The sequence below is a fragment of the Sciurus carolinensis genome, chromosome 5 (genome assembly GCF_902686445.1).
Source record: "Sciurus carolinensis chromosome 5, mSciCar1.2, whole genome shotgun sequence".
Taxonomy (NCBI): domain Eukaryota; kingdom Metazoa; phylum Chordata; class Mammalia; order Rodentia; family Sciuridae; genus Sciurus; species Sciurus carolinensis.
Genome location: NC_062217.1, coordinates 142,184,740 through 142,307,523, shown reverse-complemented (window position 1 = coordinate 142,307,523; position 122,784 = coordinate 142,184,740). Strand labels below are relative to the sequence as shown.

Here is a 122,784-nt window from a genome sequence, read left to right as displayed (position 1 = left end):
AGCATACTTATTTACAAGTCATTTAATAAGGATAATAGCTGTTGACAAGATCACAGTTACATAATATTCAACTTCCATGTTTACAGGAATTTTGATAACTAACATAAATTTTCACATCTATCATGTCACTTTTGATTTTCCTAATTATATTTAGATAAAGTAAAATTATTCCCATTGAGGAATGAGGAAGCTAGGCCTCAGGAGATTCAGTGCCATGGCCAAGGGCACACAGATTGTACATGGTAGAACTGAGACTGACCTCATATACCCTGACTCTCTTAGATTTACCTCAAAACAAAACCCAAACTTCAAACAAGTTCAATTTTACTGAGTATGTTCTATTTTACATTATTCCATGGTTACACTCATAAGTGACTTTTGAACCAGACATTGATTTAATAATTGCAACATCCATTGATTTAAATGGTAGCCAGAAAAGTTTTGTTTTTTTAACCTTTAGCATTTTCATTAACTCAGGTCTTGAAATCTTTATTCATGTCAAGGCAAAGCAGTAATTTGTTGTGACTCACAGAGCTGCAATCTCTAAACCAACCATCTCTGCCTCTAAACACTGAAAAACCACACTTCCTTACTTTGGATAAAATAAACTTGATGTCTCTCATTAGTACTTTAGCTTTATTATCAATAAGATGAATTTCTCTACTCTCCTATTTCATCCCATGAGGCTCCTGCCTGACCATTTCATTTTTTATAATAAGTGAGAATCACACAACATACCAAAATTTGGGGTCACAGGAAAGGTAGTGTTAAAAAATAAGTTTATAACAATGGATGCCTACATAAATCAATTTCAAATATATAACATAATAATGCATCTCAATAACCTAATAAAGAGGTAACAATACCAATTAATTGAAGGAAATAACAGATCAGAGCAGAAATAAATAAAATAAATATTTAGAATCAGTAGAGGTTCTTTTAAAAAGATAAAATCAATAATCTATTAACTAGAGTAAGAATATAAAAAAGAAGAAATAATAAAATCAGATGAAATATGTAGATAGTACAATTGATATCACAGAAATACAAAGATATTAGAGAGCGTTATGAAATTTATAAGCCTAAGGGATTAGCTAAATTTAAGGACACATATAGCTTGCCAAAATTGATTTATAAGACATGAAAAACACAAACAGACCAATAATGGGTACTGAGATCGAATCAGTAATAAAATATTTCCCAATAAATAAAAGTTAAGGATACAATGGCTTCACTGCTGAATTCTATCAAATTCAATAACATTAGTCAAATCGTTCCAAAGGATTGAAAGAGAGGATCTTCCAAACTCATTCTAAAAGGCCAGCACCATCTTGGTTAAATGAGAATCAGAAATTTTTTTTAACTTTTAGAACTTGCATAAGCCCATATCACAATAAACTCCTTTCCCAGGACAAAGAGAAACAGTAACTTGCTTTTTGACCCTGAAGTTCAAACCAACCAAGTCAGCCTTCAAACTCTGATAGAACCACACTGAATCATTATGTATAAAATAAATTTTACTGCTCTCTTTGTATCATTTACTTAATTTCCTCTGAGTTGAAGGTCCCTACTCTCCTTCTACAATCCTTAAAGGCTCCTGCCTGGTCCTTTCCCTTTCTATAAACTGAATAGATTTTCTATGCATTAACATCTATCTGTACCCCTTCCTCAAGAGTTATGGGTCTTACATTTGGTACTTCAAGACCTCTACTACAGAGAAATTGTAGAGTTTGTTCAAAGTTTCCTATTTTTTTTTATTATTCTCAGAATGTTCTAGTTCATTGACCTTGCCCTCATGACCTGATATCCTTTCTTCCATTTTCACCATGTAGTATATTGGTGAGACTTTAAACTGAGCTCATTATTTGACATATTGAGCTTTCAAATTCCAAGTTTTCTATTTGGCTCTTTCTTAGGCGCTCTCTCTCTTTATAGAAATGTTCCTTCATATCTCTCATATTTCTTAATTTATTCTGCTGACTTTTTGTATCTTCTTTGAATTTGTTGATGATTTTATAAATCACTTTCTAGGACTCTTTGACATCCACTTTGATATCTACAAATTTAGTTATTGGGGAGTTAAGAACTTGTGGGTGCATCTTGCTACCTTGTTTTTTCATGTTTCTCATATTTCTATGTTGTGTTGCATAATTTTGGGTAAGATATCTTTTCCATTATTATGTAAGTGACTTTCTCTTTGTGATGTGCTCAGATCTGGGAATGTTTCTCAGTATCGAAATTCCCACTTAATGTGTTCAAAGTGCAAGGTTCAATATCCAGTTGCATTTTGAGTGGAGAAAATACCTGGAAGTAACAACGGGAAGTAGCTAACTCCCAGTATGACCCTTGACCATAACTGCAGAGTGATAGGACACTGTTTGAATACTGGCTGGATCCTGCCTCAGCCTCGAACAGCAGAGGAAATTGGTGCCTCCCATTCACAACCTGGGGAAGTGGAAACTAGAACCCAGATGACCTGGTTGAGTCTTTTCACTCAGTAGTAATGACAGTACACCAGTGAGCTGCATAAGCCAGGGGGAATATTTTTGCGCCATAGATCACTCATGGAAAACTCACAACCACAGGACCTGTGTTTATAGACAGCCACCAGACTAGACTCTACACCAAGAAGAGCAGTTACCTGGTGACTGACAACAATCACAACCACAGACCAGCTTGAATCTCTGCATATGATAGAAACATCCAATAGACACAACATCACACTTCTGAGTACTTAGCCACAGGCCACTGACCTGACAAACCAGAACCAGCAGGTGGGAAGCCCATAGAAGGAAACTAGGGGAATGGCTCCTGTGCCCCAGGACCTCTGGAGGGACCTGAAGCCAAAGAATGATAGACATCTTCAGAATGTCCCCAATCCTAATGAAATCCAAGTCAAGATTCAAGAAGAATTTTCACCTTGGTTCAGTTTACTAAACATAACTCTAACATCAACCTTAATTAATATATTAGTATTTATCTTGATTGTTGATTATTACCATAATAGCCAACATTGTACCTTCAATCCATCTCTATGGATTTCTTCTGATGGTTTAAAGTATTAATTGGAATCTTTCTCTTTGTCTTCCTAGCCCTAGCTTATATTTACTCCTAAAAACCCCTATTCTCTCTCATACTGTCTGCTACTACCTCAAATACCCTCCATCCACTTTTTTCTCCTTTTGAACTTGATCTGTATTATTCTATTTTATCTTTTCTTTCTTTCTTTTTCTCAATCTTTTGCTTAATTTTTTTATCCCACTTTCAGTCCTCATATAACAATTTTACTATATTTAATAGCTAATTCTTCTATCTGCTCCAGAACCTTACTACAGGTTTATACCTGGTTTAGAGGAAATGTGGAGAACAATATCAACAAGTTTTTCACTTTTCATAGGTTTGAATAATACATGGCTTGACTCTGAAGTGATTGTAGTAAATAGGGTTCAGTAGAATCTCTCAATGTGTACCTGATACTGGAATCAACAGAGGCCACACACTAAGTTAAACTATCAAAACCTGAATATTCATTCAATTCAGGGCTCATAAGAAAAAGAAGCTCATGAAGTAATCCCTTACTTAAAAGAATAAGCAATAACCATCCCAACAGATAGGTATATATACAAACAATATGAAAAAATAAGGGAATAAACTACTTCAAACACTTTAACAACTGACTCCATTGACACCACAGTGAAGGAAATGTCAGAGAAAGAATTTAGAAAATTTATAGTTAAAACCTTCAATGACCTAAAAGAAGAGGTAAAGAGTAAAATTAGAAAATATAGGAAGTGAACATTCACTTCAATAAAGAGATGGAGATACTGAAAAAAAATTAACAGAAATCCTGGAAATGAAAGAATATAAACTAAATCAAAACTCTGATGGAAAACTTCAGCAATAGATCATACCACTTTGAAGACAGATTTTCAGGCCTTGAAGACAAAATATATAATCTTGAAAATAAAGTTTATCATACAGAAAAGATGTTAAGAGACCATGACCAAAATATTCAAGAAATCTGGGATAACATCAAAGACCAAATTTAAGAATTATTGGGGTAGATGAATGATCTGAAATGAAAACTAAAGAGATGAACAATCTTTTCACTGAAATAATATTAGAAAAATTTCCAAGCCTTAGGAATGCCATAGAAATGACATCACAAGAGGTATATAGGACTCAAATATACAAAATTGCATTAAACCTACTCAAGACACATTATAATAAAAATGCCTAATATACAGAATAATGACAGAATTCTAAAAGCTGTGGAAGAAAAATGACTGGTGATTTTTAGAGGTAAGCAAATTTGGATTTCAACTAATTTCTCAACCCAGACCCTAAAAACCAAGAGGACTTAGAATAATACATAACAATTTCTGAAAGAAAATGGGTGCCAACTAAGACTACTCTGCCCAGCAAAATTAAGCTTCAAAATTGAAAATGAAATTAAAAAAAACTTCCACAATAAAAAGAAGCTAAAAGAAGTCATAACTAAAACCTGCACTATAGAACATACTCAATGAAATATTTCATGAAGAAATAAAAAATAAAAATAAAAACCAGTATAGAGATTTATTGCTCTAGAAGAGTAGTAAATTAAAGAAGAGCCAACTCTGACTTAGACATCAGAAATAAAATGGCAGAAAATAAAAATCATCTTTCTGTAATAACACTGAATGGAAATAATCTAACTCTTTAATCAAAAGACATAGATTGGCAAATTGGATTAAAAAAAAAAAGACCCAACAATATGTTGTTTGCAAAAGACTCACCTAACAGGTAAGGATATACACAAACTGAGGGTAAAAGGATGATAAAATGTATGCCATGCAAATTGTACCCATAAGCAAGTAGTCAGTATTATATCAGACAAAGTGAACTTCAAGCCAAGGTTTGTCCCTACAAGGAAGATCACTTCATAATGATTAAGGAAACCATCAAACAACAAGATATAATAATTGTAAATATTTATATCCCAAACAATGGTGAATCTATGTACATAAAACAAACTCATCTTAATATTAAGAATCAGCTAGACCACAATACAATAATACTGGGTGACTTCAACACATCTCTATCACCACTAGGTAGATCATACAGACATAAACTAAATAAAGATTCTTCAGATCTAAAAAATCCTGTTAACCAAATGGACCTAACATATTTATAGAGTACTTTTTATCTATCAACAATTGAACTCATCTTCCTGTAAGCAGCACATGGAACATTTTCTAAAATACATCAAATTTCAGGTAGCAAAGCAAATCTTAGGAACATAAAAATATAGAGATAATTTCTTGTATACTCTCAGATCATAATGGAGTGAAATTAGAAATTAGTGACAAGAGAAAAACAGAAACAACCCTAAAACATGGAGACTAAATAATTCATTACTGAATGAAGAATGGATATCAAAAAAGTCAGGGGAGAAACAAAAAGAAATTTTACTAATAAATGAGAATAGTGATGCAAAATGTAAAAATTCCTAGGACAGTATAAAGGAATTCTAAGAGGAAAATTCATAGCACTGAATTCATACATTAAAAAATAGAAGGATATTAAATAAATAATCTAACACTACACCTCAAGGACCTGGAAAAATAGGAATGAACAAAGACCAAACAGAAGAATACAGAAAATAATTAAAATCAGAGACAATGTTTGTAGTAGCACAATTCACAATAACTAAGCTATGGAACCAATGTAGGTGCCTTCAACAGATGAATGGAATAGAGAAAATAAAACAGGGATTGTGAGAAGGGGAGGGAAAGGAGAAATACTGTGGACAGAATTAGAGCAAATTGTATTTCATGCTTTTATAATTAGGTCAAAATGAATACAAATGTTAAATATAACTAAAAAGAACCAATAAAAATGAATTAATTTACATGAAATTAGATAAAATTATGGAAAAAACAAAACTGAGGGAAAACAAAACAACAAACAATAAAAACTAAAGCCAAAACAAAAGTCTAAAATTCCTCTTTGCTTAAGTATTTAAAATGGACACACTTCTTTCTGGGACTTTTCATTTTGGAATCTGCAAGGTGGGGTAGTGGGACATAACTAAAGTTCATTTTGCTTCTTCTCATCTTCAAACCAAACAGGTCAAACAACTTAGGGCACTCTGTAGACTAAGTTCCCCTCAGTGTATATTTCCCTTACCACCAGTAAGTAAGATAAGGGAAAGCCCCTGAAATTCCCCTCATAGAACTCTGCAGCAGCCTACCCTGGGAGTTCATCAACCTGATCTATGCAGACAAAGCTCCAACTGACAGTACTTCCCATTACATTCCACCTTATACCAGTGAGAAGTGAAGCTGAGAGTTATTTCAACAAGCTTAAATTTAAGTCACTCCAACTGGCAACTTGGTGAGCAACACAAAGAGAGGAAGGGTTTAAGAACTCTTACCTTTTCTCTCTCTATGCATAGCCCAAAAAGAAATGCAAAAAGGTGTAACTGGGCTTGGACAGCAACCATTCATTCTTGTTGACTGTCTTGACCACATTGATGGGAATAATTCCTTTATTTCCAAAATATTCCAGATAAAAGAGTTTTAATCCTCATCTTCCTCCTCCTCTTCATTCTGATTAATCTGGAAATAAGGTAATTCATAACTCTCTTTGCTATTAGTGACTGCACACAACCAGTCACATAGATCATTCTTCTTCAAATACTTTTTGGTTAGATATTTCAAATACCTTTTGGAAAAAGTCACCTCAGATGTTACAGTGACCTTGCTTTTGCTCCTTTCAATGGTCACAACCTCTCCACCAAGATTCCCAGCTTTTCTGTTCACTTTGATTCTCTCTTGGAGAAACTGCTCAAAATTGGCAGTGTCCGTGATTCCATCTTTTACAGGGTGGGTGCAATCAAGGGTGAACTTCAGAACCTGCTTCTTTTTTTGCCTCCTCCCCCCACTTTGCCATATGCTTTTTCATGGGCACCATGGTGACAGCAGAGGCAGAAAGGGCATCTTCTACCTTTTTATCACATTATCTTCTATCTTAATGAAATGTATTTTTACCATCTTTTAGAACTAATTGATTTATATAACTTCTGCACCCACCATGCATGTTGCTGCAATTATAACTTCTGTATATGACAAAGTTCATACCTGTTTGCTTTAATTTCATGTCTAGTTCGAAGTTAATTATTGTTTTGCGGTTGGCAATTGCTGACTCCACCTTTTCCGTTTGTTTGTGGCAATGAACCTTGCGGATGTCATAGTAAGAACCAGGTGTTTATTTTAAAACTGTGTACTGTTTGCAGTGCTTTTTGTTATTTTGCATTTTCCCCTTATTTTTGAGGTGCTGGGAACATCCATAAGGGAAACTTCAAGTTCACAGGGTAGAGATTTTTCTGCTGAACTAAACTCAACCAAAAGACAACACCACCCTGCTCCACACACAAATTCAGATATATTTTAACACAACAAAACTTCAGATATCCTTTAATACAACTCAAACTTCAGATATACTTTAAAACAAATAAGAGACAAAACCTCAAACAGGGAGTGATCCAAGATGGCAGACTAGAGGGTGACTGCATCCCCAGTCGCTCCAGAACCCAGGAGTCAAGAAGGGGAGGCATTGAGAGACTCGGACTAAAATAGAGCCACGGGTGAGTCTGCCCACTGGGTAAAGCTCGGCCTGGGTGGCAGGCCCAGATAGAGGTGGCTTATCAGAGCAGGGCCGGGCAGCTAGAGTCTTCCACAGGCAGCCCTGCGCACTCTGGCGGTGGGCCCCTCCCACACAGCCAGCTTCTCCAGGTTCTCGGAGCAGGCCCCCTAGTGAGAGCCTTTCTTATCAGAACCAGCTCCAAGTCCCAGAGCCAGCGTGGCATGCTCCGGCCCACAAGCAGCTTCAGGGACCAGGACAGGGCAGCCAGAGACTTCCCCAAGCAGGCCGGCCCCCTGCGGTGGGAGGTGCCTTTCAAGGCTAGCTTATTGAGCAGACCGCCCAGTGACAGCCTTTCTACACAGAGCCAGCCACAAGTCCCCGAGCCAATGGAGAACTTCGATCCGTAAGCAGCCTCTGGGATCAGGGCAGGGCAGCCAGAGACTTCTCCAGGCGGCTCTGCCCACTCCGGCCACAGGCTCTTTCCACGGGGCGATCCAAGATAGTGGCCTAGAGGGTGACTGCATCTCCAGTCGCTCCAGAACCCAGGACTCAAGAAGGGGAGGCATTGAGAGACTTGGACAAAAGTAGAGTCACGGGGTGAGTCTCCCCACTGGGAGAAACGTGGCCTGGGCAGCAGTCACAGATAGGGGTGGCTTATCAGAGCAGGGCAGGGCAGCTAGAGTCTTCCCCAGGTAGCCTTCCACACTCCAGCGGGGGGGCCCTCCCACACGGCCAGCTGCACGGTGCAGGCCCCCAGTGAGAGCCTTTCCGCACAGAGCCAGCTCCAAGCCCTGGAACCAGTAGGGGGATAGGGGCAGCTTTCTTCAGATGCACTGCATTATCAAGTTCCTCCAAGACTTCAGGCTACTGAAGGCTGGGAGGTGATACACTGGAAATCTACCAGGACACTATAAGCCAATAGAGGAAATCTGCAATATCTCAGGGTCCCACTGACAGCTGATCAATATGAGAAAACAAGGGAAGAAAATGTCCCAAACAAACCTAGATACTACATCAATAAAACCCAATGACAGCACAGCAGAAGAAATGTCAGAAAGGGAGTTCAGAATGTACATAATTAAAACAATCAGGGAAGCAAATGAGGAGATGAAAGAGCAAATGCAGGCATTGAAGGAGGAGATGAAAGAGCAAATGCAGGCATTAAATGATCGCACCAATCAACAGTTAAAAGAGCATATACGGGAAGCAAGAGATCATTTCAATAAAGAGAGATACTGAAAAAAAAAAACAAACTGAAATCCTTGAAATGAAGGAAACAATAAACCAAGTTAAAACTCCATAGAAAGCATAACCAATAGGATAGAACACCTGGAAGACAGAACCTCAGACATTGAAGAAAAAATAATTAATCTTGAGAACAAAGTTGACCAAACAGAGAAGATGGTAAGAAATCATGAACAGAATCTACAAGAATTATGGGATATCATGAAAAGGCCAAATTTAAGAATTATTGGGATTGAGGAAGGCTTAGAGAAACAAACCAAAGGAATGAACAATCTATTCAATGAAATAATATCAGAAAATTTCCCAAATCTGAACAATGAAATGGAAAACCAAGTACTAGAGGCTTATAGGACTCCAAATATACAAAATTACAACAGACCCATATCAAGGCACATTATTATGAAAATACCTAACATACAAAATAAAGACAGAATTTTAAAGGCCGCAAGAGAAAAGAATCAAATTACATTCAGAGAGAAACCAATAAGAATATCGGCAGATTTTTCAATCCAGACCCTAAAATCTAGAAGGGCCTGCAACAACATTTACCAAGCCCTGAAAGAAAACGGATGCCAACCAAGAATCTTATACCCAGCAAAACTTACCTTCAAATTTGATGATGAAATAAGATCCTTCCATGACAAGCAAAAGCTAAAGGAATTTACAAAAAGAAAGCCAGCATTACAGAACATTCTCAGGAAAATATTCCATGAGGAAGAGATGAAAAACAACAATGCAAATCAGCAACAGGAGGTGCTAGCCTAAAAGGAATAGCCAAATAAAGGAGAAACCAAATCATGTCAAAAAACAAAAATGAGTCAAATGACTGGGAATACAAATCATATCACAATAATGACCCTGAATGTTAATGGCCTGAACTCATCAATCAAAAGACATAGACTGGCAGATTGGATTAAAAAGAAAAATCCAACAATATGTTGCCTGCAAGAGACTCATCTCATAGAAAGAGATACCCATATACTAAAGGTGAAAGGATGGGGAAAACATACCATGCACACGGACACAGCAAAAAAGCTGGAGTATCCATCCTCATTTCAGATAATGGGGACTTCAAGCCAAAACTAGTCAGAAGGGATAAAGAAGGACATTACATGCTGCTTAAGGGAAGCATAAATCAGCAAGACATAACAATCATAAATATCTATGCCCCGAACATTGGCTCATCCACGTACGTCAAACAAATCCTTCTCAATCCAGAAATCAAATAGGCTACAACACAATAATACCAGGCAATTTTAACACACCTCTCTCACCACTATAGATCGTCCAAACAAAATTGAATAAAGAAACCATAGATCTCAATAACACAATCAACAATTTAGACTTAACCGACATATATAGAATATATCATCCAACAAAGAACGAATACACTTTCTTCTCAGCAGCACATGGATCCTTCTCTAAAATAGACCATATTTTATGCCACAAAGCTACTGTTACAAATACAAGAAGATAGAGATACTACCTTGTATTCTATCAGATCATAAAGAATTGAAGTTAGAAATAAATGACAAAATAAAAAACAGAAACTTCTCCAATACCTGGAGATTAAATAATACACTATTATATGATGAGTGGATAACAGAAGACATCAGGAGGGAAATAAAAAAATTCTTAGAAGTAAATGAGAACAAAGACACATCATATCAAAATCTCTGGGACACTATGAAAGCAGTACTTAGAGGAAGATTTATTTCATGGGGCGCATTAAAAAAAGAAGTAGAAATCAACAAATAAACGACTTAACACTACAGCTCAAAGCCCTAGAAAAAGAAGAGCAGACCAATACCAAAGTAGTAGAAGACAGGAAATAGTTGAAATCAGAGCCGAAATCAATGAAATCGAAACAAAAGAAACAATTGGAAAAATTAACAAAATAAATAGTTGGTTCTTTGAAAAAATAAACAAAAGTGATAAACCCTTAGCCACACTAACAAAGAGAAAGAGGGAGAAAACTCAAATTACTAAAATTCGGAATGAACAAGGAAACATCACAACAGACACGAGTGAAATACAAAACATAATTAGAAGCTACTTTGAAAATCTATACTCCAACAAAACAGAAAACCTTGAAGACATCAACAAATTTCTAGAGACATATGAATTACCTAAACTGAACAAGGAGGACATACACAACTTAAATAAACCAATTTCAAGCAATGAAATAGAAGAGGTCATCAAAAGCCTACCAACAAAGAAAAGTCCGGGACCAGATGGGTTCTCAGCCGAGTTCTACAAAACCTTTAAAGACCTCATTCCAATACTCCTCAAAGTATTCCATGAAATAGAAAAGGAGGGAACCCTCCCAAACTCGTTCTAAGAAGCCAATATCACCCTGATACCTAAACCAGACAGAGACACATCAAGGAAAGAAAATTTCAGCCAATATCCTTAATGAACATCGACACAAAAATTCTCAACAAAATTTTAGCAAATCGCATACAAATATACATTAAAAAGATAGTGCACCACGATCAAGTGGGTTTTATCCCAGGGATGCAAGGTTGGTTCAACATTCGGAAATCAATAAATGTCATTCACCATATCAACAGATTTAAAGTTAAGAATCACATGATTATTTCAATAGATGCAGAAAAAGCATTCGATAAAATACAGCACCCCTTCATGCTCAAAACACTAGAAAAAATTGGGGTAGTGGGAACATTCCTTAACATTATAAAGGCCATCTACACTAAGCCCATGGCCAATATCATTCTAAATGGTGAAAAACTGAAAGCGTTCCCCCTAAAAACTGGAACAAGGCAGGGATGTCCTCTTTCACCACTTCTATTCAACATCGTCCTTGAGACTCTAGCCAGAGCAATTAGACAAACCAAAGAAATTAAAGGGATACGAATTGGAAAAGAAGAACTCAAACTATCCCTGTTCACTGATGACATGATTATATATTTAGAGGAACCTGGAAATTCCACCAGAAAACTTTTAGAACTCAAAAGTGAATTCAGTAAAGTAGCAGGTTACAAGATCAATGCTCATCAATCCAATGCATTTTTATACATAAGTGATGAATCTTCAGAAAGAGAAATTAGGAAAAACTACCCCATTCACAATAGCATCAAAAAAAATAAAATACTTGGGAATCAATCTCACAAAAGAGGTGAAAGACCTCTACAATGAGAACTACAGAACACTAAAGAAAGAAATTAAAGAAAACCTTAGAAGATGGAAAGATCTCCCATGTTTCTGGATAGGCAGAATTAATATTGTCAAAATGGCCATACTACCTAAAGTGCTATACAGATTCAATGCAATTCCAATTAAAATCCCAATGATGTACCATGCAGAAATAGAGCAAGCAATTATGAAATTCATCTGGAAGAATAAAAAACCTAGAATAGCTAAAGCTATCCTCAGTAGCAAGAGCGAAGCAGGAGGTATCGCAATACCAGATCTTCAACTCTACTACAAAGCAATAGTAACAAAAACGGCATGGTATTGGTACCAAAATAGACAGGTAGATCAATGGTACAGAATAGAGGACATGGACACAAACCCAGATAAATACAATTTTCTCATACTAGACAAAGGGTCCAAAAATATGCAATGGAGAAAAGATAGCCTCATCAACAAATGGTGCTGGGAAATCTGGAAAACCATATGCAACAGAATGAAATTAAACCCCTATTTCTCACCCTGCACAAAACTCAACTCAAAATGGATTAAGGACCTCGGAATCAGACCAGAGACCCTGCATCTGTAGAAGAAAAAGTAGGTTCAAATCTTCAACTCGTTGGCTTAGGATCAGACTTCCTTAACAGGACTCCCATAGTACAAGAAATAAAAGCAAGAATCAACAACTGGGATAGATTCAAACTAAAAAGCTTTCTCTCAGCAAAGGAAACTATCAGCAATGTGGAGAGAGAGCCTACAGAGTGGGAGAATATCATTGCCACTCATACTTCAGATAGAGCGCTAATTTCCAGAATCTATAAAGAACTCAAAAAACTCTACACCAAGAATACAAATAATCCAATCAACAAATGGGCTAAGGAAATTAACAGACACTTCACAGAAGAAGATGTACAAGCAATCAACAGATATATGAAAATGTTCAACATCTCTAGTAATAAGGGAAATGCAAATCTAAACTACCCTAAGATTTCATCTCACCCCAATTAGAATGGCAATTATCAAGAACACAAGCAACAATAGGTGTTGGTGAGGATGTGGTGAAAAAGGAACACTCATACATTGCTGGTGGGGTTGCAAATTAGTGCAGCCACTCTGGAAAGCAGTATGGAGATTCCTCAGAAAGCTTGGAATGGAGCCACCATTTGACCCAGCTATCCCACTCCTTGGCCTATACCCAAAGGACTTAAAATCAGCATACTACAGAGATACAGCCACATCAATGTTCATTGCTGCTCAATTCACCATAGCCAGATTGTGGAACCAACCTAGATGTCCTTCAGTTGATGAATGGATAAAGAAACTGTGGCATATATATACAATGGAATATTACTCCACAATGAAGAATGATAAAATTATGGCATTTGCAGGCAAATGGATGAAATTGGAGAATATCATGCTACGTGAGATAAGCCAATCTCAAAAAACTAAAGGACAAATGATCTTGCTGATAAGCGGATCTGGACATATAATTGGGGGTGGGAGGGTTTAGCATTAGGGTTAGGGTTAGGTTTAGGGTTAGGGATAAGGAGTGTGGTAAGAATGAAGGAAAGAAGGACTGTATAGACAGAAAAGGGGGGTGGGAGGGATGGGGGAAGGGAAAAAAAATAATGAATCGAACATCATGGCCCTATGTAAATGTATGATTACACAAATGGTATGCCTTGACTCCATGTACAAATAGAGAAACAACATGTATCCCATTTGTATGCAATAATAATAAAAAAAAAGAAATGCTGAAGGCAATAGAGAATTGGGTATGACTATGAAAAGGCAACGTGAGAAATCCTTGAGGTGAGAATGCTGTTTAGAATCTTGACTATGTCAATGTCAATATCAATATCCTGGGAATGATTTTGTACTATGGTTTTGCAAGATATTACCACTGAGGGGAACTGAATAAATGTAAATGGGGATTAAAAAAAAAAAAAAAAAAAAAAAAAAAAAAAAACCTCAAACAATCAAGTCCCAGGTGAAAATGACTAGGAGTCGGCCCTTATGTTCAACAGATGCCCACTGCTACAGCAAAAACAGAGTTAAGGAAGGATGTTGATACTACACCTACAAAGGGGTCTCAATCTAGATACCTTCAGGACACTTTCTCAAGTGAAGGTTGTGCCTATAAAAGGCCCACACATAAAAGTGGAAGAGGAATCCTTATCAAAAGACGCATAAATCCAACTGAGGAGTACAAAAATATGAAAAAACAAAGGAACATAACCCTTCCTAAAGTTCATAATTCTCCAGTAACCCAAAATATTGAAGTGTATGAAATGCCAGATTAAAAAAACAAAAGGATGATTATAAAAATGATCAGTTAATTATAAGAGAACACAGGAAAACAACTGAATAAATTAATCAGGATAGTATGTATATAATAAATTCAATAATGAGATATAAATTCTGAAAAAGAATCATACAGAAATCCTGAAAATGAAAAACTCGGTAAACAAAATTTTGGATGAAAGTCTCAGCAACAGATTAAATCATATAGAAGAAATAATTTCAGGCACTTAAAACAAGGTATATGAATTTGAACACTGAGTCAGAAACTTAAAGAAAGCTAGAGAATAGAAGTATGATCTGAATATATCAATAATCTGGGACATTAAGAGACCAAACTTAAGAGTCACTGAGATTCAAGAGGAAATTGATTTAAAACAAAGGCATTGATAATTTTCAGTGAAATAATTTCAAAAAGAAATCCAAATGTAGGAAATAAGGTGAACTTCCATGTACAGGAGGCATTCAGAAACCAAAATAGACAAAATGGCAAAGAACCTCTCAATGACACATTATAATTAAAATGTCAAACTTATGTATAGAATGGAGATAAAAGTTTAAAAGGTTCAAGGGAAAAATGCCAGGTTACATTCAAAGGTAAGCCAATGAGAATTACTTCCAATTTCTTAGCACAAACTCTAAATGTCATGTATTCACCACTCCAAACTCTGAAAGAAAAGAATTGGCAACTAAGATTGATATATCAGGCAAAATTATCCCTCAGAGTTGAAGAAGAAATACAAATCCAATAAGATGAGCAGAAACTAAATTTTATGACACTAAGCCATCACAACAAATAATACTTAAAGCAAGACTTAAAGAAAGAAACCTATAGAAGAGGTTTATTACAAACTTCAGAACCTGTGAATGGATGAATCTCATTAGAAGAATAACCAAGACAATGATAAACCAGACCACATAAAATATTAGAAATTAATCAAAATGACAGAAATTAATAAACAGCTCTCTTTAACTACACTGAATGTAAGTGGCTTCAATTCTCCAGTTAAAAGGCTTGAAGATTGGATAAAACAAACAAACAAAAAAAATCCTGCTATATATTGTTTCCAAGACACTCACCTTATAGGCAATGACAGCCACAAGATGAAAGTGATAGGATGGAAGTTGATATCATATGCACAAGGAGATCCATAACAAACAAGAGTAGCTACTCTCATATCTGACAAAGCAAACTTCAAGGCAAAATTAATCAGAAGAGACAAGGAATGTCAATTGATATTGATAAGGAAAAAGACAAAAAGATATATCAAAAGTACACATTTATTCCCCAAACATAAGTACACCTAATTACATAAACAAAACACTCCTTAGTTAAAGACTCAGATATAACCCAATATGGGTTTTTTTTAGCATTGCTTATATGACCAATAGATAGGTCATCTGGACATCAATTTATTAAGGGTTATTCAGACCTAAGATATTTATAAATCAAATGAACCTAGAAGACATCTATACAGTATTTCATCCAACAAGAGCTGAATTCATTTTGTTCTCAGCTGCTCATAAAATCTTCCCCAAAATAGACCATATTTCATACACAAAGCAAGTTCTAGCAAATACAGAAAACCCATATAATTTCTTCCATCTTATTAGATAATAATGAAGTGAAAATAGAAATTAACAGCAAGAAAAAACTACAGAAACTTCATAAACATGAAAATTGAACAATACACTTTGGAATACCAATTGGTGATAGAAATCAAGGGAGAAATACAAAATTTCTTAGATTCAAACAAGAATAGAGATGCAATCTATCAGAATCTCTGGGATATTTTGAAGGTGGTCCTGAGAAAAGTTTATAGCTACATAGTCTACATAACAAAAATCAGAAATATAGATAAATAAACAGCTCAATGATGAATCCAAGCACCTGAAAAACCATAAATAAATAAACTCCAAAACCTGTAGAAGCACAGAAATCATTAAGGTCAGACCTAGGGGTCCACCAGCTCCCCATCTTGGGAGCGTCAAATGCTGAAGCCAGTTTTCTCCTTGATTTATCACAAGACACTAAAGAGTGCAGGCTTCATTCTGTGGCACTTTATGGCATGTTTCTTGGCCTGGGCCTCTTCCAGTTATCTGGTCAGTGATGGACATTGGCTGCTGCAGAATGTCCTCAATGTCTTGCTTCCTGGGGCATCCCAGAATCCCTGCTATCCCACCCAGATCTACACCACTCAGATCCTCAGCAGGCCCCAGGTTTCATACCCTTGACACCACTCCTGCCTCTGCCTGGAGGAGGTGGGCCTAGAAGCTTCTCTTCCATTGATGGTGGTACCAGGCTTTTCCCTGGTCTAATCATCCCTTGACCTAGTTACTTTCCCTGTCAAACTTTCTGCAGTCCACTTTGTCTCTGGCCCCCTGGTGGACCCCCCAAGGGTTTACCCCAGTGCTAAAGGGAGAACTGGGCAACCAACTGAAACCTACAAAGGAGACACTAGACCTTGGCAGTGAAGAAAATCGAGGACAGACAGAGGAGACCCAAGTAGGATAGGAAGAGGAAGGAGAAGAGGGGAACAAGTGAGAAAGGCTTGGGGAGGGAGTTATTCATTGATTTTTGAAATAGACATTGAGTTAAGAATTACAGCATACCCTGTTCAAAATAAGGGTCAAAAAGGCTTGAATTTTAACCTTTAGAATTTTAAACTTTGGAATTTGCAACAACAAAGATCTTGATAAGCTCTTTATTCAGGACAAGGATAAGCAGTAATTTGCTGTGTGACTTGCAGAGCTCTGGGCTATAAACCAACCATAACCTGATATGATATTCAACTATGCTACAACCAAATTTTCTTATTTCAGATAAAATAAGCATGACTCTCTTTAGAAAATTCACTTTATTCCCCATGAAATGAGTGTCTCTACTATCTTCTTTCAATCCATCATGCTCCTGCCTGAAACTTTTTCTTTTCTTTATAGAAACAAATAATCTAAAATTATGGTATACAAAAACGCAGTACTGAGAAGGAAGCTTATAGCAATAAATACCGATGTCAAATAATAGAAATATTTCAATAAATAATCAAGTGATACATCTCCAGTATCTGTTAAAATAAGAGCAAACCAAACACAACATTAGGAAAGAAAGAAAGATCAGAGAAAATAAGCAAAATAGAGATTAAAAATAACAGAATTGTCGAGAAATAAATCATGAAAGCAACCCCATTTACAATAGCTACAATGAAATTTTTAAAAATACCTAGGACTACATTTAGCAAAGGAAGTGAAAAACCTTTACAATAAAAATTACAAAACACTGATGAAAGACATTGAAGAAGACGCAAAAAAATAAAAAAATAAAAGAGACCTCCCATGCTCCCATGTTCCTGGATTGGAAGAAGCATGACTATTGTCCAAAGGGACATTCTTACCAGAGCAATGTAGAAATTCAATGCAATATCCATGCAAATACCAATGAAATTGTTTAAAAAATTAGAAACAACAATCCTAAAATTCAGATGGAAGTGGAAGACTTCCAAATAAACAATGTCATCTGGAACAAGAACAAAGCTACAGGCATGACAGTACCTCATTTCAAGACATACTACAGAGCTATAGTAATCAAATCAGCAGAGTACTGGCTTAAAAATAGGCAAATAATTAATGGAACAGAATCAGGATCCCAAGAAAGTCATGTATATACAGTCAACTGTTTCTCAACAGAGGTGTTAACAATGTTAAGAGAAAACATTCTCTTTAACATAGCTGTGAAAACTATTCACATGCAGAAAAATGTAACTTGATCCCTATCACTCACCCTGCACAAAATAAACTCAAAATTGGTCAAAGTCAAATATAAGTCCTTGACTGAAATTACTAGAAGAAAACTGGAATTTCTTCAGGACATATGGCTTTCAAAGTAGAGGGTAAAAAAAAAGCCAAAATACACGAATGAATCACATCAAACTGAAATGCTTGTGCATATCAAAGTAAACAATGCAATGAAAAGATAACCTACAGGATAGGAAAAATACTTGCCAACTCTTTTTCTGATGAAGGATTAATAACTAAAATACATGAATAATTCAAAAAAATTTTAAATGAAAGCAAAAACAAGGCAAATAATCAATTTTAAAATGGGAAAATGATTTAAATAGCTACTTTTTTCCCTTCAATATACTTATTTATTTCCCTTGAATCTATATCTAGTACTTGGATTGATGGATCATAGAGTAGACTAGTTTTTAACTTTTTGAGGATCCTCCCATACTATTTTTCAAAATCGCTGCACTAATTTACATTCACACAAACTGTGCAGGAGTTCCCTTTTCTACATGACCTTGCCAGCACCTGTTATCATTTGTCTTTTTGATTCTTGCTGGGGTGAAGTGATATCTCAGTGGTTTTCTGATTTGCATTTCCCTGATAATTAGCAATCAAGCATTTTTCATATAACTGTTGACCATTTGTATTTGGTCTTTCAATAAATATCTACTTACATCTATTGTACATTTTTAAATCAGTTTTTTGATTTTTTATCTTAATGTTTTGGAGTTTATTTTCTAAATATCAAGACCTTTTCAGATAAATAGCTTGCAAATATATTCTCCCATTTTATAGGTTGCCTCTGGCACTCTGTTGAGTGTTTTCTTTGCTGTGTAGAAGTGTTTCAGTTTTATGTAATCCCAGTTATTTATTTTTGCTTTTGCTTCCTGTGCTTTTGGGGTCTTGTCCAAAAAAAGTCCTTGCCCATTTCAATATCTTGAAGCATTACCCCTAAGCATTCATATAGTTTTTCATAGTTTTGAGTTTTACATTTAAGTCTTTAGTTCATTTTAAGTTAATCTTTGTAACTGGTGAGAGATAGGAATCCAGCTTCATTCTCCTGCATGTGATATTCAATATTTCCAGCATTACTGTGGCCCATCTGGGAGCTTCATCAGGACTTCAAGAGCTTCTTCAGCACCTCAGTGCCTGCACCCCACATGGACTCAGTGCACACACTCCATCCACACTGTGACTCCCTGTCTACCATTCTGAAGCCAGAGCAGCCATCTTGGATTATCCTTGAAGCAGAAGCTGCCATCTTTAGGTGGGGCAGCTCGCATCCTGAGACCTCTGCTTGGTTCAGGGTTTCGATCTCAGGTAATGGAACCTAACTGCTCAGGTACAAGGAGGAGGCCCTTCACCTCACCACATCCAGGCAGCAGCCTTAAATAGATACTGTTAAAAGAGGAAATAAAAGATTTTCACATATATGAAAAAATATTTTATGTCTTTGACCATGAGGAAAATGTGATATTACCTTCTCCCGAGTTATAATTGCTATCATAGGAAAAAAAAAAAAAGTACCCAAGAATGAAGTGGAGCAAATTCCATTCCAGGCAAGTAAAATTATATCAAAATGCATCCCACCATTGTGTATTGCTCTAATGCCTAATCAAAACATTTAAAAAATTGAAGAGGATGAGGAGAAAAGGGAATATTTTCTTTGGTGATGAAAATTAGTATAGCCATCATGGAAAACAGTATGGAGGCTTCTCTAAAGACAGAAAATAAATCAATCATATGATCCAGGTATCTCACTTTGGGTGAGTACATAGCCAAAGGAAATGAAATCAGTATACAAAAAGAAACCTATAAGTCCCGTGTTTATTGTGGCAGTATTCACAATAGTTAAAGTAGGGAATTAATTTAACTGCCCATCAACAGATGAGTGGGTAAATAAAATGTTCACACACATACACACACAATGCTATACTGTTCAGATATAAAGAATGAAATTCTGTAACTTGCAGCAAAATGGACAAAAGTAGAAGATATAATGTTCATTACATTAAGTGAAATAATCTGATCTCTGTCAGATTACTAGAGATTGAGTAGGGAAGGAGGAAGGGTGATAAAAAGACATTGGATTTGATTGGTACATTCTATATGCATGTGATGAAATATCACCCTGAACCCCATTATTATAAACAAATAATACATATAAATAAAAATTTGAAAAAATGGAGAAATCCAGCTTATTAGAAACAGAAAGAATCTCAAAGATCCACTGTCTTAATATTTTATATGTAATAATGAGGAACTGGTGACTCAGTTTCATTCCACTGTTCTTCCCTTTTCCTGTCATTTCCCCTCAATTCCCTTCTTATAATCCATTGATCTCTCTTCTGTTTTTATGGGATCCCTTTTTCCCCCACTTCTTTTGCCCCTTATTTTGGTCTAGTTTCTACGAAAGGAAACGGTCAATCCTTGACTTTCTGAATATGGCTTATTTCTCTCAGCATGATGTTCCCAGTTCCATCCACTCACCAGCAATTGCCATGCCAGTCTTCTTTATGGCTAAACAAACTCCATTTTTACTATATACCACATTTTATCTATTCAACTGTTAACAGGCATCTGGATTGGTTCCATAACATGGCTATTGTGCTTGTCAGTGCTATAAACATTGACGTGACTAAATCACTGTTGTCTTCTGATTTTAAACCTATACCAAGGAGTGAGATAGATGGGTCATGTGGTGGTTCCATTCCTAGTTTTTTGAGAACTCTCCATACTGCTTTCCAGAATGGTTGTACTAATGTGCAGTCTCACCACCAATGTAATAGTGTATGGTTCCCTCCTCATATTTGCCCATGGGGAAGATTAGAGTTATTAATAAGAATTTAAATCTAGTTAATCATCATTTTATAAGTCAATCTTTGTGTATTTTTCAAATCTGTGGAATAATATATGTTTACTCAAAATGTATAAATCCAAACACTAAGTATTAGGTAAGAAAAAAATAATAAATGGTAATTTTTAAAAATTGTGCTATGCTTACAGAAAAATGATAATTGATGAGAATTTTATAAAGATATAGCTAAGCAATTAAAACCATACTTTGCACCATGACTGGCCAGAACCAGAGGCATGAACCTAGAAGAAATGTTGAGACATGTTAGAGAAGCTGGGTATACAATTATAGTCCAATTAAGTGAAGGAAGATGTCAACTGGTTTGGGCTCCATAAGGAAGTGGTGAGGTCATTGCTTCCATGTTCACTTACCAAGTGTTCTCTAGTGAAATGATCTGGAATAGGTTATCCATTTATGCTAAGGGAAAAACATTGCTCCTTAACTCAGAAAAGAAGAATAATACCTGCATTCATGAGTTCTGATCAAAATCAGAATAGGAATAATAAAACTTTTGTACCCACACTGCAGGCCTGGTCATGCCAATGCACCCTCAGCGTAGATATAAACAAACACTCCCTACCTCTGCGTAAAACCATCCTTTATGTATATGGGGTCACAGCCAGAGCCCATAATGAAAGAGCTGACTGGCCCTGAAATGACTCCAAATAGTTTAATGGAGAAGGGTCTATTCATCAACAGAATTGTTTCTTTTAATAATTTTTAAAATTTGTCCATGATGTAGGCCAAGTCTATTATTTTACAGGTAAAGAAATTAAATGACAGGAAAGATTTCCTCTTTTAGTGAGCTCTCTATAGGGATCAATACATTTTATATGTAAGGAGCTCCAAATTCACATCTGCAAACCCTAAATAAAGGTTATTTGAATCAAAAGTGTTGTGAATAAATAGGTCTACTAGTATTAAGTCTGTTAAGGTCAGTAATATAAAAAGGCACCCACCCGTGGGTTGTTTTTTTTTTTTTTTTTCCAACTTCTCCACAAGGCAGTAGGCTTCCTCCTAAAATGGTCCTCAATGTCCTAAATTTAGGAAGGGGTCCTCCCTTCCTAAATTCCCCAGGGTCATCAGTGTGAAATGCCACATCTCTTTCCACTTCTGAAATGTGATTCCTACAAGGAAGTGGGAGCAGAAAATGGAAGGGAGATCCTGGAAATAAAGAGCAGCACTGACAAGTGCCAGCCACTTGTGCACAAATACCAAGTACATTAAAAGTTAGTCACTCATTGGGAAATTGCTTCTTCCAAAGAACTCCTCCCCAACATCAATAAGGGCTTCTGGTACAGCTTCACATTGAAGCCACACCATAGTGGACTTTACACTCAAATACACAGGGGACACAGGACCTGAGACTTTTGACACCTGGAAATGGAAAGAAGATAAAATTCGCAGAAGAAGTCACTATTAGATCTACAGATTTTTCATGATTCAGACTGTTATTCTCATTGTTATTCCTAACACATTTAGCAGACTTATGTATCCTGCTTTACACGTAAAGGGAAGTAAGTCAGAGAATCACAAACCCATTTGCAGTGTATCATGACTAACAAATAGAAGACACAAATTTAAACCTTTATTTGGTCAACTCCTGAAGGTTGGGCAATTTTTCAGTCCAGAGTACCACCCATCATTGCGTCAATGCCCTGCAGATTTCTCCAGAGTCACCAGCAGGTCTTGTAATCTAGTGATGAGAACTGGAAGTCTATATTTTTAAAAGTGACACCAGATAACCTTAACACTCATTGTAGTTGAGACCACAGGCATCACTAACACAGCAGAGAATGAGTACCATGGAGGCAGTGCCAGGCCATGCAGCATGTCATGGAAGAACAGTTCCTCTCTCTCCACAGCAGTTCATAGGGTATGGGCGACAGCTTGACCAGGACCCACAAGGATTCTCTTACCCACCCAGTGCATTCTGAAAGGTTAATTCTTTCCTTCTCACTCTTATGCTGGTTCTCAATTCACGGGTTTTTTTTTTTTTATTTACAACTTTATTGAGGTATGAGTGAAAAGTAAAAATACATATATATGATATATACAATGTATATTACCTATGATATATATGTGTAATCATTCTGTTGGTCTTATCTTTAGAACCCTTGTGAAATTTATCCTTCACTGCCAATGATTTTTCTGTAGATCTGTTTGGAATTTCAAGGTGCATTACCCTGTTATCTGGATTAGTAGTTTATTTATTATTTTCTAATCCTCATGTCTTCACTTCTCTTTATGGCATTGTTTCACTGGCTAGGATTTCCAGCATAGCATTGAACAGGATGTGGTAGAGGTGTCCCTGTTTCATTTCTGATCTGCAGGAAGGTATGGAAGTATAATGTATCAATGTTTAAAATGATGTTTTAAATAGATTGTGGTAGATATTCTTTGTTGGGTTAAAAAAATTTGTGCTATTACTTCTATATGATTTTTGGTCATGTGTGTGTACAATTTTATCCAATATGTTCTCTGTGTCTACTGTTATGATTGTGCATATTGGCTGTACTTTCCTCACTAAATATAGATATTTTAAGTATATATAAATACAGTTGGCTTTGATCCACTAAATATATTTATGACATCTCTGTTAGAATCCTAAGATATTTTGGTTCATAATTTTTCTTCCTCAAAACATTCTTGTCAGATTTTTGATATCAAGATGATACTTGCTACCTAAAATTAAGTGAGAAAAGTTTCCTGATGTGAGTCTGGTTACATTTCCCTCCTTCATGTGACTTCTCGGTGTTATCTTTGAGATGCCAAATAAATTTTGTTAAGTTTCAAATATTATGCATGAAAAAACGCAGAATTTCAGATAGTGTTTATCTCCTTCTAGAAAGCGTTCATTCCTTTCTCTGGCAAGTCAGAGGGACACCACCCTTCTGGTCCTGTTTTATAATTGGAGATGATATGAACACAATCACAAGTAGAATGTAAGCATTAATTCCTCTCTGATTTTCTATTGTCTCTGGAATACATAGAACAATTTTTGCCTTGCAGTTCTACAATGCTTTCTAACACATGGTATCTGCATTTATCCAAACATTCTAGTTGCTCAGCTACAAGCTACTCTATTCCACTTGACTCCATGGCATATCATTGTTAAATTTTAAAGTTCTAATAAAAGTTCAACATTTATTGAAGCTGAAATTTAAATTTTATAATATTTTCAAATGTCGATAGTAATGTTTCTATTTTTATTTTTAATCTTAATTTAAACATATCTACCTTGCATGCCATGCCAAAATAGGTGGTAGGCTTCACAAAGTCTGGTGTAACATATTTTGTGCACTAGAATCTTCTGCAATGATGTGAAGTCTATTTATGTTTGTAAACTCTCTGAAGAAAATTTCTGAACACCAGGAATCAGAGTTATACTGATAAATTTTGTTGGAATTCTAATGTTTTAGGTCTTACCTTTAGAACATGACTAATTTCAACTTATATGATGTAAAGCAGTGGTGATGCTTCATTTTTTGTAATGAATTTATAATTCTTTTAGTACTATTTGCTGAAAGTATGTTTTTATATCTTTTTTTTTCACAGTGCTGGGGATCAAACCCAGGGCCTTGTGCTTGCAAGGCAAGCACTCTACCCACTGAGCTATCTCCCCAGCCCTGTTTTTATATCTTAATGAAATATTTTCATAAATTTCTTGTTTAAAAGCATTTCACAGAATAATTTTAAAAGTAAAATTATGTTTCTATTTGTATGATAAATTTGTGGAGTAGATTTTTCCCTAATTTTGGCATTTTTAAATAATTTATTATAAAAAATGAGAGTTTGTATATCTACTTTAAAATGTCCGCCTGTCCAATTTTTTTTATTTTTAATATGTATATTCCCAAAACAAGGATTTTTCTCTTACTTAGTAATAATTGGGGGCTGGGATATAGCTCAGTTGGTAGAGTAATAATTGCATTCATATTTAGGAATCTTCGTTGATTCAATAATATTACCTATAATACATCCTATATCTAAATTTTCCAAATATTCTTTTTAACTTTTTTTTTTCTTTGCAGTTCATTTTCCAGTGAAGAAACAAGTTTATGTTATGGTTATCCCATCTTTTTTAGTCTCTTGTAATCAGGAACATTTCCTTACTTGGTTGGTTTATTTCCTTTCAGGGTGTAACCTTTTTGAAGAATCCAGGGCACCAGACATTTAAAATGTGCTTTTATATTAACAGCTTCCCATCACTGTGACAAAATACCTCACATAAACCATTTAAAATAAGAAAGGTTGCTTTGGATCATGGATTCAGAGGTTTTAGTCTATGGTCAGTTGACTCCATTGCTTTGGACCTGTGGCAAGGCAGAAAATCATTACAGAAAGTACAGGGTAGAGCAGATGTGCTTAGCTCATAACAGCTGGGAAACAAAGAGAGACAGACAGACAGATAGAGGAAGGGAGTGAGGACAAGATATACTCTTTACAGTCATGGATTTACCTATTTTTTCTTCCTGGATGCTAGTTGGTAAGACACAAGAAAGAAATAATAATAGAACAGGTAAAAAGTGGCACATTTGACATGGTGATTCTTTGCCACAGGGAGCAAGATAAAGGTGTTCCAACAGCATTATATAAATTATATGCCCCAAAGTACACTTAGACATATAGCGAAAGTTGTCATAATATAGATATATATCACTCTTCTAAAAGTAGGCATTATGTCCATCAGTACGTACCCATAAATTAGCACACATGACAAATGATGTTAGGAGAAGATGCTTCTCAAAAGAAGAATACCAATAGCCAATAAAAACATGAGAACTATGTTCAATACATTTAGTCACTATGGAAATGAAAATCAAAATTACATTGAAATTCCTTCACCTCAGTCAGAATGGCTATCATCAACAATGCAAAAAGAATAAACGCTGAGAAAGATGTGGAATAAAAGGAACCATTGTACATTGTTGGTGGGATGCTAAATTAGTATAGCTACTATGGATACAATATGGAAGTTCCTCAAAAAACTAAAAATTGAACTACCATATGATCCAAATATGTCACTCCTTGGTATTCACCTGAAAGAAATGGAGTCAGCATTCAAAAAAGATACCTGAATGATATTTTTTTTATTTTCACGATAGTAAAAATATGAAATCAGTCCATCAAAAGATGAAAGGATAAAGAAAGCAAGGTATATTTCCAAAATGGAGTATCATTTACCCATAAAGAAGAATGGAAACCTATCATTTTCAGGAAAGAGATAGAATGGAGAACCTCATGTTAATCTAAGTAAGTAGCACATATTTTCTCTCATATGTAGGAGTTAAAAGCAAGTAAACAGCTTTTTAGTTTGAATCCATCCCATTTATTGGTTCTTGCTTTTATTTCTTGCACCCTGGGGGTCCTGTTAAGGAAGTCTGATCCTAAGCCAACATGATGAAGATTTTGACCTACTTTTTCTTCTATTTGGTGAAGGGTCTCAGGTCTAATTCCTAGATCCTTGATCCATTTTGAGTTGAGTTTGGTGCAGGGTGAGACATAGGGGTTTAATTTCATTTTACTGCATATGGATTTCCAGTTTTGCCAGCACCATTTGTTGAATTTTTCTAGTATGAGATAACTGTACTTATGTGGGTTTGTCTCTGTGTCTTCTATTCTGTACCATTCGTCTACCTGTCTATTTTGGTGCCAATACCATGCTGTTTTTGTTACTATGCTCTATAGTAGAGTTTAAGGTCTGGTATTGTGATACCTCCTGTGTCACTCTTCCTGCCCCGGATTGCTTTGGCTATTCTGGGTCTTTTGTTCTTCCAGATGAATTTCATGATGGCTTTCTCTATTTCTCTAAGGAATGCCATTGGAATTTTAATTGGAATTGCCTTAAATCTGTATAGCACCTTTGGAAGTATGGCCATTTTGATAATACTAATTCTGCCTATTCAAGAATATGGGAGATCTTTCCATCCCTCATGAAGTTATAAAAGGGAGTACTAAGAGGAGCGCAAAGGGAGGGCAGACATGACAGAATCATGATATACCATGTAAGATAATATCACAGAAAATGATATTGATTTATACAATCAATATATATTAATAAGAATAATTTTAAAAGAACTTGTTAATGTTTTACCTGTCATGTTTACAGGAATTCTGTTAACAGAGAATTTTCACAACCATCATATCCCTTTTGATTCTCTCAATTTCCTTTGCCTAAGGTAAACGTATTCCCATTGTATGGCTGAGAAAGATGGGCCTTAGAGATCCAGCACCTTGGTAGAGCTGAGGTGGAACCCCCCTTCCTACCTCTTGTACCTCTTGTGCCCTTCCCTCCACCTAACACAGTCAGTCCTGTGGCAGGCGAGACCCAGGGCCCAGGGTTACGCCACATGCATCCAAGATGGCGACTGGCAGAGAGCCAAAGGCGTGCTGAATGCGCCTTGAGAAAAAAAGGAAGTGTTTACCATTGACTGAATGATTATTAGTTCAGCCGCCTAGCGCGTGGACAGATATATCTTACACGTATGCTTGAGCTCGTGATCGCTTGACCTTTAATAGGATTGGATGGACATATCTGGTTACAATTGCTTATGCATGAGACTGCTTACATATTGAGGGTGTTATCCGAATAAAGCGGAAGCTGCTTCATGAACTTCTGAAGAGAACGTGTTGTTTGTCCCGCTGGTCGGAGGCAAGCAGCAAGTCCCATGGGGTTCACTAACATCCACATGTATTTAGAGTCAATATCTCATGGTTCAGTCTCACAGACTTTCAAAGCAAATATAACTTTAGTTAATAATTACTGCACCAGTTGATTAGCACAGAGGTCAGAATTGTATAACCTTTAGAACTTGAGTGATTCCAAGCCTTCTTGAGTGCTTTACTCAGGGCAAAACAAAGAATAAGTTTCTGCCCGACTCAGTCCTAAACTCCAAAAGAATCGCATAAAGAAGCTCAGTAAATTTTTTGTCTTTGTGTAGCATTTTTCATAATCCTTGAGAGATCTGTGTGTCTGTTCCGATCCTCTTTCCTTCTACTGAGCTGAGTCTCCCGCCTGGCTTTTTCCTTTTACACAATGAAAGAACCATAGATAATTTACAGATGAAAGATACCTCTGAGATCAACTTGTCTAACATTTGCTTCTTTTTTAAGGAATGAGTAATTGGCACTGCAGACAGTTAAAGTGTCACAAATGCATGCGTATAACACCTTGTCCCGTCCTGGTTTTCCAACACCCAGTTCACTGCAGTGATTCTTCCTTTCCATTGTACAGAATTCTCATCCCCATCCAAATACCCAGCAAGGGATCAGCATTAAAACCCCAAGACTCACCAGGTAATATAAGCCTCTATTTGGCTAGAGTTGTGGATTAGAGGGTTTTTTTTTTTCCTTTTTTAAAAATTTGTTCTAATTAGTTACACATGACAGTAGAATGCATTCTGACACATCATCCATAAATTGAGTATGATTTCTCATTCTTCTGGTTGTACATGATGTAGAATCACAGCAGTTGTGTAGTCATATGTACACAGGGTAATGTCAGATTCATTCTACTGTCCTTCCTACCTCCATAACCCTCCCCTCCCTTCACTCCCCTCTACCTAATCCAGAGTAACTCAATTCTTCCCAGGTCCCCCTCTTATTGTGAATTAGCATCCACATATCAGAGAAAATATTTGGCCTTTGGTTTTGGGGGATTGGTCTATCCTCTAGCTCTATCCATTTACCAGCAAATGCCATTAGAGGGGTTTTTATAATAATCAAAAGAATTTATATTTTAGAGCAGTTTTAGTTTGACAGCAAAACTAAATGGAATGAAGAGTTTGAAGATGCATCATCCTCACATCCACACAGCCTGTCCCTCTTTCAAAAATCCTCACCCCTGCTATGTGTTAGACACAATCAATGCACCAATACACTGGCATATCGTAATTCATAGTAAACAGATTGCATAGGGTGCACTCTGGCTTTTGGTTAATGTATTATGGCATATGTATACCATGTAGAATAGTTTTCCTGACCTAAACATTCTCTGTGCTCTGCTTATTCATCCTACCCTTCCCCACAAGCCCTCAGCAACAAAGGATCTCTTTTGTGTCACCATAATTGTGTATTTCCCAGAATGTCGCATAGTTGGAAACATACAGTATGTAGCCTTTTTAGTTTGGTTTCTCTCATGTTTGTTTTCATGCCTTGGATAACTTCTTTCACTTTAACATTAAATTACATAATGTTGCATTTTGTTTTATGAATGTACCTCAGTTTCTTTATATGTAAACCCGTTGAAGGACTTTTTGGTTGCTTCCAATTTGAAGCAAGGGTGAATAAATCTGCTATAAATATCCCTATGCTGGTTTTGGGATAAACATTGGTTTTCAATTCGTTTGAATAAATACCAAGGAGCACAATTGCTGGATCACATGGTAAGTGTTGTTTTTGTTTCGTAAGAAACTGCTAAAATGTCTTCCAAAGTGTCAGTCCCACTTTGCCTTCCAACCAGCAAAGACTAACAGTCTACTGCACCACATCTTTGTCAACATTTACTTTTACCAGTGTAGTTTTAGCCATTTGATTTTAATCATTTTTAAAATGGATTAAAGTTTTTATATTTCGTATTGTTGAATTAAAGCTTTCTTTTTTTAATTTAGTATAACAGTCCTTTATCAAATATGCCATTTAAAAATATTTCTTCTAGCCTGTGGTTTTTACTCCTCATTCCTTTAAGTTAAATAGAAAAGTTTAATTTTAACAAAGTATAATTAATCAGTTCTTTTCATAGATAGTGCTTTGTTGCTTAATTTAAAAATTCATTACAAGAACAAAGTCATCTAGATTTTCTCATATACCGTATTCTCAGAATTTATAGTTTTACATTTTATATTTAGACCTACAACTTATTTGGGGTTAACTTTTGTGAAGTGTGTGAGGTCTACATCTAGATTCTTTTTGAATAGGACTCTTCAATTGTTCCTGTAGCATTTGTTGAAGAGACTACCCTTTCTTTGTTGAATTGCCTTTGCTCTTTTTTTCAAAGATCAGTTGACTATAGTTCTGTAAATCTGTTCTTGGCTCTCTATTTATTTCATTTATCTACCTGCCTGTTTTTACATAAGTATCATGAAGACCTGATTACCATAGCTTTATAGTAAGTCTTGAATTCAGGTCACATAGGGTAAGTCCTCTGATTTTGTTCTCCTTCACTATTGGCTTCTGTTTTTATTTTTATTTTTATTTTTTGTCCTTTCATATAAATTTTAAATGAAGATTATTGAAATCCAAAGTTGAATTTGCTTAGATTTTGATTGGGTTTCCATTGCATATGTATATCAAATCATGAAAACTAACAATAATAATGGGACTTCATATTCACAACAAGAAATCTCTCTCCATTTATTCAGATCTTTTTTGTTTTCTTTCATCAGAATTGTATAGTTGTCCTCTAATGAACTTGTACATATTCTGTCAGATTTATAGCTAAGTATCTCATATTTTGAAGGGTTAATATAAAGGATATTTTGTTTTTAATTTTAAATTCCAACTGCTCATTGCTAGCATACAGAAAATAATTGACAGCTATATGTTACCCTTATTTTCTGCAACCTTATCATAATTGATTATTAGTTCAAAGAGGTAGTTGCTTTTATAATTATATCAAAAGTGAGTGGTAGAAGGACACAACATTAGACACATTATTATTAATCTTAGCCAGAAAATTTCCAGTTTATCACCATTATTACTAATATTAGCTATTCAATTTTCCTTTATTTAAATTTATTTTGACTGATACATAAAAATATTAGAAAATCACACATATTAGTGTGGTGCCATATGGATGTTTTAACACAAGTGCACATTATGTAAGGTTAAATCAGGTTAAACATATGTATTGCCTCAAATAGTTATCATCTTTTTTTTATTTAAAATGTTCAAAATTCTTTCTTCCAGCTTTCTGAAATGTATTAGTGCATTATTGTTATCAATGATCACCTTACTGTGCAGAAGCACACCAGAATCAATCCTCTCTAACTGTAACTTAGAACCCACTAATCAACTTTCTTCCTACTTACTCACCCCAGACTTTGGTAACCACCAACCTATTCTCAAGTTCTATGAGACTGATTACTTCTGATTCCACCTATAGGTGAGGTCATTTGGTATTTCTCTCTGTGCCTGGCTTAGTTCACTTGACATAAGCTCTCCTCCAACTCCATTCGTGTTGCTGCAAATGTCAGAATTTCATTCTTTTTTATGGCTAGGTAGTATTTCATTGGGTATATTTATCACATTTTATCTATTATTCAGCTGATAGGCATACCAGTTATTTATATTTATTAGCTATTGTAAGCAGTGCTGCAGTAAACATGGAATCCATCAGTCTGTTTGCATACTGATTTAATTTCCATTAATTAAATATTCCTAACTTATATATGTATAAATATGTGTATATATACATATATGTGTGTTTATATTTTTCTATTTTTAATTTTTTGAGGAATAATCACACTGTTTTTCAAAGTTAAATTAAAAGGGATTAAAGATTTAAATGTAAGACATGAAATTTTTCGGGACACTGAAATAGGCATGGGTTTCTTTTATTTTTTTAATTTGGATTCACTGTACACAAATGGGGTACAACTTTCATTTCTCTGGTTGTACACTAAGTAGAGTCACACCATTTGTGTAGTCATACATGCACATAGGGTAATGTTGTTTGTCTCATTATATTATCTTTCCTTCCCCCCACCCACTCCCCACCCCTCATTTTCCTCTATACAATCCATCCTTCCTCCATCTTCCCTCCCACCCCCCATTATGAATCATCACCACTTATCAGTGTCCCATAGCTAATATATAAGAGATGCAAATTAGAAACTTTTCATTCATCAACTGGTACTTCAGCAATCATCATGTTCTCATATCCCCTTTGTAATAAATAACCAGCAGATAACATCAGGATCACCCAAAGCTCTTCCCAGGAATAGCCTGACCCAGTAACCTCATGGCGAATGCCAAAAATCTGTGTTTTGCTAGAACTGTGGAGTTTTACATCCTCCTATGTGGTTCTACTACTCAGCCCAGTTTGGAGTTTACAACTACCACAAACACAGAAAGTGGTCATCACGGAGGCAGCAGCAGGGCATACATCAACTACTAGAAGAACCATTTTTTAAGATGTCCTTAACATCTATCTTCTGGATATTTCCAATAATTGGGAGAGGAGTGGGGCCAGGAGGGAGATTTCCTCTCTAACATCTCAGTTTCCAGATTGAAACGAAAGCAGACTGGAGCGAAAGAGCACCAGGACCCCAACTGGATCCACCCTAGCCTTCCTTCTTACTGTGACAGCCGTGAACTTGAGATTCAAAGCTTAAATAATGCTCCCTGCTCATTCAATGTGTACTTCAGGGACATATAAGTGACCATTCAGCTGGGTGGACTTACATTCCCCTTCCAAGTGGTCTTTCTCCCAGTGATAAAAGTAAAATGTTCTTTGATGGTGTACCCTTCTTTTCCAGCCCCCACACTGGAGATGGTCATTTATGTACTGGGTTTCTGACCAGATATCAACAATCTAAAATCAAAATCTCAGAGCACTCCAATAAGTAGCCATAACTCAAAACAATTAAAATTGAGATTCATTGGAAGAAAATTACCCTTCATTTCGGATTCTCAGCAAGAATGACTAGTTAAGAATTTATGACTTTAAGGAATTCAATATATTCTGTGAATTTTATGTTTTAAAAGGTTGTACAGCTATATTAAGCACTGGAAATTTTTTTCCCCAAAATATAAATCTTTCAAATATTTAATATACTCTGCCAATGTCATCTCTCTCTAAGCATAAAACACCTAATGTGATTCATGTATCTTCAACTATCAAATATATATCACCTTATTAGGTAAAGGTGCATGTCTTTCAGTATGAAATAATTGAAGAGACAGACATTATTATTGTTTAAGTTTTCAAATGGAAAATTAGAGACACTATGAGAACAAGACACCTATCAGCATCCCACAGCTCATAGGCAGAAGAACTGGAATCTGAATGAGCTACTCTGATGACCATCTGGAGCACTATGGTTTCATCACACCTCAAGAAGAATAATTTATACAAACACGGCAACCCCCTGAAATGTTATTTACTGTGAAAGTGCATCAGACTGACTCTGTTCATAAAGCACAGGTTTCCCATCAAATCGAAGCTCCCAATTTGATTTCAGATACAACAGGACCAGAGGCACTCAAGAGAGGAAGTTACAGATGGGCTGTTCCTCTGCCCATCACTGTGGAGATGAAACCTGCTCAGCAGAAATGTAGCAAGAGCCAACCTCAGAAAACTGAGTGGAGGCATGAAGAACCATGGCTTCCCACCTTACTGTCACCTAAAGACAAGCTGTTTCTGTTGTTTTGTGTCTGTCATTGTCAGAAGTAAGAAATGAAATGTTTGACCACTGAATATTGAACTAAGGAAATGTGTCTGGTAGCTAGGTCTATTTGGAGTAAAAGCACACATGGGTCATTCTCCAGACATCAAGATCCAATTCTCAGAAATTTCTGTTGCTCCTGCTTATTTTATCTCATAAGGCTTAACTGGCTACTGAAGCCTGTTCTTTAAAGATTAACCGCACAGTGAAGTTAGCTAGAAATGCACAAACCCTCCCTTCCTGAACACTCTCAGGTCCCAACCAAGGTAGATAAGATATAGCCCACCTACATTCTAGAAGAGATTTCTTTCAAATCTGGATACCTGAGACACCAAGCTTTCTGGGATCCAAATACTTTCTCAGCTCATTTGTTGAAGAATCATTCTTATTAAGGCAAAGGAAAATATGATCACTAAATGGGAGAGCCACCCACCTTTCCAACAGGAGTGGAATTTTAGAAATAAATCTCATTTTTATTGTAATGATTAGCATGCATTCATTGTATAAGATAGTGAGCGTTCCACATACATATAAGGTATTTTGATAAGACTTAACCTCCATATTTTCTGTTCCATTCCTCTTGCCCCCTTACTGTTTTCCAATAACACCCCATAACTTTCATGTCATTTTTTAAATATATGTATAAATATAAATTTTTTAAGTTGTTGATGGACCTTCATTTTTATTTATTTATATGCAGTGCTGAGAATCAAACCCAGTGCCTCACACATGCTAGGTGAGTGCTCTACCACTGAGCCACAACCCCAGCCCAAATGTTTTGTTTTAGTTGTAGGTAGACCCAATACCCTTGGGTATTGGGTATTTCTCAGCGGTGCTGAGAAACCAGGGCCTCACGCATGCTAGGCAAGTGCTCCAGAAATTTTGGATTTTGGTGTAAACCATCAAGTCTTAATATTATTTAGTGAGCTAATAGAGTACTTGTCAGGAATTGGTGACTTCTTCCTACATATTGAAGTATTTGCACTACATTTTACTTAAGTAGTTTAAAGTTTCAGGTCTTCAATCAAGGTCTTCGAATTCTATTGAGTTGACTTTTGTACAGGGTAAGAGAGATCTTCTCTATGTGGAAAATTTACTGAAGAGGCTGTCATTTCTCCATTGTGTGATATCGGTTTCTTTGTAGAAAATCAGATAACTGTAGATGACTGTGGTTATTCCTCATTCCACTATTGCATTCCATAGGTCTATGTGTGTACTTTATGCCAATAACGTGATGTTTTGTCACACGGTCTACAGTGTAATTTGAAGTCATGTAATGTGATGCCTCAGGTATTCCTTTATTTGCACAGGAATCCACTGGCAATTCATGGTCTTTTATACTTCCATATATATATTACAATATTTTTCATTCTGTGAAGAATATCATTAGCATTTTAATTGATATTGCACTGAATCCATAGATTACTTTTGGTAGTTTGGCTATTTTAATAAACAGTTCTTCCTAACCATGAATATAGGATGTCTTCCCATCTTCTGTGTCTTCTGTTTCTTTCTTCAGTGTTTGGTCATTTTCATTGTACTGGTCATTCATCCCTTTTGTTATCTTTATTTTGAGGTTCTTGTTTGATTTCTTTTGTTTTTCCTTAGTTTTTTTTTCTTAGTGTGATTTTAATGGGATCACTTTTTTTATTCTTAGAGAGTTCATTGTTAGTATAAAAGAAAGCTATTGACCTTATATGTTGGTTTTGAATCCTGCAACATTGGTGAACTTGTCACTTTCCAGACATTTTTGACAGAATCTTCAGGTTACCCTAGGTACAGAATCATATCATCTGCAAGCCTGGATACTGTGATCTCCTCCTTTCCTATTTGTATACATTTTATTTCTCTTTCTTCCTCACTGCTGTGTCCAAAGTTTCTAGTACTCTGTTGAATAAAAGCAGTGAGAGTATGCACCCTGTTTTGTTTTTTTTTTTACTTTTAACTTTTTTCAATTTTATTTTATTTATTTATTTTTTCTTTTCAGTTATGCTACAACACCAGGATATACCTTGACATAATCACAAAAGCATGGAACCCAACCCACTGCAATTTGGTCCCCCAGCACTCACTCCCCAGCCCCCGTTCCCCTCCCTCCAATCCATCTATCCCTCTTCATCAATTTATAGCTCAATGTTTAAAAATATTTTTAAATTAGTGCCCTGTGGATACTCCTCCTTCCAGATCCATCATCCATGTCCATGCATACACAGCCACATTTCTGTCAGGTGCATTCCACACTTCTTCCCTTTTCATGTCCCTTCTTCCACCTCAATCCCCTTCATCTACTCTCCTGATCTTTCCTCTATGCTAATGAAATTACCTCTCCCCTTCTTTTTCCCTTCCTTGGTTTTATTTATCTCCCTATCCTATTTATTTATTTTCTATCAGATTCTACATATCAGAAAAAACAGTCAGACTTTACTTTTGAGGACTGGCTTCTATCATTTAGCAAGATAGTCTCCAGTTCCATCCATTTACTGGCAAATGCCAAAATGTCATTCTTTATGATTAATATTCCATACTATATACAGACTATATTTTCTTTATCCATTCATCTGTTGAAGAGTACCTAGGTTGGCTGCATAGTGAGAGAAGTGCTTTCATTTTTTTTTCCTATTCATTACACTATTGACTATAGGTTTGTTTTATATTCCTCTTTATTATGTTGAGGTATGTTCCTCCTTGCCACGACCTGCATAGTCAATCCATAGAAACTGTCAAGGGGTGACAGGGGATTAAGAAAGACAAACAAACCCTTATAGAGAGAAAACTGGGAACACATGGGACACTGTCCTCTGGAGAAACAATGATCAGAGCTATCTCAGCATGTTTATTATAGAGGTTATATCATCAAAAGGTTTTCTGTGGAAAAGGGTTAGAGCTTGCAAGCAATTATAATTATCTAGTTGCCATCATAATTCTCTATCCCTGGCAGCTGGTGTCCGAACTCAGGTTCTAGACTCATATTTCCATGCCCTGCACAGAACTTTCTCTGTCCAGGCATTACCATAGCAACTGGGCAATCTTGTCCTGCATCTTTGCACAGAAAGTTCCCAAATAGCACAGTCCCAGTCAGAGGCAGTCAAAGACCATGATCCAAGTCACTGCTCTCCACATCTGAACACAAAGGTTCAGGTGGCCACTGGTCCCCAATAGCTATCAGACTATTCCCAACACCACCATGTCCATGTCTCCTTTAGGAGTCAGCAAAGGGAGATTTTCCAATGCATTTGAGAGTCAACCCTTGAAAAATTGATCTCTGAACAAAGAGTACAAAGGCCTCTATACTTAGATAAGGATATTAGTTTCTAATTTGTCCTTTGTGCACACATGTGCTTGTGTTTGTGTGCACACAAACCATCAAATTTGGAGGGAGGATAATACTGGCTTCATAGAATGAGTTTGGAAGCATTCCTTCCTTTTCTCTATATGGAATAGTTGTAGGACAATTGCTACTAGTACTTTAAAAGTCTGAGAAAACTGGGCTCTGAATCTAACTGTTTTTATTGCTGCTTCAACCTCATTGCTTCTTATTGATCTATTTAGGCTTCTTATAATACTTGATTCAATATTGGTAGATCCTGTGTGTCTGCAACTTAGACCATTCTTTCCACATTATCCAATCTGTTGACATATAATCTTGCAAAACATTCCCTCACAATCCTCTGGATTTCACTGGCATCTGTTGTAATATGCCTTACCGATGTCTCATTTATTGTCTTTGGGTACTCTCTCCCTTTCTTTTTGGTTAATTTGAATAAAGATTTCTCAATTTTATCTCTGTTCAGAGCAGTAACACTTTTTTGTGTTGATCCTTCACATTCGACTTTCAATTTCTATTTCATTTCTTCCTAGTCAGATTTTATTGTTCATTCCCTTAGGTTTTTGGATTTGAAGTCTCCTTGTTTTTTTTTAATGCCTTGACATGCATCATCATGTTATTTGTTTGAGATCTCTCTATTTCTCTAATGTAGGCACTTATAGCTATAACCATTCCTCTTAAGACTGCATTTAATGTGTCCCAAGGGTTCTGGTAGATTGTGTTTCCATATTCATTTGTTTCTAGAATTTTTTTAATCTTCCTTTGTTTCTTCAATGACCACTACCTCACTATACCTACCATTATGAGACTCTATTTTCTTTTTCTAAGTTCTTCCCTAAATGATGCACAAAAGAAGAAAAATTTGAGAACTGATCCAGAAATCAATAATGCTTTTACTAAGAACATGCAGGGGATTGATGGTTCTAACAGATCATATCCTAATGACCATGATGTTTTACAATGATAACATATCAATAACTCAGCATTAGACATATGTAATCACTTAAAGTGGTCAGTACAAGTGTTATAGAACACAGGAAATACCAGGTATATCTGTACAATAACCCAGAAAAATATCCATAAGGAGGATGTGTGTCCCCTGAAATTTGAGAGAATGAGAAGACACATGAGGAGAGGTCAAGAGCGCATCTCAGATGGGGAAAGGAAGTAGACCATGCCCTGCAGGAAGGGATTGCAGACAGAAACACAACAGCGGTCAGACGCTCTGCTCTTTTTCAGGCAGGAATGAAGCAGAGCTGGTATGACGGAGGCACAGAGACAAAGCCATTGGCTACTGGGGTGGTATCAAGTTCCCTTGGGTCCACCAGAGATTTCAGGTGAAAGTGCTGTAAAATGGTGGTCAGAAATAAAAACAGCTCCATGCGGGCCAGGCTTTCTCCCACACACATCCGTTTTCCTGTAACAAACAAACAAACACAACAGATAGTAATTGCTCCTGTGTCACTTGGACTGTGACATGAACTATGCTTCTTAATGGAAAAAATGAGACTATAAAGAAACATTTAATGAATGATTGGATGTTTGGATAGAAAAATGGACAAAGGATAGAGACACTTATATATCCATCTTAACAAATATTTCATTCAAACACTACTATTTGGGTATCAGCCTGTGCCAAACACTTATTTAGTATTCACACATGGGAATGACTCTTTGAATTTGAAGTTCCTAAGTATACTTTTCTAGAAACACCTCTGTTACTTGTATTTTCTATTCACATTCTGATGTTCTAAGACCTTGCCTTCAATCTTCAACCCCCTAATCTTACCTCTAACTGTACGCAATTTTCAAGAATCTCTAAAGAACAATGAATGTCCATGTTTTACATCATGTTAATCTTCTTGTATAAGACACACATTCCCTCTATAACATTCAGGACTCAGATGGGGTTTCATTTCCTCTTTATACTATTTGGGATCCATTCAAGCACTAACACCTTGCCCTCTCTGGATATGCTCAACATCATACTCATGCTCTTTTGGTAGCATGAAGCAACTGAAATCTAGTTTTCCATTTGTGTTTCGATTTTCAAGTGTGTTGAAATACAAATGCCTGAAGAGTGGGCCCTGACTTATCATCATGGAATATACAGTGCAAGATATAAGACAGACATCAAGAGTCATGGAATCAAGGAAGAAGAGTCCACAAGCAGAGAATCAGTAACCATATTGCAGATGTAGAGATTCAATATCCTAGACACATGGTCATGACTGGAGGAAGAACAGGGTGCTCTGTGATCACTGTAGGGTCTCTTCCTTCATCCCCAATTCTTCCATGACCCCATGGTTATCAGGCAGATTCTGACATTCCTGACTGAGAACTAAAGTTCTTCTGGGATGATTCATTGCTTCCTTAAAAATGTCCTGCCTTTTCTTTTCTACATTCATCTGACTCTCTTGAGTCACCTCAAATGTCTTTAATTATGTAGACACAAACCCCATTTTAAGCCTCAAGTGGAGTATTATGGAGCAACATACTGGGAGCCTCCCTCTGTAAGCCCAGCGAGTCCAGAAATCTACCCCATCTCAGATCACTGGTCAGACCAGAGTACAATCAGTACAATCTTCTTCCGTAAAGACCCTTTGATATGTGATCCTATGCTTGTGGAGACTACCATCCCCACAGCTGAGCAATAGGGGTGTTGAACAATAAGATATAGAAACCAACCAACAACATCACGGTGTGAGATACCTCTCACTTAGTGAGTGAGGAATATTTAAATGAGCATTACCTTGTAGTAGGAGAACTTAGGTTTCTCAATGATTTGTCTAGAGACACATTTCAATCAAACTATACTCTTAGCTTTCTCAGTTATAAAAATTTGGTCAACATCAAAAAAAAAATCCCACTAATCTGTCCCAGCTATGGGTATGTAACATGAGAAGGGAGAGTACATGGGCATCAAAGTGGTGTTCCTGCTTATGTACAAAGAGCAAATCTGCCAGCACCAGAGGAGGCACCAGGTAGGATGCAGCTGACTCCAAATATTTCTCTTACCTGTAGAGAAAGGCATGAAGTAGTTACTTCTCCTCAAGTTGCCATGCTCATCCAGAAAGTGCCCTGGGTCAAATGTCTCTGGGTGGGGGAATTCTTTGTTGTCACGGAGCACTGATGTCAGTGATGTCCATATGACTGTGCCCTGGAAATAGCAAACAAGCAGTAATCAACTTAAGCAGGTATCTGGTGCTGAAAGGCACAATGGAAATTACTTAGCTCAGTCTTCTGGTCTATAGAAGTGAAACCATGTTCCAAAACAAGCAGTGATATCTTCAGGGATAGAAATCATATGACAAACACAGTTAAGTTGAGAACAATGGTAGTGATCTTGCAGAAGTGCTCTCAACAGCACTGAAATACTGCACATCTGAACTTGGGAGCAAAAAGTTCTGACTCGTTTCTCCACATCATCAAGCTAGGACACTGGTGTCGGTCCCTACCTGCTGCTCTAGCTCTTCACATCAGAACTCACAAAATTCACTTGTGTATTGTTTTAAATTGAAATTTCTAATGTAACATGAAATGTCCAGAATTCTATCATAGGACTTGTAGATAAACATCTGGTGTTGCTAACAAAGGACGCATTGGGAATGAATCAAAGTCCAGTAGCACATAGAAGACTAACAAAAGTTTATCTCTGCCATGCAGTTCATTTGTTCTAATCTAAAATATATGGGAGGTTTTTATTACAAGAAAACCAACTACAGAAAACAAAGGAATATAAAATTAGCAACATCATTCTGCATTGTCTTCAGTCTGAATTTCAGTTCAGGCAAGGATCACCTGTCAAAGCTAGAACAGTTAGGCGCCTGATTTCAGAAGCAGGATGTTTGCACAGTCTCAAAGGACCTTGATGTAATGTTTATCATTTACTTTTAAGAACAGAAACTCTGCAATTCAGAGCTATTTGGATATCACCTTGTTCCTTAGAAAATTAGCATAAGCAATATTTAACAGATGACTTGGTGGGTTCCCACCTCACCATGTGATTCAGTTAAATTTTTTTTTTTTTGAGTGTTCAGGAATAAATCCCAACATTTATGGTCAGCTAATTTTTGACAAAGGGAACAAGGTAATTCAATGAAGAAAGAATTGGTTTTTTAACCAATGGTGCTAGTACTGGGTATTCACATACAAAGGAACAAATTTGCACTGCTACTCCATACTATACAAAAATGAACTCAAAATACAGTTAAATGTAAGAGTTAAAAACCTAATGCCAGGGCTGGGGTTGGGGCTTATTGGTAGAGCACTTGCCTAACATGTGGCACTGGGTTCGATCTTCAGCACCACATATATTTAAATAAAACAAAGGTATTGTGTCCATCTACAAATAAGAAAAGAAAAAAAGAAAAAAGAAAAAAAATCACACCATAATGCCCTGACAGGAAATCAGAGAAGCATATCTTGGCGACCCTGAGTTAAGCATTGGTTTTTAGATATAACACCCAAAGTACAAGTAACAAGATAAAAATGTAGATAAGATGTGCTTTCAAGGTCAGAATCAAAAAAACTGGAAAGAAACATCAGATATGGTGGTGTTCCCCTATAATGCTAGTAGGGTAAGGCAAGACTGCAAGTTTGAGGCCAGCCTGGGCAGTTTAGCAAGACTGTCTCAAAAGAAAAATTAAGTCACACTTTTTAAAAAGGTTGGGGGGCAGTGTCTACCACTTGCCTAGCATGTGCAAAGTCCTGGGTTCAATCACCAGTGAGAGAGAGAGAGAGAGAAGAAAATATTTAAGTATTTGCCTCAAATCATATACATGGTAAGGGACTTAGAATGTATAAACAACTCTTCCAAGAATAAAGACTTTTCCCTCCCTGGATGTTCTGGGATTGAACCCAGGGGTGCTTTACCACTGAGTAACATCTCCAGTCTTTTTTATTATTTAAAATTTTTTATTTATTTATTTTGGTACTGGGGATTGAACTTAGGGTACTCGACCACTGAGCACTATTTTTTTCCGAGGTGCTGGGGATTCGAACCTGAGCCCGTGCACACGTAAGGCAAGCGCTCTGTGAGCTGAGCTATTTGCCCACTTCCAAATGTTTGTTTTACTGGTCCCTAGCATTCTGATCCCTAATGGCTCAGAAATACCATGTACTGTGAAGTTCTTTTTTTTTTTTTTTTTTTTTTTGCAGTGCTAGGGATTGAACCCAGGGCCTTGTGCTTGCAAGGCAAACACTCTACCAACTGAGCTATGTCCCCAGCCCTTGAGCTATGTCCCCAGCCCTTGAGCTATGTCCTCGGCCCTTATTTTTTTATTAAAATCTTTTTTTATTTTTGCAGACTGCATTTTTTGACTAAATAAATTAAAGGGATACAAATAGGAAAAGAGGAACTCAAGCTGTTACTATTTGCTGATGACATTATTCTCTATTTAGAGGATCCAAAAAACTCCTCCAGAAAACTTCTAGACCTCATAAATGAATTCAGCAAAATAGCAGGATATAAAATCAACATGCATAAATCTAAAGGATTTTTATACATAAGCAATGAAACATCTGAAAGGGAAATGAGGAAAACAACTCCATTCGCAATAGCCTCAAAAAAATAAAATAAAATAAAATACTTTGGAATCAATCTAACCAAAGAGGTGAACGATCTCTACAATGAAAACTACAAAATATTGAAGAAAGAAATTGAGGAAGACCTTAGAAGATGGAAAGAGCTCCCATGTTCTTGGATAGGCAGAATTAATATTATCAAAATTGCCATACTTCCAAAGGCACTATAAGATTTAATGCAATTCCAATTAAAATCCCTATGACATTTCTCATAGAAATAGAAAAAGCAATTATGAAATTCATTTCGAAGAACAAAAGACCCAGAATAGCCAAAGCAATCCTGGGCAGGAAGAGTGATGCAGGAGGTATCACAATACCAGATATTAAACTCTACTATAGAGCAATAGTAACAGAAACAACATGGTATTGGTACCAAAATAGACAGGTAGACGAATGGTACAGGATAGAAGACACAGAGACATACCCACCTAAGTACAGTAATCTCTTACTAGACAAAGTTGCCAAAAACTTACAATGGAGAAAAGATAGCCTCTTCAACAAATGGTGCTGGCAAAACTGGAAATCCATATGCAGTAAAATGAAATTAAACCCCCATCTCTCACCCTGTACAAAACTCAACTCAAAATGGATCAAGGATCTAGGAATTAGACCTGATACTCTCACCAAATAGAAGAAAAAGTAGGCCCAAATATTCATCATGTTGGTTTAGGACCAGACTTCCTTAACAAGACCTCAATAGTGCAAGAAATAAAAGCAAGAATCAATAAATGGGATAGATTCAAACTAAAAAGTTATTTCTCAACACAGGAAATGATCAATAATGTGAAAAGAAAACCTACAGAGTGGGAGAAAATCTTTTTCACACACACTTCAGACAGAACACTCATCCCCAAAGTTTATAAAGAACTTAAAAAACTTTACAACCAAAATACAAAGAACCCAATCAATAAATGGGCTAAGGAAATGGGCAGACACTTCATAGAAGAAGATATACAGGTGATCAACAAATATATGAAAAAGTGTTCATCATCCCTAGTAATTAGAGAAATGCAAATTAAAAACCACCCTAAGATTTCATCTAACTCCAATTAGAATAGCTATAATCAAGAACACAAGAAATAATAAGTGTTGGCATGAATGTGGGGAAAAAGGCACACTCATGCATTTCTGGTGGAGTTGCAAATTGGTGCAGCCATTCTGGAAAGCAGTGTGGAGAATCCTCATAAAACTTGGAATGGACCCACCATTTGACCCAGCTATCCCACTCCTTGGTTTATACCCAAAGGACTTAAAATCAGTGAGACTTTCATTGGCACTTATGTAGTTTTCCTCCCAAATAGATAGGGAGAACCTAATCCCTTGAAATCAACCACACAGAACCAACCTCAGGAATGTTTGACTTCTGTCCTGGACTCTGGGTAAGGCAAATTGATGAAAGGAAACAAACAAGTACAGGAAAGGGAACTACCCCTGATTACAGGCGATAAAAAGAAACTACAATCACGTTAGACCCCTGAATACAGGAGATAAACAGAAACTACAGTCACATTACATGCCTGTTCTTTGACCAGACACTGAACTGTACAAGAACAAAAACTACACAGAAGATTGTTATATTAATGGGCTAATTAAACAGAGGCTGTATGTTAGTATTATCGTTTGAATGATATCTGAGTGTGAATGCAATGACTACCATGTAGGAGAAACTCGTAGTTCTTTGAAATGACTGGAAGCATTAATGTGTAAATTGATAGCTTAATGGACAGATGTTAAAATATAAGTAAACAGTAAATTTCATTAGGTTTACATTTTTTAAAGTATATAATCGGGAAAAATCCAATCCTCTAATATTTCAAACAAAAATCATGAATCAATTTGCTTTTGAAATTCTTCCTTTAAGTATAATTAACCTAGTAACATATGACAAGGTTTCCTTAAGATTCATGTGGATATATGTTTAGGAAAATTGTTCAAGCGTATGGAAATTCATAAAGAAAAAATGAAGCAGGATCAATACCACACTATAAGCAAAAAGTAAAAGGAAAATTAGTCATTCAACTAAGATAAGAACTAAAACAACACAACTTTTACAAAAAGACTAGGGTAAATCTTTGAGAACTGGGTTTTGCAAATTCTATTCAGATAGAACACAAATCCACAAACTGACCTCACATGATTATAGAAAGTTCTACTAGAACACTATGTCTCATAACAAGGATTGAACAATTATGTCCGCAAAATGCAGCCTGCTCTGTGTTTTCTTATAGTCAGTGAGTAAAGAATGCTTAAATTGAATGAAAAATAAAAATAATATTTTTGACATGAAAAATGTGAATTTAATATTTCAGTGTCCATAACATTGAATATGGTCATGGTCTTTGCCTATAACTGCTTACTGCTGCAATGGCAGAGTTCAGAAGTGGTAACAGAATTCTTGTATCATGCAAAGGTTACATTGCCTATAGACAATTACAGAAAAAGTTGGTCGACTCCTGTCTTACATCATTATCTCCACTGACATCACTGGTTTCAGTCTAAGGCAGAAAAAAAAAGACATTTATCCTATTGGTAAAAGGAAACGAAGGATTGCAAACTTCTCTACCAGTCTATTTCCCTTTCAGTTGCACATAAGGAGAAAATCAACTTTCATTAATTTACCCTCCCACCCCAAAATCAAGAAATAAACACCACCTCCTACTTGTGTCCTCTTCTGGAAACAGAGTAAGTTCAGGTCCTAATCCTTACACCAAATATGATTCTAACTTGAGCAATCCCCAGGACCTCCCCCTAAAGTCGTCAGTCTTCTCCACAGGACACAATAAGTGCAAACTAATAAATCTTATCACTTTGTCCCATGAAAATTCAATTCTTATTTGTATTATTTTAAGTTTAAAGTGGTATTTTCTGGTCAAATTTTAATAACTCCCTTCAAACAGTAAGTAGATTTTCTGGGTAAATGCAGAAAGAGGTGTTATAAAGAATGTTAGAACTTCCAAGATAAAAATCATCTCAAGATTTCAGATATGGATTCTGGGAATGTGACCAAGTGGTAGAATGCTTGCCTAGCATGACCAAGGTCCTACACACACACACACACACACACACACACACACACACACGGGTGACAGAAAAGGAAATGACACAATTTTGATTATGTTCAAATGCTGTCCAACTAGAGGTCAGGAAAGGAAGTGTTACAACTTTATTTCTACTTATAGGAAAGGAATGAACTCTTTCTGGAAGAATATAAACAAAATCTGAAATTCTAAATTTTTCCCCATGTGAGATCTGTTTCACCAAAACTGATTTGGTATTTCAAATATATGACAAAGTGACTGAAAGAAGGAAGAAACACACACACATCAAGGAACATTTCTCACATCATTTTATGAGGCAGCATTATCTTGATATCTAAAATCTAAGAAATTTTTTGGAAGAAAAATTATTGACCAAAACCTCTTATAAATATGAACAATGAAGTCATGAACAACATGTGATAGATCAAAGCCAGCTCAACATATATACTGTAATTTGCATATTGACTGGAGAAAATTCAGCCAATACACACAACTAATCCCCCAGATGCAGAAAATCAATTTGCAAATACACTTCCGTGAACAAAGTTCATATGAAATTAAGAGAAGAAGGAAATTTCCCTATTTTGAAAAAGAACATCATCTACCAAAATGTACCTAATACATCATTCTCTGCAATGGGACATTAAACCTCTAACCATGCCTGCAGATAAGAAACAAAACAAGACTTCCTGCAGTCATGAATTCTGTGTGATGTTATCCAAAAATCCTAACAACTGTAATAATGCAATAAAGAGAAATTAAGAGTATAAAAACAGGAAATATCAGATGGACCCAGGTAAGAGGATAGAAAACACTGACATTTCAAAGAATCTCAGACACACCATTGACAATTACAATTATGTCAAGTTTACAAGACATAAGGTCATCACAGTGATTAAATCAAATATATTCCCACAAACCATTTAGAAAGAAAAGGCAAAGCTGTTTTAAAATGACATAGCATGAACAAAAATATTCCTTTCACAGGAAAAACTAACAAAATACTTATGAGTCACTACAATGAAAACAAAACATGATTGAAAAAAATTATATGAAGCAAAAAGTGTATTTGCACACTGATGGATGGAATATTCTATATATGTCTGTTAAGTCTAAAATATTAATTGTATTTTTGAGTTCTAGTTTCTTTGTTCAGTTTTTGTTTGGAAGATCTATACAGTGGTGAGAGAAGTGTGTTAAAGTCGCCCAGCATTATTGTGTTGTGGTCTGTTTGATTCCTGAAATTGAGAAGGGTTTTCTTTTATTTAGCATACATAGATGCTCCATTGTTTGGGGCATAAATATTTATGACTGTTTTGTCTTGTTGATTTATGTTTCACTTAAACAGTATGAAATGTCCTTCCTTATTCCTTCTTACTAACTTTGACTTGAAGTCCAATTTATCTGACATGAGGATGGAAACCCCTGCTTTTTTACTGAGTCCGTGTACATGGTATGTTTTTTCCTTTAGTCTGTGGATGTCTTTTCTTATGAGATGAGTCTATGAAGGTAGAATAATGTTAGGTCTTTTTTTAATTGTTCTTAGTTATAGATGGACACAATAGTTTATTTTATTTATTTATATGTGGTGCCAAAGATCGAATCCAGTGCCTCTCAGGTGCTAGGCAAGCTCTCCACTGCTGAGCCACGGTCACAGCCCTTGGGTCTCTTTTTTAATCCAATCTGCCAGTCCATGTCTTTTGATTAATGAATTTAGGCCATTAACATTCAGGGTTATTATTGAGATAATATTTGTAATCCTGGTTATTTTAGCTTATTTTTAGTTTTTAACTTGACTTGCTTTCTCCTTTGATTGGCTTTTCCTTTAGTGTAGTTCCTCCCTTTACTGACTTACATTGTTGTTTTTCAATTCTTCCTCATGGAATATTTTGCTGAGAATGTTCTACAGTGTAGGCTTTCTATTTGTAAATTCTTTAACTTCTGTTTATCATGAAAGGATTTTATTTTGTCATCAAATCTCAGGGATAGTTTTGCTGGATTCTTGATTGGCATCCATGTTCTCTCAGAGTTTGGTTTATATTGTTTTAGGCCCTTCCAGCTTTTAGGGTCTGGGTTGAGAAATCTGCTGATATCCATATTAGTTTCCCCCATATGTAATCTGATGCTTTTCTCTCACAGCCTTAAAAATTCTATCTTTATTTTGAATGTTAGGCATGTTCATTATAATGTGTCTTGGTGTGGATCTGTTGTAATTTTGTACATTTGGTGTCCTCTAAGCCTCTTGTATTTGATATTCTATTTCATTCTTCAAGTTTGGGAAATTTTCTGATATTATTTCATTGAATAGTATTCATTCCTTTGGTTTGTTCCTCTGTGCCTTCCTCAATTCTAATAACCCTTAAATTTGGTCTTTTCATGTTATCCCATAATTCCTGGAGGTTCTATTCATGATTTCTTATCATCTTCTCAGGTCAACTTTGTTTTAAAGATTAAATATTTTGTCTTCATTGTCTAAGGTTCTGTCTTCCAAGTGATCAGTTCTGTTAGTGATGCTTTCTATTGAGTTTTTAATTTGGTTTATTGTTTCCCTCATTTCAAGAATTTCTGTTTGTTGTTTTTTTTTTTCAGAATCTCTAACTCTTTATTAAAATATTCTTTTGCATTTGCTCTTTTAACTGTTTATAGAACTGATCTTTTGTTACCTGCATTTGCTCTCTTCATTTGCTTACTTCATGGATCATTTTAATTATGTACATTCTTAACTCCTTTTCTGACATTTCTACTGTACTGTAATTGGATTCTATTAATATAGCATCTTGATTTGTTTGGGACACTTTCTTCCCTTGTTTTATCACGTTGTTCTTGTGTCTTCCCCTCTAGCAGTGCAGATCCAAGGTATTACAGTTTCCACCCTATAGATTTATAGCGCCCCAGCAGGTTTCCAATACCTCACCTTTAAGGGGGAGATCAATATTTATTTATTTATTTTTTTGCGGTGCTGGGGATCGAACCCAGGGCCTTGTGCTTGCAAGGCAAGCACTCTACCAACTGAGCTATATCCCCAGCCCGGTGGGGAGGGGGAGATCAATATTAACAGCACCCGATGCAAACGATGTGCAGCCTTAAGCCAAATAGCCCCTATTAAGACAAAACAGTATTGGAATAATCAGAGATGGTGTTCGATTATTAACTTCAGCATAAACAATAGGTTTCAACCAACCTGACACCCACCAGGATCATAAGGTCGACAGTTTCTAATGGTGGTTAAAGAGGATGGGGGAGGGGTGTAGGATGTGATGTTAATGAAGTAAGAAGTGAGAATAAAGAGATACTAGATCATAAGAAGTGTGAAACTGGAAATAAAAGAAGTTGGTTGTTAGCAGGAGAAAAGGGAGAAAGCGACTCCAAGGAAACAGATAAGAGGGAAAGAGAGTGAGGAAATAAACCTCCAACAAAACTGTAAGATAATACTCAAACCTCCCAGTCTTCATAGCCTGATGCATGAAAGGTACTTGATTTCAAAGATGATGGGGATGTGAGACCAGGAAATGAAAAAGGAAAAAAATGGAGAAAGGAAAAAAAGTAAACAAAGAGAGAATATAAGAGTCTTGAAGGAAAATTGAATAATGTTTCTGTTGGAGTTCAATATCTTCTTCACCTCTCTTCTTTCTGCTAGGTGGGGTTTTCTGGAGTTTGTTCCACCCTCAGGATGATGACAGTTATTAAGGTGGAGGATTAGACTTGGCGGCGGGACTCCTGGAGGCAGGGTATAGCAATTGCCAGTCCCTCTGTAAGACTAGACTCCAGGACTCTCCTTTGGGATCCACTCATGTGACTCAGGAGCCTGGTCTTAGCTCTTTCCCTCACTTGTGGACCCCACACTTCCTGATCTACAAATTAGTCTTTAAATTGTACCTCTCCTGCCCCTGATCTTTTGATTTCCCAATCAGGAAACTCTCTCCCCAGGGGTCCTAAGGACTGAGCACTAGGACCTGTGCACCTGTCTCAGAAAACTGTTCTGTATTGGGCAAATCAGGACCAAGCATTGAAATCTGTGTGTCAGTCACTTGCTGCAGGCATTGGGCTGGCCGGTGGCTAGGGCATGGTTGTGAGACTGAGGATTTAGGAATCAGAGGGTCTGTTAATTACCAAACCAGCAGGACCAGGTGCCCAGTGGAGTTGTGTACCAGGCTGATCTCGGGTCCCAACAAGTGCTCCCAAGTTGTCTCTGGGATCCTGGTGGGTGCCAGGTTGGTTGGCCAGATGAGCAGGGATCAAGATGCCTCATCTTTTTCTCGCCTATTGAGCACTTCCAAGGCCCTCTCCTCTTTCTGCAGCAAGATGGTAGCAATTAGCACACATAGAAGGGATATCTCAGAGGCGACCAATCCTGTAGAGCCCTTGGTGATGATCTTTTAGGACCTGATTGTTTTCCCTAGATGTAAGCAACCATGTCCCAAGTTGGTGACAGCAGCATTGGTGAACCTGTAGGTATCTTGATAATGAGTTTCTAGTCTCTGGCATGTGTCCCCAGATGGAAGTTCCCCACATAAAGATGGTGGCAGTTGTGGCAGAGATATCCAAGATGATAGCAGAAGCATCCCATGGCACTGGTAGATGGGGAGCCACAGCGCTGCGTGTCCACATGGAGGCACAGTGCTGGGTCCATGCAGACTAGGCAGGCCAGCACTGGAGATTCTATAGACCTTTTTTACTTTTTATTTTGAGAAAGGTCTCACTAAGTTACTTAAAGCCATGCTCAATTACTGAGGTTAGCTTCAAATCTGCAATCTTCCAGCCTCAGTCTCCCAAGCTACTTGAGCATCCAAGCACTGTAAAAAAAAACTAAATTTTTAACCTCTGCATGGAAATGGAAACATTTAAGAATTGCAAAAACAATGTTAAAAAAGTAAAACCAATTTGGAAGACTCACACTGCCAGATACCGTCACCTCTTAGAAAGCTTTATACCCAAATTAGAAACTGCACATAGGTTTTTTAGCAAATGTATGATTTTTGGATTTGTCTCATGTTGTGTGTTAGAGGTCTGTGCATTTGGGAACCTGGAGAGCACTGAGGTGCACCACAGAAGAAACAAGCTTACCTTGGGAATGAGGTAGTTTCTGAATTTAACATCACAGGTCACTGCATGGGGCAGGCTGACTGGAAGGAGATTAATGTACCTCTGAATCTCATGCAACACAGCATCTGTGTAGGGCATGCGGTTCTTGTCCTGCATGGAGGGGCTGCGGTGTCTGCCAATCACACTTTCTATCTCTTCCTGGACTTTAGCTGGTAAGACACAGTAACAAATTAGGAGAGAGGACAGAAAGGGCACATGTGTCATTGCAAGTGAGCACTACGAGAAGGACGACAAAGATGTCCCAACAGCATCATGAATACAAATGATATGCCCAGAGGCACACTTACATATATAATCAGCATGACACTGATATAGATGCATGACACGCTTCTATATACTGGGTTTTAAAGCAGATAGGAGCAAAAAAAAAAGTAAATAAAATGAAAATAGGACCACACTCATAAATTAGCATCCCATATAATTAATAATAATACAAGTAAATAATATTTCCAAAAAATTTAACAGATATAAACACATCAAGAATTTATCTCTCAGTAATGTGAAGAGAGAGCCTAGAGAGTGGGAAAATATCTTTGCCACTCATACTTCAGATAGAACACTAATTTCCAGAATCTATAAAGAACTCAAAAAACTCTACACCAAGAATACAAATAATCCAATCAACAAATGGGCTAAGGAAATGAATAGACACTTCACAGAAGAAGATGTACAAGCAATCAACAAACATGAAAAAAATGTTCCACATCTCTAGTAATAAGAGAAATGCAAATCAAAACTACCCTAAGATTTCATCTCACCCCAATTAGAATGGCGATTATCAAGAACACAAACAACAATAGGTGTTGATGAGGATGTGGGGAAAAAGGAACACTCATACATTGCTGGTGGGGTTGCAAATTAGTGCAGCCACTCTGGAAAGCAGTCTGGAGATTCCTCAGAAAGCTTGGAATGGAACCACCATTTGACCCAGCTATCCCACTCCTTGGCCTATACCCAAAGGACTTAAAATCAGCATACTACAGAGATACAGCACATCAATGTTCATTGCTGCTCAATTCACCATAGCCAGATTGTGGAACCAACCTAGATGCCCTTCAGTTGATGAATCGATAAAGAAACTTGTGGCATATTTATACAATGGAATATTACTCCGCAATGAAGAATGATAAAATTATGGCATTTGCAAGCAAATGGATGAAATTGGAGAATATCATGCTAAGTGAGATAAACCAATCTCAAAAAACTAAAGGACAAATGATCTCGCTGATAAGCGGATGAGGACATATAATGGGGGGTGGGAGGGGTTAGGGTTAGGGTTAGGGTTAGGGTTAGGGTTAGGGTTAGGGTTAGGGATAAGGAGAGTGGTAAGAATGGAGGAAGGAAGGACTGTGTTGAGGGAAAAGAGGGGTGGGAGGGGTGGGGGGAAGGGAAAAAAAGAATGAATCAAACATCATTACCCTATGTAAATTTATGATTACACAAATGGTATGCCTTGACTCCATGTACAATAGAGAAACAACATGTATCCCATTTGTTTACAATAATAAAAAAAAAAGAATTTATAGTCCTGGCAGAAAGAAAATGGGAAACAAATATTAAATTTGCTTGAAAGTAATTAGTGACATTTAAAATAAAGTATAAGAGATCAACACATATGCATGAAGGTTGTGTGAGAGCAATTTGCAGTGATACCCCTGCCGATTCCCACGTCTTAACCACAGGCACTCAGCACTCTACCACCTTCTCCTCAAAATCAATGTCACCCACGCTGTAGGCTCTCTCTTCACATTCTTGATTGTATCCTTTGCTGAGAAAAACCTTTATAGTTTGAATCCATCCCATTTATTGATTTTTGCTTTTATTTCTTGCACTATTGAGGTCTTGTTGAGGAAGTCTGGTCCTAAACCAACATGATGAATATTTGGGCCTATTTTATCTTCTATTAGGTGCAGGGTCTCAGGTCTCATTCCTAGATCCTTGATCCATTTTAAGTTGAGTTTTGTACAGGGTGAGAGATAGGGGTTTAATTTCATTTTACTGCATATGGATTTCCAGTTTTGCCAGCACCATTTGTTGAAGAGGCTATCTTTTCTCCATTGTAAGTTTTTGGCAACTTTGTCTAGTAAGAGATCACTGCACTTATGTGGGTATGTCTCTGTGTCCTCTATTCTGTACCATTGGTCTACCTGTCTATTTTGGTGCCAATTCCATGCTGTTTTTGTTACTATTGCTCTGTAGTATAGTTTAATGTCTGGTATTGTGATACCTCCCATTTCACTTTTTCTATTCAGGATTGTTTTGGCTATTCTGAGTCTTTTGTTTTTCCAGATGAAGTTCATGATTGCTTTCTCTATTTCTATGAGGAATGCCATTAGGATTTTAATTGGAATTGCATTGAATCTGTATAGCACCTTTGGTAGAATGGCCTTTTTGACAATGTTAATTCTGCGTGTCCAAGAACATGGGAGATCTTCCATCTTCTAAGGTTATTTTCAATTTCTTTCTTTAATGTTCTGTAGCTTTCATTGTAGAGGTCTTTCATCTCTTTTGTTAGAGCCTACAGAGTGGGAGAAAATTTTTTCCACTCGCACTTCAGATAGAGCATTTATCGCCAAAATTTATAAAGAACTTAGAAAACTTTACACCAAAAATACAAAGAACCCAATCAATAAATGGGCCAAGGAACTGGATAGACACTTTACAGAAGAAGACATACAGGCGATTAATAAATATATGAAAAATTGTTCAACATCTCTAGTAATTAGAGAAATGCAAATTAAAACAACTCTAAGATTTCATCTTACTCCAACTAGAATGGCTATTATCAAGAACACAAACAATAATAGATGTTGGTATGGATTAGGGGGAAAAGGCACACTTTTACATTGCTGGTAGAGTTGCAAATTGATGTAGCCACTCTAGAAAGCAGTGTGGACAATCCTCAGAAAACTTGAAATGTACCCACTGTTTGACCCAGTTATCCCACTCCTCGGTTTATATGCAAAGGACCTAAAATAAGCATACTGCAGTAAAACAGCCACATCAATGTTTATAGCAGCTCAGTTCACAATAGCCAGATTATGGAACCAACCTAGATGCCCTTCAATAGATGAATGGATAAAAACTGTGGTATATATATACAATGGAATATTATCCAGCCATAAAGAAGAAATATTATGGCACTTGCTAATAAATGGAATTGGAGAATATCATGTTAAGTGAAATAAGCCAATCCCAAAAAACCAAAGGCCAAATGTTTTCCCTGATAAGTGGAGAATGATATATAATGGGAGCGGAGGTGTGGAGAGTGAGAGAAGAATGGGGGAACTTTAGATTATGTAGAAGGAAATGAGGGGGGTATGAAAAATGATGGAATGAGACAGACATCATTACCCTATGTACATGTATAATTACAGAAATGGTATGAATCTACATCATGTACAACCATAGAAATGAAAAGAACTACTCCATTTGTGCAAAATGAATCAAAATGCAGTCTGTAAAAAATTAAAAAATAAATAAATAATATTTTTTAAAAATTAATGTCACATTCAAGTAATGACTGTTTCTTATGTGTTTCTTATTATTACACAATATTTAATGATTTCCAGGGTGTGGAATTGAGAATTTGCATAACTCAATGTGCTATACATAAACATACAATCGGGAAAGAAAACACACACACAAATCGTGATATCCTACCAGACTCCATTCACTAGGATAAATTGGACTATAATTTTTGCTAATATCAACATTCAGTCTTCACCAGGCTGGTGTTATTCACGTACTTCCTGTTATGTGAACTCTATGATTACATTACACTGTTGGTACTCTCTTGGTCTTCACCTTGCTTCTCTATTTCAGTTCATCATTTCCCAGTTTTCAGTTAGGATTATCCAAGAGGCTCAGGAAGATGTTTTATACTGCAGGAATCATTGCCCAGCTGTGGGAAACCTCAGACCATTCATCCTATCCCTTTTGTTCCTGGTTTCTCTCCTCCCATCAGCATATCCACCTGGTCCATGCTGAGGCTGCTCCCTAGGCCTGGCACCCAGCAGCATCCCTGACACGCTCATCCTCCTCTAGGAGACCTCCCCCTTCCTGGAGCCCATGGCTTCCTGACTTGCACACAGTTACATGCAGCATTCTCCAGTAATTTTCTCAGAAATAAGGGTAAGGGAATAACATTTTTGGCAAATTTGCAGATCTGAAATACCTTTCTCTATTAAATACCAAGATATTAGTTACTTGTGAGAATTGTGGTGTTGTTCTGGTGTTTCACATAAGGCACAGGATATTTCTCTGAATGTTTCTATGACTTACTCCTCATTCCTGGTGATCTGAAATTCTACAACCCTGTGCTGGGGGTGGATGTTTTTATTTCACTTGCTCTGATGGATGATTGGAAGAATTTTCTACTAAGATGTCAAAATATGAAGGTCTTTACTCCACAGTCCTTCTCTCTCTCAAGAGTACATAACTTGCCTGAAGCTGAAGAAAGAGCTCAGATTCTCCAAAATCAAGCAGTGGACTTTACCAAAGTTCCCTTTCAGCCCCACACCTCAGTCTTTCTTTGCCACTACGTAAGGTCCCTCAGTGAATGGTTTCTCACGTTCAATATGTTCCCTTGCAGTTCTGCTCCTGCAATGAAAAATCTGTCACCTGAGGAGTGGAGATGTGGAAGGAATGGTTTGATGCTATTACCTGACAAGTGATTTACCTGGCCAGGAAAGCCTCCCTTTTCAACCTCACTCTCTCCCTTCATTGCCACCTGTTATTTCCAAACAAGGGAACTTTGAGGAAATTGTAACAACAGAGCTTGCTTTCATTCCTTCATAAATCTTCCTCTATGAATCTTCAGACCATCCTCCCTGTAGATTCAAATACCACCTTTGAATCTGCCCTCTGTTCTTCAGAAACATGATGAAGATTATTGACTGTTTACTGTTCCCTTCTTCTCTTGCTTTAAAGAGAATAATTCTAACAAATAATTATGCTGTCATCATTTAAGGGTAATCCTGGCACAGACTCAAAAAAGTTTGATAATGCTTCTGCATAACCAAAATCCATTTAAAGGTACTTTTTAAAGTAATGTTCATAATAGGGAAAATCTTTGACCACACCTCAAGACAGCTTCTCACTCCATCAAACACAAGATTTATGGAAGCACTCTGTTCAATCCCAAATGAAAACATCTTTCTCATTTGTGTACATTTATAGATTACTTCCCAGTGAGAAATTATCACAGGCAGCTTCACTACATTAATCTAGGATTTTCACATAGGCTTAAGAAGGATTTTCCTTTTCCCTACCCCAGAAATAGATTAGCAGAGTGAGGAGAGGTATCTTCCGGTCTTTATCTGCTGAACCAAGTGGTCTTTTGGGGATACAAGGAGGCATTCCCATGCCTCTGTGTGCTGATTCTGACACCCAAAAGTCACCTCCCGTGAAATGCAGACACTGCGCCAGGGTTCCACTGCCTCTCCTACTGCCACACTCTCTTCACTTTCTCAGTCCTCCTGATTACAGCTGGTGGCAGGGAACACTAAACAGTGAAGCTTCCCTAAGACAAACAAGATGAGGACCAGCCAAGTAGCATCTTCCCAACATCTCTCTAAATCCACGTGCTCATCCTCTGTGCTCATACCTGTGACCTGTGGGTGCTTCAGCAGGAGCAGGAGGGCATATCTCAGCGTTGTGCTTGTTGTCTCTGTGCCAGCAACAAACAAATCAGTTGTAGTAACCACCAAGTTTTCACGCATATACTCCAATGCTTGATTGTCCTTTTCCTGGGAATGATTTGATTCACAAGTCATTTGCCAGTTGATGTAATTACAGTGAATCCAAAATAACACATAATGTTGTAAAGTGGACCAACACAGACCCTGGAGCAGGCAGTACTACAAGCATTAACTTGGCAGAGACAACATATCCCTTGACTCAAACTTCACTTCCTACCCCCATTTCCTGCCTGCCTAACGTTTCCTTTCATGAGATTCTTTCCAGCGTGATGAGCTTTGTAGCATATTTCCTGTCCCCAAACAGAAGGAGCATGTAGGGTGGCTCTCACCCTGGACATGAAGGTTTGATCATATAAGAGAAAGCCCCTATGTTACATAGGGAGTCAAAAATGGAAGGCCTAGATAATAATGAAATACAAAGTAAAACAAAATGGAGAGTAAAAAACAACATAACTCTATTAACCCAACAAGGTTCTACCATGACATGACTTGCATTTGAGATAGGTAAACTATTTGTTTAAATAATTATTAAGTCGATTTCCTCATATTTGTAGATAAACACAATTTTATTGAAATAGGTGAATGAGTTCTATACATCATGGTTCATGTTATGTGTCTGAACAGGAGTTTGCAGTTCTCTTCTGTCAAAAATTGAAATGCTCTCAACGGTACCCACAATGTCAAAGAAGCATAAATTAGGAAAGAACAACCACGGCAGCAATCCAAGAACTTATCCCAGGGACAGAGAACAGGTTCACCAAGACAGGATGGGCCAGCACTATTGTAACGTGGAAGGAGACAACAGATATCATGGTCTAGGAAACATTAATTTCCTGAGGCATTAATTCAAATGACCATAAATCATGAAAACAGGAAGTTGAGTCATTGACTGTCCAAATGGGATATATGAGAGAGAGGGGTAGTGAGATGCCAAGGATAAAGTTTTGGACTGAAAAGACCATGTGAAAATGAATTGAAAACATCATAGCTGTTTAAATAAGTAAAGGGGATCATTGTTGTAAAAAGAAATAAAATAAAATACATTATTTGAAAGCTAGTTCCAGGGCCAGCATGGTGCATTCATAGTCTTTTTGTGACCTGTGTAATGCTTCACATATGTACTTAACACCACCAAAATAAACTAATCTCTTTCAACACACATACTGGCAAAACAAACAAAGTATATATCTTGGAAATATCTACTTCATATGTTTTCAGAACTTGTCTAGTAAAAGTTGATGACATAAACCTCAAGTCAACAGTCATAAACCAATATTAACCAGTGCATTCATAAACTAATGTTAAAGTATTCATTTTCTAAAATGAATTTGGAGATGTACTCATTGTAGGCCCATACCCAAACATCATTAGGCTAGTCTCTGCAAATCATATAGAATATTAAAAAAAAAAAACACTAAAGAAATGGGCACGCATTCCATGTTATACAATCAAATATTAACCTTGCTACGGTAGCATTACTTGAGTGATGTCACAAACATGATAGATCAGAACATTCAGGAATTGGCAATTCCACCAAAGCAACTGTCAACCTCACATAACCCATTTAAATAAACTTCTAGGGGGCTATGGAGTCTACGCAGAGACCCTCACCATCCAGGCAGTAGTTGATAGAGAAAGTGTCTGACATTACAGTGAATTTGCCTTTCACATAGAAGTTGACACTCCCTGAACCCCAGGTCTGGGTCAAACAGTTGTGGGCATAGTGTAGTGTGTTTTGGTACAGCCTGCCAGTCCCTCACCAAAACTAGGAACAGGTCCCTTCAAAAGTCAGGGCTGTGTCTTTTGATTGCTGATGGTCCACACACTGCCTGGCCACTGCTACGATCTTTATGGGCACACGTAACATCCCCACTGGCAGCAAATGAGGAATTTAATCAAACAATGACTCTCTCTTGTTTCCTTCTTGGATTGTGGGACTTGAAATCACCATCATCCTCATTTTGCTGCTTCTGATGTAACAAATTTAAGTGATTCATGCGGGTGTTTTCTAGGTTCTCTTGGCATTCATTGATCATATTATAACCATTTATTTAAATTATTTATCCAATATTTCATCCACTTCAATATCTTTGGGGCCAGTTGCTAGTGAATTCTGAACTTCAAGCACTGTGTGTTACCTTGTATTTTCATACTTCTTCTATTCCCATGTTGAGTTTTATGCATCTTATCATGTAGATTTATTTTCCACTCTTATGTGTAGACCTTTTTAAAGCACAGTCTTCTCTTGCCCAAGTATCATAGAATTCTCTAGATTGTGACTCCCTCATAGTTGTGATATCCACAGTCTTTATGTTAATTCTCTGGTTTTGCTGTAGCAATGAATTGCCGTGAGTGGGACCTAAAGGCCCACCCCTAACCATTCCTACTATTGGTTTTTCTCTTCTACTTCTTGTATCAAAGTATGCATGAAGTTTGTGGTTATTTTGTGTGTAGAGCAAGGCAGTTTTAGTTCAGCAGCAGAATTTCTACCCCATGAATTTCTACTTCCCTGTGGATTCCCATCATCTCACATTAAAGAAGTAAACAAATGATAGTAACAATCAAAGTAGAAAATGGCAGTAGTAAAATTAATGCCTGGTGCCTCTACGTAGAGTAAATGACACTGAAGACAGAATCTCAGAGCTGAAAGAAAGAATGGTCGGTTTATAAAATTCAGACACTATTAATGAAAAGAAAATAAGTAGCCATGACCAGAATACAAAAACCCTGGGTCAACACTAAAAAACAAATTTAAGAATTATTAGAATTGAAGAGGAATGGGAAATGCAGGCTAATGGAATAGATAGCCTTTCAGCTAAATAAGAACAGAATTTTTTCCAAATTCAGAGAACAAGATAGCCATCAAGATACAGGATGCATTCAGAAACCAAAATATCCAAGATCAAAAAAGAACCTCTCCACAAAACATTGTCGTGAAAATAACCACCTTACGGAACAAAGATAGAATTTTTAAACAGTCAAGAAAAAAATGTCATCTCACATATAGAAGGAAGGAAATCAGAATTACTTTCAATGTCCAAGCCCACACTCTAAAATACAGAAGGGCTTGGAATGATGTATTTCAAGTGCCTACAAGAAAATAACTGTTAACCAATATTATTACAGTCAGCAAAGCTATACTGCAGAATTTTACCACAACAAAACCTTCCAAGATAATGAGAAACTAAAAAAAATTTAATGACTACTAAGTTGGTACTACAGAAAACACTGAAAGAAATATTTCATACACAAAAAAATCAAAAAACAAACCCAAGAGCTCACAAATGAACAAATTTCATTTGAAGAGTAGCTAAATAAATGAGGAAAAGGACCAAATTAAACATTAGAAATAAAGCAAAATGCCAGTAATGAGTAAACAAATCTATATATAATATTGAATGGAAATGGTCTCAACTCCCCAAATTAAAACACACAGGCTGCCAGAATTGATTAAAAAGCAAGACCCAACAATATATGGTTTGCAAGAGACTCACCTTACAGGCAAAGACATCCACAGGCTGAATGTGAAAGGATGAAAACTACATACCATGCAAACAGAACCAGAAAACATGCAAGAATAGCTATTCTCATATCCAACAAAACAGACTTCAAGACAAAATTAGTCAGAAGAGACAAAGAAATTCACTTCATACTGGTAACAAGAACCATCCAACAAGAAGACATAATGACAGTAAATATGGATGGCCCAAACATTGCTGCAACTATTACATAAAACAGACACTATTCAAGTTAAATTCTCATATGAAAACCTATAAAATAATACTGTGTGATTTCAACATGCCTCTCACCAATAAATAGAGCATTTAGACATAAACTCAGAAATGACTGTTTTGGCCTAAAAGTATTATGAATCAAATGACTTTAACAGATATTTATAGAATATTTCATCCAACAATAGTACTACTCACTTTCTTCTCAGTGACTCATGAACCTTCTTCAAAATAGACCATATTTTGGCACAAACCAACTCTGATCCTGCATCTTATCACATCATAATGTAATAAAATTAGAAATAAACACCAAAAATACCTACATAAATTATATAAACACAGGAAGACAGAACAACATACATTTGAGTGATGAATGTGTGACAGAAGAAATCAGTAAATACATTTTTGAAAAATTATTAGAATCACATTAGAATAGTGATACAACATATCAGAACATCTGGGACACCATGAAGGTGATTCTAAGAGGAATGTTTATAGCTGTGTGATTTAGTCAGCTATTTTGCTGCTGTGACTAAATGATCTGAACAGCACAATAGTAGAAAAGAAAAGGTTTATTTGAGGGTTCATGGTTTCAGGGTTCTTAGTCCATTGAAAGCCGATTCCATTACTTGGGGCTGGGGGTGAGGCAGAACATCATGGTGGAAGAGGGTGGCAGAGGGAAGCAGCTTGCATTATCAGAAAGCAGAGAAAGAGAGAGAGACTTCACTCTCCAGGTACAAAATATATACCCCATAGCCACATCCCAATTTCCATCTGGGATTAATTCACTGATTGGATTAAGACTCTTACAACCCAATCATTTCTCCTCTGAACCTTCCTGCTTTGTCTCACAATGGGGGACACCTCACATCCAAACCATAACACTGTGAGTACCTCCATTAAAAAATCAGAAAAATTCTAAATAAACCACCTGATGATGTATCTTGAGGCCCTTGAAAAACAAGAGCAAACCAATTCTAAAACCTGTTGAAGAAAAAAATAATTAAGAGATCAGAGTCAAAATCAATGCAATTCATTTTTTATTTGTTCTTTATAGAATACATGACCAAAGAATTCATTCTCATATAATTATACAAGAATGGAATATATCTTATCTACTTTGGATTCCATTCTTATGGATGTACATGATGGTGGGATCTACTCTGTTGTTTTCACATATATGTACATGGGAAAATTATGTCAGATTCTTTTCACTGTCTTTCCTTTTCCTATCCCCACCTCCCTTCCCTTATTCTCCATTGTCTAATCTACAGAACTTTTATTCTTCCCCTTACCTCCTGCATTTTAGAATTTTAAAAAATGCAAAGGACAAATGAACAAATAGCTGGTTCTCTCAAAACATGAACAAGATTGATAAGCCCCCAGTCAAAGTAATCAAAAGAAAAAAAAGATCCAAATTAAAATTAGAGATGAAAAAGGAGAAAGAATCATAGATCTCACAGAAAACTAGAAGAACATTAGAGAGTACTTTGAAACTTATACTTCAAAAAATTGTAAAACCTAGAAGAAATGGATACATTTTTAGAGTCCATGACCTGCTGAAATTGAATCAAGAAAACACAATAAACCTGAACAGATCAATAACGAGCAATGAGACTGGAGAAGTAATAAAAAGACTTCCCACAAAGAAAAGCTCAGGACCAGATAGAATCTCAGTCAAATTCTAGATCTTTAAAGAACTAATGCCAATGTTCTGCAAATTATTCCATGAAATAGAAAATGATGGAATACTTCCAAATTCATTCTATAAAGCCAGTATCCCTCTCATATCAAAACCAGTTAGTAAAACAACAAGAACTACAGACCAATATCCCTGATGAACTTAGATTTAAAAAATCCTTAGTAATTTATTAGCAAATAAGATTCAACAACAGGGGCTGGGGAGTTAGCTCAGTTGGTAGAGTGCTTGCCTTGTAAGCACAAGGCCCTAGGTTCGATCCCCAGCACCCAAAAAAAAAAAAAAAAAAAAAAGATTCAACAACATATTAAGAAGATTGCACAACATGACCAAGTTGGTTTTATCCAAGGGATGCAAGGATGGCTTAGCACATGAAATGAATAAATGTAATTCATCATGTAAGTAGAATTAAGGGAGAAAGTTTGAGTCATGTCAACAGATTAAGAAAAAGCTTTGACAAAATTCAGCACACATTTATTATAAAAACACTGAAGAAATGTGGAATAGACGGAACCTACCTCAACACCATAAAGGTTGTATACAGTAACAAACACAAAGCTAACATCACTGTGAATGGGCAAAACTGAAAATATTCTTTCACATCTAGAACAAGCCTAGGATGTTCACTACTATCACTCCTGTTCACTATAACAATAGAAATTCCAGCCAAAACAACTAGGCAAGAAAAGGAAGTAAAATCAATAAAAATAGGATGAGATCTAGTTAAATTATTACTGTTGACAAATGATAAGATCCTATATTTTGAAGATCTAGAAAGTTCCACCAAAAGACTGCTAGAGATGATAAACAAAAGTAGCAAAGTGGCAGATTACAAAATAAACATACAAAATTCAACTTTTTTCTTATACATCAATAGCAAATCTTAGAATGAAATCAGGAAAACAATCTCATTCAGAATAAACTCAAAAAAAAGAAAGAAAATCACCTATGAATAAATCTAACAAGGTGGTGAAAGACCTCTACAACAAAAATGATAGAACATTGAAGAAGAAATGAAGAAGACACAAGAGCATGAAAAGACCATGTTCATGGATAGGCAGAATTAACATTGTTAGAATAGCCATTCTATGAAAAACAATATGCAGATTCAACACAATTCCCATCAAAATACCAATGGCATTCTTCAAAAACGTAGAAAAAAATGTCCTCAAATTCCTCTGGAAAAACAGAAGACTCAGAATAGCTAATGTAATTCTAAGCAAAAAAAAAAAAAAAAAAAAAAAGCTATGCTGGAAGAATCAGAACACCTGACTTCAAAATATACTACAGAGTTATAGTAACAAAAACTATTATGGTTTGGATATGTTTTGTCCCCCCAAAATTTCATATGAGAGTTAATGAAAAAATTTTCAGAGCTAAAATGATGAGTGGATTAGTTTAATCCATTGATTAACTACAGGCAAGTTGGGTGTGACTGGAGGGAGTTGATTGTTTAGGGTGTGACTTTGGAATTTATATGATGTCCCTGGTGAGCAGAAATTTCTCATTTGCTTCCTGTTTGCCAAGCCCTGTGCTGCTTTTCTCCACCATGATGTGTTACCTTACCTCCAACCCAGAGCTATGGAGTTGGTTGATCATGGACTGAACATCTAAAACCACTAGGTCAAAATAAACTATTCCTGCTCTACATTGTTCTCCTCAAGTATTTTTGTCACGGTGACAAAAAAGCTGACTGAAACAAACCGGTATTGACGAAAAACAGATGCATATACCAATGGAACAGAATAGAAACAGAAACAAATCCACAGATGCAGTCATCTGATCCTTGAAAAAAAGTGCCAAAATCTTACATTAAAGAAAAGACACGTTTTTTTTTTAACAAATGGTGCTGGTGTGGTCTATCCACACATAGAGGAATGTGACGGGATTCCTATCTCTCACCCTGCACAAAAGCAACTCGAATGGACCAAAGACCTAGAAGTTAGACCAGAAACTCCTAAAAGAAAACATAGGGTCAACATTTCAACATAGACATAGGTGGAAAATTTTTATAGGACCCCCTAAAGCTCAGGAATGAATGCCGAGTTAATAAATGGGGGTCCACCTCTCAGGGTCTCCTCATGCAACCCACCACCAGCATGGCACACTACAATTTCAAGAAGATTATGGTGATCCATTCACCAAGGACTTTATAGACTTGACTTTGTTGAAGACTCAACAAAAGACTCCAACGGTGATTCATAAACATTACCAAATTCATCACATTAGACATTTTTATATGAGAGAAGTCAAATTTACTCAGCAGAATTACCAGGACAGACTCTCACAGATTGTAACAAATTTTCCCAAATTGGATGATATCCATCCATTTCATGCCGATTTGATGAATATTCTCTATGACAAGGATCATTACAAGATGGCTCTAGGACACATTCATACCGCCAAAAATTTAGTGGACAAAGTTGCTAAAGACTACTTGCGGTTTAGGAAATATGGAGATTCTCTCTGCCGCTATAAGCAGCTGAAGTGTGCTGCCCTCAGGCGAATGAGCACCATTATCAAGTGACAGAGGCAGAGTGTGGAATATTTGGAACGAGTGCATCAGCATTTATCCCACTTGCCAACCATTGACCCAAATACAAGGACTCTGCTTTGTGTGGGTACCCAAATGTTGGGAAATTCAGCTTCATCAATAAGGTGACAAGAGCAGATGTGGACATTCAGCCCTGTGCATTTACCACCAAGCCTCTGTTTGTGTGGAACATGGATTATAAGTATCTGTGTTGGCAGGTTATAGATACTCCAGGGACTTTGGATCATCCTCGGGAGGATCAGAACACCATCAAAATGCAGGCTATCACAGCCCTGGCTGACTTTCACACTGTGGTTCCATATGTCATGGACTTGTCTGAACAGTGTGGACATAGGCTGAAAGAGCAATTAGAACCCTTCCAGAATATCAGACCTCTCTTTATCAATAAGCCTCTTATAGTCATAGCAAACAAATTTGATGTGAAATGAATAGCTGAACTTTCTGAAGATGATCCGAAAATATTTGTAGACTTGAAGGATTCCTTGTAGACCGAAGGATTCCCTGTAATACAGACCAGCAACCTGACTGAGGAAGGTGTCATTAAAGTTAAAACAGAGGCTTGTAATAGGCTTTTGGCTCACCAAGTGGAAACAAAAATGAAAAGAAATAAGTGAATGAGGTGCTGAACAGGTTGTACTTAGCTGTACCAAACAAGAGAGATGATAAGGAGTGGGCCCCTTTCCTCCCAGAAGGAGTAGTGGCATGCAGGAAGAGAATGGAAATTGGGGAGCCCAAGAAGAAAAGGGAACAAGATCTTCAACTGGAAATAGGAGTTGATTATATTTTGGATCCTCAAAAATACTCGGATTTAATGAATTCATCTGAAAAATATGATAAGATACCAGAGACCTGGGAAGGCCATAATGTAGCTGATTATATTGATCCTGCCATCATGAAGGAACTGGAAGAGTTAGAAAAAGAAGAGCTAAGAACAGCTGCTGGGAGTATGATAGTGAATCTGAAAGTGAACATGAGGAAATAGGAGAAATCAGACAGCTGGCAAAACAAATTAGAGAAAAAAAAGAAGTTGAAAATCCTACAACCCAAGGAAAAGGATACACAGGGAGGGACCCAGCATGCCTCGAACTACTAAGAAGTTTCAGCGGACGGTTTTGGAGAATGAGATGCGTAGTCTTGGTGTTGACATGGATGATGCAAACAACGTCCAGCAGGCAGACCAGGCGAGATCTTGGAGTGTCACTAAGAGAAAGCGGGAATCTGCTCCTCCATCTTCTATAGCCTGTAGTTGGAGTTGCTCTTGAACTCTACGTGAGATTTCTGGTCTTCGGGAGGTCAAGATGGTGAAGAAAGTCAAGACGATGATGAAGATGCTCAGGAGAAGATAAATCGCTTGGGGAAGAAAGGGGAAGCCAATAGGCATGTGTTTGATATGAAGCCCAAGCACTTACTCTCTGGAAAGAGGGAAGCTGGTATAAAGGACAGGAGATAGCATCCTTTTCAGTTGATGTGGTTTGGCTAGAATGTTGCTGTTTTCATTTCCTGGTTTCGAATGGTTTGGTTTCATGAAATTGGAATCATGATCTAGTAACTGAAAAGACAGTGGAAATAACTAAAGTGGTTGTTTCTTTCCTGAAAACTGAGTAACCATATGTAGGTGTAGGAATTTTATGTCATTTCATAATACTGTGAATTTTTTGAGTAGATGGTATTTTTGCATTCAGTGGAGTGTTTGCTTCACAGTCACCACATCAGCTTCAGATGTCAATTTTTCAATAACAAAAAAGATAAAACAAAATCACAAGGCATACAAGGAAACAAGAAAGCATGGCCCATTAAAGTAAAAAAGTAAAAGGATAAAGCCATCCCTCATAGTCATAGACAACAGACTTTAAACGAACTGCTACGAAAGATTTGCAGAAGTGGAAAGATTTACTGGTGTCATTAGGTTGTTTTGATGAAGAAAACACTTTCTATCGCAAAGGGAGATTTGGTCCACCACATCTGAAGGGCCCTTTTTATGAAGAAAGCACTCCACTTGGTGAGCATAGACAGAGGCTACGAGCCCTCCTTTGCAAGATAGGAAGCAGACTCACTTATGAATGTGTTAGGACCCTGTGCTTAAAAACTCTCAAATCTTTTTCTAGTCTTTTTGTACAATGTATCATTGCAATCTGTCTTCAACTATTTTATCCAAAATAAACCTTCAGAAGAAAAAATTTTTGAAAAAGAACTAATAAATGGGATGGCATCAAATTTAAAAACTTCTTCACAGCAAAAGAAACAATTGCAAAAATAAAGGGGGAACCTACAAAACAGGAGAAAATATTTCCAAGCTACTTTTATGACAAAGGATTGATATTCAGAATTGATAAAGAATTCAAAAAGCTTAACACCCAGCATGATAGTCTAAAAAGAACCAAGAAAATTTGAAACATAGAAATAAAAAAAAAATCAAATGATAATTCACCTTAAAAAACAAAGAAAAACTTAACACTAAAAAATTCAATAACCTGATTAATAAATGGGCAAATGAACTACATACTTCACTAAAGAAGAAATACAAACAGTCAACAAATACTTTCAAAAAAAATGCTGAACATCATTAGCAATGAGGGAAATGCAAATCAAAACTACTCTGAGATTTCATCTCCAGTTAGAATGGGAGCCATCAAACATACAAACAATAATAAATGCTAGTGAGGGTGGATGTGGAGGGAAAGGAACACTTGTACACTGTTGCTGGGAACATACGCTAGAACAACCTCTATGGAAATCAGTATTGAGATCCTCAAAAGACTAGGAATGGAACAACCATATGACCCAGCTATACTATTCCTTGGTCTTTATCCTGAAAAATTAAAGTCAGCCTACTGTCACAACACATGCTTATAGCAGCACAAACTTCACATTTGCAATCGCCAAACTATGGAACCAGCCCAGACATCTATAAATGGATGAATGAATTTTAAAATGTGATATATATACACAATATGGTATTATTTGGCCATAGAGAAGAATGAAATTATGCCATTTGCAGAAAAGAGATGGGACTTTCTCACATTATATTAAGCAAAATAAGCCAAACTCAGAAAGTCAAGTGTCATGTGTTTTCTGTCATGTGTGAAAGAAAGCTAGATGGGAAAAAGAAAAAAATATTGTGGTGGGAATCTCATGAAAATGGAAGAAAAATCAGTACAGTAGAGGAATGGGATCAGGGAGGGAAGAGGGTAGAAAAAGGGGGAGTACTGGGGAATGATATTGGCCCAATCATATTGTTACAATATGTGCATGTACAAATATGTAAAAATAAGTCCCACCATAAGTACAACTATAAGGCAACAATAAAAATATGAGAGAAAACAAAAAGCAAAGAACACCAGATAATAAATCAAAGCCATATTAAGAAATAATGATCATTTGTAAAAATAATCACATGGGTAAATAGAAAATATACAGATATTATTTATTTCTATTTAGTTCTTTTTAGTTTCTATATTAAATAAATATGCATGAAAAAACAACTGTAAATAAATGGTACTTGGAAACTAATTAAAGATGTAGATTGTGAGCAAGAACAACATAAAAAGAGATGAGTTTGTAAGGGAGCAGACTATCTGTATGCAATTTGAAGCTTAGAATCAACTCAGCTATAATAAATTTACCAAGTTAAGAGAAACCCACATGAGAAATAATAAGAAAAAAAACGCTAAAAACACAGAGAAAAAAAACAGTAAATTTTAAAGTTTCAATAGAAAAATGTTGATCAGTTAAAACTAAGAGATGAGTTCATCAAAAATATGTAACGTTATTGTGCACATGCATATCCATCAATCAATAGAGCTCAACATATACAAGGTAAACATTGACAAATGAACAGAAACTAGAAGAATATACAGTCTTCTCAGGAGAACATACACTCTTCTATTCTCTAGGAAACTTAGGACATACACAATTCTCAATTAATTTGAAAATCACAAAATCATAGGAACTATCCTCTCAGCTCACAACGGAATGCAACTAGAATTCAAGACAAGAAGGAAAATCTTCCACTATACAACGTGCTCTTCTACAACTAATGGGTTAAAAATGAAATTAATAGGAAAAGTAGATAGTATTGAAATGCTAAAAAAAACAAAATGCAATATAACATAACAATGATATGAAGCAAAAACCAGTTCTTAGGGAAAATTAGGAGAGTAGAACATAAAATCAAAGAGAAGACAAGAGCTTAAATACAATGTAACTTTTCAACCCCAGGACTAGGAAATAAGAGTAGACAGAATGCAAAGTCCACAGAAAGAATAAATGAAAACCAGACTGAGAAAACAGTTGAACAATCACCCAAGGCAAACACTGCTTCTCAGAAACTGAAGCCAATGTCACAAATCATTAGCTGGACTAAATACAAATAAAGACAAGACAACTAACACTAAATTCATAAATGAAAGCAGGGATGTACTACTCAGAAAAAAAATGGCAACAAGAGATTATCATAAACAACAGCAAATGAGATAATCTGTAAAACAGGAAAAATTCCTAGAAACACACAAATCACAATTACTGACTCAAGGTCAAGATGGAAAATGTGAACAATTGCAACAACTAGTTAAAAAGATTTTCATAATCAAATTCTCCAAAACAGAAAGGTGGAGTCTTATTACTTCACTGGTGAATTCTATCAAAAATCTTTAAATCGTAATATGTATGCCTATAACATATAAAATCATTCAACCACACAAAAGAGGAAAATGGTGATAAATGCTACAACTTAGATGAGCTTCCAGCACATTATATAGAATGAAAGAAGACAGGAACAAAAAGGTCACATATGTCAGAAGGTCTTTCACTATTTACCCATGACAGGCAGATCCAACCAGACAGAAATCAGAGTACAGGCACCAAACCATGGAGTGGAGAAGAGGGGTGTGTTCATTTCATGCTACATATGTTTTTGAGAAAAGAAGAGTAGATTTGAACTGGAGACAGATGATGATCACAGAAGACAGTAAATGCTTGTAAAAAGCACTAAAGTTAACTTCAAGAGGATTCAATGTATGATAGATGAATTTCTTCTTGATTTTATAAATGACAATTTTCCCTAAACTGATAAGATACAAACTTAGTGCAATCCTTGCCAGAATTCCACACTGGGTCTCTGCTGAAATTGACAATCTCATCTTAAAATTGATGTGCAAATTCAAGGGACTCTGTATTGCCTAACAGTCTGTACACCCAACACCACAGTTGGAGGACTCACATTCCCACTTGAAAACATGAAACACGGGGTTTTTCAAGATGGCAGACTAGAGGGTGGCTGCATTCCATGTTGCTCCAGGACTCAGGATTCAAGAACAGGAGATATTGAGAGACTTGGACCAACTCAAAGCCACCAGGTGAGTCTCTCCCGTTGGGGAGGCATCCCAGATGGGGCAGTAGTCCCAGAACGCAGGGAACTTTGTGAAGTAGAGTTGCACAACAAGACACCCCTCCCAGCACCGGAGCAGTGAACTGGGACAACTGGGAGCATCGTAGAGGAGGTGTGCTCAGCACAATGCTTGGACTTGGAGCAACCCACCGGGGCTCCGGGCAGCTGCCCAGAGGAGGAGGCATGCGGTGGGTCGCTTGGACTCAGAGCAATCGCTCCTGAACACCCGGGGGGCTGCCCAGAGGAGGAGGAGGAGGAGCGTGTGAGTCACTTGGACTCAGAGTGACTGCACCAGGGCTACGGGTGGTTGTCGGGAGGAGGAGGTGCGCAGTGAGTTGCTTGGACTCCTAGCGACCGCACCAGAACACCGGGTGGCTGCCCAGAGGAAGAAGCGTGCGGGCAGATCACTGGGACTCGGAGAGACTGTACAGGGCTCCAGGAGGCTGCTCAGAGGAGAGGCCACATAGCCAGGTGATTAGGTGCAGAGCAGGGTCCCAGGACCTAGGAGGCTTCTTGGTGGAAGAGCCGCACAGAGACAAGCTCAAGGGCGGAGAGAAGGTTCCAGGACTGCGGGCAGATTCTCTGAGGAGGGGCAGACTAAGGAGACTCGTCTGCAAAGGGCGAGGCTCCCAGGCCCAGGAGGTAGGTCTGGGCCCCTGGGAACGTTGCAGAGGAAGGCAGCCCAGTCCAGACGGTAGTTGTGGATTGAGGGGAACCTCTAGGAAGGAAACTGACCAGCGAGACCTCCCCACTGGGTGAGGTTTTCCCAAAAGGACGGTAAAACCAGAGACATAGGTCCAAAGAGGCCTTGCCTCAGCCAGCACCCTAGTTCCCCTTTGTATGACCTTTGGTCAACAAGTGGAGGCACCTCTGCCCACTAGCAGAGAATATACCCCACCTGAGGGTCACCACCCTTAGAGAGGCAGCTTCCTTGTGGAGCACCGCTTTATCAACCTCCTCCAAGACTGCAGGCTACTGAAGAATAAGAGGGGATATGCTAGAAATCTTCAGGGACATTATAAGTCAATAGAGGAAATCTGCAGTATCTCAGCGATCCACTGATACCTGAACAATATGAGAAAACAAGGGAAGAAAATGCCCCAAACAAATCTAGATGTTACATCAATAAAATCCAATGACAGCATGGCAGAAGAAATGACAGAAAGGCAGTTCAGAATGTACATAATTAAAATGATCAGGGAAGCAAACAATGAGATGAAAGAGCAAATGCAGGCATTGAATGATAGCACCAATCGACAGTTAAAAGAGCAAATACAGGAAGCAAAAGATCATTTCAATAAAGAGTCAGAGATATTGAAAAAAAAAAAACAAACAGAAATCCTTGAAATGAAGGAAACAATAAACCAAATTAAGAACTCCATAGAAAGCATAATAGGATAGAACACCTGGAAGACAGAACATCAGCTATTGAAGACAAAATATTTAACCTTGAAACAAAGTTGACCAAACAGAGAAGACAGAAAGAAATCATGAAGAGAATCTACAAGAACTATGGGATATCATGAAAAGGCCAAATTTAAGAATTATTGGGATTGAGGAATGCTTAGAGAAACAAACCAAAGGAATGAACAATCTATTCAATTAAATAATATCAGAAAATTTCCCAAATCTGAAGAATGAAATGGAAAATCAAGTTCAAGAGGCTTATAGGATTCCAAATACACAAAATTATAATAGACCCACACCAAGGCATATTATAATGAAAATACCTAAAATACAAAATAAAGACAGAATTTTAAAGGCTGTGAGAGAAAAGAATCAAATTACATTCAGGGGGAAACCAATATGGATATCAGCAGATTTTTCAATCCATACCCTAAAAGCTAGAAAAGCCTGGAACAAAATTTTTCAAACCCTCAAAGGAAATGGATGCCAACCAAAAATCTTATACCCAGCAAAACTTACCTTCACATTTCACAATGAAATAAAATCCTTCCATGATAAACAAAAGCTAAAAGAATTTACAAAAGAAAGCTGGCATTTCAGAACATTCTCAGCAAAATATTCCATGAGGAAGAGATGAAAAACAAAGAAGCAAATCAGCAAAGGGAGGAATCATCCTAAAGGAATTGTCAAATAAAGGAGCAACCAAGTCATGTCAAAAAAAAATAAATAAATAAAATTTTAAAAATGAGCCAAGGACTGGGAATACAAATCATATCTCAATAATAACCCTGAATGTTAATGACCTGAACTCATCAACAAAAGACATAGACTGGCAGATTGGATTAAAAAGAAAGATCCAACAATATGCTGCCTGCAAGAGAATCACCTCATAGAAAGAGATAACCATAGACTAAAGGTGAAAGGATGGGGAAAAACATACCATGCACATGGACACAGCAAAAAAGCTGGGGTATCCATCCTATTTCAGATAATGTGGATTTCAAGCCAAAGTTAGTCAGAAGGGATAAAGAAGGACATTTCATACTGCTTAAGGGAAGCATAAATCAGCAAGATATAACAATCATAAACATCTATGCCCCAAACAGTGGCTCATCCATGTATGTCAAACAAATCCTTCTCAATTTCAGAAACCAAATAGACCACAACACAATAATACTAGGTGATTTTAACACCCCTCTCTCACCACTGGACAAATTTTCCAAACAAAAATTGAACAAAGAAACCATGGATCTCAATAACACAATCAATAATTTAGACTTAACAGACATTTATAGAATATACCATCCAACCAAGAGCGAAAACACTTTCTTCTCAGCAGCACATGGATCCTTCTCTAAAATAGAACATATATTATGCCACAAAGCTAATGTTAGCAAATACAAGAAGATAGAGACACTACCTTGTACTCTATCAGATCATAATGGATTGAAATTAGAAATAAATAAGAGTAAAAAACAGAAACTACTCCAACACCTGGAGATTAAACAATATGCTACTATATGATGAATGGATAACAGAAGATATTAGGAAGGAAATTAAAAAATTCTTAGAGGTAAATTAGAACAAAGAAACATCATATCAAAATCTCTGGGACACTATGAAAGCAGTACTTAGAGGAAAATTTATTTCATGGAGCACATTTAATAAAAGAAGTAAAACTCAAAAAATAAACGACCTAACACTACAGCTCAAAGCCCTAGAAAAAGAAAAACAGACCAACACCAAAAGTAGTAGAAGACAGGAAGTAGTTAAACTCAGAGCTGAAATCAACGAAATTGAAACAAAAGAAACAATACAAAAAATTGACAAAATAAATAGTTGGTTCCTCGAAAAAATAACAAAATTGATAAACCTTTAGCCACACTAACAAAGAGAAGACGAGAGAAAACCCAAATCACTAAAATTCGGAATGAACAAGGAAATATCACAACAGACACGACTGAAATACAAAACATAATTAGAAGCTATTTTGAAAATCTATACTCCAACAAACTAGAAAATTTTGAAGACATCAACAGGTTTCTAGAATCATATGAATTACCTAAACTGAACGAGGAGGACATACACAATTTAAATAGACCAATTTCAAGTAATGAAATAGAAGAAGTCATCAAAAGCCTACCAACAAAGAAAAGTACAGGACCAGATGGGTTCTCAGCCGAGTTCTACAAAACCTTTAAAGAAGAGCTCATTCCAATACTCCTCAAAGTATTCCATGAAATAGAAGAGGAGGGAACCCTCCCAAACTCATTCTATGAAGCCAATATTACCTTGATACCTAAACCAGACAGAGACACATTGAGGAAAGAAAATTTCAGACCAATATCCTTAATGAACACCGATGCAAAAATTCTCATCAAAATTTTAGCAAATCACATACAAAAACATATTAAAAAGATAGTGCACCATGATCAAGTGGGTTTCATCCCAGGGGTGCAAGGTTGGTTCAACATCAAGAAAAAAATAAATATAATTCACCATATCAATAGACTTAAAGTCAAGAATCACATGATTATTTCAATAGATGCAGAGAAGGCATTTGATAAAATACAGCACCCCTTCATGCTCAAAACACTAGAAAAAATAGGGATAGTGGGAACATTCCTTAACATTGTAAAGGCCATCTATGCTAAGCCCATGACTAATATCATTCTAAATGGTGAAAAACTAAAAGCATTTCCCCTAAAAACTGGAAAAAGGCAGGGATGCCCTCTTTCACCACTTCTTTTCAAAATCGTCCTTGAAACTCTAGCCAGAGCAATTAGACAGACCAAAGAAATTAAAGGAATACGAATAGGAAAGAAGAACTCAAACTATCCCTATTTGCTGATGATATGATTGTATACTTAGAGGAACCAGGAAATTCCACCAGAAAACTTTTAGATCTCATAAATGAATTCAGTAAAGTAGCGGGATATAAGATCAATGCACATAAATCTAAGGCATTTTTATACATAAGCGATGAATCTTCAGAAAGAGAAATTAGGAAAACTACCCCATTCACAATAGCTTCGAAAAAAATAAAATACTTGGGAATCAATCTCACAAAAGAGGTGAAAGACCTCTACAATGAGAACTACAGAACACTAAAGAAAGAAATTAAAGAAAACCTTAGAAGATGGAAAGATCTCCCATGTTCTTGGATAGGCAGAATTAATATTGTCAAAATGGCCATACTACCTAAAGTGCTATACAGATTCAATGCAATTCCAATTAAAATCCCAATGATGTACCTTACAGAAATAGAGCAAGCAATTATGAAATTCATCTGGAAGAATAAAAAACCCAGAATAGCTAAAGCAATCCTTGGCAGAAAGAGTGAAGCAGGGGGTATCGCAATACCAGATCTTCAACTCTACTACAAAGCAATAGTAACAAAAATGGCATGGTATTGGTACCAAAATAGAAAGGTGGATCAATGGTACAGAATAGAGGACACGGGTACAAACCCAAATAAATACAATTTTCTCATACTAGACAAAGGGGCCATAAATATGCAATGGAGAAAAGATAGCCTCTTCAACAAATGGTGCTGGGAGAATTGGAAATCCATATGCAACAGAATGAAACTAAACCCATATCTCTCACCATGCACGAAACTAAACTCAAAATGGATTAAGGATCTCGGAATCAGACCAGAGACCTTGCATCTTATAGAAGAAAAAGTAGGTCCAGAGCTTCAACATGTCGGCTTAGGACCAGACTTCCCTAACAGGACTCCCATAGCACAAGAAATAAAAGCAAGAATTAATAACTGGGATAGATTCAAACTAAAAAGCTTTCTCTCAGCAAAGGAAACTATCAGCAATGCGAAGAAAGAGCCTACAGAGTGGGAGAAAATCTTTGCCAATCACACTTCAGATAGAGCACTAATCTCCAGAATCTATAAAGAACTCAAAAAATTCTACACCAAGAATGCAAATAATCCAATCAACAAATGGGCTAAGGTAATGAATAGACACTTCACAGAAGATCTACAAGCAATCAACAAACATATGGAAAAATGTTCAACATCTCTAGTAATAAGAGAAATGCAAATCAAAACCACCCTAAGATTCCATCTCACCCAAATTAGAATGGCGATTATCAAGAACACAAGCAACAACAGGTGTTGGCGAGGATGTGGGGAGAAAGGTACACTCATACATTGCTGGTGGGGCTGCAAATTAGTGCAGCCACTCTGGAAAGCAGTGTGGAGACTCCTTAGAAAACTTGGAATGGAACCACCATTTGACCCAGCTATCCCACTCCTTGGCCTATACCCAAAGGATTTAAAATCAGCATATTACAGAGATACAGCCACATCAATGTTCATAGCTGCTCAGTTCACAATAGCCAGATCGTGGAACCAATCTAGATGTCCTTCAATTGATGAATGGATAAAGAAACTGTGGTATATATATACAATGGAATATTACTCAGTCATAAAGAATGATAAAATTATGGCATTTGCAGGCAAATGGATGAAACTAGAGAGTATCATGCTAAGTGAGATAAGCCAATTTCAAAAAACCAAAGGACGAATGATATCGCTAATAAGTGGATGATGACACATAATGGGTGGTGGGAGGAGTTAGTGTTAGGGTTAGAGTTAGGGTTAGGGAGGGGGGAAAGAATGGAGGAAGGAAGGACTGTATAGAGGGAAAAGAGGGGTGGGGGGTGAAGGGAAAAAATAACAGAATGAATCAAACAACATTACCCTATGTAAATTTATGATTACACAAATGGTATGCCTTTACGCCATGTACAAACAGAGAAACAACATGTATCCCATTTGTTTACAATAAAAAAAATGCTTACAGAAAAAAGAAATACAAAACATAATTAGAAGCTATTTTGAAAATCTATACTCCAACAAACTAGAAAATTTTGAAGACATCAACAGGTTTCTAGAGATCATATGAATTGCCTAAACTGAACGAGGAGGACATACACAATTTAAATAGACCAATTTCAAAGTAATGAAATAGAAGAAGTCATCAAAAGCCTACCAACAAAGAAAAGTCCAGGACCAGATGGGTTCTCAGCCGAGTTCTACAAAACCTTTAAAGAAGAGCTCATTCCAATACTCCTCAAAGTATTCCATGAAATAGAAGAGGAGGGAACCCTCCCAAACTCATTCTATGAAGCCAATATTACTCTGATACCTAAACCAGACAGAGACACATTGAGGAAAGAAAATTTCAGACCAATATCCTTAATGAACATCCGATGCAAAAATTCTCATCAAAATTTTAGCAAATCACATACAAAAACATATTAAAAAGATAGTGCACCATGATCAAGTGGGTTTCATCCCAGGGATGCAAGGTTGGTTCAACATCAAGAAAAATCAATATAATTCACCATATCAATAGACTTAAAGTCAAGAATCACATGATTATTTCAATAGATGCAGAGAAAGGCATTGATAAAATACAGCATCCCTTCATGCTCAAAACACTAGAAAAAATAGGGATAGTAGGGAACATTCCTCAACATTGTAAAGGCCATCTATGCTAAGCCCATGACTAATATCATTCTAAATGGTGAAAAAACTAAAAGCATTCCCCCTAAAAACTGGAAAAAGGCAGGGATGCCCTCTTTCACCACTTCTTTTCAAAATAGTCCTTGAAACTCTAGCCAGAGCAATTAGACAGACCAAAGAAATTAAAGGAATACGAATAGGAAAGAAGAACTCAAACTATCCCTATTTGCTGATGATATGATTGTATACTTAGAGGAACCAGGAAATTCCACCAGAAAACTTTTAGATCTCATAAATGAATTCAGTAAAGTAGCGGGATATAAGATCAATGCACATAAATCTAAGGCATTTTTATACATAAGCGATGAATCTTCAGAAAGAGAAATTAGGAAAACTACCCCATTCACAATAGCTTCGAAAAAAATAAAATACTTGGGAATCAATCTCACAAAAGAGGTGAAAGACCTCTACAATGAGAACTACAGAACACTAAAGAAAGAAATTAAAGAAAACCTTAGAAGATGGAAAGATCTCCCATGTTCTTGGATAGGCAGAATTAATATTGTCAAAATGGCCATACTACCTAAAGTGCTATACAGATTCAATGCAATTCCAATTAAAATCCCAATGATGTACCTTACAGAAATAGAGCAAGCAATTATGAAATTCATCTGGAAGAATAAAAAACCCAGAATAGCTAAAGCAATCCTTGGCAGAAAGAGTGAAGCAGGGGGTATCGCAATACCAGATCTTCAACTCTACTACAAAGCAATAGTAACAAAAATGGCATGGTATTGGTACCAAAATAGAAAGGTGGATCAATGGTACAGAATAGAGGACACGGATACAAACCCAAATAAATACAATTTTCTCATACTAGACAAAGGGGCCATAAATATGCAATGGAGAAAAGATAGCCTCTTCAACAAATGGTGCTGGGAGAATTGGAAATCCATATGCAACAGAATGAAACTAAACCCATATCTCTCACCATGCACGAAACTAAACTCAAAATGGATTAAGGATCTCGGAATCAGACCAGAGACCTTGCATCTTATAGAAGAAAAAGTAGGTCCAGAGCTTCAACATGTCGGCTTAGGACCAGACTTCCCTAACAGGACTCCCATAGCACAAGAAATAAAAGCAAGAATTAATAACTGGGATAGATTCAAACTAAAAAGCTTTCTCTCAGCAAAGGAAACTATCAGCAATGCGAAGAAAGAGCCTACAGAGTGGGAGAAAATCTTTGCCAATCACACTTCAGATAGAGCACTAATCTCCAGAATCTATAAAGAACTCAAAAAATTCTACACCAAGAATGCAAATAATCCAATCAACAAATGGGCTAAGGTAATGAATAGACACTTCACAGAAGATCTACAAGCAATCAACAAACATATGGAAAAATGTTCAACATCTCTAGTAATAAGAGAAATGCAAATCAAAACCACCCTAAGATTCCATCTCACCCAAATTAGAATGGCGATAATCAAGAACACAAACAACAACAGGTGTTGGCGAGGATGTGGGGAGAAAGGCACACTCATACATTGCTGGTGGGTCTGAAAATTAGTGCAGCCACTCTGAAAAGCCGTGTGGAGACTCCTTAGAAAACTTGGAATGGAACCACCATTTGACCCAGCTATCCCACTCCTTGGCCTATACCCAAAGGATTTAAAATCAGCATATTACAGAGATACAGCCACATCAATGTTCATAGCTGCTCAGTTCACAATAGCCAGATCGTGGAACCAATCTAGATGTCCTTCAATTGATGAATGGATAAAGAAACTGTGGTATATATATACAATGGAATATTACTCAGTCATAAAGAATGATAAAATTATGGCATTTGCAGGCAAATGGATGAAACTAGAGAGTATCATGCTAAGTGAGATAAGCCAATTTCAAAAAACCAAAGGACGAATGATATCGCTAATAAGTGGATGATGACACATAATGGGTGGTGGGAGGAGTTAGTGTTAGGGTTAGAGTTAGGGTTAGGGAGGGGGGAAAGAATGGAGGAAGGAAGGACTGTATAGAGGGAAAAGAGGGGTGGGGGGTGAAGGGAAAAAATAACAGAATGAATCAAACAACATTACCCTATGTAAATTTATGATTACACAAATGGTATGCCTTTACGCCTTGTACAAACAGAGAAACAACATGTATCCCATTTGTTTACAATAAAAAAAATGCTTACAGAAAAAAGAAATACAAAACATAATTAGAAGCTATTTTGAAAATCTATACTCCAACAAAATAGAAAATTTTGAAGACATCAACAGGTTTCTAGAGACATATGAATTGCCTAAACTGAACGAGGAGGACATACACAATTTAAATAGACCAATTTCAAATAATGAAATAGAAGAAGTCATCAAAAGCCTACCAACAAAGAAAAGTCCAGGACCAGATGGGTTCTCAGCCGAGTTCTACAAAACCTTTAAAGAAGACCTCATTCCAATACTCCTCAAAGTATTCCATGAAATAGAAGAGGAGGGAACCCTCCCAAACTCATTCTATGAAGCCAATATTACTCTGATACCTAAACCAGACAGAGACACATTGAGGAAAGAAAATTTCAGACCAATATCCTTAATGAACATCGATGCAAAAATTCTCAACAAAATTTTAGCAAATCACATACAAAAACATATTAAAAAGATAGTGCACCATGATCAAGTGGGTTTCATCCCAGGATGCAAGGTTGGTTCAACATCAGGAAATCAATAAATGCACCATATCAGTAGGCTTAAAGTCAAGAATCACATGATTATTTCAATAGATGCAGAAAAAGCATTGATAAAATACAGTATCCCTTCATGCTCAAAACACTGAAAAAAATAGGGATAGTAGGAACATTCCTCAACATTATAAAGGCCATCTATGCTAAGCCCATGACTAATATCATTCTAAATGGTAAAAAACTGAAAGCATTCCCCCTAAAAACTGTAACAAGGCAGGGATGCCCTCTTCCACCACTTCTATTCAACATCATCCTTGAAACTCTAGCCAGCGCAATTAGCCAGACCAAAGAAATTAAAGGGATACGAATAGGAAAAGAAGAACTCAAACTATCCCTATTTGCTGATGATGTGATTATATACTTAGAGGAACCAGGAAATTCCACCAGAAAACTTTTAGATCTCATAAGTGAATTCAGTAAAGTAGCAGGATATAAGATCAATGCACATAAATCTAATGTATTTTTATACATAAGTGATGAATCTTTGGAAAGAATAATTAGGAAAACTACCCCATTCACAATAGCATCGAAAAAAATAAAATACTTGGGAATCAATGTCACAAAAGAGGTGAAAGACTTCTACAATGAGAACTACAGAACACTAAAGAAAGAAATTAAAGAAAACCTTAGAAGATGGAAAGATCTCCCATGTTCCTGGATAGGAAGAATTAATATTGTCAAAATGGCCATACTACCTAAAGTGCTATACAGATTCAATGCAATTCCAATTAAAATCTCAATGACGTACCTTAAGAGCAAGCAATTATGAAATTCATCTGGAAGAATAAAAAACCCAGAATAGCTAAAGCAATCCTCAGTAGAAAGCCTCACATTTACAGTCAAATGGTCTTTGACAAGGGTGCCAAGGAAAGCCAATGGGAATAGATAACCTTTCAACACATGCGGCAGTGACAGCACATTCCTTCTTGCAGAGTCCCTGACAGACACCAATCTCTAGCTCTGTATATGTGTGACTTCACTGAAAGCTACACTCAACAAGGCTTCTCTCATGCCTCCACCTACTCTTGCCCACCACACACCACTATCTGCAAAACCAACCCATCTGCAGTTCACTCTGCTGTCCACCACTGCCCATGTCAAGGCCTATTCAATCCACAGGACATGCAGCAGGTGCACCCAGGGTAAGCTGCTCCTTTCCAGCTCCCAAACACTCTTCAGTGATGAACTCCATCTTCATGTCATGGCGTGGTGTTCTATATATTATAACTTGATTGGAAATTGCCTCTTTCAGTAGCCGTGTTCTTGGTTTTTGTTTCAGTATTTATTTGCATCATGTCTTCTTTTTATTGAGCCATTCTAGCTGAGAATTTGTCTGTTTATTAACTCTTTCAAACAACGAAGGGTGCATTCTGTTTCTCTTCACATAGATTATTTGTATCTACAGAAGAGTCAGCATGTTCGAATTATTTTATAATTTCATGTTTTCCATGCTGCTTCATGGAGATTCATGCTCCCCTAGGTTATCAAAGTGCTTGACAATCACTATTGTCCTGACAACATAACACCCTCAGCAAATTTAAAGGAGTTCAACAAACCATAATATCATCAATAAATCAAACAACTGAGCTGTCGTCAACACTTTACCTGGGCCATTTTTATCAGGAAACAGTCAATGAAGTCCCCGGGATCTTTAACATCCAGGGATTCTTCATGTTCTTTTACTTTCTCCAAAATATAATTTTTTGCATAATTCATATTTTTTATTAAAATGTTATGACTCCCTGGAAGATAATCAGTGAGAGCAGGGAAAGTATTGCAGACCTATAAGAGAAAACAATAATATATTCATAAAAAGTATTTATAACATGTGACATATTGTAAGCTCTGGTAAGAACTTATTGCTCTATATGTAAATAAAATTTGGATCTATCTTGAGGTGTCATTTTATTGAAAATATATAATTCTCTAGGTTTATACAATGATTGAGGGGAGAATTTTCTGAGCAGAACATCAATAGTGATAATCATTAATGAAATTTATAAACTTTCTTTATTCTATATTTTAATTTTATACCACTTCACTTTATTCTGCACCAATTACCCCAAAATATGATATGTGACAGGATGAATTAATGTGATTCACATTTTGTAGATAAGAAAAGAGATTAAGGAATTTGGGGAAACGATTTGGAGCACAACACTACTCCCTGCTGCTTTATTTGTAACAACCAGCTTCAGACATGGAATGAGTGTCCTAGGAGTGGAGGTTGCCCAAAGACAACATGACCCCGAACTCCCCTCCAGAGCAGCCAAGCAACTTCTAAAGAGCACTCAAATATTAATTAGAGTATAGGACATGCCAACTCAGCACAGAGAAAAATTGTGAGGTTTTATGATCCACACACCATAAAAACAACGATGTTGTCTTTCCTAACCCAGTGATCTCTATAGCTAGGATAGCAGCTAAAGACCAAAACCCCAGACCCAACTCAAGGATTCTACAGCATTTCATTGTCCCTAATCTTCTCTCTTCTTCAAGAAAATATTCTCTTCCTGAATTAAGATATTCCTGCCAAGTACTTTGATGAGGAGTCTCCAAGTGTTGATTGCAGGACAGGCCTTGTGGGCAATGGGAGCTTTTAAAGAGTACCAGGATGTCCACTGAGGTCATCCTTTGTGTAGTCCCCCAAGGCCTTACAGAAACAGGGCTTTTGACATTTGAAGGGATATCCACCCAGCAGTGAGCTAACAGTCTTCAAAGTCACTCTAAACGGGCACCTTCATGTTCCTGCATGAAAAATAGAGAACTCGGAAACTTTTCCCAGATATTTACTCCATGATACTCTAGGCAAGACAGCAGAGTCCAGACAATCACCTCATCTCATGCTCAATATACTGTTTTGGATGTGTCTGGAAAAGACTCAAAGTGTTTTCTAAAGAAGAAAGAAACTTGGCCTCACTTGCATCCATGCAGAGCTCAGAATCCTGACGTTTTCATTCAACATGTTTATCAAGGTGAGAAAATCTGGATCTTGGTAGTCAAAACGGTTCTTGAAAACGATGGAGCAGATCACATTGCAGGGAGCACAGCCCAGGATGAAGGTGGGATCACAGGGTGAGCCTAAAGAATTGGAAATTAGTCAAAATACATTCTACTGTTTTGAATAACTAAAAAGAATAAATAAGGAAAGTGAAAACAAAAAATAAATAAATTTTTTCAGAAAAAAAGAATTGGAAATGATTTTAAATTATCCTTGTAGTTGGCCATTACTTAAATAAATGGGTTCGATATACTCAGTTCACATCCACTGCCTTTACTTACATACTTTTCACTGCAAGGTTCTCTTATTGGGAAGATAAAGACTTTCTACTTAACAATTCCAATATTGCAGCAGAAACACAGTAAAAGATAATGTAGACATTTTAAACAATATATCATCTACACAACAACTGAAAGCAAAATATTCACATGCATTAAAAAGAAGGCTTTCCAAGGTCATGGCACATGCCTACAATCCCAGAGGCCTTGGGAGGTGAAGGAGGAGGATTGCAAGTTCCAGGCCAGACTCAGCAACTTCGTGAGGCCCTAAGGACTTAGTGAGACCTTGTCTCAAAATAAAAAATAAAAGGGTTGGGGATATGGCTCAAGGGTAAAGTGCCCTGGGTTCAATCTTCAGAACCAAAAATAAAAGAACAAAGAATCATGTTTACCTATCTGAGTAGGCCATGGGAACCCAGCATGTTAAATAGTGGAGTTTACAATACTCAGTTCACATCCACTGCATTTACATACACCTCATTAATCCCTGGGATTTCTGATTGTGTTTGTTATTGTTTTGATATTGTTGGTGGTGTTGGTACTGGGGATTGAGCCCAAAGGCACCATAACACTGAGCTACATCCCCAATCCTTTTCTTTATTTTATATTTTTAGACAGAGTCACACTAAGTTGGTAGGGCCTCCCTAATGTACTGAGGCTGGCCTTGAACTAGGGATCATCCTATCACAGACTCTCAAGTCACTGTGATTACAAGTTTGCCCAACCATGTCCAACGAACGGCTAAATCTTAATGGCAAAAGATCATCTTAACCATAATAATTCAAGTGTTCAGAACAGAATTTCATCTGTCAATAAAGCCTATGAAAAATACAGCAATAAGAAAGAAAGGGAGACTATACTGTGGACCTGGAAATTTTGTATATGTAATGAATGAATTCTGTGTGGAACCAGTGCAGAGGAATTAAATGGAGAGACTGTGGGTGAGTCATGCAGATAGAGGCTAAAAAATGAGAAAAGCAAAAGGCATGTGATATTTGAGATGAAAAAGTAATAGTGCTAATTAGATTTGTTTGCTGAAATAAGCAACTTTTATTCAAAATACAAACTCCAGGTAAGGCAAACAAAAATGTGAAACTAATAGAGACATATGATTTCTCATTTGGAAGTTTAAAAAATGAATTTCACTCCTTAGGAAATAAATGTCCATCATTGCCAATGAAGCTATTAATTTGATTCTTTGGACACAGCTGACTTTTGTTACTTTTGTGATATAGTCCTCAAAAGAATAGAATAGGGCCAGGGTTGGGGCTCAGTGGTAGAGTGTTTGCCTATCATGTGTGAGACACTGGGTTTGATTCATAGCACCACATATAAATACATAAAATAAAGATCCATCAACAACTAAAAAAATAATATAGTATATTTATATCATTTTAAAATTTGTCCATCTCATGCATCAAGTTTATTATTTTGCAGGAAATGAAACCAAAGTATAGGAAATATTCCTTTTTTTTTGAGGAATCTCTAAGGTAAATTGCTATAACCAAATAACAGTTGCCATTTATAGGTATAAGCTCCTGTACTCATACCTATGGACCCTAAATAAGGGAGGCTAGAATCAAAGGCACTCTGAAAATATAGGAGGGTGTTCAAAAATATAAAACATCCTGAGAGATGCTGTGTGCCAGCATCTTTAAACATTACAGGGCTCTAAGTCTTCAGAACTGTGTTATTTACAGACATGGGGGTGGAAGGTAATTTGCAGAGTCCTGGAGATTGGGGGTGTGGCACTTGTGTGTCACACACTGATAAAGTAAAATTGTTAATCTTTCTTTCAGCTTCATTTGAAACAGGAAATGTGAAAACAAAGTCATTTGGAATCCAAGCTGATAATCACATTCATGGTGACAAACACAGGAGAGGAGAGTTGGCACTGAGAGGAAAATAAGTACCCAAAATCCAATGACTAGGGGAAGAAAAGAAATGCAAAACTGAAATCAGAGTCACTACATTATTAGGGGAGACTATATAAGGAGGTACTCAGAGTCTTCAAAACCTATTAAAGAAATTGTTTTATAAATTTCGATTGTGTACTCGGTAGAGTTGTGTGAAAACAGATATTTTACCAAAGAATGTAAATCAAAACACTAAATATGGGAAAGAAGATGTAATTTATGAATTTTTATAAAAATATTTCAGTACTTAGAGAGAAATAATTGATGAGAATTTGATGAAGAGAGAGCTAAGCAATGAAAACCATGCATTCACCATAACTGCCCAAAGCTACAGCCTGGACCTGCAGGAATCCCTGAGCCATGCCACTGAAGCTGTGCACACAAGTAAAGTCCAACTTAGTGAAAGAAGATGGCGACAGGTCGGGGCCCCATGAGGGAGTGCTGGGGTCACTGCCTCCACATTCACTTACAAGCTGTTCTCTGCTGACACGATCTGGAATAGGTAAACCTCATTAACCACAAGGGAAAACACTGCTCCTTAACTCTTTAGAAAAAAAAAAACTCAAATACTAAGTTCAAGATTTCTGAGTGTAAAAAAAAAAATTATTCAGGGATAGAAAGAGATCAAAAGAATTTTTACTCCCTAACTGCAGGCCCAGTCATGTCACTACACATGCAACATTAATAAACAAACGCGTCCTATCTCTCTATTTTTGTGTGTGTGTGTGAGATGAGCATGGTTTTGAGGACCAGAGGAGAAATGTTATGGTTTACATATTAGATGTCCCCCAAAAGACAAAACAAGAATGTTTAGAGCTAAAATGATTAGCATGTGAAGAAATAACATACCAAACCTGTGGAATACAGCAAAGACAGGGCTAAGGAGAGGTTTATAGCAATCAAAACTCCATCAAAAAAGTAGAAAGATCAGAAATATCACAGTATCTCTAGAAACTAGTAAATCAAGAAAAAAAAATCTTTGAAACATAAGTATCACTTAAGGAACCAATTCTTTAAAAGGAAAATCAATAAAAAAAAATTGGAAAAAGGATTGTGAATGTTTTTACCCTAAAGAAATTATCTTAGAGAATAGAGAAATATTTAACCTGATTTAAGCTTTTCAAAATGTATACATATATAAAAGCATCATATTGTGCCCTGCAATTATGGGTATTCTTTATGATCTTATATATGTGAAAAATGAATTTAATAAAAATGTTATATATTTCAAAAGTGCTAGGGTAGAACTTTTTTAAATTTATTTTTATTGTAAACAAATGGGATACATCTTGTTTCTCTGTACATGAAGTAGAGGCATACCGTTTGTGTAATCATACATTTACATAGGGTAATAGTTTTTTATTCATTCTGTTATTTTTTTACTCCCCCCCACCCCTCCCATTCCTCTTTTCCCTCTATACAGTCCTTCCTTCCTCCATTCTTGCTCTCCTCCCAACCCCTATTATGTGTCATCATCCGCTTATCAGTGAGATCATTCGTCCTTTGGTTTTTTGAGATTGGCTTTTCTCACTTAGCATGATATTCTCCAATTTCATCCATTTGCCTGCAAATGCCATAATTTTTTAATTTTCTATGATATATATATATATATATATCATATATATATATGATATATATATAGCTTCCTTCACAGCTTCATATCCATGCAACACCACAATGGGTCTCATGCCCAAATACAGAGTGAACACAGGCCCATAAACTTTTGACAGCTAGAGATAATGAAATACAAATACAAATAGAGCAAATCAACTCACTACTTGAACCATGTATCATGCTGATTCTGACAGATGTGATCGTCATATAGATATATATATCACAGTTTCTTTATCCATTCATCAATTGAAGGGTATCTAGGTTGGTTCCACAATCTGGCTATGGTGAATTGAGCAGCTATGAACATTGTTGTGGCTGTATCTCTGTAGTATGCTGATTTTAAATCCTTTGTGTATAGGCCAAGGAGTGGGATAGCTGGGTCAAATGGTGATTCCACTGCAAGTTTTCTAAGGAATTTCCATACTGCTTTCCAGAGTGGCTGCACTAATTTGCAGCCCCACCAGCAATGGATGAGTGTACCTTTTTTCCCCACATTCTAGCCAACACCTATTGTTGCTAGTATTCTTGATAATCGCCCTTCTAATTGGGGTGAGATGGAATCTTAGGATAGTTTTGATTTGCATTTCTCTTATTACTAGAGATGTTGAACATATTTTCATATATCTGTTGATTGCTTGTAGATCTTCCATCCCTGTCCTACATGGGCTCACAGGCAGGGCCCATAATGACAGCTCTCACTCACCCTGAAACACTTCCAAGGAGGTCAACAGAGATGAGGGCACCTTTTAAGGTCAATGACATAAAGAGGCACCCACCATTGGTCTTCCTCAACTCTTCCACAAGGCAGCGGGCTTCCTCTTGAACACAGTCCTCAATGCTCCTCTTCCCCATCCCAAAATTCCTCAGGGTCATGAGGGAGAAGCGTCTGGTCTCTTTCCATGTCTTTCCATTGCTGAAAACGATACCTACAAGTAGAGGAAAGAGACTAGGAGGGAGACGCCAACCAGGCAGGGGAAGCTGATGTGGGACACACCAGGGACAGCCAAGCTCCACCTGAGCTAGTCTCCTTTCTCCATCCTGCTCAGCCCAATGACCACTGCCCAACACACACATGCATGTGCACTTACCAAGGTTTCTCTTACTTCTTTTTATAATTGGGATAGAATATCTTCCAGAAAATTCCTCCCCAAAATCTTCCAGGGCTTCCTTCACAGCTTCATATCCATGCAACACCACAATGGGTCTCATGCCCAAATACAGAGTGAACACAGGCCCATAAACTTTTGACAGCTAGAGATAATGAAATACAAATACAAATAGAGCAAATCAACTCACTACTTGAACCATGTATCATGCTGATTCTGACAGATGTGATCGTCCTCATTTTTATGGTTTTATTCTACCACACAGAGATTGAAATATTCCTAAATTCCATGCATAAGTGACTCCGATAGGGGCCACTTTTGGATGGCTTATGATGTGCCATGCAATTCCAAGGCCTTTAGTACACAAATTACACTTATTCCACACATCAATGCATTCAGCAGTCTTACTCGCCCTGTTTCATAAACAAAGAAACTGAGGTCAGAGAATTCCAAATTCATTTCCAGTTTCCCACAGCTAATATACCCACAGCTAATATACAAGAACAAAATTGGAACTTCACAGGGGCTGGGGAGATAGCTCAGTTGGTAGAGTGTTTGCCTTGTAAGCAAAGGCCCTGGGTTCAATCCCCAGCACCCAAAAAAAAAAATTGGAACTTCACTGAATCAACATTTGATGCTCAAGCACTGTACACACACCATGCCCACCTTGAAATCTATACCCAAGAGACCACTCAGGATCACCTGCAAAGCTCTTTCCAGGGAGAAGCTAATAACCCTGTGGTGAACACTAAAAATCGGTGTTTTTCAGTCATCACTGTTGATCCTAATGCCCAGCCATGTTTGGGGTCTGCTGCTGTTACAAACACAGAGGACGCACCCCAGGGGCAGAACCATGACATAAAAATCCACTGGAAGGAACAATCTCTTCCACCCTTCCCCACTCCCAGCCAAAAGATTTTCTGCAGTGACCAGAAGGATTCTGATATCATCGATTGGACAGACTCTTTGCATTTCTTTCATTTCTTATGCAACTCCAGACCCTTATGCTAGTCCAGAAATCCTTATGCTATTCTTTTTTTTTTTTTTTATCCAAACACAAGCTGTTGATTCTGTAGAGAAGTTCTACACTCATGGATATTCTGAATAAAGCACAGGATTAATATGGTCCATGACATCAAAGTTTACAAGGAATATTTTGCTTTACAATCATGTTATAATAGTGGAACTCCAGAAATATATTTTCTTCAAACACAAGAGTCAATTGACTTCCTTTCACAAACCACTGGGGGAACACAAAGCACACTTACATTCGTTAAGGATTTGCTGATGTCCTTAACATCTATCTGCAGGATATTTCCAATAATTGGGAGAGGAGTGGGACCAGGAGGGAGCCTCCCCTTCCCTGATTTCAGTCTCCAGAGTGAGAGGAGAAGCAGACAGGAAACACCAAGGAACAGGGCCACAACTGGATCCATTGGAATCTTCTCTTCTTACTGTGATAACTGTGAGCTTGCTATCCAAAAGTTAAAGTCCCCTGCTAATTCAATAATTAACTTTTGGACAAACTATCAGTAAACTGAGTGGACTTTCATCTCTCTCTTCATTAGCCTTTCTCCCAATGACAGAGATACAAGAGAAAATATTGATATTTCTCTTTTTCTAGTGAGCACCCTGGAGATTGTGATTTAAATGCACTAGATTACTGTCCAGGTATCAGCAAGTAGGAACAAAAACAGATGCTTTCATGTGTTGCTATGACTGAGAAACACTTAAGCTAATCATTTGGTGCAAGAAAATTACTCATACTGCAAAATTATCACAGTATTGGCCTCTTGGGAATCTATGACTTTGAGGAATTCGGTGTATTCCATGAGTCATATATTTTTAAAACATTCGACTTGGAGATGCAGTGCCCAGGGCAAAGACAAGGACACAGAGCCTGCAGGTGGTAGACCTGAGGCTGGGACCTACCTTCCCTGCATCTTGCACCCTTCTCTCAAGGAGAAACTCACTTCTTCTACACTGGTGGTAGGAATTAAAATGAGTAAGGTCATTATGGAGCACAGTATGGAGGTTCCTCCAAACATGAAGAAAAAAAATTCACCTACTACTGTATGATCCAGATATCACACCTGTGGGTAAATATCAAAGGAAATTAAATCAGCATACTGAAGAGAGGTTCATCACATGTTCATTTTATTGTGGTATTCTCTGCAGTAGTTGAAGTAAGAAATAAATTGAGATTCCATTGACAGATGAACAGATAAGAAAAAGGTATCATATTCTCATATTACCCACCCATAAGGCAGAATGATATAGTGTCTTTTGCATGACAGTAGATGGAACAAGGGAAGACATTATATTAAGTGAAATAACTAGACACAGAAAGATAAAAAGTGCATGTTTTCTCATGTGTGCAAGTTAAAAAAAGTTGACCTGAAAGTAGAATCATGATTAATAGAGGCTGGCAAATGCACAGGAGAAGGTAGATAAAAAATAAATTGCATTGAAGCAATGCATCCTGAATGTATGCACGGAAAAAATCCATTAATATGGAACACAAATATATGCTAAAGAGTAAAAAGAAAAAATACATACACTTCTACTGTGTTCACCAACATTTCCTGATTGTGTAACATGGTTCAATATTTCGTGATTCAGCCTAATCAGTGACTTCCAAAATAAACATGAATTTTGTTAATAATCATTCAAAAGATTGACTGACTAGAGATGAAAACAGTTTGTTTTTATAACCTGCAGAACATGAGTGATTCCAAATTATGGCCAGGGCATGACTTCATGCAGGGCAAACAAGTAGTAATCTGTTGCCTGAGTCACAGAGCTCTGAACTCTACAACACTCACATTAACTTATTTGGGGTAAAATCATCTCAGTTGCTTCATCAGAGGAATCACTTTATTCCTTCAGAGATCTGGGTCTCTGCTCTGCTCCTTCTTCCTTTCGTTGACCAGAGAATACTGCCTTGTCCTTTCCTTTAATACATGAAAGAATATAGGATAATTTAAAGATACGAGAGTTCTCTGAGATCAAGTGTGTAAACTTTACTTTGAAGGAATAAGCAAGCAGTGACCAAGTGAGATAAAGGGTCACCAATGCAGCAGTGCAAGACCTTCTCTCAGAATCCTGTGTTCCAACTCCCCACTCAGTGACATCTTACTTCCCATTGCACAGAATTCTCATCCCGGTTCAAATATGCAGGAGGATATCAGCAGGAAGCCCTCGAGATTCACACTATGCAAACCTCAGCTTTGCCAGAATTGTGGATTAGAATGTGATTCTTTGTACTTAACAAAATTTAACGTCTAAAGCAGTTTTGTTAGCAGCAAAACTCAATGTAAAGTTCCTACCTACACCCTGCCCACATCTACTCACAGCCCCTCCCACAATCAGCAGCCCTCAGGAGTGTGGTTCATTAGATACAAACAAACCAACATGGACACACAGATCATGGATCACATAGGCTGACTCTTTGTACTGTACATTCTTTGGGCTTTGACTAATGTACCATTACATGTATCTGTCTACTAGTGTACTGTCAGGCAGGTTAGTTTCTCTGACCTAAAAATCCTCTACTGTGCCTATTCATCCCTCCCTTCCCTATAAGCCCTTGGCAACCAATGATCATGTTAGTGTCACCATAATGTAGTATTTTCCAGAATGTTATATAGTTGGAATTATATAATATGTAGCCATCACTGTTTGAATTCTTTCACTTATTAATATCCAAAGACTCCTACATGGCTTTTCTTTTCATGCCTTCATAGTTCATTTGACTTTAACACCAGATAAGGAAGTATGATACAGATTTACCACCATTTGTTTGTACATTAACCTATTGGAGGACTTCTTGCTTACTTCTGATTTTTCTATGAGATGAATCAAAATGCTATGTATACACATGTGCAGGATGTTGTGAGACTCTAGTGTTCAATTCCGTTGGATAATTACCAGGGAGCACAAGTGCTAGACCACAGGGTACATTGACTGCTAAATGTTTTTCAAACTGTTATCACCATTTTGCCCTCCCACCATGTTCTGGTTTGGATATGGGGTGTCCCACAAAAGCTACTTCCAGAACAAGGCATCTAGATTTTATCCTGTGTTGTTTTCTCAGAGTTTATAGTTTTGCACCTTACATGTAGATCTATGACTCTGTTGAGTTATCCTTACTGATAGGTGTAAGGTCTCCATCTAGATTCACCCTTTTGCATGTGAATGTCCAGTTGTTCCATTCACCCATGTTGAAAAAACTGTCCTTTCTTCATTGAATCACCTTTGTGTTTTTTTGTTTTTGTTTTTGTTTTTGTTTTGTCAAAGCTCAGTTGATTATATTTACATTCTAGATTTTGGCCCTCTATTCTGTACATGAATCTGTCTACTCTTAAACCAATATCCTACTGTCTGAGTCTCTTTGAGATCTGCCCCATGTTTCTTTTCCTTTTTCTCTCTCACTTCCACATATGAGAGAAAACATACAATCCTTAACTTTCTGAGTTTGACTTATTCTACTTAACATAATGGTCTCTAGTTTCATCCATTTTCCTTCAAATGACATAATCCCAGTTTTCATTATGGTTCAATAAAAGTCCATTGTGTATATATACCATATTTTCTTTAACCATTCACCTGTTGAAGGGCACCTAGGTTGGCTCCATAGTGAGAGAAGTGCATTCATTTTTTTCCCTATTCGTTACACTATTGACTATAGGTTTGTTTTATACTCCTCTTATTATGTTGAGGTATGATCCTCCTTGCCACGACCTACATGGCCAATCCTTAGAAACTGTCAAGGGGTGAAGGGGGATTAAGAAAAACAATCACTTATAGAGAGAAAGCTGGGAGCACATGGGACAATGTCTTCTGATGGAGGAATAATGACCCAGAGATAACTCAGAACATTTATTAAATAGGTTATATCATCAAAAGGCTTTCTGTGGAAAAGGTTCTTCAATGCAGGCAGGCTTGAAAGTTGAAGTGCTTGCAAACAATTATAATTATCTAGTTGTCGTCATAATTCTCTATCCCTGGTTGCTGGTGTCTGAACTCAGAGTCTAGACTCATAGTTTCATGCCTTGCACAGAACTTCCTCTGTCAGGTCATCACCATAGCAACTGAGCAATCTTGTCCTGCCCCTTTACACAGGAAGTTCCCAAATAGCACAGTCACAGCCAGAGGGAAAGACCATGATCCAAGTCACTGCTCTCCACATCTGAACACAAAGGTTCAGGTGGCCACTGGTTCCAACACCACCATGTCCATGTCCCCTTTAGGAGCCCTCAAAAGGAGATTTTCCAATGCATTTGAGAGTCAACCCTTGAAAATTTGGTCTCTGAACAAAGAGTGCAAAAGCCTCTATACTTTGATTAAACAAGACTGATGAAAAGAATATATTAATTTAGGCACACAGAATCAAATGTGAATTTACCATAAAAGCATGAGCTCAAAAATGTAGAATTTTTTTAAAAACAGGAGTTCCAAAAAAAAAAATAAAATGACGTGGCCATTAATTACTCTAGTAAAGGAGGATGCAGAATATCTTTATCTGATTAGAGTGTACTTTTGATTCAGATTAGAGTCAATCCGGATTTTAAAAGAATGTGAGAGTCTTGAAATCCTCGGGTAAAGAAGACTTGTATATAAGATTATTCCATTTTTCTCCCTGTGTTAGAACATTTAGGGAGGAACTTGTTAAGAAAGCAGAATGGTAGAAGGTGAGAGCAAATAAAATAGCTAGCCGTTTAGCTCCCACAGATGCTTCAACTTAAAAGTGACATCATTTTTCCTTTGGTCTAAATCTGGTTTTGAATAATTGCTTCTGCAATTTACATTTTAAATGAAAGCCTAGGAGACAGAGATCTGGCAGAAAATGAGAAGGAAAGCTGCTGTCTTGAGCTTGAAAGGCAAATCCTCAAAGAGCATTTTAACCATGAAGTCAACATAATCATCATATGTGATTTTTTTAATACAGTGTTGAATTGGATATGTAAGTATTGTATTGAAGATATTGGCCTCTGTGTTCCTCGAGGATATTGGTTTCTAATTTGTCCTTGTGTGCACACATTGCATCACATTTGGAGGAAGCATAATACTGGCTTCATAGAATGGGTTTGGAAGCATTCCTTACTTTTCTCTTTATGAAATAGTTTTAGGACAATTGTTATTAGTACTCCTTTAAAAGTTTGGAATGTACACTGAGTCCATCTGCTTTTATTACTTCTTCAACCTCGTTGCTTCCTATTGATCAATTTAGGCTGTCTTGAGTCAATTTTGGTAGCTTCTATGTGTCTAGAACTTAGTCCATTCTTTCCACATTATCCAATCTGTTGACATATAATCTTGCAAAATATTCCCTAATGATCCTCTGGATTTTGGTGGGATCTGTTGTTTGCCTTACTAATGTCTGATTTAATATATTTGGGTATTCTCTCCCTTTTTTTGGTTAGGTTGGCTAAACGATTCTCAATTTTGTCTCTGTTCAGAGTGGTAAATTTATTGCATTGATCCTTCACATTCTGCTTTCAATTTCTATTTGATCCTTCCTAGTCAGACCTTATTATTCCCTTCCTTATGCTGCTTTTGATTTTCGATTCTCCTTTTTTTTTATTGTAAACAAATGGGATACATGATGTTTCTCTATTTATACATGGAGTCAAGGCATACCATTTGTGTAACCATAAATTTACATAAGGTAATGTTGTTTGATTCATTCTGTTATTTATTCCCTTCCCCCCCACCCCTTCCACCCTTCCCACCCCTCCCAACCCTCTTTTTCCTCTATACAGTCCATCCTTCCTCCATTCTTACCACCCTCCTTATACCTAACACTAAACCTAACCCTAACCCTAACGCTAACCCTCCCACCCCCCATTATATGTCCTCATCCGCTTATCAGCGAGATCATTCGTCCTTTAGTTTTTTGACATTGGCTTATCTCACTTAGCATGATATTCTCCAATTTCATCCATTTGCCTGCAAATGCCATAATTTTATCATTCATCATGGCAGAGTAATATTCCATTGTGTATATATGCCACAGTTTCTTTATCCATTCATCAACTGAAGGGCATCTAGGTTGGTTCCACAATCTGGCTATGGTGAATTGAGCAGCAATGAACATTGATGTGCTGTATCTCTGTAGTATGCTGATTTTAAGTCCTTTGGGTATAGGCCAAGGAGTGGGATAGCTGGGTCAAATGGTGGTTCCATTCCAAGCTTTCTGAGGAATCTCCAGACTGCTTTCCAGAGTGGGTGCACTAATTTGCAACCCCACCAGCAATGTATGAGTGTACCTTTTTCCCCACATCCTCACCAACACCTATTGTTGCTTGTGTTCTTGATAATCACCATTCTAATTGGGGTGAGATGAAATCTTAGGGTAGTTTTGATTTGCATTTCTCTTATTACTAGAGATGTGGAACATTTTTTCATATATCTGTTGATTGCTTGTACATCTTCTTCTGTGAAGTGTCTGTTCGTTTCCTTAGCCCATTTGTTGATTGGATTATTTGTATTCTTGGTGTAGAGTTTTTTGAGTTCTTTAGAGATTCTGGAAATTAGCACTCTATCTGAAGTATGAGTGGCAATGATATTCTCCCACTCTGTAGGCTCTCTCTCCACATTGCTGATAGTTTCCTTTGCTGAGAGAAAGCTTTTTAGTTTGAATCTATCCCAGTTGTTGATTCTTGCTTTTATTTCTTGTGCTATGGGAGTCCTGTTAAGGAAGTCTGATCCTAAGCCAACAAGTTGAAGATTTGAACCTACTTTTTCTTCTATAAGATGCAGGGTCTCTGGTCTGATTCCAAGGTCCTTGATCCATTTGGAGTTGAGTTTTGTGTAGGGTGAGAAATAGGGGTTTAATTTCATTCTGTTGCATATGGTTTTCCAGATTTCCCAGCACCATTTGTTGATGAGGGTATCTTTTCTCCATTGCATATTTATGGCACCTTTGTCTAGTATGAGAAAATTGTATTTATTTGGGTTTGTGTCCATGTCCTCTATTCTGTACCATTGATCTACCTGTCTATTTTGGTATCAATACCATGCCATTTTTGTTACTATTGCTTTGTAGTAGAGTTGAAAATCTGGTATTGCGATACCCCTTGCTTCACTCTTGCTACTGAGGATTGCTTTAGCTATTCTAGGTTTTTTATTCTTCCAGATGAATTTCATAATTGCTTGCTCTATTTCTGCATGGTACATCATTGGGATTTTAATTGGAATTGCATTGAATCTGTATAGCACTTTTGGTAGTATGGCCATTTTGACAATATTAATTCTGCCTATCCAGAAACATGGGAGATCTTTCCATCTTCTAAGGTTTTCTTTAATTTCTTTCTTTAGTGTTCTGTTGTTCTCATTGTAGAGGTCTTTCACCTCTTTTGTGAGATTGATTTAAAGTGTTTTTTTTTTTTTTGATGCTATTGTGAATGGGGTAGTTTTCCTAATTTCTCTTTCTGAAGATTCATCACTTATGTATAAAAATGCATTGGATTGATGAGCATTGATCTTGTAACCTGCTACTTTACTGAATTCACTTATGAGTTCTAAAAGTTTTCTGGTGGAATTTCCAGGTTCCTCTAAATATATAATCATGTCATCAGTGAACAGGGATAGTTTGAGTTCTTTTCCAATTCATATACCTTTAATTTCTTTGGTTTGTCTAATTGCTCTGGCTAGAGTTTCAAGGACGATGTTGAATAGAAGTGGTGAAAGAGGGCATCCCTGCCTTGTTCCAGTTTTTAGGGGGAACGCTTTCAGTTTTTCACCATTTAGAATGATATTGGCCATGGGCTTAGTGTAGATGGCCTTTATAATGTTAAGGAATGTTCCCACTACCCCAATTTTTTCTAGTGTATTGAGCATGAAGGGATGCTGTATTTTATCGAATTCTTTTTCTGCATCTATTGAAATAATCATGTGATTCTTAACTTTAAATCTGTTGATATGGTGAATGACATTTATTGATTTCCGAATGTTGAACCAACTTTGCATCCCTGGGATAAAACCCACTTGATCGTGGTGCACTATCTTTTTAATATATATTTGTATGCGATTTGCTAAAATTTTGTTGAGAATTTTTGCATCGATGTTCATTAAGGATATTGGCTGAAATTTTCTTTCCTCGATGTGTCTCTGTCTGGTTTAGGTATCAGGGTGATATTGGCTTCATAGAACGAGTTTGGGAGGGTTCCCTCCTCTTCTATTTCATGGAATACTTTGAGGAGTATTGGAATGAGGTCTTCTTTAAAGGTTTTGTAGAACTCAGCTGAGAACCCATCTGGTCCCGGACTTTTCTTTGTTGGTAGGCTTTTGATGACCTCTTCTATTTCATTGCTTGAAATTGGTTTATTTAAGTTGTGTATGTCCTCCTTGTTCAGTTTAGGTAATTCATATGTCTCTAGAAATTTGTTGATGTCTTCGAGGTTTTCTGTTTTGTTGGAGTATAGATTTTCAAAATAGCTTCTAATTATGTTTTGTATTTCACTCGTGTCTGTTGTGATGTTTCCTTGTTCATTCCGAATTTTAGTAATTTGAGTTTTCTCCCTCTTTCTCTTTGTTAGTGTGGCTAAGGGTTTATCACTTTTGTTTATTTTTTCAAAGAACCAACTATTTATTTTGTTAATTTTTCCGATTGTTTCTTTTGTTTCAATTTCATTGATTTCGGCTCTGATTTTAACTATTTCCTGTCTTCTACTACTTTTGGTATTGGTCTGCTCTTCTTTTTCTAGGGCTTTGAACTGTAGTGTTAGGTCGTTTATTTGTTGATTTCTACTTCTTTTGTTGAATGTGCCCCATGAAATAAATCTTCCTCTAAGTACTGCTTTCATAGTGTCCCAGAGATTTTGATATGATGTGTCTTTGTTCTCATTTACTTCTAAGAATTTTTTATTTCCCTCCTGATGTCTTCTGTTATCCATTCATCATATTATAGTGTATTATTTAATCTCCAGGTATTGGAGAAGTTTCTGTTTTTTATTCTGTCATTTATTTCTAATTTCAATCATTATGATCTGATAGAATACAAGGTAGTATCTCTATCTTCTTGTATTTGTAACAGTATCTTTGTGGCATAAAATATGGTCTATTTTAGAGAAGGATCCATGTGCTGCTGAGAAGAAAGTGTATTCGTTCTTTGTTGGATGGTATATTCTATATATGTCGGTTAAGTCTAAATTGTTGATTGTGTTATTGAGATCTATGGTTTCTTTATTCAATTTTGTTTGGAAGATCTATCCAGTGGTGAGAGAGGTGTGTTAAAATTGCCTGGTATTATTGTGTTGTGGCCTATTTGATTTCTGGATTGAGAAGGATTTGTTTGACGTACGTGGATGAGCCAATGTTCGGGCCATAGATATTTATGATTGTTATGTCTTGCTGATTTATGCTTCCCTTAAGCAGCATGTAATGTCCTTCTTTATCCCTTCTGACTAGTTTTGGCTTGAAGTCCCCATTATCTGAAATGAGGATGGATACTCCAGCTTTTTTACTGTGTCCGTGTGCATGGTATGTTTTTCCCCATCCTTTCACCTTTAGTATATGGGTATCTCTTTCTATGAGATGAGTCTCTTGCAGGCAACATATTGTTGGGCTTTTCTTTTTAATCCAATCTGCCAGTTTATGTCTTTTGATTGATGAGTTCAGGCCATTAACATTCAGGGTTATTATTGTGAAATGATTTGTATTCCCAGTCATTTGACTCATATTTGTTTTTTGACATGATTTGGTTTCTCCTTTATTTGGCTATTCCTTTTAGGCTAGCGCCTCCTGTTGCTGATTTGCATCATTGTTTTTCATCTCTTCCTCATGGAATATATCGCTGAGAATGTTGTGTAATGCCAGCTTTCTTTTTGTAAATTCCTTTAGCTTTTGTTTATCATGGAAGGATCTTATTTCCTTGTCAAATCTGAAAGTAAGTTTTGCTGGGTATAAGATTCTTGGTTGGCATCCATTTTCTTTGAGGGCTTGAAAAATTTTGTTCCAGGCCCTTCTAGCTTTTAGGGTCTGGATTGAAAAATCTGCTGATATTCTTATTGGTTTCCCCTGGAATGTAATTTGGTTCTTTTCTCTCGTGGCCTTTAAAATTCTGTCTTTATTTTGTATGTTAGGTATTTTCATAATAATGTGCCTTGGTGTGGGTCTGTTGTAATTTTGTATATTTGGAGTCCTATAAGCCTCTAGTCCTTGGTTTTCCATTTCATTCTTTAGATTTGGGAAATTTTCTGATATTATTTCATTGAATAGATTGTTCATTCCTTTGTTTTGTTTCTCTAAGCCTTCCTCAATCCCAATAATTCTTAAATTTGGCCTTTTCATGATATCCCATAATTCTTGTAGATTCTGTTCATGATTTCTTACCATCTTCTCTGTTTGGTCAACTTTGTTTTCAAGATTAAATATTTTTTCTTCAATGTCTGAGGTTCTGTCTTCCAGGTGTTCTATCCTATTGGTTATGCTTTCTATGGAGTTTTTAACTTGGTTAATTGTTTCCTTCATTTCAAGGATTTCTGTTTGTTTTGTTTTTTTTTTTCAGTATCTCTAACTCTTTATTGAAATGATCTCTTGCTTCCTGTATTTGCTCTTTTAACTGTTGATTGTTGCGATCATCTAATGCCTGCATTTGCTCTTTCATCTCCTCCTTCAATGCCTGCATTTGCTCTTTCATCTCCTTATTAGCTTCCCTGATTGTTTTAATTATGTACATTCTGAACTCCCTTTCTGACATTTCTTCTGCTGTGCTGTCATTGAGTTTTATTGATATAGTATCTAGGTTTGTTTGGGACATTTTCTTCCCTTGTTTTCTCATATTGGTCAGATGTCAGTGGGACTCTGAGATATTGCAGATTTCCTCTATTGGCTTATAGTGTCCCTGTAAATTTCCAGTATATCACCTCCCAGCCTTCAGTAGCCTGAAGTCTTGGAGGAACTTGATAATGCAGTGCTTCCAAAGAAAGCTGCCCCTAGCCTGCTACTGGTTCCAGGGCTTGGAGCTGGCTCTGTACGGAAAGGCTCTCGCTGGGCGGCCTGCTCCAAGAAGCTGGCCGTGAAAGGAGCCTGCCACTGGAGGGAGCAGGACTTCTTGGGGAAGTCCCTGACTGCCCTATCCTGATCCCTGAAGCTGCCTGTGGGCTGGAGCTCACTGCTGGCTCAGGGACTTGGAGCTGATTCTGTGCAGAAAGGCTCTCACTGGGCGGCCTGCTCCGAGAAGCTTGCCGTGTGGGAGGAGCCCACCACCGGAGGGAGCAGGGCTACCTGTGGAAAACTCTAGCTGCCCTGCGCTGCTCTGAGTAGCTGCCCCTATCCGGGCCTGCCGCCCGGGCCAAGCTTCACCCAGTGGGGGAGACTCACCCCGTGGCTCTATTTTAATCCGAGTCTCTCAATGCCTCCCCTTCTTGAATCCTGGGTTCTGCAGCGACAGGAGATGCAGTCACCCTCTAATCCGCCATCTTGGATTGCCCCATGGAAAGAGCCTGCAGCCGGAGGGAGCAGGGCTGCCTGGAGAAGTCCCTGGCTGCCCTGTCCTGGTCCCTGAAGCTGCCTGAGGGCCGGATCTTGCCGCTGGCTCAGGGACTTGGAGCTGGTTCTGTGCAGAAAGGCTCTCACTGGGGGGCCTGCTCCAAGAAGCTGACCATGTGGGAGGAGCCCACTGCCAGAGGGCTCCTTTTTTTAATGCTTTAACAAGCATTGTTATGTTATTTATTGAGATCGCCCTATTTTTCCAATGTACTTATAGCTATAAACCTCCCTTCTAAACCTGCTTTTAATGTGTCCCAAAGGTTCTGATAGATTGTTTCCATATTCGTTTCTAGAATTTTTTTAATTTCAGCTGATCTCTTCAATGACCACTGCCCCACTATGCCTACCAATGTGAGAAATAAACCAGGTCCTTGGGTCTCTATTTAATTTTTCTATGTTCTTACCTACATGATGCACAAAAGAAAAATTTAAGAAATGATCCAGAAATCAATAATGTTTTTACTAAGAACATGCAGGGGATTGATGGTTCTGACAGATCATATTCTAATGACCATGATGTTTTACAATGATAACATATCAATAACTCAGCATTAGACATATGTAATCACTTAAGGTGGTCAGTACAAGTGTTATAGAACACAGGAAATACCAGGTATATCTGTACAATGACCCAGAAAAATATCCATAAGGAGGATGTGTGTCCCCTGAATCTTGAGAGAAGAGTAGATGCATGAGGAGAGGTCAAAAGGGCATCTCAGATGGGGAAAGGAAGTGGACCATGCCCTGCAGGAAGGGATTGCAGACAGGAACACAATAGTGGTCAGACGCTCTGCTCTTGTTCAGGCAGGAATGAAGCAGAGCTGGTATGACGGAGGCACAGAGGCAAAGCCATTGGCTACTGGGGTGGTATCAAGTTCCCTTGGGTCCACCAGAGATTTCAGGTGAAAGTGCTGTAAAATGGTGGTCAGAAATAAAAACAGCTCCATGCGGGCCAGGCTCTCTCCCACACACATCCGTTTTCCTGTAACAAACAAACAAACACAACAGATAGTAATTGCTCCTGTGTCACTTGGACTGTGACATGAACTATGCTTCTTAATGGAAAAAATGAGACTATAAAGAAACATTTAATGAATGATTGGATGTTTGGATAGAAAAATGGACAAAGGATAGAGACATTTATTATCCATCTTAACAAATATTTCAAAAAAAATTTTTTTTAATTTAAAAAAAATTTTTTTAAATTTTAAAAAAACAAATATTTCATTCAAACACTACTATTTGGGTATCAGCCTGTGCTAAACACTTATTTAGTATTCACACATGGGAATGACTCTTTGAGTTTAAGGTTCCTTCTTTTCTAGAAACGTCTCTGTTACTTGTATTTTCTATTCACATTCTGATGTTCTAAGACCTTGCCTTCAATCTTCAACCCCCTAATCTTACCTCTAACTGTACACAATTTTCAAGAATCACCAAAGAACAATGAATGTCCATGTTTTACATCATGTTAATCTTCTTGTATAAGACACACATTCCCTCTATAACATTCAGGACTCAGATGGGGTTTCATTTCCTCTTTATACTATTTGGGATCCATTCAAGCACTAACACCTTGCCCTCTCTGGATATGCTCAACATCATACTCATGCTCTTTTGGTAGCATGAAGCAACTGAAATCTAGTTTTCCATTTGTGTTTCGATTTTCAAGTGTGTTGAAATACAAATGCCTGAAGAGTGGGCCCTGACTTATCATCATGGAATATACAGTGCAAGATATAAGACAGACATCAAGAGTCATGGAATCAAGGAAGAAGAGTCCACAAGCAGAGAATCAGTAACCATATTGCAGATGTAGAGATTCAATATCCTAGACACATGGTCATGACTGGAGGAAGAACAGGGTGCTCTGTGATCACTGTAGGGTCTCTTCCTTCATCCCCAATTCTTCCATGACCCCATGGTTATCAGGCAGATTCTGACATTCCTGACTGAGAACTAAAGTTCTTCTGGGATGATTCATTGCTTCCTTAAAAATGTCCTGCCTTTTCTTTTCTACATTCATCTGACTCTCTTGAGTCAGTTCAAATGTCATTAATTATGAAGACAGAAACTCCATTTTAAGAATCAAGTGGAGTATTATGGAGCAACATACTGGGAGCCTCGCTCTGTAAGCCCAGTCAGTCCAGAAATCTTCCCATCTCAGATCACTGGTCAGACCAGAGTACAATCAGTAAAATCTACTTTCCTAGAGGCTCTTTGCTATGTGATCCTATGCTTTTGATGACTATCATCCCCACAGCTGAGCAAGGGTGGTGTTGAACAATAAGATATAGAAACCAACCAACAATATCATGGTGTGAGATGCCTCTCACTTAGTGGGTGAGGAATATTTAAATGAGCTTTACCTTTTAGAAGGAGACCTTAGGTTCTCAATGATCTGTCTAGAGACACATTTCAATCAAACTATACTCTTAGCTTTCTCAGTTATAAAATTTGGTCAACATCCAAAAAAATCCCACTAATCTGACCCAGCTATGGGTATATAACATGAGAAGGGAGAGTACATGGGCATCAAAGTGGTGCTCCTGCTCATGTACAAAGAGCAAATCTGCCAGCACCAGAGGAGGCACCAGGTAGGATGCAGCTGACCCCAAATATTTCTCTTACCTGAAGAGAAAGGCATGAAGTAGTTACTTCTCCTCAAGTTGCCATGCTCATCCAGAAAGTGCCCTGGGTCGAACGTCTCTGGGTGGGGGAATTCTTTGTTGTCACGGAGCACTGATGTCAGTGATGTCCATATGGCTGTGCCCTGGAAATATCAAACAAGCAGTAATCAACTTAAGCAGGTATCTGGAGCAAAAAGGCACAATGGAAATTACTTAGCTCTGTTCTCTGGTCTATAGAGGTGAAACCTTGTCCTAAAACAAGCAGTGATATTTTCAGGGACAGAAATCATGTGACAAACACAGTTAAGTTGAGAACAATGGTAGTGATCTTGCAGAAGTGCTCTCAACAGCATTGAAATACTGCACATCTGAATTTGGGAGCAAAAAGTTCTGACTCATTTCTCCACATCATCAAGCTAGGACACTGGTGTCGGTCCCTACCTGCTGCTCTAGCTTTTCACATCAGAACTCACACAATTCACTTGTGTATTGTTTTAAATTGAAATTTCTAATGTAACATGAAGTGCCCAGAATTCTTTCATAGGACTTGGAAATAAACCTCTGGTGTTGCTAACAAAGGACTCATTGGGAATGAATCAAAGTCCGGTAGCCCATAGAAGACTAACAAAAGTTTATCTCTGTCATGCAGTTCGTTTGTCCTAATTGTAAAATGTATGGAAGGTTTTTATTGCAGGAAAACCAACTACAAAAAGTAAAGGAATATAAAATTAGCAACATCATTTTTCAATGCCTTCAGTCTGAATTTCAGATCAAGCAAGGATCACCTGTCAAAGCTAGAACAGTTAGGCACCTGATTTCAGAAGCAGGATGTTTGCACAGTCTCAAAGGACCATGATGTAATATTTTCATTTACTTGTAAGAGCAGAAACTCTGCAATCAAGAGATCTGTTGGATACCACTGTGTTCCTTAGAAAATTAGCATAAGCAACATTTATTAGGTGACATGATGGATCCCACCTCATCATGTGATTCAATGACACTTTCATTGACACTTATGTTGTTTCCTTCCCAAATTCATAGTGAGAATCTAATCCCTAGAAAACAACCACACAAATCAGCCTCCGGAATGTTTGACTTCTGTCCTAGACTCTCAGTAAGGTAAAATTGATCAAAGGAAACAAACAAGTACAGAAACTACCCCAATTATAGGAGAGTAAATGGAAAATACAGTCACATCATATGTTCCTTGACCAGACACTGAACTGTACAAGAACAACAACTACAAAGAAGATTGTAAATTAATGAGCTAATTAAACAGAAGCTGTATGTCAGTATTATTGTTGGAATGATATCTGAGTGTGAATGCAATGACTACTATGTAGGAGAAACTCATAGTTCTTTGAAATGACTTGAAGCACTAATGTGTAAATAGATAGCTTAATGTACAGATATTAAAATATAAGCACACATACTAAATTTTATGTAGGTTTATTTTTTTAAACATGTTTTAGGGAAAAATCCAATACTCTAATATTTCAAAAAAAAAAACATGCATCAATATGCTTTAAAACTCTTCCTTTATGTATAATTAAACCAGTAATGAATGACAAGATTTCCTTAAGATGCATGTGGATATATGTTTAGAAAAAGTTGTTCAAACATGGAAATTCATAAAGAAAAAAAATGAAGCAGGATCAATACCACACCATAAGTAAAAGGTAAAAAGAGAACTGGTCATTCAACTAAGATAAGAACTAAAACAACACAATTTTTACAAAAAGACAGTCTCAAAGGACCATGATGTAATATTTTCATTTACTTGTAAGAGCAGAAACTCTGCAATCAAGAGATCTGTTGGATACCACTGTGTTCCTTAGAAAATTAGCATAAGCAATATTTATTAGGTGACATGATGGATTCCACCTAATCAAAAACTAGTTCTTTGAGAACTAGTTTTTGTAAATTCTCTTCAGAAAGGACACAATCCACAAATTGACCTCACATGATTATATAAAGTTCTCACATGATTATATAAAGTTCTACTGGAACACTATGTCTCATAACAAGGGTTGAACAACTATGACCACAAAATGCAGCCTGCTCTGTGTTTTCTTATAGCAGTGAGTAAAGAATGTTTAAATTGAACAAAAATAAAAAAGAAGAATATATTTGACATCAAAAATGCTTGTGCATTTAGTATTTCAGTTTCCATAACATTGAATATGGTCATGGTCTTTTCTTTATAGATTGCCTGTAATTGCTTCCTGTTGCAATAGCAGGATTCAGAAATGGCAACAGAATCCTTATATCATGCAAAGGCTATATTGTCTGTAGACAATTACAGAAAAAGTTGGTCGACTCCTGTCTTAGATCATTATCTCCACTGACTTCAGTGGTTTTAGTCTATGGCAGGAAAAAAAAAAAAAAAGATGTTTATCCTATTGGTAAAAGGAAACCAAGGGTTGCAAACTTCTATACCAGATTCTCCCAAGAAAAAGGGCATATGGATCATTCCCTTGAGGCTCTAGTTCTAAAAACTTAGAAGAAACCAGTCATATCATAACCTGCCAAGCAGTGAGCTGAGTGGGACCCTCAAGCAGGTCCACAAAGCAGATGTAGTGGATCACAGAGACCGACAACTCCTGTCTGATCCCTCAGTCTATTCCCCTTTTAGTTTATTCTATTGGCAAAAGGAAACCAAAGGTTACAAGCTTCTATACCAGTCTATTTCCCTTTCAGTTGCACACAGGGAGACAATCAACTTTCATTAATTTACCCTCCCACCCCAATGTCAAGAAATAAACACCACCTCCTACTTGTGTCCTCTTCTGGAAACAGAGTAAGTTCAGGTCCTAATCCCAAGGACCTCCCCCTAAAGTCATCAGTCTTCTCCACAGGACACACTTAATAAGTGCAACCTTATGAATCTTATCACTTTTTCCCATGAAAATTCAATTCTTATTTGTATTATTTTAAGTTTAACAGTGGTATTTTCTGGTCAAATTTTAAAATCTCCTTTGTAACAGCAGAAAGTGTGTGGTTAAAGAATGTTAGAGCTTCAAAGATAAAAATCATCTCAAGATTTCATATGTGGATGCTGGGAATGAGGCCCAGTGGTGGAATGCTTACCTAGCATGTCCAAGTCCTGTGTTTGACCCTCTGCATACACACACACACACACACACACACACACACACACACACGAGACAGAGAGGAAAAGGAATGGCACAAGATTACGTTCAAATGCTGTCCAACAAGAGATCAGGAAAGGAAGTGTTACAACTTTATTTCCACTTATAGGAAAGGAACAAATGCTTTCTGGAAAAACATAAATAAAATCCGAAGTTCTAAAATTTTCCCCCTGTGAGATCTGGTTCTCCACCAAAACTGATTGGCATTTCAAATATATGACTAAGTGGCCATAAGAAGGAAGACACACACACATCAAGGAACATTTCTCACATCATTTTATGAGGCAGCATTATCTTGATATCTAAAATCTAAGAAAATTTTTGGAAGAAAAATTATTGACCAAAACCTCTTATAAATATGAATAATGAAGTCATGAACAACATGTGATAGTTCAAATCCAGCTCAGTGTATATACTGTAATTTGCATATTGACTGCAGAAAATTCAGCCAATATACACAACCAATGCCCAGATGCTGAAAATCAATTTGCAAATACACATTCGTGAACAAAGTTCATGTGAAATCAAGAGAAGGAAATTTCCCTATTTTGAAAAAAGAACATCTACCAAAATACATCATTCTCTGCAATGGGACATTAAACCTCTAACCATGCCTGCAGATAAGAAATAAAACAAGACTTCCTGCAGTCATGAATTCTGTGTGATGTTATTCAGAAATTCTAACTGTAATAATGCAATAAAGAGAAATTAACAGTATAAAAACAGGAAATATCAGATTGACTCAGGTAAGAGGATAGAAAACACTGACATTTCAAAGAATCTCAGACACATCATTGACAATTACTAGTAAAGTTATCAAGCTTACTAAACATAACATCATCGCAGTGATTAAATCAAATATATTCCCACACACCATTTAGAAAGAAAAGACAAAGATGTTTTTAAATGACATAGTATGAACAAAAATATTCATTTCACAGGAAGAACTAACAAAATATTTATGAGTCACTACAATGAAAACAAAACATGATTGAGAAATTATATGAGAAATTATATGAAAATTTAATGAGAAAAATTAAATTGAGAACATAATCATGAATTGAAAGAATCAACAAGTCAGAATACCAATTCTTTCTTAATTTGTCAAAAGGTTTGTTGTTCTCATGATAAAACCCTAAGAAGTCTCTAGGAGAATTGACAAACTAATTTTTTTATGAAGCATTGAATGCAAGAGTACATAAGTACAGAGCTACATTCCCAGACCTTTTGTATTTTTTATTTTGAGACAGGGTCTCACTAAATGATTTAAAGCCTTGCTAAATTACCGAGTATGGCTTGGAAACTGCAATCCTCCTGTCTCAGCCACCCAACCACCCAAGCTACATGAGCATGCATGCCTGTGAAAAACTATTTTTTTTACCTTTGTATGGAAACATAAACATTTAAGAAATGCAAAAACAATGTTTAAAAAGTACAGCAAGTTGGAAGGCTCACACTGCCAGATACAGTCACCTTTTAGAAAGCTTTATACCCAACCTAGAAACTGCAATAGGTCATTAAGCAGCCAAATGTAGGATTTTTGCATTTGTCTCATCTTGTGCAGTAGAGGTTTGCAATCATACTGTGAATTTGGGAACATGGAGAGCACTGAGGTGCACCACAGAAGAAGCAAGCTTACCTTGGGAATGAGGTAGTTTCTGAATTTAACATCACAGGTCACTGCATGGGGCAGGCTGACTGGAAGGAGATTAATGTACCTCTGAATCTCATGCAACACAGCATCTGTGTAGGGCATGCGGTTCTTGTCCTGCATGGAGGGGCTGCGGTGTCTGCCAATCACACTTTCTATCTCTTCCTGGACTTTAGCTGGTAAGACACAGTAACAAATTAGGAGAGAGGACAGAAAGGGCACGTGTGTCATTGCAAGTGAGCACTACGAGAAGGACGACAAAGATGTCCCAACAGCATCATGAATACAAATGATATGCCCAGAGGCACACTTACATATATAATCAGCATGACACTAATATAGATGCATGACACGCTTCTATATACTGGGTTTTAAAGCAGATAGGAGCAAAACAAAAGTAAGTAAAATAAAAATAGGACCACACTCATAAATTAACATCCCATATAATTAATAATAATACAAGTAAATAATATTTCCAAAAAATTTAACGGATATAAACACATCAAGAATTTATAGGCCTGGCAGAAAGAAAATGGGAAACAAATATTAAATTTGCATGCAAATAATTAGTGACATTTAAAATAAAGTATAAGAGATCAACACATATGCATGAAGGTTGTGTGAGAGCAATTTGCAGTGATACTCCCAGCAGATTCCCACGTCTTAACCACAGGCACTCAGCACTCTACCACCTTCTCCTCAAAATCAATGTCACATTCAAACGATGACTGTTTCTTATGTGTTTCTTATTATTACATACTACTTAATGATTTCCAGGGTGTGGAATTGAGAATTTGCATAACTCAATGTGCTATACATAAACATACAATCGGGAAAGAAAACACACACACAAATCATGATATCCTACCAGACTCCATTCACTAGGATAAATTGGACTATAATTTTTGCTAATATCAACATGCACTCTTCACCAGGCTGGTGTTATTCACGTACTTCCTGTTATGTGAACTCTATGATTACATTACACTGTTGGTACTCTCTTGGTCTTCACCTTGCTTCTCTATTTCAGTTCATCATTTCCCAGTTTTCAGTTAGGATTATCCAAGAGGCTCAGGCAGATGTTTTATACTGCAGGAATCATTGCCCAGCTGTGGGAAACCTCAGACCATTCATCCTATCCCTTTTGTTCCTGGTTTCTCTCCTCCCATCAGCATATCCACCTGGTCCATGCTGAGGCTGCTTCCTAGGCCTGGCACCCAGCAGCCTCCCTGACACGCTCATCCTCCTCTAGGAGACCTCCCCCTTCCTGGAGCCCATGGCTTCCTGACTTGCACACAGTTACACGCAGCATTCTCCAGTAATTTTCTCAGAAATAAGGGTAAGGGAATAACATTTTTGGCAAATTTGCAGATCTGAAATACCTTTCTCTATTAAATACCAAGATATTAGTTACTTGTGAGAATTGTGGTGTTGTTCTGGTGTTTCACATAAGGCACAGGATATTTCTCTGAATGTTTCTATGACTTACTCCTCATTCCTGGTGATCTGAAATTCTACAACCCTGTGTTTGAAGTGGATTGGTTTTTTATTTCACTTGCTCTGATGGATGATTGGAAGAATTTTCTACTAAGATGTCAAAATATGAAGGTCTTTACTCCACAGTCCTTCTCTCTCTCAAGAGTACATAATTTGCCTAAAGTTGAAGAAAGAGCTCAAATTCTCCAAAATCAAGCAGTGGACTTTACCAAAGTTCCCTTTCAGCCCCACACCTCAGTCTTTCTTTGCCACTACGTAAGGTCCCTCAGTGAATGGTTTCTCACGTTCAATATGTTCCCTTGCAGTTCTGCTCCTGCAATGAAAAATCTGTCACCTGAGGAGTGGAGATGTGGAAGGAATGGTTTGATGCTATTACCTGACAAGTGATTTGCCTGGCCAGGAAAGCCTCCCTTTTCAACCTCACTCTCTCCCTTCATTGCCACCTGTTATTTCCAAACAAGGGAACTTTGAGGAAATTGTAACAACAGAGCTTGCTTTCATTCCTTCATAAATCTTCCTCTATGAATCTTCAGACCATCCTCCCTGCAGATTCAAATACCACCTTTGAATCTGCCCTCTGTTCTTCAGAAACGTGGTGAAGATTATTGACTGTTTACTGTTCCCTTCTTCTCTTGCTTTAAAGAGAATAATTCTAACGAATAATTATGTTGTCATCATTTTAGTGGAATCCTGACACAAGACTCAAAAGAGTATGATTATTGCTACTACATAACCAAAATCCATTTAAAGGTATTTTTTTAAGTAATGTTCATAAGAGGTAAAATTTTTGACCTCACTTCAAAGACAAGATTTATGGAAGCACTCTGATCAATGAACTATAAAATTAAGAACAGATATACCCAACTGAAAACACCTTTCTCATATATGTACATTTGTAGAACACTTCCAAGTGAGGAATTATCACAGGCAGCCTCACTACATTAATCTTGGATTTTCACATAGGATTCAAGAAGGAAGAATTAGAATCAGCAGAGTGAGGAGAGACATCTTCCGGTATTTATCTGCTGAACCAAGTGGTCTTTTGGGGATACAAGGAGGTATTCCCATGCCACTGTGTGCTGGTTCTGACACCCAAAAGTCACCTCCCGTGAAATGCAGACACTGTGCCAGGGTTCCACCCCTCTCCTACTGCCACGCTTTCTTCACTTTCTCAGTCCTCCTGATTACAGCTGGTGGCAGGGAACACTAAACAGTGAAGTTTCCCTAAGACAAACAAGATGAGGACCAGCCAAGTAGCATCTTCCCAACATCTCTCTAAATCCACGTGCTCATCCTCTGTGCTCATACCTGTGACCTGTGGGTGCTTCAGCAGGAGCAGGAGGGCATATCTCAGTGTTGTGCTTGTTGTCTCTGTGCCAGCACCAAACAAATCAAATGCAGTCATGGCCAAGTTTTCATGAGTATACTCCAATGTTTGATTGTCCTTTTCCTAGGAATGATTTGATGCTATTACTTGACAAGTCATTTGCCAGTTGATGTAATTACAGTGAATCCAAAATAACACATAATGTTGTAAAGTGGACCAACACAGACCCTGGAGCAGGCAGTACTACAAGCATTAACTTGGCAGAGACAACATATCCCTTGACTCAAACTTCACTTCCTACCCCCATTTCCTGCCTGCCTAACATTTCCTTTCACGAGACTCTTTCCAGCGTGATGAGCTTTGTAGCATGTTTCCTGTCCCCGAACAGAAGGAGCATGTAGGGTGGCTCTCGCCCTGGACATGAAGGTTTAAACATAAAAGAGAAAGCCCCTATCTTACATAGGGAACCAAAAGTGGAAAGCCCAGTTAATAATGAGATACAAAGTAAAACAAAATGCAGAGTAAAAAACAACGTAACTCTATTAACTCGAAAAGGTTCCACCATGACATGACTTGCATTTGAGATAGGTAAACTATTTGTTTAAATAATTATTATGTAGATTTCCTCATATTTGTAGATAAACACAATTTTATTGAGAGAAATAGGTGGATGAGTTCTATACATCATGGTTCATGTTATGTGTCTGAACAGGAGTTTGCAGTTCTCTTCTGTCAAAAATTGAAATGCTCTCAACAGTACCCACAATGTCAAAGAAGCATAAATTAGGAAAGAACCACCACGGCAGCAATCCAAGAACTTATCCCAGGGACAGAGAACAGGTTCACCAAGACAGGATGGGCCAGCACTATTGTAACATGCAAGAAGACAACAGATATCATGGTCTAGGAAACAAGGTACTAATTCAAATGACCGTAAATCATGAAGACAGGAAGTTGAGTCATTGTCCAAATTGGATATATGAGAGTGAAGGGGTAGTGAGATGCCAAGGATAAAGTTTTGGACTGAAAAGACCATGTGAAAATGAATTGAAAACATCATAGCTGATTCTCAGTCAAGTTCTACAAGACCTTCAAAGAAGAATTACTACCAATACTACTGAAATTATTCCATGAAATAGAAAAGGAGGGAACCCTTCCAAACTCATTCTATGAGGCTAATATCACCCTGATACCAAAACCAGACAAGGATACATTAAGGAAAGAAAACTTCAGACCAATATCCCTCATGAACATAGATGCAAAAATTCTCAATAAATTTCTGGCAAATTGCATACAAACACATATTAAAAAGATAGTGCACCATGATCATGTGGAGTTCATCCCAAGGATGCAGGTTTGGTTCAACATACAAGAAACCAATAAATGTAATTCATCATATCAAGAGACTTAAAAACAAGAATCATACGATCATCTCAATAAATGCAGAAGAAGCATTTGACAAAATACAGCACCTCTTCATGTTCAAAACAGTAGAAAAATGAGGGACAATAGGAACATACCTCAACTTTGAAAAAGCCATATATGCTAAACCCAAGACCAACATAATTCTAAATGGAGAAAAACTGAAAGAATTCCCTCTATAAACAGAAACAAGACAAGGATAACCTCTTTCACCACTTTTATTCAACACTGTCCTTGAAACTCTTAGCCAGAGCAATTAGACAGAGGAAAGAAATTAAAAGTATACAAATAGGTAAAGAAGAACTCACACAATCACTATTTGCTGATGACATGATTCTATATTTAGAAGATCCAAAAAATTCCACCAAACAAGTTCTAGAACTAATAAATGAACTCAGCAAAGTAGCAGGATACAAAATCAATACCTATAAATCAAACATGTTCCTATACATCAGTAATGAATCCACCAAAAGAGACATTAAGAAAACTATCCCATTAACAGTAGCCTCAAAAAATAAAAGCTTTGGGAATCAAACTAACAAAAGAAGTGAAAGACCTCTACAATGAAAACTACAGAAACCTAAAGAAAGGAATTAAAGACCTTAGAAGATGAAAAGACCTCTCATGCTCCTGGATAGGCAGAATTAATATTGTCAAAATGACCATACTACCAAAGTGTAATACAAATTTTAATGCAATTCCTATTAAAATCCCAACAATATTCTTCACAGAACTAGAAAAAGCAATCATGAAAAATATATGGAAAAATAAGAGACCCAGAATAGCCAAAGCACTCTTTAGCAAGAAAGGTGAAACAGGATTACAATACCACACTTCAAACTATACTACAGAGCTATAGGAATAAAAACAGCATGGTACTGGCATCAAAACAGACATGTAGACCAATAGTACAGAATAGAAGACACAGAGACAAACCCACATAAATACAGGTATCTTATACTAGACAAAGGTGCCAAAAACATTCACTGGAGAAAAGATAGCCCATTTAACAAATGGTGCTGGGAACCCAATCAATAAATAGCCTAAGGAAATGAGCAGACCCTTCACAGAAGAAGATATACAATCAATCAAGCAACAAATATATAAAAAAATGTTCAACATCTCTGGCAATTAGAGAAATGCAAATTAAAATTACTCTAACATTCCATCACACTCTAATTGGAATGGCAATAATGAAGAATACAAGCAATGATAAATGTTGGCGAGGCTGTGGGGAAAAAGGTACACCTATACGTTGCTGGTGGGAATGCAAATTGGTGAAAGCACTATGGAAAGCAGTATGAAGATTCCTCTGAAAACCTGGAATGGAACCACCCTTTGACCCAGCTATCCCATTCCTCAGTTTATACCCAAAGGACTTAAAATCAGCCTACTACAGTGATGCAGCCACATCATTGTCAATAGCAGCTCAGTTCACAATAGCTAAACTGTGGAACCAACCTAGGTGTCTGTCCTTCAACAGATGAATGGATAAAGAAAATGTGGTATATATATATATATACATATATACATATATATATGATGGAATATTACTCAGGTTTAAAGAAGAATTAAATCATGGCATTTGAAGGTAAATGGGATGGAGTTGGAGAATATCATGCTGAGAAAAATAAGTGAAACCCAAAATACGAAGGCCGAATGTTTTCTCTGATATGCAGATACTAATTCACAATAAGGGGAGGGGTGCTAGGGAAGAATAGAGTTACTTTAGATTAGGTAGAGGGTAATGAAGGGTAGGGAAGGGATATGTGGGTAGGAAGGATAGTAATGTGAAACAGACATTATTACCTCATGTACATGACCAATGTGATCCAACAATATGTACAATCAGAAAAATGATAAATTATACTCCATCTATGTATAATTTATCAAAATGCATAAATGCATTCTATTAAATGTATAACTAATTAGAAAAAATTATAAAATCAAAAAATATAATCATTTTCAAAAATAACTACATGGGTAAATATAAAATATACTCTGATAGTATTTTATTTCTATTTAGTTCTTTTTAGTGAATTTAAAAAATATGAATAATAAACAACTGTAAATTTATGCTAGTAGGAAACTAATTAAAGATGTAGACTGTGAGCAAGAACAACACAAAAACAGATGAGTTTGCAAGGGAGCAGATTATCTGCATGCAATTTGAATCTTAGAATCAACTCAACCTGCATTATTACAAATTTACCATGTTGAGAAACCACACGGTAAATAATTTTTAAAAAGTCAAAACACAAAGAAAAAGAGAAGAAATTTAAAATTTTCAATAGAAGAAAATGTTCATCAATTAAAACAAATGTGAGTTCGTCAAAAATATGTGATGTTATTGTGCACATGCATATCTTTCAATCAATAAAGTTCAACATATATGATGTAAACATTGACAAATGAAGAGAACTCGAAGAATATACATTCTTCTCAGGAGAACATAATCCTTCTATTCTCCAGAACAGTCCACATGACAAGACATACACAATTCTCACTTAATTTTAAATTGCACAATCATAGAAAGTATCTTCTCTGCTTATAATGGAATGCAACTAGAATTCAAGAAGAGAAGAAACATCTTCCAGTATACAACACACTCTTCCACAACTAATGGGTTAAAGATGAAGTCACTAGAAAAACTAGGTAGCATGGAGATGTTAAGAAAAACAAAAAGCAATAAACGATGATATGAAGTAAAAACCACTTCTTAGGGGGAAACAGAGGGTAGAAATTACAATCAAAGGGAAGACAAGAGCTTAAATACACTAGAACTTTTCAACCCAGGACTAGGAAGATAAGGCAGGCTAAATGCAAAGCCCACATGTCCCGACCCGGGGGACATCAACGGAGGACGGCAAAAATAGGAGAGAAGGAATGAAGGGACAAGAGACACAGGGAGTGACAGCAAGACAGGAGTTCTGATCAAGCTGCAAATTTTTATTGTTCTCACGGGTATTTATGCTGAGGGAATGAGGGGTATGACTAGACGCAGGCTGGTGGGCTGTGTTCTTCTATTGGGCTCCTGATAGGGTGCAAGTTCGGCGCCTGAGGGAAAGTGGAATCCCGGAAGAGAAGCAGGGACAGCGCCATAGGCGCCATATCATCAGAACTATCAGCAGGGAGGGGGGAGGGGCGCGCTCCGCGAATCTGTCAGCTGACAGCTGCAGGGTGTTTGTGCAGGGCGAGGCATCCGCAAAATGTTCCCTGGGCTGCTGCCTATCATAAAAGTCAGGACGTTCTCAGAATGAGAACTTCTTGGTCCCTGACACCCACAAAAAGAATAAATGAAAACCAGAGTGAGAAAACAGCTAAACAATCACTCAAACCAAACGCTGCTTCTCAGAAACTGTAAGCAAATGTCACAAATCATTAGCCGGACTAAGTACAAATATAGAGAAACCACCAAACACTAAAATCAGAAGTGAGAGCAAGGATATAACTACTGATTTTACAGAAATAAAAATGGCAATGAGAGATTATCATAAACAACAATAAATGAGATAATCTGTGTAACAGGAAAAATTAGAAACACGCAAATCACAAACACTGACTCGAGGTCAAGATTTCCATCTTGACCTTGTGAACAACTGCCACAACAAATTATAAAGATTTTGCAATTGAATTCTCCAAAGAAAAATGGATTCATATTATTTCACTGGTGCATTCTACCAAAAATTTTAAATCATAATATTATGACTGGAAAAAAGAACATCGTTCAGCTACTCAAAAGAGCAAACTTGTGATACAGTCTACAACTGAGAAGAGACTCTAATGCATTATATAGAAGGAAAGAAGACAGGAACAAAAAGGTCACATATGTCAGAAGGTTTTCACTATTTGCCCATGACAGGCAGATCCATACAGACAGAAATCAGAGTACAGGCACCAAACCATGGAGTGGAGAAGAGGAGTGTGTTCATTTCATGCTACATATGCTTTTAAGAAAATAAGAGTAGATTTGAACTGGAGACAGATGATATCATAGAACACAGTGAATGCTGTAAAAAGCACTGAAGTTAATTTCAAGAGGGTATACTGTACGTGATGTGAATTTCATCTCAATTTTATAAATCACAATTTTCCCTAAACTGATAAGATACAAACTTAGTGCAATCCTTGCCAGAATTCTGCACTGTGTCTCTGCTGAAATTGACAATCTCATCTTAAAATTGATGTGCAAATTCAAAGGACTCTGAATTGCCTAACAATCTTGACACCCAACACCACAGTAGGAGGACTCACATTCCCACTTGAAAACATGAAACGCAGCTACAGGGAAGAAGACAAGAGGTCAAGAGGGTGCACTACTGGCATAAGAATGGACATAGCCATCAAGGGGGCAGCATGAGAGTCCACACACAAAGCCTCACATTTACAGTCAAATGGTCTTTGACAAGGATGCCAAGGAAAGCCAATGGGAATAGATAACCTTTCAACACATGAGGCAGTGACAGCACATTCCTTCTTGCAGGGTCCCTGACAGACACCAATCTCTAGCTCTGTATATGTGTGACTTCACTGAAAGCTACACTCAACAAGGCTTCTCTCATGCCTCCACCTACTCTTGCCCACCACACACCACTATCTGCAAAACCAACCCATCTGCAGTTCACTCTGCTGTCCACCACTGCCCATGTCAAGGCCTATTCAATCCACAGGACATGCAGCAGGTGCGCCCAGGGTAAGCTGCTCCTTTCCAGCTCCCAAACACTCTTCAGTGATGAACTCCATCCTCATGTCTTGGCGTGGTGTTCTATATGTTATAACTGGATTGGAAATTGCCTCTTTCAGTAGCCGTGTTCTTGGTTTCTGTTTCAGTATTTATTTGCACCATGTATTCTTTTTATTGAACCATTCTAACTGAGAATTTGTCTATTTATTAACTCTTTCAAACAATGAGGGGTGCATTCTGTTTCTCTTCACATAGATTATTTGTATCTACAGAAGTGTCAGCATGTTCGAATTATTTTATAATTTCATGTTTTCCATGCTGCTTCATGGAGATTCATGCTCCCCTAGGTTAACAAAGTGCTTGACAATCACTATTGTCCTGACCACATAACACCCCCAGCAAATTTAAAGGGGTTCAGCAAACCATAATATCATCAAGAAATCAAACAACTGAGCTGTCGTCAACACTTTACCTGGGCCATTTTTATCAGGAAACAGTCAATGAAGTCCTGGGGATCATTAACATCCAGGGATTCTTCATGTTCTTTTATTTTCTTCAAAATGTAATTAATCAGATAATCAATATTTTTGAATAAAGTTTTATGACTCCCTGGAAGATAATCAATGAGAGCAGGGAAATTATTGCAGACCTATAAGAGAAAACAATAATATATTTATGAAAAGTATTTAATAACACATGTGTGACATATTGCAAATTCTCTAATAATTTATTGCTTTATATGTAAATAAAATTTGAGTCTAGTGTCGTTTGCATTGAAAATATGTAATTCTCTCAGTTTTTACAATGATTGATGGGAGAATTTTCTGAGCAGAGCATCAAAAGAGATAATCTTTAATAAAATTTATAAACATCTTGATGCTATAACTTAATTTTATGCCAATTCACTTGTTTTCTGCACCAATTTTCCCCACACATGAAATATGACACCATGGATTAATGTGATTCACATTTTGTAGATAAGAAAAGAGATTAAGGAAATTGGGGAAACTTGATTTGGAGCACAAACACTAGTCCCTGCTGCTTTATTTGTAACAACCAGCTTCAGACATGGAATGTGTATCCTAGGAGTGGAGGTTGTCCAGAGACAACATGACCCCGAACTCTCCTCCAGAGCAGCCAAGCAACTTCTAAAGAGCACTCAAATATTAATTAGAGTATAAGACATGCCAACTCAGCACAGAGAAAATTTGTGTGTTTTTATGATTGACACGACAAAAACCATCCTAACCCAGTGATGTTTTTAGCTAGGATAACAGCTGAAGATCAAAAACCAACCTGACTCTGTGATTACACAATGTTACTATTATTCCTAATATTGTCTTTACTTCAAGAAAATATTCTCTTCCTGAATTGAGATATTCCTGCCAAGTATTTTGATGAGGAGTCTCCAAGTGTTGATTGCAGGACAGGCCTTGTGGGCAATGGGAGCTTTTGAAGAGTCCCAGGATGTCCACTGAGGTCATCCTTTGGGCAGTCCCCCAAAGCCTTACAGAAACACGGATTTTGACATTTGAAGGAAAATCCACCCTGCAGTGAGCTAACAGGTTTCAAAGCCACTCTAAACGGGCACCTTCAATTTCCTGCGTGAAAAATAGAGAACTCAGAAACCTTTTCTAGGTATTTACTCCATGATGCTCTAGGCAAGACAGCAGAGTCCAGACAATCACCTCATCTCATGCTCAATATACTGTTTTGGATGTGTCTGAAAAAAAGACTCAAAGAGTTTTCTGAGGAAGAAAGGAACTTGGCCTCACTTGCACCCATGCAGAGCTCAGAATCCTGACGTTTTCATTCAACATGTCCATCAAGGTGAGAAAATCTGGATCTTGGTAGTCAAAACGGTTCTTGAAAACGATGGAGCAGATCACATTGCAGGGAGCACAGCCCAGGATGAAGGTGGGATCACAGGGTGAGCCTAAAGAATTGGAAATTAGTCAAAATACATTCTACTGTTTTGAATAACTAAAAAGAATAAATAAGGAAAGTGAAAACAAAAAATAAATAAATTTTTTCAGAAAAAAAGAATTGGAAATGATTTTAAATTATCCTTGTAGTTGGCCATTACTTAAATAAATGGGTTCGATATACTCAGTTCACATCCACTGCCTTTACTTACATACTTTTCACTGCAAGGTTCTCTTATTTGGGAAGATAAAGACTTTCTACTTAACAATTCCAATATTGCAGCAGAAACACAGTAAAAGATAATGTAGACATTTTAAACAATATATCATCTACACAACAACTGAAAGCAAAATATTCACATGCATTAAAAAGAAGGCTTTCCAAGGTCATGGCACATGCCTACAATCCCAGAGGCCTTGGGAGGTGAAGGAGAAGGATTGCAAGTTCCAGGCCAGACTCAGCAACTTCGTGAGGCCCTAAGGACTTAGTGAGAACTTGTCTCAAAATAAAAAATAAAAGGGTTGGGGATATGGCTCAAGGGTAAAGTGCCCTGGGTTCAATCTTCAGAACCAAAAATAAAAGAACAAAGAATCATTTTTACCTATCTGAGTAGGCCATGGGAACCCAGCATGTTAAATAGTGGAGTTTACAATACTCAGTTCACATCCACTGCATTTACATACACCTCATTAATCCCTGGGATTTCTGATTGTGTTTGTTATTGTTTTGATATTGTTGGTGGTGGTACTGGGGATTGAGCCCAAAGGCACCATAACACTGAGCTACATCCCCAATCCTTTTCTTTATTTTATATTTTTAGACAGAGTCACACTAAGTTGGTAGGGCCTCCCTAATGTACTGAGGCTGGCCCTGAACTAGGGATCATCCTATCACAGACTCTCAAGTCACTGTGATTACAAGTTTGCCCAACCATGTCCAACGAACGGCTAAATCTTAATGGCAAAAGATCATCTTAACCATAATAATTCAAGTGTTCAGAACAGAATTTCATCTGTCAATAAAGCCTATGAAAAATACAGCAATAAGAAAGAAAGGGAGACTATACTGTGGACCTGGAAATTTTGTATATGTAATGAATGAATTCTGTGTGGAACCAGTGCAGAGGAATTAAATGGAGAGACCGTGGGTGAGTCATGCAGATAGAGGCTAAAAAATGAGAAAAGCAAAAGGCATGTGATATTTGAGAAGAAAAAGTAATAGTGCTAATTAGATTTGTTTGCTGAAATAAGCAACTTTTATTCAAAATATAAACCCCAGGTAAGACAATCAAAAATGCAAAACTAATAGAGACATATGATTTCTCATTTGAAAGTTTAAAAAATGAATTTCACTCCTTAGGAAATAAATGTCCATCATTGCCCATCATGCTATTAATTTGATTCTTTGGACATAGCTGACTTTTGTTACTTTTGTGATATAGTCCTCAAAAGAATAGAATAGGGCCAGGGTTGGGGCTCAGTGGTAGAGTGTTTGCCTATCATGTGTGAGACACTGAGTTTAATTCATAGCACCACATATAAATACATAAAATAAAGATCCATCAACAACTAAACCTAAAGTATAATATGTTTATATCATTTTAAAATCTGTCCATCTCATACATCAACTATATTATTTTACAGGAAATGAAACCAAAGTATACGAAATGTTCCTTTTTGTGGGGACTCTCTAAGGTAAATTGCTATAATCAAATAACAGTTGTCATTTATAGGTATAAGCTCCTGAACTCATACCAATGGACCCTAATAAGGGAGGCTAGAATCAAAGGCACTCTGAAAATATAGGAGGGTGTTCAAAAATATAAAACATCCTGAGAGATGCTATGTGCCAGCATCTTTAAACATAACAGGGCTCTAAGTCTTTAGAACTGTGTTATTTTCAGTCACGGGGGTGGAAGGTAATTTGCAGAGTCCTGGAGATTGGGGGTGTGGCACTTGTGTGTCATGCACTGATAAAATCAAATTGTTAATCTTTTCTTCAGCTTCATTTGAAACAGGAAATGTGAAAACAAAGAATTTGGAATCCAAGCTGATAATCACATTCATGGTGAAAAACACTCACAGGAGAGGAGAGTTGGCACTGAGAGGAAAATAAGTACCCAAAATCCAATGACTAGGGGAAGAAAAGAAATGCAAAACTGAAATCAGAGTCACTACATTATTAGGGGAGACTATATAAGGAGGCACTCAGAGTCTTCAAAATCTATTAAAGAAATTGTTTTATAAATTTCGGTTGCATACTCAGTAGAGTTGTGTGAAAACAGATATTTAACCAAAGAATGTAAATCAAAACACTAAATATGGGAAATAAGATGTAATTTATGAATTTTTATAAAAGTATTTCAGTACTTAGAGAGAAATAATTGATGAGAATTTGATGAAGAGAGAGCTAAGCAATGAAAACCATGCATTCACCATAACTGCCCAAAGCTACAGCCTGGACCTGCAGGAATCCCTGAGCCATGCCAGTCAAGCTGTGCACACAAGTAAAGTCCAACTTAGTGAAAGAAGATGGCGACAGGTCGGGGCCCCATGAGGGAGTGCTGGGGTCACTGCCTCCACATTCACTTACAAGCTGTTCTCTGCTGACACGATCTGGAATAGGTAAACCTCATTAACAATAAGGGAAAACACTGCTCCTTAACTCTTTAGAAAAAAAAAATACTAAGTTCAAGATTTCTGAGTGTAAAAACAAAAAAATATTCAGGGACAGAAAGAGATCAAAAGAATTTTTACTCCCTAACTGCAGGCCCAGTCATGTCACTACACATGTAACATTAATAAACAAACACGTCCTGTCTCATTTTAATATCATCCCTGTCCTACATGGGCTCACAGGCAGGGCCCATAATGACAGCTCTCACTCACCCTGAAACACTTCCAAGGAGGTCAACAGAGATGAGGGCACCTTTTAAGGTCAATGACATAAAGAGGCACCCACCATTGGTCTTCCTCAACTCTTCCACAAGGCAGCGGGCTTCCTCTTGAACACGGTCCTCAATGCTCCTCTTCCCCATCCCAAAATTCCTCAGGGTCATGAGGGAGAAGCGTCTGGTCTCTTTCCATGTCTTTCCATTGCTGAAAACGATACCTACAAGTAGAGGAAAGAGACTAGGAGGGAGACGCCAACCAGGCAGGGGAAGCTGATGTGGGACACACCAGGGACAGCCAAGCTCCACCTGAAGAGCTCTCTAGTCTCTTTCTCCATCCTGCTCAGCCCAATGACCACTGCCCAACACACACATGAACACTGCCCAACACACACATGCATGTGCACTTACCAAGGTTTCTCTTACTTCTTTTTATAATTGGGATAGAATCTCTTCCAGCAAATTCCTCCCCAATATCAACCAGGGCTTCCTTCACAGCTTCATATCCATGCAACACCACAATGGGTCTCATGCCCAAATACAGAGTGAACACAGGCCCATAAACTTTTGACAGCTAGAGATAATGAAATACAAATACAAATAGAGCAAATCAACTCACTACTTGAACCATGTATCATGCTGATTCTGACAGATGTGATCGTCCTCATTTTTATGGTTTTATTCTACCACACAGAGATTGAAATATTCCTAAATTCCATGCATAAGTGACTCTGATAGGGGCCACATTTGGATGGCTTATGATGTGCCATACAATTCCAAGGCCTTTAGTACACAAATTACACTTATTCCACACATCAATGCATTCAGCAGTCTTACTTGCCCTGCTTTACAAAGGAAGAAACTGAGGTCAGAGAATTTGAAAATCATTTCCAATGTCCCACAGCTAATATACAAGAACAAAATTGGAACTTCACTGATTCAACATTTGATGCTAGAGCACCATATCAACCCCATGACCACCTTGAAATCAATACCAGACTGCTCAGGATCACCTGCAAAGCTCTTTCCAGGGAGAAACTGATAGCCCTGTGGTGAACACTGGAAATCAGTGTTTTTCAGTTGCTACAGTTGATCCTAATGCCCAGTCATGTTTGGGGTCTGCTGCTGTTACAAACACAGAGGACGCACCTCAGGGGCAGAACCATGACATAAAAAAACCACTGGAAGGAATAATCTCTTCTACCCTCCTCCACTCCCAGCCCCAGACAAAGAATTTCTGCAGCACCAAAATGATTCTAATATCATCAATTGAACTCATTTTGTTTCTTTCATTCCATATACAACTCCATATCCTCATGCTAGTCCATAAATCCTTATGCTATTTCTTTGATTTCAGACACAAACTGTTGACTCTGCAGAGAAGTACAATACTCAGGGCAATTTTGAATGAAACACAGGATAAATATGGTCCATGACATCAAAGTTTTCAGAGAATATTTTGCTTTACAATCATGTTAGAATGGTGGGACTCCAGAAGTATATTATCTTAGAACACAGGTATCAATTGACTTCCTTGCACAAACCACTGGGGGAACACAAAGCACACTTACATTCGTTAAGGATTTGCTGATGTCCTTAACGTCTATCTGCAGGATATTTCCAATAATTGGGAGAGGAGTGGGGCCAAGGGGGAGCCTCCCCTTCCCTGATTTCAGTCTCCAGAGTGAGAGGAGAAGCAGACAGGAAACACCAAGGAACAGGGCCACAACCGGATCCATTGGAATCTTCTCTTGTTACTGTGATAACTGTGAGCTTGCTATCCAAATTTTATAGTCCCCTGCTAATTCAATAATTAACTTTTGAACAAACTATCAGTAAGCTGAGTGAACTTTCATCTCTCTCTTGATTAAACTTTCTCCCAATGACAGAGATACAAGAGAAAATATTGATATTTCTCTTTTTCTAGTGAGCACCCTGGAGATTATGATTTAAATGCACTAGATTGCTGTCCAGGTATCAGCAAGTAGGAAAAAAAAAACAGATGCTTTCATGTGTTGCTATGATTGAGAAACACTTAAGCTAATCATTTGGTGCAAGAAAATTACT

The 122,784-nt window shown here is 37.1% G+C and overlaps 3 protein-coding genes and 1 pseudogene across 3 annotated transcripts; 1 reads left to right on the top strand and 3 right to left on the bottom strand.

The window, feature by feature from the left end:
• Positions 1–6,563: 6,563 nt before the first annotated feature.
• On the bottom strand, positions 6,564–15,506 carry LOC124985773 (60S ribosomal protein L22-like). Its single transcript, XM_047554388.1, has 2 exons — positions 15,409–15,506; positions 6,564–6,939 (listed from the first exon to the last, which is right to left on the bottom strand). Exons 1-2 carry the CDS (start codon positions 15,504–15,506, stop codon positions 6,564–6,566), a joined length of 474 nt encoding a protein of 157 aa, XP_047410344.1.
• Positions 15,507–37,558: 22,052 nt separating this feature from the next.
• On the bottom strand, positions 37,559–88,514 carry LOC124985193 (cytochrome P450 2C19-like). Its single transcript, XM_047553685.1, has 9 exons — positions 88,312–88,514; positions 87,026–87,188; positions 86,714–86,863; positions 82,049–82,209; positions 80,734–80,910; positions 56,021–56,162; positions 50,374–50,561; positions 39,704–39,845; positions 37,559–38,102 (listed from the first exon to the last, which is right to left on the bottom strand). Exons 1-9 carry the CDS (start codon positions 88,477–88,479, stop codon positions 37,921–37,923), a joined length of 1,473 nt encoding a protein of 490 aa, XP_047409641.1. The 5' UTR covers positions 88,480–88,514; the 3' UTR covers positions 37,559–37,920.
• On the top strand, positions 63,644–65,548 carry LOC124985192 (GTP-binding protein 4-like; annotated as a pseudogene).
• An 11,463-nt stretch (positions 88,515–99,977) lies between the features above and the next one.
• Positions 99,978–122,465, bottom strand: LOC124985323 (cytochrome P450 2C19-like). The gene is made up of 9 exons (XM_047553956.1): positions 122,289–122,465; positions 121,129–121,291; positions 120,789–120,938; positions 117,677–117,837; positions 116,374–116,550; positions 109,777–109,918; positions 106,960–107,147; positions 102,170–102,311; positions 99,978–100,520 (listed from the first exon to the last, which is right to left on the bottom strand). The coding sequence occupies exons 1-9, from the start codon at positions 122,454–122,456 to the stop codon at positions 100,339–100,341; spliced, it is 1,473 nt and encodes a 490-aa protein (XP_047409912.1). The 5' UTR covers positions 122,457–122,465; the 3' UTR covers positions 99,978–100,338.
• Positions 122,466–122,784: the final 319 nt, after the last annotated feature.

Excerpts from the sequence above, each read along its gene's own strand:
- LOC124985773 (XM_047554388.1), bottom strand. The coding sequence starts at position 15,506 with ATGAGAGTAGCTACTCTTGTTTGTTATGGATCTCCTTGTGCATATGAT. Across the intron at positions 6,940-15,408 it reads TGGCTGTCATTGCCTATAAG|CATATGGCAAAGTGGGGGGA; the intron begins GTGAGTGTCTTG and ends CCCATGAAAAAG.
- LOC124985323 (XM_047553956.1), bottom strand. The coding sequence starts at position 122,456 with ATGGATCCGGTTGTGGCCCTGTTCCTTGGTGTTTCCTGTCTGCTTCTC. Across the intron at positions 120,939-121,128 it reads AAGAAGTAAGAGAAACCTTG|GTATCGTTTTCAGCAATGGA; the intron begins GTAAGTGCACAT and ends CTCTACTTGTAG. Across the intron at positions 117,838-120,788 it reads AGAGTTGAGGAAGACCAATG|GCTCACCCTGTGATCCCACC; the intron begins GTGGGTGCCTCT and ends CCAATTCTTTAG.
- LOC124985193 (XM_047553685.1), bottom strand. The coding sequence starts at position 88,479 with ATGGATCCAGTTGTGGCCCTGTTCCTTGGTGTTTCCTGTCTGCTTCTC. Across the intron at positions 86,864-87,025 it reads AAGAAGTAAGAGAAACCTTG|GTATCGTTTTCAGCAATGGA; the intron begins GTAAGTGCACAT and ends CTCTACTTGTAG. Across the intron at positions 39,846-50,373 it reads GAAACTACCTCATTCCCAAG|GGCACAGTCATATGGACATC; the intron begins GTAAGCTTGTTT and ends TGCTATTTCCAG.